We start from the raw sequence: 144,179 nt of genomic DNA, 5'->3' as shown, positions 1-144,179 counted from the left end.
ATTATGACTAAACGATTAGAATTATCACTTCTTCTACAGTGTTTAATAACAATCATTTATTTATTGAACACTTTGGGGCTCCATAAGTAAATACCATGATTGGACATCAAGCACTGGACACAGTCTATTGGTCTAAATGGTGTAATTGATGTGAAAATATGACTGGCTGTATTCCATCGGTAACCCTGCAGTGTTTGGCAGGAAAGAGCCATTGTACTCTAAGCACTCGACTCGAATCTTCCTCTGAGGCTTGATCATCCACCATATGAAGGAGAGAGGAGGACTCGGGGCCCTTAAGCAGAGCCACTCTCACTCTTTTTGCCAACACCAACACTCTGCATCTCCCGGCACTAAGGGACAGGATTGAGGTGGACAGGTTTCTTTGTGTTTCAGACACTCTGATAGCTGCCAGGAATTGCAGAGATTGGTTGGCTAAGAAAAGGGAACCTTTGGAAGTGCGTGGGTAGGATGCAAGAGCAAAACCAATAGGAGCTCCTCTTACTTGAGAGGACACCCACAGACTCTAGTGGGAGATGTTCTGACTGAGCTGCCTACAAAGCTGGAGGTGGAGAGAAGAAGAAGAAGTGTGGGCTACTGGGCGTTAAAGAATGTGTTCATATCCTGCATAGCTTTGTCAAAATAACCCAATTTAGATGATGTTATATAGCACGAGGGAAATGGTCGTTCCCAGGCCCCTGCAGGCAAATTAGTGGACACTTGTACCTGCATGGCAATGCTTACAGGGGTACTACTCAGCATTCAGAGCGCAGGGGAACACATTAAACAAGCTAACAATTTGTGACTTTGGTACAAATGCCAGTTTTGACACATTGACACAGCTTTCTTCGGTGAAAGAGAGTGAAAAATAGTTCTGACAAGCCTATTTTCCTTGAGCATTTGTTATTTGAATATATTATATGAATATATTTCCAAATTCTCCTAATTATGAAGAGCCTTGGGGTATAAGACTGCAATATATTACATATCATGCTAAAAATTTCTTATAATTTTGATGATTAGTGATAATCATTGCACATTGTTCATCAAAATATGGACCAACAATCCTATAATGCTGTTAAACCCTTGTCTACATCCACTAGAATAGGAATAGTTTACATGGCTGGTGCAGAAACAAAACCTAAAGTTATATTTATGGTAGGATATGGTTGTGGAGAAGGTCCCCCCTACTTTATGGGGGCATTAATATTGCAGGTCTCTCTAAACTCATATGTTTTTTTTTTCTACAGGTGAGCAGAGAGGTGAGGAGGCACTGACCCACTTCAATAATGAGGAACAATGAGATCCATCCGAAAGCAAACGAGGGAAAGGGTTTGACCATCCCTTATGAGCAGTCTATATTTTATTCATATGGATATTAACACTGTGCTGGATTGAGGATAAAGACAATGATTAATATCAGTATCTTGACAAAGAAAGTGTCTCTAAAACAGTTGGCCAATTTGTGCTCTTCAGAAACACTTTTATGGAAAAGACAAAAAGCCGGGTGATTAGTTAGGGCTCATTGGTCTCGGAGCTTGGAAACAAATGAGTAATGCTTTATACACCCCGTCCCCTCGTAAGCCCCCGACCCCCCACCACACACACATGCACACACACCCCTCCATCCCACCCAAGAAGCAGTACCAGCGATTACAGCACCATTAGTTGAGCACAGGGGAGGTTCAGCTCCAGACTGCACCAGATTTATGATAGTGGGGGCCCACGCACCAATGACCCTCTTCAAGCTGGCCCTTTGTAAGGTTCCACCATAGATACAGTTAATGGATGCACACAATGAGCCTCAATGGCCCCGCAATGATGGATCTGGGGCATTGTGAAAAGCTCTACAGACAAACCAGGTATTTCAGATGCCTGTCACCCAAACTTAGAAGTGGGAGGAGTGGGAGTGGAGCTCACGCTGCAGTGTTGCAGTGTTGCTGGGAACATTTGGAGAAATATAATTGGGACACAGTGCAGTGCAGTATTGCTGAGCAGTATTTTAATTGTACATTGAGGGAACAGATTGGATTAGGATCTTGCCAAGGAAATGACCCAGAAGTGTCCGCTGAATACAGGCTTATATGCATATATGTAAAGAATACAGGATGATATATTCACACACACACACAAACACACACTAAGATACAGCACATAATTCTCAGTCGAATTTAAACTTAGTCAACAGGCTTCAGACATATTACTTAGAGTTGGCATTCACTGAAAAAAGTGTCAAAAATCAATATGCAATTTCCTGATTTGTGATGTTGTGAATATTTATTGCACAATAATGAGCATGCATTCATGTTTTTCAATTACTGTTGTTGCTATTATTTTAGGTTTTCCACTTCGCCAAACCTCAGGTGAATTTTCAGGTCAATACTGAACCCTATCTGATTCCTTGTTCCCTGCACTGCTGTAACATGCAAATTTTCCCTCTAGGGATCAATAAAGTCTTATCTTATCTTATCTCTTAAACTCTCATCAGATTGTTTTTCCTTTACTTTTCTAATCTTAGCTTTAAAATGCCTTAGCACATCACAATTGAAAATAAAAGTCTATTTCAGTCCTATATGAACATTACTGATGTAAACACTTTTTTAGCACCATTGGAAAATATCAATAACTGAGATTTTGTTGTTGTCTATTGTGTTAATTTACCTGTCAATTCTGGAATAATAGTAAGATCCATTCTTTTGAAATTTACAGTATTTACATTTAACCACAAATGATGCCTTTAACAAAAATCATATCTGTCAAACATTAATTGATGTGAGGGAAAAAAGCAAATCTGGGGCTTGTGTAATATCAGAAAAGCCTCAAGCTGCTGTAGAGGAAGAGAAATGACATCACATGATTGAAATTGATTGAAACATTATTTACAGCTTTGCAGTCTCACAAAACACAATCCGACTAACATCCAAATCACATTCAGCGAACAGTGCCTCCATTTAATTCCACCTCCCCCCACCCCCCCATTACACATTTTTATTTGCCCTGTCCCCAGTTCAGCTCCTCATCCCAATGTGCGACCATTAGACCTAATCTGCTGAACTTTGCCTCCACTCAGTGTCTAATGACTGTGCTCGGTGGGTATGGGTGTCACACGTCTTTCTAGCTCAACGGGGATGCCGCTCCTACCGGCAATGCTCACTGCAGGGGAGAAATGTGGTAATTATGTACAAGTAGGCAGATTGTGAATGTGATACAGAATGGAGGTTGTTACCTTGTCAGTTTGATTGCAAGGTAGAGTGATGACCGGACCTCACATTCTGACAACTGTTTTGTTGTTATTGTTGCTGTCTGTTGTCACACCTCAGGTAATAGTACAATAACTTGCGAGATAAAGGCTACAGTCTAATTAGGATGCAGTTACAGACACAACTGCTTGCTGTAAAGTTATACAACAAGTCAGCGTATAGGCTTGACATTAGTATGGTAGTTATGATTAATGGATTGTAACTGCACTTCTATTCCATCCCATGAACTGCAGTGTCAGAGAAACTTTGTGTCGAGGTGATCGGTTTCACTACAGTGCCTTCCTCCCGCCCCTCTCCAGTCATTGTACACAGTGTTCTCTTCCACTCAGCAGCTTTGATCATGCTGAGATTGTTTGCTCAAGCCTGTCACTGCTCTTTTTTTTTCTCTTCTCCCAATCATTCTCAATGCCAACATGATGTTGTCCTGAACTCTGATGACATGGAGAAAAAGGGAATCAACAATGAGCCTCATTTGCCAGACAAGAGACACATAAATGTGTACTGAGGGAGTTGCTAATAATGTGCAATCAAAAATAATTAAACTGCCAGTTAGACTGTGGCTAATCTTTACAAACATTTGGCAAGAAGGTTTTGTGCTATGAATCTGTTTTGGCCTCATATTCTGATGCTTGTCTAGGCACCAAACAAATCTCAACCAGTATTGTAAACACTGAAAAATTGGATGTAATAAAAGTTTGCATCATGATATAACATTATTTATCATTTTTATTTCTGATCATTTAAAGCGTGAGCCTTTCCAGAGTCCAATTTTAGTCTCATTTCATCTTATCTGCACTATATTTATTACATTTAGGGGTGACAGGCAAAAGCAAACAAATACTCCAAGAGCAAGATTCACATTTTCCAAATTGTAACTGCTTTCATATGCCTGTGCAATGATAAGTGCATTTTTAATCAGGTTAAGTAAACATCAGCACCAATCATCTCCTTCCTGGAGGCATTCTCCAAACATTTTAGTCCAAGGCACTGGATCAAGAAACACTTTCTCTTTTGAGATTGCTCTTTGTCATCCAACAGAAATGCTGCTGCTGCCAAGGACCTTTCCTAATCCAAGTTCACGGTCACTCCCTCGTACAGTTTGAGAAAAAATACCAAAGCTGGGTGCAACAGACGGTGTGAAGGGAAGAGGAATGACAGACAGAAAGGTCATAGTGACTTCACTGCTAATCTCCATCCTTTCCAGTCAAGTATACACAGTGACAGACAAATGAGCTCCTCTAAAATACATTAACACCATAAATAAATCTGCCATTATGCATCCCATTTCAATACTCAGGCGCCACTGTAACCTCGTACAACAATATCTCTCCTTTGTATCCCACTGGGCGATCTCTCCATTAGCATTGTGATTTGGAGTCTGATGAGTCTATCACAGGTGACAGTGACAAGGAGGTCCCTCATTATACTTCATACACAACTGATATGAGCACAGCTGTGCACTTCAAAAGAATTCCTGGATGTCCATTTTGCTGCATTCAGTCACTTTATCATCCAGACACAATGACACCATGTGGCCGATGAATTACAACCCAATGTAGATACTATACAAGTGTGTCTCATGAATTATTCTTCACATATATTTAGCCTAAAGAGGAAAAATTGTTCCATTTAACAAAGAAAATATTCTGCTCTTATCTTCTGGACCAACGTGGCCCAAAAGATAAGAGCAGAATATTTATGTTTTTATGGTCTCTGGCAGACCATGAAAACATAAATATGATTTGGAATGGCATGATAATTTAACTCCAGGAGCTATATATACAGTAGGTTCATAAGCTACTCATCTGAACTCAAACATCTGAATGACCTAGATATTGATATTATGTTATTGTAACTGTGAGAAGAGCAACCTGGGTACTGTCATCTATATGTTTGTCATTTCATATTGAGCTGTATGTTTGATTGACATTAAAACTACAGGGCATATCATATCTATCTATCATATTTCTCCTAAAGAGTGTTCAGTTGTGTTTGTGTAATAAGAAGGACCTGGCACAGAGCGTATGGTTGCTCTGCCAGTCCTACTTTCACAATAGGAGGTGCCAGAGTAGTCAAACTGATTTTCTAACACACCATGTGTTCCAATTGTTCTCAATTTGCAGCTACTGAAACACAACAAGGAAAGCAAAAGGGAGGAAACAAAATGTGTGGACACATTATCCTGTTTGTCTGTCTTGGCTTCAGATTTGTTTAGCGAAGCAGCTTAAATTGCATGTAGGGAAAACGTGTCCTATAGTATGAATTGTTTGGTACCGAGGTATTCTGACAATCCATCCATCTCTGTCTATCCATTTGGCTGCAGCGTTGTGCTGACCTGATGCTTCTCCCTGCCACATGGAGACCCAGTAGAGATAAACAGTAATTCTCTTCCAGTTCACTGGACCCACACTTAAATTAAACAGCTAATGTTTAAAAGAACTCAGTGGAGTTGCTGCCCTGCAGGGATCCAGAGAAACTCACAGGTCCAACTTAACTTCTGTCAGGGCTACTGCTTTTTTTGTTTTTTTGTTGGATTGATTTTTGTACCAGTGAGACACGGCTGCTGCCCTTTCCCCCATATAACATGTACTCTATTTTCAAATGTGTGTATGTGAGACAGAGAGTGGTGTGTCTGGTGTGTGTGTGTGTGTATGTGTGTGTGTGTGTATGTTTTCTTTTTTTACATGAACATTTTTTCAAAAAGTTCAGATCAAAAGGTGATAAAATAGGATGTCTCTGCCAAAGTAAAGGAATAAAAATATTCTTATTTCAATTCTTGCTGAGAGTTAGATGAGAAGATCAATAACACTCATATTTATATGGTAAATATGAGCTTAGCTTAGCACAAAGAGTGGAAGCAGGAGGAAAACAGCCAGCCTCTGTCCAAAGGTAACAAAATCCACCTACCAGCACATCTAAAGCTCACTACACAACATTTCTTGTTTATTTCTGTACAAAAACTGATGTGTAAAAATGGCACGTTGACGTTCTTTGGAGGGTTATGTGCTGGACTATTTCTTGGCCAGGGGCAGTTAATTCCTGGAGTCTCTGCCTTGCAACTTCTTTCACACAATTAATTCATTCATTTGACTGATCATATGTCTAAATAATCAATCATACACAATATTGGCTCAACACCATTTTGGTTTTAGAGATGTGTGAGTTCTAGTTCATTGCTGCAGTGTGATAATGTGGGAATGTACACTAAGATCAGAGGATCACTGGCTGAGCACTATGAGCTGCTATACTGTCTCGATTCTCGAACTGGTCGTGTGTGCACAGAATGAAATTTTACAGAAAATGAATGTGTATATAGCAAAGTATAGTCAGGTTGATGAGTGTATTGCTGTTCTGTGTGTTTGGGTGTAAATGCGTATGTGTGAGTTACCTTATGTGCCTATATAGTGTGTAGGTGCTTTTGCGCAGACGTGTATGCATAATGATTCTCTGTCTTCCTCTCTCAGCGGAGATCAGCGGAGTGTCACAGGGGAAATAAACAGCAGCAGCTCAGCAGGATGGGCCTAATTAAACACAGCTCCTTAGCACTGCAGCCAGCACACTACTGCAACTTGGACCAGTCTAGACCTGACTGGCCCTGCCGTCACCATGATCACCGGCTGCCACTGCGAGTGAATGCCAGGGAGGAGGAGGAGTAGCTCATCCCTGCCCTGCACAGCAGCTATATAGTAAAGGACTGGGCAGCACTCAGTCAGCACAGCAATGGAGTAATCATGAAGACATGGACCAAAACCTTCGCTTTTTCTCTGCTACTGGAAAAGAATGATTTAAGACCTTATAAGTAATTATTAGGGATGATGAACCTCACATGTGGCTTTGCCAAGTCTTTTAAAGTTCAGAAAAGAGGATATAATTATTAAGCCAAATTAATAGAACCCTCATAATGTGCCATTTTTCATTCAACCCATTTAACCTATAAACGTGCCACCCATTGTTCAAATTCATGGTACTTTATTTTAGTTTCCAAAATACCAACAACGTCAGGCTGAATTTAAAAAAAAAATGTTTTGACATGGTGAAATCACCATATAGTTTCAATGGAGCGGATAAATAATATATATGTGATATTGTCAGAAAGGTTATTTTTCCAACATTAAAGCTGCTTAAGGGGAAAATTTCACTTTAAGGGCTTATATAAAAGTAGCTATAGCACGATGTAAAAGTACTCAATTACAAGTAAAAGTCTTGCATTCAAAACTAAATAACAGTGCAGAATTATACAGTAAAAAAAGTAAAAATATTTATTATACAGAATGATCCTTTTTAGAGTATTACATTATTCTATATTATATTACTGGGTTATTATTCCGATTCATCAATGTGTGAGCAGCATTTAAATATTGTGGTGAAGTGGAGCTACATTTTAACTACTTTATGTACTGCTAGCAGCATAATCTATCACAGGGCATCATATTAAACAAGCCATCATATAGGTTTTGTATGTAAATCCAAACCCACAGAATGAAGTTAAATTAAATTCCCTCTGAAATGTAGTGTAGTAGAGGTAAAAAGCAGCATGAAATAAAATCCAGCAAAGTACTTAAAAATTGTGCTTAAGCACAGTACTTGAGTTAATGCACTTACTTTCCACCACCTTAAAAGTCATGGATTTTTTTTATTTTTAATATCCAATACTTTAAAAAGTAAAAGGCTTTTACACCTGACAAAATTATTAGATAGTGTAAGTCCCACTTGCAGTGCAGCACAGAGTTAGTGCAATACGTCATGAAACTGGAAGAGATGTTTCATAGGCTACTTTCTCCCACCGGTCGATAAGCAGAGAAATGTTCAGCAAAAATGAAATATCAGAGCTGCCCTCGTGTGATTTACAATACTAGCCTGCAGTGAGAGCTGTTCCTGACTGTGTTTTCTAAGGTCTCACAGGAAATTACGACAAGCTTTTGTGAATGTTTGTGCGAAGGTGTGAATTGGATGGCTGAAAATGAGCCAAGTCTGAGCTTAGTCCTAATGCAGTATTTCTGCAGCAGAACTCTGAGCCCTGACTCAGGTTTCAGCTCCTCTCTGTTTCCTACAGAGTCTCTCCTTTATTGGATACTACATAATACAGGATGACAGCAGAGATGTTGGTGAGACGGAATAACATGCGGCATAGCGTTTGAATCAGAGCGAAACCCACAACATACCCTGGCGTGTACTTCGGTCATTTGATCTACTTAGCACCATATTCGCCTGCTCTAACCTTGTATATTTCATTTGACCTTTTGACTCTCATGGTGTCATTTAAAATAAGCAGCTCCATCTCTAGTGCTATTCTTAAACCACTTATACTGCCAGAGAGAAGGGGAGAGGGAGGAAGCTCATTCCCAGTGTGATGTTTATCTGACATTTTCCACTGGCCTGTGACTCAGTGGGCTGTGATTGCTAGCAGAACACATTGGGCTGGCAGGGGCTCTCCCAGTGTTGGCTATAGGGCACCACTTACTGGATGCTGCATTCCAGCATCCTCACTCACACACTAATGACAAAATATTCCACCAGGATTAGTGGGGTGTTTGGACGCCTCCATGGTCCCTATTTCCTACATCTGCATTGTGTGTGCATTTGTTTTGAGTGCATTCATGTGCATCTGTGCTTCTATTGTCCTGGCGAGCGCACTGTTAGTTCTGTAGTGTCTAAATCCAGCCAAAATGGTTGCTAGTCTCTTGATTAACAATTCACATCATCAAATGATTTCTCCTCCAAATAAAATACTCTCTCTGTGTATTTAGACAGTGATTAAGATACTGAAGAGATTATAGGAACCAGTAAATAACTAGGTGGCCATACAGTGCGTTGCATAGAGTACAGCTGTCTTCTGCATATACTAAGCTGCTCTTGTGTATGTGGGGAGATGCTGACAAGTCTGAGCCTTGCTGCAGAAACTTAAAAGTTACAGAATGATGATAATTATTCCAAGACTTTAGCTTTCATTCTAACTCCTCTGATCCTCTCACCGCTCGCCTGTTTAATGATGGATAGTGAGAAGCTGTACAGCTCCCCTGAGACAATTCTTAATCAAGCAAAATGTATAAAAATCTATTTTCCTCTTTTTTTCAGCTGCTGCTGGGCTGTGTTTATAAAAAAAAAAAGGTATTTATTTCTGTGTTGTATAATGAACATATCACTCTCTGAAAATGGATTGCCGTGAGTGATATGTGCTTTTTACTTGGGATGTTTTCACATCTCAGACCTGAGCATCATCCTCTGATAGACGCTCTTTATATTGTGCAAGGTAAAAGCTTCAGTAATGTTAAATGCTAAATAAAGATGTGCAGCCTGTAAGGACAAGAAGAAACCTTGAAGAAACTTTTACTCTAACTTGAAGCTATGTTGCAGTGTAATGGCCAGGTGTCCTGAAACAGCAGGCGTGCATAGAACTCCTACATATTTATATTTCACATTCATTCAGGTTTCACAGTGGATGAGTCATTAGCATACATATCATGTCACATCCACCTGCCAACTTATTTCAAGTTTTATACCACACTGCTTACTTTAACAACTCTTTCACCAAACACCAAAAAAGGTGAAATTTAATGATTCCAGATGTTGCACACTAATCTATTCAGTAATTGCATATGCTGTGTGGGTTTCAGAGCATCTTGATGACCATATTAAGATATTTCAGAGCAGGCAGCAGAGGAAAGGCAAAGTAAACATTATGGGAAGGATATTTCCTCGCCCCTGATTCAGAACAGCTTTTAAGCAGTTAGGGTCATTGCTTTACAAAAACCACAAGCCCTCTTATAATCATAGCCACATGTGTACCAGGGGCAGAGTCTGGTCACCAAAATCAGCAGTGTTAACAACCGAAAGCATTAGCCTTGACACCTTTTCCATCAGTTTGATCTAATTTTGTTTGTCTGCTTTCAGAGGAATGTTCACAGATAATTTTTCATTGCAATGAACTGAAGCAGTTTCCCCCCTTTCATTCCTGTGGCTCACCCTCTGTGGATAGAAATTACCTGACCACATCCGTACAGGGCTGCCTGCATGAACTCTCTTTCTGTGACTTTTCAGTGCAGTGTACGCCGTAATGAATAGACAAATGATATTCTATATAACGTCTCTTTAGTGCATGGAGGATACCGAAGGGAATGATCAAATAGGTGCCACGGATGCAGCATGGTTAGATCAGAGGACAACTATGCAATAATCAATTGCAACAGTGGAGTTACTATTGAGGCTGCTTTATTTGATGAAACAGTGGTACATATTTTCACAAAACCACAGCAAAAGCTAAAAAATAGAAAAGCTAAAGTCCCATTCATGCTACAGTTTGAATAACTGCATTGAGAAATGCTGTTTAAATAAAAATTCTAATGATGAATTCAGGAATAACTTTATTTGTTTAGTAATTTTTCAATTAATAATTTGTATTTTTAAGTCTAGTTTGAGAACCTTACATTATTTAGCTCATTTACCATGAACAGAAATACTTTATATTATTTATTTAATAGAACTTTGGGTTTGTGAATTAGTATTTAAGTATAGCAACTAGACAAATTGAAGATATTGCACTTTTCTGGCACTTTGGTTTCAGCACTGACATACATTGTTAATGACATGCTGCTCCTGTCTTCATTTGTGGAGAAGACACCTTAATGCTAAAATATCATTAATCTTTGTACCCATTATCAGTTTGTATTCAGAGGTGAATAACATCCACATGTAGTAGCAGATATTGCTTCAAATACATATATTTCTTTGTCTTTGAGAGACCATTTCAATACAAATTGTTTATTTCCTTAAACCAGAGGAAAATAATGGACAATTTGTGAGCTTGAAGATAAGGGCAAGACCTACTTTGTGAACACAGCGATGTTTACAAAGGCTCTTAGCACCTCTGTATTTGATTGCTGTCCATTTTTGAGCAGCCCAAACATCTGTTCAAATATTTGAATATTTACTATCTACAATTTTCTCTGTTGTTACTTGCTTCTCAGGCATAATAGCTTGTTCCTACATGGACATTTCATCTGACTGAAAGTACTGGACATTAGCTTAGTGGTAATTTTTCTCCGTTATCTATTAATATAAACCAATCACCACACTTTCAGAATTTAAAACTAAATTAAACTCTGCTAAATGTGTATTTGAAGTTTTGTTTTGACCCAAATTTCAATTCCAACTTCTCACTTTTTGTTTAATATAGAATCTTTCTTCAGTATGACTTGATGTGCCAGGACCCTTCTTGCAATAACAAAATTAATCTCAGTTCTGTATTATCTCTTGACTGGTGTGTTCATCATCTTTGTAACAGGCTGCATTGGTCACTTGCTTTCCAGTATCCAGCTGTATAATAAGAGGGCAAGATTCAACTGTCACGCTTCATGACAGTTGCCTCAGTCTATGCTTTTAATGAATCAAGCTTATAATTTATAGCTAGCAAAAGCAAGCATGAGCCTAGAAGCATAAACAAGGCAAAAATGAATACATTTAGAAAAAACATTTAGATTTAATTATACTGTAGGTATGTGAGAAAATGTAAGAGTTTTTAATAAATCCTTTTCAAAAATGTTCAACCATGGAGGGTAAATTTCTTCTTCAGCCTTTTATTATATATCCATATCTGGTATATATGGTAGACATGTAAAATATTTATATTGTAGTGTATATCCATTTTGTTCTTGTGGGACTAAAGCTCATAGTTACTCCTCAAAATGGCTCTTTTGTGCATTGTTTTGCATTTCCTTTAACTCCTCACTGCTTTCATCTCTGCAATAGTTGCACTTCTGCCACTACTTTTCTTTCGTGGTCAATTCCTGTTCATTCATTCATCTGCCAGCAACAGAATCAAGGCAAGTTTTATTTGTATAGCCCAATATCACAAATCACAAATATGCCTCAGGGGGCTTTACAGTCTGTATAGCAATACAATATCCTCTGTCCTTAGACCCTTGTTTTGAATAAGGAAAGACTCCCTAATAAAAAAAAACCTTTAATGGGATCCCTCTTACAGGACAGACGTGCAATAGATGTTGTGTGTACAGAACAGAACACAAATTACAGAACACAGCATTGAGCATGATAACAAAATTAGGATTTATAATATATATGAAGAATGTGATGAAGAGGACGCCAAGCAGCTTCCAGGTGCCACCAGAACAGAATATCATGCACAGCATGGACAAAGAAAATGTGCCTTAACAAACATATCCAGTCTAATCTATTTTTATTGTATATGTTTCAGATGTGTTAATGTCATGTGGACTTTTAATATTTAATGTGATAGTTTAGTATATCATCTTTGTGGTGCATTTTAATACATAGCTAGCAATATTGATTAACACACACAGTCCCTGTAGAATGATATGATACGGTATATGATATGATATCTTATATAATATGCTATAAGATGTGTTCATTGTAAGCCCATTGCCTGCAGATTTCACAAAGTCAAGTGTCCATTGTTGTTGAGAGTTGCTTCATCTGAAGAGATTGCTCTCCCTTCCTCCCATGTTGCCTAATGGGGTTCACAGTGTTTTTATATTTTCATTTTCTGTTTTATTGATTTATTTATTTTGGAAGCCACGATGACAGACATTATCTGAAATGATCAAAAAAGCACAGGGAAGCCTTGCCTCCTGCAGTATTAATCATAGTGGCGAGGGAGGTTTTTTGGATTGCCTTTGTCCCCGGCTCTGCTGTAATCAAAGGGTCAGGCCTTCTGTTCACAGCCTGAGACGCAACATTTAATGAGGATGTTGTTTTCTGGCTCCCTCAGTCACACTGTCTTCTATGTCTGCAACTGGACATATAGTTGAGCTGATTACAGAATTTTATTTTCACCTTTTTGTTTGATAATACGACCTTTCATTGTTAGAAAGCTGAGTCTAAATACCTAGACATTCCTGTGGTAAGTGGTGTTTCAATATAATTGTTAGTGTGGTTGTGCTGTTCTTTATGTTTATAATATCAAACCTCCTGTGGATACACTGATCACTTTAACAACAAAGCCAGTAATTTAGGATCATCTAGAACATGGTTTCTTGGTAGTGGTTTGTGTCTGGAATGTGGACAACATACACAGTCGCTAACTAACAGAATAGTAAGGCATGTCTGTGACTCATGGGAAATAAATATGCCTATAGTCACATCAAATCTGTCTTTTCTCCAAAAACTGGAACCATTCCATTTTTGGTTTTTATATCAGTTGAGAAATCTGCGAGGCAATTCAGGTTCAGACAGTTTACCCCTTACATACTGTTCATATCCTGACCCTTTGTATGGGGCAGGTCATTTTTGACCCAGCTCAATTATCCCTTTATAATTATTTCCTATACCAAATTTTGAACCACAAATGCATTTTTATTAATAAATGAAGATTAATCCTTCATTAATGTTTCAGAGAGCAGAGAGAGTGTTTTCTTTTGGTTGACAATAATCGTTCAAAGAGAAAAAACACTCACAATCACACTATCTTATGATCCCATGTTTAATTTAAAACAGGAGAACAAAACAGCCATAATTATTTCTATGAATTTTATTGAAAGTGAAGGATGCAACAGCATTTTTAAATGGTAGGTTTCATTATAACCATCAATCAAAACTGCCCACAAACCACATGCCCTCCTTTTCTGTCAGTTGTACACAATCAACTCTGCATTGGGTGTATTAGTCAGAAAACAAAACAACAAACTGGTTTGCACATTTCAAACAAACAAAACCACAAAAACATTATTTTTACAGTCGTTTTTGTTGTGCAGAAGTTGCATCTCCCTCTCTTTTGTCCTCTTGTGCCAAGTGACTGTGGGCCTGCAGACGGATCGAGACAAGATCCGGACTACTGTGCTGCTGCAGCTGCTGTGGCTGGCATGTGGTGAAGGTGGCTTTGCCTTTGCATGAGAAAAGTCATAATGACTTTTCCTCCATTTTCTCTATGTTGTCCTGTTCTAATACTTTCTCTTCCACTCACTGTCTCCTTTTTCATCTTGGAATAATCAGTGAAATAGGGACTCAGGTACTTTTTATAGTCCTATGAAAGCTGCCCTCCACTACAGGGAGGAATGGGCAACCACTATGTTGGTTGTGTGGGAATTGATGGGTTTGATTTGTGACTTTGTATAGGCTTGTTTGCAGGCGCAAATGCCCACTTAGGTGGTAACCCTAGCAAATATAGCAATAGGGTGGGAACACAAGCAGTTCTTGTGACAGTGTCAAGGTCCCCCTTGAGAGCTGTCCTCACTGTCCCAATGACAACTACACAGACATGCCAGTTTATAGTTTTACTGTTTTAAGATTCCACATAACCACTCTTTACCTTGATTTGACTCCATCTAGTGACTATAAAATCCCCCTTGAATAAATATGGGTCAAATTTCACTTGGAACATCCTCTATGTGCAAATATTTATACCAGCTGCACAAAAATAACTTTTTTTGAAATATTTCCATTTTTATATATTCTGGGCCACTTTAGGAAAAGTCATAAAATTTCAGGCTTACAGATTGACATTCAGGGTGTTTTTATTGCTTTCAAATGTCAAAATGGAATTGAACAGTATGTAAGGGTTAAATTGCACTGCCACACTCATTCATGACTTACTCCACTAGCTGAAATATACATCCAAGGCACATTTTTTCTTGCTGGGTGGTCTGCTTAGGCTTTCAGGATGTTGGGCTGCACTGCTTAATTGTCTGCTGTTACACATAAATACTTGCTGCTACTGCTGCTCTTACTCCTCATGTTGCTTTTCTATAAGAAAGCTTACCAGCTATGACTCCAATCATGTCACTTCAGGTGGCTTTGTAAAAGAAAGAAAGGATTGTTTTCACGCCAGAAGTTTTCCTCTGCATGGTGTGGCAATTAGAGATCAACGCAACTCCCCTATGGGTCTCTAATAAGAAGCCAGGGATCACTGTTTCACATCACCATGCCCACTTCTCTTCACAAAACTATTTCCTGCTTATGCTAACATGCACGTGCCATTGTCTTAGCTGCCAATATCAGTAACGTACCAACAGTGCTATCTTGGTGTCTGCTTGCTGCTAATTTCCACTTTAAAGGTATGCTGTGCTAGCTGCTACCTAAAAGGCATCTCAAGATAAGCCCCAAATAACTAACTGCCACCCAACCGTCTCTTTCCACCCTTCCAACAGTACATAACAAACATGCATTGTTTATGTACGGGCATGACTGTAGCTCTAATAACAGATTGCCTGCCATTCTCATAACAGAGAGGACACATCTTCTCTCCTGGGAGACTCCATTGCAACTATCCATCCACTTTCTATACCAGCTTATAGAGTCTCAAGGGGCTGGCAGGGTATATCCTGGATAGGTTGCCATACTGTCTAAAAATATAACATAGCATACAGCATTTGAAGCTTCCCTTTTACATTTACCAAGTCATAAAAAACTGGATTTAGCTTTTGGCTTTTTTTTTTTTTTTAAGTTGCGATGTCTTCCCAGTGTTTTTTGTTTTGCTTTGTTTTTTTTCTGCCTCTTTGCAGATCTGCTCAGTGATAGTAGTGGCTGCTCTTCATTGTGTGTTGACCTTGCCATGTCAGATTAAAACTGAGGCAATGGTAATTTCACACAAGATGTTGTTTGGATTGAGTAGGTAGCGGAAAAGATGGTTTGAGGACTAATCTTTCAGCACTAAGACACAATTCTCATCGAACGCTTGAAAACTAGAAAACATCCTATCAATAGGATTCCCTCAATCTTTTACAATCCCATGCTGAAACAAGCATCCTTGTCTTTTACTGTGAAGATTGAATGTGCACTATAAAGACTTAATAAAGTATCTGTGCTTGCTGTTAAATCCAAAGTTAATTTCTTTATATTTCTCAGTGTTCATAGAAATGCTGAACATTCTTGAAGGCATGGTCAAGTAAACAATTATTTTAGATTTATGTGAAGTTATTTTTTAATTTATTTTTGTTTTTCCCTCACATTGTTAAATGCACCATATGTTCGTTGAGTCCCAACGGGAATGAAGATGATGGATCTCAATGGAGTTGCATATCACCCTGGACAGGATGGAGGAGGGGATATTAGGCTAATGAGTATAATTATAATCGTAATGGCCTCTCCATTGTACAGTGTTATTAAAGGTTCAGTGTTCTATTAATTCTGACCTCTACCTCTCTCTCCTTCCTTATTCCCTCTCTCAACATCACCTCCTTCTGTTGCCTCTTGGTGTCTGTGCAGACTGGGCACACACATGCATGTTTGAGTAATGAACTTGTGGACACACAGTATGTGTAGGTGGTGGGAGGGTGGATGTGTAATCATTCCCAAGATGTACCCCTGGTGACCTGTCTTACTAATACGGCTATTAAGGAGAGTTATTGTGACCACATGGCAGCATAATGATTCGTGTGGAATGCAAATGTGCAAAAATGGAACAGAAGAGCATCTCAAGTTAAATATAATGAGCAGTAGGAAATGTTTATTACACATAGACACACAAAATAATGCAAAAAGTTGGGTCTAGAAACTTATTATCACCTGTGAGATTTGGAGAACTAACACCATGCACTTTGAAGGAATACAACTGACAACCGATGAAACATTACAGACTATTTAAAGCTCCTGTAAGTGATTTTTTTTATTACACTGAATCAAATGACTTCCTGAAAGGTGAAAGGGTTGTAATGCTAATCAAGTTAAAAATCAACACCTGTAGATCTATAGTTTTTTGAAGCTTTCAGTCCCTTTAAGCAAATTTATATAAAAAAACATCTACTGAAGCAAACAAAAGAAATCCAGATATTTTTCTCAGGGATTCACAGTCCAAACCGAGGCTGAAATGTGAGTGAATATTCGGCTTTTATTTGACAGGTAGAAAGAAAAAAAAAAGACTCTGATGGGATGCCCATATTGCTCTGTGTCTGCTGGATGTCTAAGCAGCCAATTTTCTCCTAATACTGCAGCCCTAAGCACTTGATAAGCTGATGGTATAAAAGGGCTCTGCTGCTATGAATTTGTTTTGGAGTCTTTCTTCTCTCTAGTGGTAAACACTTAATGCAGGTTTAAGAGACATTCATTAGCGCATGACAGCGCATGACAGACTATCCTGAGGGACATCTCATTTGTACTCTTAAATTTCATGTTTAATTCATCGTTAGACTGGAGGCATTTTGCAATAGGAATACTGTCAACAAAAAAACAGTTACGATAAACACACACAATTGGAAGCAAAATTGATCCGATTATGTTCCGGAGAGTACTGCAGAAATCAAAAGGGAGAAAAATGAAAACGCATCAAATGTTGGCTTTTATAAAGCGCAAAAATTTCATGTGTCAGAACACTTATGATTTATGAAGCCTTCACTGTATTGGTCCAGTATAGTTCATGACAGCTGGCAAAGCCATTAATCATGTGATGTGTATCTTGCACTTCCCATGGGGCTGATCTACTGTCATTGATCATTTTTATGTCAACAGCATTGGGCCCAAGACACAGCCTGGAGATATTAAACTTTAAATAAATATGATGGAGACATTTCCAAACATGGCGTCTAGTGGAATGACTATCATGACTTGTGGCTGGGCCATCCTGCAACTCCACAGGCCCTCTGAAAGTGAGTCACCTTACCTGTGAGTTTATTACATGAGTGGTCACTCTCAGTCAGTGAAGATAATCCCTTCTTGGATTAACCTGGATGTTCACTGATGTAGTAAATATAAAAAGGCATCAGTTTGTGCTTTCATCTTAATTAAAGATGGAGGCTCTGATTTCACAGAGATTAGATGGAGGTGACTCTTTGGAACACATCACATTTGTCATGACCTTCTTTTCAGATAACTTAGGTAAAACATAAAATACATATCTGATAAAAAAAAAGACATGCATAAAAACAACAATAATGATTCTTGCTGTTTGATGTGTTAATCTCTCTGTATGTGGGCTATAGAGGAACAATGTCATGCTTTGCAAACTGCACCACAGTGCCATTTGTCCAAATTAAATATTAAATCCTTTTATATAGTTTGTGACTGTGCAGCTTATGCATACAACAAAATACCAATTATAAAGATGCAACCACCTTCTTCATTTTAGCCTCACTAGACTTAATACAAAAAGAGCAAAAAACTCATGCCATTAAACAACAGTTAATATGCCACATGTATAAATACATTGATCAAATAACATATACTGCAGAACAGAGCAGAGCATCACCAGCAGTGTTCACATAACAACACCACAGCAGGAGCAGCCCACAAACACGGTGAAACAAAGAGGGTGCCTGTAGTGCACACATAATGTTATGTTGCAGTGGTTGTTGATATTCTGGAGAGCAGGTTTGCAACTCACCAGTGGCTAAATAATGATGTAGTAATAATGTAGTAAATGCACCTATATGCATGACTTTCTGTGAGCTTCACACAACAAGGCACCAGGCATGTCCTCCACAATCTGCTCTGCTCTATGTCCAACTTCAATTTTTGAAAAAAAAGAATCCAGTCTATTAATTTTTCAAATGTTGTGCTCCAAATAACACTCTGTCTTCCTCTTCTAACAAGCAATTTTACATTGCAAGCACCTGTTGGCTGCACAGTTGTACAGTAGGTGTGTTCAATTTGGGTCACTTAGCATGCTCATTGATAAGAGCATTAACGATGAATGAAAGTCCAACTGAAATGAATTTGCATGCGTGTGTGTGCTACAGCATACATCTCTGCTCTTTCAATCACTTGTGCTGTGTTTCACTTTGAGAGAAAAATATAAACCAAAATTATGAAATGTATGTTTTATATTTTTTGGTTTCATGATGGTGCCACCTTTTTTTGCATTAATTTGATGGAATACTACAGAATGGTGTTCCGTTTTAGATGGAGGCAATATGTATATATATATATATAGCCAATCAAATGTTTGCAGTAACATCAGCAGCCTATGGTAGGCTGAGCAGCCTGTGTGAACATCCTGTTTTACAGCACAACAGCTCACATTAGCTTTCTAGCTAGCCTCCTTCTTTTCTAACTTACAAACATTAACATACATCTTGCCCTGCACCTTAGCTTGTTGAATGAGCCACCGAATGAAACATTCAGCAGGGAAAAGTGCACCGCTAACGTCAGTTTGCAGACTAGATTGCTAATCAGCTGCTCAGCTGCAGCACATTAAATAGCATGTAAATGTCACACTGGTCCATTTAGATGCTGTTGTGGTCCTTACTTTTTAATACCACTGCTAAAAAAACACTGTCTGCCCATAACTTGTAGGCTACAGGGCAAGTTTGCTTACTTTGTCTCTCATTCCCCTACCGGTGCTGGCAGAGCTCAGCCTACAAGCTGCTGTCAATCAAACAAAGACACCAACATATGAGCATTTCGGATATTTGTGAAAAGGCCTTTTTTACCTTGTTGACTGCAAAAAAGGGATGGCTAAATATGATTATAGTTGGACTGATGCAACCTTTTTTACCTGCTTAGGTATAGTAATACTAACCCTAACAATGAGCTATAATTAAATCACACATAACATCGCTGTATTTCTGTACATTTTACTTTGCAGAATCACAAACAGCCCCACAACAAACCACGTGATTGCAGAGCCTGACAATGATCAAACTGAACATTTTGAGAGCTGAAACTGTCACCACAGACTGCTGCAGAACAGCTCACCATCCTGTTGAAGTTCAAAGAATATCAATAACTCGTAGAAACATGGTAATCAAGTTTCACGCCATACACAGTATAGACTGCAACCAATTTTCAGAGGAGATTGTGAATAAAGCCTGCAGCGCTCAATGGCAATAGTGTTTTAATCACTCTGTCACAGACTTGAGGCTAGCTTTAAGAGCACACTAAGACATGATGAATGATGGCTTAGGCTCAGCACAACTGGTGTAGTCTGCAGTATTGCTATGATGATGCGATGGAAAATGCTGATTAGTGGCATCTGGGGGGATGATTAATTGATGCAAACACATTTCAATTTAACGGCTCTTTGATCAATTATTAATGAACAGATCCCCCCTCCACTCTCCCCCCTTCTTTTATTATGTACAACTTCAATTAACAGGCTCTCTGCTTTGACCTATCGCCGCCCTCTCCTGCAATTCTGAAACACTGGAACTCTGCTAGCAAGTGTGTGTCTCTGTGAGTGAAAACTTGTGGATTGCTGATTCATATGTGGGAGAATAATCCACTTTCACATGTGTGAATCTCATTCAGAGGCTTAAGAATGAACAAGAGTAGCTGTAAATTGAGACTTCAGGACATATACATGCTTAGGCGGAAGGCCTTTGGGTGCTGTTCAATTTTGGCCCTGTGATCTTTCTATGAGCAGACAGTTTCTCCTTCAAATTAATGAAATGTAACAAAGAGCTTGATTCCTCATTTCAGGACAGTCATTCTCACATTCTTGTGGAAGCCGTAAATTGGAGCACAGATTTCTCTGAGGACCCCTAGGTGAGAGTGCTCATGAATGTGCTGCTGGTAAGTTGGAAATTGTTCCCCTCAAGGCATCACTGCCTTCATTCTTGTAATCTTGCTTGTCTTGCAGTCTGGTGATGGGAAAAAAAGCAAATCAAAAATACACTTTTGAGGATTGAGGATTGTCCAGGGGCCTTACTGTTGCTTCCAGTACAGTAAGGTTTTTTTTATTGGGTTTGCTGATTGCCAAGTAGTAATGGGTAATATTTGACACTCATCCAAAATTGGGGAAAAACCTGCGATGGCAGTAACAATTTGATGACTATGTTTGCACTTACTCCAACATGGAGGTCAAATTACATTAGAAAATGGAATATTTAAGAGGATTTAATCAATTCAGTTCATGCAGAAGCAAGGATTATTACAGTTCAGATCAATTGTTTGTGCATCACAAATTAATTATGATGGAGTTTATAACAAGGGCGTCTGCAATACTAATCTGGCCCTTTTAATTCAAGGTTTCTACAGTTTCACTCAGAACTTGTGTGTTTCTGGAGAATTGTGTTGTTAATGAGTTTGGCTCTTTTCGAGTATGGTTTTAAGCTCAAAAATGGTGCGTAGCTCATAATACTTTGAAACCCATTTTGGTAAAAGGGCAAATGATGCCTTCCATAACATTTTATTGCAGTCATCTCTCCCTTTATTGGTATGTTTACTCAGAGGGAAATGCTCTCTACCCCCTCACTCTCCCCACTATAAATAATTCATTAAGGAGCCGGGGATAACAAGGGTATAAAGAAAAATATATGTATTGCTAGTTATCTGGGAGTGAAGCCAAAGGATATGTCAGACACAGTTATGGGGAAAGGGAAGAATAATTCCTCCCATGTACTGCTATGGCCCCACTTGTCCCTTTGGCTCTGTTCTCAGCTCCTCTAGCCAGTGTGGATGGGTGCATTAAGACACACAGGTGGACTGATAGGGGTTGAAAGTGACCCCCTGCTCTCAACACTGGCGCAGAGCTACAGAGCATCAGGCTAAGCCACTTTGACTCTCCCAGCTCTCTTAATTGCTCAGTGAACCTGGCTGCAGCATTGAGCTGCCTGACTTACTGGTCCCCTGAGAGTGTATTACGAGTGCTCTGTCCAACTAATCGCCTCCTTTGTCCCCCATCATCCCCACCCAGTTTGTCCACACGTAGTGACAGGCCAGCCATGATGATACAAGCACCATCACCTCTTCCTCCTGTTCCCCAGGTCCCCGATCACTATCTCATTTCCTCAATATACTATCACATACAAATACAGCAGAGTGCAACTGATGAAAGGAAATTGCATCCTCTGTCTTCCAAAATAATAAAACTATTCAGCGTGGATTTCTTTTGCAAATAAACACTTAAATTAGTGCTACATTTTAACGCCCACAGACATTTTTTGGCATTCATTTTACATTCTTCCCTCTCTGTAAACGCTACCGTCAACATTCAAGGACACAATGTAATTTGATTTATAAAGACTGCTGTTGGTGAAAGAAAGTACTCTTGTAAAATATAAATAGGTTTCTCACTAAACAGTGCAATACTTTTTTTTTCTGTAAATGTACACAACCTTTGGAAAAGAGATACACAGCGGTGAAAGCATTCTTCTGAATGCAGAGGATGGGACAAATTCAAGTGAATGGTTATAACTTTATGTGGTGAAAGCCAACATGTCTCAGCGGCATCATAAATGGTTTAATCTCATTTCTTGACCCAGATCAAAATGTACAAGGTTGGAAGTGTGTGTTTCCTTTTACAAAAAGCATATATCATAGTATTTGTCTGTGGCACAGGCCAACAATTATTGCAATAAACCCAGCAGACTCCAACTATGACAGAAAAATTTAGAGCAAAAAAATAAATTAATACTGTATGTAAATTATTTTATGTGAGTCATTCAAGGGGAAGATTCACTGCCAGGTTCTTCAAACAAAACTAGGGGCGACTTTTTTGAAGTTCTGATAAAACAATATTTTATGATATGTTCGGCTGATTTTGTGCACTGACAGTTTGAGGTTTTACACCCATAATATTGTGAAGTAGAAATGTTATATCTATAGACTAAAACTCTACCACATTCTCTATAAAGTCAGTGTCCTTTTCAGCAGACTTTTTATTAGGTGACTCCAATTTGTTGCTTTATGATGGGCGTAAGAGATTTGGAACTAAGCCTTGTGTTAATGTTTTGTGAAAGACTTTTTACAAACTTTGAAAAAAGCTATCCAATAATATACAGTAATATCTATATTTGGCTTTGGTCATTTTAAATGCTGAACCCCACTTCTGCTAAAAATATATACTGTGAGAGGACAAAAACCAGACCTATCAGAGTATTTCTCTCTTACCCGTATTGTCGTTTTCTGTGCATTAGTCATAAACAGGCTCCCTATAAAACTTTTTTTCATAAAATAGTGACTCATTATAAATGCTGAATATTTAAATACATTCATCATTTTCAAAGTTTCATTTTGCAGGCACAACTGAGGTCATGGTACCATTTAGACTAAAGCTGAAGAGATCACAATAACAAATGAACAAGAGCACATTGCACACAATTGTATGCCTAGCACAATAAATAAAATGTAACCAGTGGAGATCTAGAGCAAGAGACTAAATAATGAATAAAGTCCGGTTTTGTCTATTGCAGTTGAAAACATAACTCAAGTGCTTTGCTGGAATCAGGCTGCTGTGAGCTGCTAATCCATAGTGATGACGTACAGATAAGATGTATGGATGGTTGGAAGATTATAGATAACAGATGCAGTATATGGATGGATGTTGCTCTGTGGAAATGACTGTGCTGTGGTTTCATTCAAGAACATCTGCCCTTTTGCATGAGCTATGAATCAGTATTTGGGACATGACCTTTAAAAACAATGAGATATTTACCCAAAGGAAGGTGTTGGCATATTATCAGTGGTGAAGCGATGAAAATATCTCCATTCAGATTGGTTGAAACCTTTATGATGAAGATAATGACTGTCTCAATACCCCTGTAAATGGTTAAATCTTATCATTGTATTGCAAAGCCACCATCAAACTTCTCATCTGTCCCTCATTGATCATCCCTCCGTACATCAACTCTAACTCATTTCTCATCACAACCACGTATGATTAAAAATGACCCCTCCCCCAACACACACTCAGGCACCCATCACAAATACCGCATTGATTGCATAGAAACGTGCAGAAATGTTGCTTTAATTGAACATTATGTTAATGAGTGACAATGCTGTTAAAGAGGACATTGTACCGTAATTACTGGCAGCTTTTATTGTACGATGTATGGTTGCCTTTTCTGATTCTGGTCTTTGTTGAGCTAAGAGAATTGCTGATAATGTCTGCCAATGCAAAGTGCTCTTTGTGCTTTTGAATGCGAGTGTGCTTAGTATCAGCAGTGTTAATGAAGACTCTTTCCTGCGCATTGCCACACATCAGTAATACATGGTTATGAGGGATTTGCCTCCCCCATCCCTGCGTGGCTTTCATTCTGTCTCTTTGTATTTCTTTCTTTCATCTTTTCCTCCCATCCCCTCTTTTCCTCTCTCCTCCTCCTCCTCTCTCTCCCACCCTATCTTCCCCTTCTTCCTCTTTTGGTCTCCCTCCCTCCTCTGGCATCAAAGAGGTGCATAACCTGAAATGAATGCATGTGTTAATCACCATCTCCTAAGAATTAAATGATCTCCAACCACTGACAATTCATGTGCAAAAGAGCACTCTCAGTATTCATAAGCACTGCGCTGAGCATTTACATGGATAACAGTGTCAAAACATTAAGTAGGAGGTTCAGAGAAAATGGCTCTTGAAGGAGATCAAAACCTTTCAGTGTTCTGTGTGAATTGGTTTCCCCATATGTCTCAGTCTGCACTCTAGTAATGCATTTTGTAACCTAGATATGCTCCTAAAAATGTACTGTTTATATCCAATTTTTTAAGTTTGTCTTCCTTTCTTCTTCTTTCCCTTATCCATCCAATTATTTTATGTGTCAGTCAACATTTGTAGGCATCAACAACAAGCAATTAAGACTATAAGCAACATTTTCAGGAAAATGATATATAGTTTGGTAGGCATTGGTTTACAAAGATGAAAATCAAAGTATGTAATACAGCCCCAAAATCCCACAATCCCAAAATTTGATCACATTGTTCGAGGTCTTCATCTGTCTTTGAAGATTGATTTTCAATGCAGTTTAAGTATATTGAGTTTTGTCATTGATTATGCCTACTTCTTCCTATGGCTGCAGTTGACATTTATTTTCATTATTGATCTTTCTGCAGACCATTTTCACTATTAATCTTAGTCTGAAATTCAAGAACATTGTGACAACATTCTATGGTTATTTTGCAGAACCCAATATAAAGTAACATCTTCAAAGTACATGTTTAGTCTGACCAACTGTCCAAAAAGCAAATAATATAAAATATTTAATTTGCAATGACATAAAACTGAGAAAAACAGAAAATCTTCATATTAAGAAGCTGCAACCAGAGAAGTTCAGCGTTTTGGCTCTAAAAATGCCTCAAACATTTAATTGATTACAATTTTCTGTCAATCGACATAGCAATTAATCACCTATTCACTTCTGCTTGACTTCATTCAAAGACTATGTTCAATTTTAAAGGTTTTAAATATGTCTTAATTTCCTTGTGATGGAAACTTCATCAAAATGATTTTGTCTGACAGCAGTGCTGCCCATGCAGGCCCAAATTGATCAGTCAGTTCTAAGGACCGAACTTGTGAAACATTTTCAGTGAGTATCAAACTATCCTCAAGACCAAACAGCAAGTCCAGTTGCCTTAGACTTCCTACTTTCAGATGTCTTGTGATCTGGATGACAGAGAATCCTCACTGACAGCCTTGCTGTTTGAGGATATGAGAGGATGAGTAGATAAAATCCCTGGAGTTGTTTCAGCCCGTCTTTTATTTTAAGGATCATAGGCCAAAGCTATGAATCAGTAAATACCAATTCTGAAGCAGATAACCAGTATAAAAAATAGGTGATGTGGGTGTTTTTGTTACTAGGTTTACACTGTTGGAAAGACACTTATCATTTAGTAGTAGCAGCAGTGGGTAAATGAGAAGGAAGGGTTTTTCTGATTTATGTAAATGGGGTTGTAGAAACAGTAGATGTAACTGTGCATAACAGCATAAAGTTTGCACGGTATGCTTTCAAATATGAAAAGGCATTTTGAACCCAAGGCACCCCAAAATAATGTCTGTTGCAGATGAGTATTCACAAATAATTGAAAACATTATGCCAGTTCATGATATAACATTAAGCCATCCTCTCTACATGGCTGAAGTGGTTTCATTTAGTCAAGGCAGGCATTTTTATAATTTTGTTTTTAAAAGGAGCAACAGCATCAAGAGATCTCAAGCAAGTGTAGATGAAGCAATCAACAAACTCTTCAGAACTGAGCGGAAGCACTGAAGTAGTGTTGGAAGAGAAAAAAAGGGCTAAAAAAAAAGCTTGTGAACATTTGCTGGCATTTTCAGAGTTAAAATTATAGTAGACAGATGCACAAAAGCTAGGAGAGGCTGGGCAACAGGACATTAAAAACAATTACCATATGGTCAGCTTTGGTGAGTCCAAACATCATTACTGTCAAAGATCTTTTAACGATGATGATGATATATGGTCACTAATACACTTAGTGGCAAAATTAAAAGATGATAAGATACATAAATCTAATGGAAAGTCATAGGAACAGTTAATAAATACAGATGTTGAAAGTTTGAAACCAAATTTTTTGTCATACTGTAATGAAATTCTGAGAGGTCATATATTATCTTATCTTTTTTTTTGGGGGGGGGGGTTCCAGTACACACAAAAAAGGGTTTTGTCATTATTCAATTAGTCCAATTTCTCAAACAAGTTGAGTTAAAATGAGCAAGTGGAAGGGATACCATTTGAAATCAAATTACATAATATATAAATCGATATTACCGCAAATCCATCACCATGAACAGAACAGCCTGGATGATAAAGGTATGAGTAAGAGTGGCTTCAATCATTGTGACAAAGCTTTCGTCACTCAGCCACAATTCAATTATCTGAGATCCACAGTGAATTTGGAGGTAATTAAGTCTTGATGAAAGATCAGAGATTTATTTGGCAGTGACTTGTGTTTAATAATCAGCGTTAGCATTAGCAGCACCAGTATTGACTATTGGGTTAAAAAAAAATGTATGAAGTATGATGAGTAGTTGTAAAAAAGACAAAAAAGGAAAGAGTGCAACTTCAAGTAGAGATAAGATAAATGTAGGTGGGTGTTAAAGAACCAAAGAGCTTCTGTTAATTAGAGAATAAGAATAAGAAAAAACAGAGAAGAACAATACACTTGAATGCCATTGAAAACAAAGAGTATTTGATGGTTTAGCAGCCATCATTTTAAGTCCAGCATTCACTTTCACTTTCAAGACAGAAAGTGCTAATCTTTGTGTTTTGAAAGATTTATTGTCTTACTTTTCCTTTCTGGCATTTAGAGACGCACAGGAAATGATTTATAAATGCATTCCGTTGTCAAATGGTCACAAAATCAACATTGTGAGTTTAGTATGAGACATACACTGCAAGTAGGCATAACAGCTGGCTGTTAAACATTGTTCATATGTTTCTATACTAACTACTCCTGTATCATAATACACTTGTTCACCTCTCTGTATATCCCACCTTTGTTTAGTCAAAATACCACATTCTTCCATCAGACTTGCAATCATTATTGGAAGATTTTTTTTTCTTTTAAGCAATATTTTGGGATATTGTGTACACCTGTCTCAGGAAAACAATGCAGAAATAAAATGCAGACACCCTAACAACAAAGATTGTTGGTCATTCAAAACCTGGACATAAAACAGGATGCTAGTTGCATCTAGCAGCTGTTTGGTCAGATGAATGTGAATGTGAAGGAATTTTCATATATGTCATATATGAAAATGCTCCTTAGACAAGCAGACAGTGAGGGACAGACAGCTGTCCTCCTCCCGGTCAAGCTAACCTGGCTATATGATTGTTGCCATAGAAACAGCAATAAAGTAAACATCTTATAGTGATGTTGTGACCAGGGACAAGGTTGCCTGGGTGCTGCCTGAATAACTGAGAATGGTTGAACTCTTTTCCTTCAGATTTGCTGTGTTATTTCACTGGGTCTACACCAGCACTTTGCATTGTAATTGCTATCTCCTTGGTCAATCAAGGTTGTGTTTGTCAATAAATCTTTTTGCATGACATTGCTTCATTTTTATTCAATATTGTGCTACTGGTATCGACGAGAAGAATCTACACAGACAGTCTTGTGTGGTGTCTATGTGGTGTATTGCACCAGCAAATAGAGCCAATTTTCAAAACTCTCCTTGGTGGTGCATTCAAGAACTCTTTGACACTCAAGTGGTTGTTGACTGTCGGAAAGCTTTGCACTGATGAGCTACATCGTCAGAAAATCGAACTTAAAAGGCTGAACAAGCAAACTGTTGTGAAAGAGTGATGTGAATTTAATTTTTTTTTATTGAAAGGTACAGTAGTTATTTCTCTTTGTCTCTTATATAAAACATTATTCTGATGTGAGTGTTTACTTTTGCAAGATTTACCTTTTAACCTTATTTTAAAAATTTGGCGCATCCACCAAGGTTCCACAACATTAAAACAGATAATGGGTTCTTGAAGCTCACACAGTGTCAGGCTCCTGTGGCGGTGTGTCTCTTTATTTCCCAGAGTGCAGTTTGTAAAGGAAATTGGTTTATACTTATGAGCCATTGATCCACAGAGAACAGTACAGTTTGTCATTCAGTGGGTCTCTTGGACAGAGGATGGAGAGATAGGGGAGAGTCCAGGGAGATATAGATCCAGATAAGTTACTTCCGCCATCACTATCAGCGTAGTCTAGGAGGACATACTGTTGGAGAGGATATGAATGTCTCACTGCTAAAAAGATTTACCAGCAATGCTAAATATATTGATTTAGAATCTTAAAGGTCAGGATCACAAGGGCAACCTAACAGGGCTTTTTTTTAGTTTAATCACTTTTATTTGTCTAGATTTTAGACATTAAATGTTTAGGTCATTTTTTCAAATGCATGTAGTAGAATAAGAGTCCATATGCATTAAGAAAATGCCTCTGATTTAAATTTTATGAAAAGTGTTTGAAGCTCACTCGTTGATGATGAAGCCATTTAAAAGTCAGACGTTTCTCTGTACACTGGTTTTATTGTATACCAGCCAAGAAAGGCCACATTTTATTGAAACCATGATTGTTTGGAACATACCGAGTTTACAGATGGACAGTGGAGAAGTGTACAATGCTGCAGGGGTGGTTTGAGATGTTTCTGTGACCTTTCCATTGCAGAAACCCAGAAGCTATTGTAACTGATATAAAAGGCATGAATTCAAGCTCACACAAAGGAGGAAACAACTAACTTTTTACAGCTGCCTTTTGAGCTTGACAGGAAAGTGAATATTTGACAGTAAAAAAAGAAGAGATTTGTGGGATATCACTTTAAAACAAAGAGAAATGTCACCATCCTGAAATAGGTTTATTTGTATACAGTCCTTAATAAAATAGTTTCAGGGGCATCAAATTGACAAAAAATGACACCAGATGTTTGTTCTTCATACAGTATACAGTATAGTAAACCTCTCTTTAACAATACTCTGGACAAAGATTAAATGTATATACTGTATATAACTAAATCAATACAAAAAATGCATCACTAATGTATATCAATGATTAAAAATGTAGCATGAATGTGAGTGTCTTTTCATGCTTACAGCTAGAAAGTTACATCCACCTCATTCATTCACCCACATTTTCTGTGATATACATATATTAGATTTTTGTGCTTTGATGCTGATGAATTAACTCGATAAATGCCTTATTTGCAGACAGGCAGTGCAGCATTCTGAGGGAGAAGATTGCAGAGCTCATGATGCCCATGCCCGACTATCTGCATTTACAATATGTCATTACATACTCAAGCTTCAGAGGAGCAATTCATGCTAATGGAAGTAATTACACAGAAATTATAACCTGTCTGAGTGAAAGACTACAAATAAGCAGGCATGTGACTGAAATAGGTGCTTCTCATACAATCAACACATCTATCTGTGTACGACATACTTAACCACTGTGGTCTCTGTGTCAATGTTCTTAACTGCAGAGTTGAGAGGAAGGGAAAAGACTGACATTTCCATAATCTTACATGAACACTGAATTTGACCTTGTGTTACTTAATACCCAGCACAGCTCAACGCTTGAAAGAACTCTTATCTCCATTTTGATGAAGTTCAGAGGGGGGGAAAGTGGATTCATCCCTTTCCCCCATGGAAATACCGAAGGTTAAAATCTACTCACTCGATATTTTATGTATGATAGTGATTTTGATGTCACTGATAATAAAGCTATCCTTTTTGTAGTATTACTTAGCTCAGTCCGTGTTGTATAAGGGAGCCAGAATTTGTTCCATGGATGCATTCCTCGATTCAAATTCTCTGCTAGGGAGCTTAATTTCATCATGGAGGAGGAGTGCCATGCCATTTATAGGAGCTATGCCAGTGACAAACAAGTCCTTCAAAACAAATGACAAAATATTTTCTTTGACAATTACCCTAAAAAACAACCTACTTAAGTGTCTTCCAAAATGCATATCAACAATTCAGGTGACCATTTTCTGATTAAAAAACACAAGCAGTTATAATCAATATTTTTATAATAACAATGCATCAAATGACAATGTGTAATGTGGGAAGGTTCTCTCTTGTAGTGATGTTTCTATAGAGAATTGTTTTGGTTCACTCTCACTGCTCTCATAGTGTTGTTTTAAAGGATCAGTGTGTACGATTTAGTGGCATCTAGTGGTGATGTTTCAGATTGCAACCAACTGAATACCTCTCCTCCTCCCCTTCCAAGCGTGTAGGAGAACATACAGTGGCCATGAAACTTGCGAAAAATGCGAAAGGCCCTCTCTAGAGCCAGTGTTTGGTTTGTTCGTTCTGGGTTACTGTAGAAACATGACAGTGCAACATGGCGCCCGCTGTGGACGAGTACCTGCTCCCTATGTAGATATGAAGGGCTCATTCTAAGGTAACGAAAACACAACAATTCTGTTTTTCAGGTAATTTATCACTAAGTAAAATTTATGAATATGATATTCCATTTCTGCCAAGTCCATTCCGCTAGATGACATTAAATTCTACACATTGGACCTTTAAGAGACAGTTATTTTCAGCGAAAAAGCCCTCAAAAACCCCTGTACACTACCTGCTCAGCAGCAAATGGCTAACAGACACAGTGAGCAACTAGCTGGTGAACATAGTTGAGCATTTAGTAGCTATAGGGCCAGATATTTCCCTCAGGAATTGGTCAAGACCAAAAATAGAGCTAGAAGAGATTGAGTATTGGACTTACATTTGTCAGGTGGCCAAAAACACAGCTCCAAATGGATGACAACATTGCTCCATAACTGTTGGATGTGTAAATAAGCAACTGTTTAATAGCAAGTTTGCTAACAAGTTGAAGATATGTGTCAATGTTGTGTTCACAACTTGTTTCTGCTGCACCCAAATGGTCCAAAAAATGTGTTATTGCAGATTTAAGGTTCGGTTAAGTGAGCACAGAAACTACTTGATTAAAAGATAGAGAAAGGTGTGGTCATGATTAAAAGAAAATAGTGTTGACTGTTGGTATAAAATAGAAAGGAGGTGGCTTTGATACATTGGCTGACAAGTAAGAAAGTGCTGTACAGAAATTCCAAATATACAGCGTGCTTGAGGTCATTTAGTAATAGTGCCACCATTAGTTTATATTATAATAGTTTGTCCACTAGAGAGCACAAACAAGTTTACTTGCCAAATGCAAATGCAAATGTCCTGCTCAGTACATACTGGGTCACAATTCTTACAAAAAGAAATGAAAAGGATCCTTACAGTACACTCAGATATGTTGCAGCTTTAGACTGGTTTTTATCATGGAGGTTTTATATATATATATATATATATATATATATATATATATATATAATTATTATGACATTTTATGTTTTGAACAATGAACTAGTATTTTTATATTAATGTGACCTGGGTACTTAAAATATTTGTATCCAATTACATGAATAAGTTTTAGAATTATCACAGGAGTTCTCTTATAATAGTTAAATATTGCAGCCCTCCTGCAGTTTATGTTTCACTAAGCTGTAGCAGCAGCATGTCAAAAAAGACAAAAGCTTGCAACACATTCATGTGTGTATAAATTCACGAACTGAACAGTAGGAGTCTTTGAGTATAAAAAGTAAACAAATATGCAAAAATAACTGTCATTATGAACCGCACTGTGCAGAAATTATGCCAGTGACACACATATTTACAGTACTCCTTTCAGTCCTTTGAATATTTGATAGATTATTCTTTTAGGTCATGAGGGGTTTTGGTATTTATAATGAGCACAAAAGCCATTCATCCATGTGGGATTTTCCCAAGCATGGAGCCCATTATAATAAAGAGAAATATTTTTCATACAATTATATATCATGGCTAATTGGAGCTAAGGATACCTTTACTGTTAGTAGTTTGAACTGCGACCCTGGCATTTTCAGAGTGAACAATCTCTGAACCTAATCCAAGACCTTTTTGGTGGGGTTATGCAGTGTTTTAAAGATCGTCATAATAAGTGGTTGGGTTTAAAAGCTAAGGGACCAGGGTACCACTGAACCCCCAACCCGCACTATTATAACACAGTTAAATTATTCATTTGAAGTAGTAGTCTTGCTGATGAAATATTCATCATTCTGTAATGAGGGATGTATTGATTTAAATAGCAGCACTTTGTTGAAAGCCCCAGCTTCAACCAGAGAAAAAAAATAGGAAAAAGAATGAAAGGTATTCTGCAGATCATCTTCTTGTATTTTATCAGCACTGAGCACTTGTACTGATTACTAATTAGGCACTCTTGTGTGGAAATCACAGTACCTTCATACAGCAGATTAGAAATCAGCAGTTACTGATAAGGAAAACATTGTTACTCTTTATTGCATCACTGTATACTGAATTTCATTTGCCTGAAGCACAAAATTGTCATAAGGGCTCAATGACCACTTATGACATTGAGTATATTATGTATATTTTAAAATTAAGATTTTTTTACGCTTCAGAATAATTCATTACTTTCAAGACATGTTATTATAATAGTGACAAAGGTCGAAAACAAAACAATGATAATATTTATTAAGGAAAAAATAACAGAATTGTGCAATATATGCATGGTCGGCTTAGAAACTTTGCGTTTGGATACAATGAAGTAATTATTACAGCCGCGTGCCTTCACCTCGTTTTGTATAATATTATACTACCAACTGCAGCAGAGCTCCTACACTGTTTACAGTTTATGATCATTCTGTTCAGTATTTTTCGTTACTACCCACATGGGAACTATGACATCACATCCTTTTTCGTGGCAATTGTTGGACAGAAGGCTAATGTGACTAGAAAATTTGAACCTTGAGTTTATGGATATTATGGGGACAACACAGGTGGATACTACAGACCAAAAAGTTATATTTATTGCTTTTTTTTAGTTAGAAAGCAATATTTTTAGGTGCGTGGCTTGGCACCAAATTTTGTATGTTTTCCTGACTTTTCCTTTAGCGCCGCCACAACGTTGTCATATCTCAACAACTATTAAATGGATTGACTTGAAATTTAGTACTGACATTTATGACCAAAACTGAGTTTGACTTTGACCTTGCATTTAGTGCTCATTAGAAAATGCAAGTATGCTAACATGCTAAACTAAAATGGTTGATTATTAAACCTGCTAAACATCAATACGTTAGCGTCATTGTGAGCATGTTAGCATGCTAATTCAGCATTTAGCTCAAAGCTGTTAGCATGGCTACACTCTTTGTCTTTTTTATGTCACACTGTCTGTTTTGTACACTTTACTTTTTACAATTGTAAAGCACTTTTAGACATCTTCTCTAGAAGATGCCATATAAATAAATTTGATTTGAGTGTAGCTTACTTCCTCCTGCTGAGATGGTCAAGATCACCAAATCATACAGTAGGCCTATGCATGTAGAGTTAGTTTGTAGCCTCTCCACACCTTTGAAGAAAATGGAGAACATGTGGGAAGTGGGAGAAGCCTACAAAACTTCTCTAAAACCTCTCAAATATAAAGCTACGTATATTATTTCTTGTGACATGAGAATAAGCAATATTTTAGTAACCTGTTTCAATATAAACACATAGTATGGCCAAAATATCAAGTATAAAAACATAATTTGTGCTTCTCTTGTCCCTCTGAGAATATAGAGCAGAGTGTTGATGAGTCAGTGCAGCTTCTGTCAGGAGGGGCTCAACCAATGTACCGCAAGGTGTCCCTATGGGGAAAATTGTCTATAGGGAATAAAAGAAATCACAAAAGGACCATCCAGAAGTGTAAGTACATTACAGATACAGTAGCAAATATTTACATTAAGCCTGTAAAAATTAATTTGAAGCTACAGTTCAATGGTTTTGTATACATTTTAGTTAGGCATGTTGTCATAGTAAAGCACCAGTTTTCTTATGATGGAAAAGAGATGATAAAAAGCTCTCAATGAAACACAGAATATAAAAAAAGCTTTTTTTGGAGCATAACACTGTTAGTGTGGACTGAAATCCTGCTAGTAGCTTTGATCTTTATGCAGTGTGGCTGTCATTGTAAGCAAGTCCTGTCAAGAAATTGCTGTTTGTGTGAAACACGATATTGGACAGATTGTCAGACACTTTATGGCAGGGAACAAATGCCTTAGGATAATTTTGTTTACAGCATGTTTATAGCATGGAATAGCAGCCCTGTGTGCCAAACTTAACGGATGTACGTTAAGAATGTAAAGAGGCAACATTTGTCTTAGGTAAGCATCAGCCTACATCTTTTTCATGACATAAAGTGCTGATTAAACATGACATATTGAGGGGGTTGAACAGGGCCATTGAGAACTGTGGCACAATCATAAACAAGTAAGACAATTTGTCCCTGCTGGCATGAATGAATTAAAATACAATGCTGCTGCATTTCTTCATTCAGCTGAATCATTCACAGTATAGAAATTTGGAGTTATACCATTTCATAGGAGCAGATGCTTAAAGGTTACAATAGTGTACTAAAATGAAGAAGTTTGACCTCAGTACTGGCACTTATTATACTGGACTTTCTGTGTGTAAACTAAAATTCTTATCAAACAGGAGGTATCGGCAATGAATTAAATTAAACGAAATAGTAAATACTCTGTTCAATGGTTTTTTAACATTTGTCCAAAAAAAAAAAAAAAAAAAAAAAAAAAATATATATATATATATATATATATATATATATATATATATATATATATTTTATATATATATATTTTTTTCTATATATCTGACAGATGCAAGATACTTACTAACAGGAACCTACCTTTCTCTCATAGTTTAGTTGACAGAAAGGCAGATTTTACCCTGCTTTAGACTGAAAAATGAACCTTGAAAAGTCCAAAATATTATTAATTTTTAAATGCTGGTAATGGCTTTGAAGGTAGAGCTGACCCACATATCTGGTAAAACTCATAATTTAATCTTCTATAAATGTCCAGCATGTAGCATGCAGTGACAGATCAGAAGTTAAGACCATAGTTGCTAAACTTAACCTTCAGACTGTGAGATTGTATCCTACAGTCAGCTATGACAATCACAAGTCAGTTCTCCCTCCCATGGCTGTTACAACAAGCCCACAAAAAAGATATCACAATACAAAAAAATGGATCACTGTTCCTCCTTTATAGTCCTGTGAAATTAACATTTGAAGACTACACAAATTTCATGAAATCCTTTTCTATTTAAATCAGCAGTATATACGATTTTTCCCCTGAGCCTATGTAGCTGAAAATGGCAAACACGACAAAGTTTTGTAAATGCACAGTAATGATTTCTAATTTTAGAAAGTTAACCTTTTTGATATATCATTATCGTTATAATGCTACAATAATATTACTGTCAGGAACACTCAGGATGTAAATACAAATGTAAACACACTTTTACATGGCAGAGTGGTTCTACTTTTTGTTATGCTCCTTGATGCGGCAACAAAGCAGCATAGAAAACCAACAGTATAACAAATAATAAAGAGGGAGCACTGCAAACAATCCACAAATGGGTATACACTTACAAATAAAGAGACTCTGGGGTGCTTACAAAGGCTGGGATGGAGGAGGCTCCTGGCCATAGCAGCAGAGGGGTTGTTTGGACTTTCAAACAGGCACCCCTTTGACATTAACAGCTTGTCAGGAACTCAATTGATGGCCAGTGGTGTAATTGTGCAGTTGTTTTGTCTCACCCAGTTGCTTCATGTGGTAGCTGTGCCCTGGCTGAGAAGGTTTTTTTGTTTTCTAGTGATGTTCGCAGGTAGTCTGGCTGCTAATTTGGTTGACATTTCAGCCAAAGTCTGTGGGGTGACTCAGGAACAGTTTAGGAGCCTGAAGAACAATCAGTTGATTGCTGTTGCGAAAGTAGAGGAGGCTGAGTTGAAGAGCCAAAAGATGAAGCGTGCTACAGCCTGATTGATTGATATTTCCCAGTTAGAGGTTATGTGGTTGCAACAGGACATGGTGATAGCAGAGCAAAGAGAACACCAAGGGAGAGAGATGTGGAGGACCAGGATAGCTTGGTGTTTAGTGGTTAAGAAAGCAACAGCAGGAGGTCTTAGAGATGTTTAAAGTTGTTATTTATGGTTTGGAGGATAACACATAAAGACACATTGATAAAAGGAACCTTAATTCAAATGGTCAAAGTGGAATAGATAGTATATGAAGAGCAAGCCCAAGAAGTGTGACGTTCTCAAAAAAAACACACTCACACTTGTAGGAAGATTTTTTACCAACTGTGCTAGCATATCAGGAACCTTTTTCTGATAGTTTAATGACCAGAATAGATTTAGAGCTCCCCAAAGTCCCAAAAGATGTTTTTATACTGTGGGCAGAAGTTATTATCTTGTTCGCATAAGATGCTATCTTGTGCTCACAATATATCAGCATCAGCCTTACTGTCCTCTGCAAAAAGGCCTATTGGGTGAGTCTAACTCACCGTTGCCGATGGCAATCTTTTATAAATTTTGTCAGTCTCATCATCAACTGTAAGGTTTTTTGTGTGAACATGCAATATGTGGATTTAAATATAAATTTTTAATTAGTCTTAAGTTATTAAAACAACATTTTGCTATAGTTTTAAGAATGTATGTTTTTTGAAAAGTAATTGGTATGCATTGCTTCACAGGAGTAGCTGGCTTCTGTTATCCTTATACAGATACTAATTGGTAACATGTCTTACCTGTATTTATATTTATTGTCTGTGTCGTGTAATTGCTGTCTGCCTGTTTGTGCACTCATGGGTACTATTACTAATTAGTGTCTGGGCTGATGTGCTCTTTTATTCTCTTTTATCCAATCGTCCCTGGTTTGCTGTCTCTCCTTGAGCCTGATTAAACACTCGACGAAAGGTTTCGCTCATGTCAATGGTAATTAAAGATCCATGATCATATATATTTTTAAGGGCTGACGGTGCAATTACTGCCACTCATTCATACCTTAATTTGTGAATACATTGATGTTCATTTTGCAGTTACTAGCAACCCAAACCCGTTTCTCACAAAAGTTAGCATTCCCTTCCAATGTCCTTGAAGTTAAAAAACACAAAGTTTTTCAAGAAGTTTCTTTTTTGTGTTAACATTACTGATGTATACAACTCTTAAATAGTATAAGTAAACATATAGTAGCTATATACAGTGTTAATCTCTGTATAAAAATATCTTTCAATCATTTTAAGTCCCAGTCTTGTGTTTTGAATTCAGATAGCTTTAGATTATGCCTCAAAATACCTTTTTTCTGTTTTCTCAGAATTTGTAACCTACATGTCTCTCCATCACCTCAATGCTGGGCTGCTTTTGAATCCGTTTCTTTTCTTCTCCTCCATTTTTTTTTATAAAAGAAAATTGTCATTCAGTTACAATTTCTTTACTTTCCTCATGTTTCTGCCTCTGCTGTTGTATCCATGAGCTTCTCCCTCATAGATGTCTCCTCTCTCCTCATCCCTTCATTCACTCTCTGAAAATATAAAAAGCCTATGTTTTAAAAATCTGACAAGCCTACTTAAAGTTGCATAGTGCCAGTTACACCAGTTGTGGATTAACAAATTACAGTAGTGTGATGGGAATATAAATTATGACTAGATAACAATCTCCTCCCCCCTTATACATGCTGTTTATGATGGTGGCTATGACTGTGCTTGTGTGATGTCTGAAAACAGACCATGTTTCAGTAGTTACAGTAAATAGAAATGTACAGTATGTCGGTTAGACACACGAACGCTCGTAAAACAGGATCCTGAAACTTAATCTAACTTCCAAACGGAAGACTGTGTGCCATCTTCATCTGGATGGAACTGTGATAATTTATGCAGTGACTGAGGAGGTGCTGCAGACTGTGGCATGTATTCAGCGACAAAACGTGGGTGGCTGCATCAGAAAATGTTTTTTTACAGTTGCTCTGTCCTGATGATATACCAATATGTTAGTAAAGGTTGTGACCTGAGTTTAGTCTTACTCTTAAACATTTTTCTTTTTCCATTTCTAAAACTAAACAACAGTGGAAGCAGCTCTGTGTGGGGAGAGGACACAATAAGCAAGAGTGCAAAATAGCATTTCATCTTTTTAACTGCTTGTGAAACGCGAGGTGTTATCTAATGAAATTTAATGAAAATGAGAAACACTATTCCCCCTGCAGAGTCTCTGCCAGAAGAATGTCAGAACAACTGAGCTCTTGCCCCCACTGTCGCTCCTGCTTCCTTCTTTCATAATGAATTTAACAGGCTTCCATAACGAGGCTATTATAGACTCCAGCCTCCCAGCCGAACAGAGAATTAGATAAGAGGGCACCTGGACACTTCAGCAACCATCAAAATAGATGCCAATCAAATTAGCTGGGGTCTGTGTTTCTCCCTTGTTTTTCTCCCGAAAGACAAGACTACACAATTATACCCAGAAGGTTACCTCACCCTATGATCTGAAAATGTTAATTTTCTTCAAACAATGTTGTCATTAAAACTGACGCTATCAAATATTCAAGATCTGGATTAGCTATTTTTTTTTAGAAAACAAATCAACCTTTGTATAAATCCACTTAGATATAATACAGAATGATGAGGCATAGGACAGCACAAGCTGGACAACGGCAAAGATAGACAGACAGATATTTAATGCAGATGCTCTTAGGATTTGTGGCAGCAGTTAGTCTTTCTCATGAACCACTAAAATAAAATGAAAGCTTGACGGAATAAGACTCTATAGCCATGCTCTAGCAGCTCTGTGAGGCTGTATTTACAGGAACAGAGATGCTTGTTTGAGCTAAATACTAATGCTAGCATGGCTAACAATGACAGCATTAATGCTGATGTTTGAATTGTTGAGGTATATTGTTTAGCATGTTCAACATCTTCCTGTAGTGTGGTTAGAATGCTAACATTCACCAAGCATTAAACATAATCTGAGGGTGATGAGAATGTCATTAATTTTACAGATATTTGTTCAAATTGAAATTTTGATCTGATGATGGCCAAGATGGAAGCTGGGGGATCACCAAAGTGATTAAAATCCATCCGTTGGGGACCATGAATATCTGTATAAACTTGCACAAATCAATCAAAGAGTTGTTCAGATATTTCAGTCTGGACCAAAGTTCTGGACCGACTGATCAACTGACATCACCATCCGTACAGCGAAGTATTACACTGTAAAACAGAATCCTTTAATTGTTTACCTTAAAATTCCATCAAGTTACTCATTAATAATGATGGAATTAAGTTATTTTTTAAGTCGTAAAAAGCCCTATAAATGGACCAAAAACCATGAAAGCCACCCGTTAATTTATATCTTAAAAATCCCTAATTTCCTAATTAAGGAGAAAATTCAGTCTGTAATTGTATAGATGTAAATTAATGTATGAATTACTGGAAAGTCATGTACCCCCTAAAATTTACTTAATTTGATGATTATGGGTTTTTCTGATTAAGGCATTTATAAGGGGGTTAGTTATGTTCCTTTAAGAACCCCTTAATAACTCCTTAAATTGATAATTAAGAATTATGTACCCTTTAAATTGTAGTTAATTAGTTAAAAAAGGGCTCTTCAAATGAAGGTGTTTTAAGAGTGTTTGGGTATGACCTTGCCCAATTAATAGACAATTGGGGGGTCTCTGGCTTACCCTTAATCTTAGGGGTTTGGTATGTTTTCAGGAGTAAATTAAGGAGTGATTAATGGTATTTTAAGGGATTCTTGTTTCATAGGGCTCCCAAAGCTACAAGGGATTTGGTAAAGTTACTGATTCTCCTGATTAAATTATTATTTACTGGCAACTCCAGTAACAAGTACAGAAAATTAATAGGAGGAGGAGGATTTGACTTTCCTTCTAAAGGCTTACAGGTTACCAGAGAGGGAAGCAGAATGAGAGAAGAGCACCACACAATGGAAAATTTTGCCTGTAGGGCAGTACAGAAGCTTACTGTCCCATCACTACAACTGTCACGTTTTAGAGTTTGTGTTAAGGGAAGTGAAGGAAGAAGACAGAGAGCAGAAGAAGCAGAAAAAAAGGGAAAAGAGATTAGTAATAGAAATATACCTCTTGACAGTGCTTGACACCGCATATTAAACACTGCTGTGATTCACTCTGTAATTAAGACAGGAAATGGTCTGCACAATAACGCTTTGACATGTCATTTCTAAGCCTCCAATTCGCTCAACAGTATGTTATACGTAATTTTTTCTTAAAGATTTAAGATATGGAATTAAATGGGCCCCAACTAAATGTCACTGCCTTAGTGATTGTCAATTATGATGGCTGTATTGATCCCAAATCTTACCTCTTCTTCAGGATCCTTCACCATTTGTCCTCAGTAGCCCTCTAGCCTCTGTAGCCACCGCCCACAGCTTAGTCAGAATCTCTGCAGCCTCTTTCCTTTTTCTGTGTTCAGGAGGACTTGATTTCCTTCCTTAATGCTTTATAACCCTGCCACTGTCTCCAGGCAACTCAAAGGCTGTTGAGCTCGTTAAGTCTCTATCCCCTGAAGAGGCTGAGTTCCTTTAAGATTTTATGTATTTCCCGAAACCTCTGCATGTTTCTGTTGAAGATCAGATCATATACACCCACCAAGCACTTTGAGAATAATTAGAGTAGTAATAGTGTTAGGCAGTCCGAGCCCTCATTAAATTGTCTGTTAATGTGGCTATTTGAAGCAGTTGGTTTTGACACTACTGTGATGTCAAAGAGACAAGAAGCAAAAAAAGCATTCGTAACTGTTGAAAACACCAATCTTGCTTCCTACAAAATGTAATCCCACCCAGAATCTTTTTTTTTTCAATCATATAGTATCATGTAGAACATTTATATTGAACATATCTGCAACATTTTCACTGCCTACAGTTTTTTTTTTCCAGTATTTTATATATCCACTCATGGCAACTCAAGTGTGTATGGTGGTAAGATAAGGCAGATATCTTGGTTAAGGAAAGATTGTGGTCATGGCAACTAAAGTATGGAAAAATGGATTAGATTAGGTGACTGAAATAATTTGGTAAAGGTTACGGAGGATCAAGGGGATGAATAATTTATATAAATGTCAATGTTTCCTTTGTTTTGCTATATGATCATCACACTATGTTCTGTATTTACACTGAATTTTGAACATACATCACTAAGAACATGATTCTTAGGTTTGAAAACACATAACCCTCTTTTAAGTGGTAGATAATTTCCTGGTACTACAATAATGTGGCTAAATGTGTCTTGTGTGGACAGTATGTAAGAGGCAAAGAGGAAATACACTGCAGTTATGTACTATATTAGGTAGACAAGACAAGATGTATAGATTTAGTTTAGAAGTAAGATGTATTATTTTGTGCCATTAAAATATGACTTAAACTGTAGGAGATTGTAGCAATCTCATTTTGACTATTAATAATGTTTTGCACTGTTTCGCGACACCCCGAAAAGTATTTCTGGGCTTTTGTTTGTTTGTTTGTTTGAAATGTACTTCATACACCGTAGTTTTCATGCATCAGTGAAATGCCATGCCTCCCAATCAGGGAGGCATGGTTGCTAAGAGAGTAGTTAGAGTAGTTTAGTTGTAAAACTCAGTTTTAAGCTCCACTAAGAGCAAACATCCACCAATTGAGGTGTCAGTGTCACACTGAAAAATATCATGCAGCCTTTCATCATGTCAGGAATTTCTAAAAAATGATTTTACCTATACACACGTACTGTGCAAACATGCACTGATAAATATATAGTGCAGATGCTGTGTGTTCCTTCTTGTTAGTTTTATATTTAAGGAACAGAAATGTGGAAAGTTTGGTTTGATATTTACAGCTTTATCTGTGATCCTGTGCAATGTTTGGAGAAAAGAAATAGTAGAAAAAGAAATAGATCCACCACAGTTTGAAAGTATGCAGAGTACATGCAACATTTTGGGGAAAGCGATGGAAACCACAAATAAAATCACAGCTTTGGAAAAAGAAAGTTCATCCCAAACAGATAAGCAAGAAGGGATGCAAGTCTGATAATCTCAAACACAAGTTGAAGTAGAAAAACCTTATACCACAATACATATAAAACAGGTTCTGCAAAGCCAGGAGGGGGTAAAATCACTCGATGGATATCACAGTAATGTAAAATTGAAGTAGCCTGAAAAGCAAAACTGTAAATAATTAAATTCACAAGCCAACAGCAATAAAGAGGTGCATCATATAAAATTGGTCCACCAAAAAACTTGCAGAAAATTGGTCATGTTTTTATGTATATCAGTCGTTATCAATCTTAGTTTGAAATTTCTCTTTTTTATTCAGGCAATGAGTTGAGTTTTACAGGGCTCATGGGCCATTAGATGTTGCCAAAATAATGGCATTTGGAGCCTTGCTGGTGTTTGTAAATGTGTGACACTGTACAGGGAAAATGTTTCACAAAAGATATTCACATTCATGCTTTGATAGCACAAATTACTAAGTTTAAGAAATCAGGAACCAGGGGTCCTTGAAATAGTCGTTTCCTTAAAGATTCTAGGTTTATTTCTGTTCTCTGGCAGCTTTGTATAAATAATGAATCAGACTGCCATTTTAATGTGGAGCGAATAATACTCAGCATTCAAAACCATCGATTGTATCTGTGTCTCTCATGTAAGCAAAAAAATCTGAAGCAAATTTTTTAGCTCTGTGGCCACTGACAAATGAAATGTGTCGCTATAAGCAGGATCAGGTCAACACTGTGTCCCTGCTAGGAGAGTGGCACATTAATTAGTGCTCACACTAGACACAAAACGAATCCATAGAAATCCATGGAAAAGCAGCTATTGATCTGAATCCATCTCATGCAACAGTACAGTAGGTCCCATGGATATTCGGCGGTTCTTTTTTACAATCAAAGTCATCTGCCTTCATCACAAAAACAACTGAAGCCTGATGTCACCTGAATTTCTAGTGCATTTTCATTTTCCTGCAGACATGTATTGGGGAAAATACATACATCTGCAAAACAGAACCATTTTCCAGTCTGATCATATCAGAAAGCAACACTTTTGCACCTCTGGGATACATTATAGAATGATTCAACAATGTTTTCATGCATGTTTGACACATCCATTTCCATACACAATATAATTCTTCAGTCTCGTATGAACAGCTGCATGATCTTTGCAGTTTCTTCCTTTGTACTTAGCAACACGGAATTTAAACATTATCTGCCATAACCCTCCCTTTAATCTCACATAACAGCGACAACAAAGACACAGAGAATGTACTGTGTATTTTTGTGGGTAGTATCTTTCAGATGTTTGCCTGTTCAGTTTTTGTATTGCTCCTCCAACATTACACAGAACATCAAATACTTCTGTGAGAGTCTATGGCCCGCATTTGTTTACAAAACTGAGGGAAGAACTCACAGCAACACAAATATCTCTTGCGGCTCCTGACAGCTCCGCAATCAAAGTTCATCCCAGATCACTCATACTGTATCAGAGATGTGTGAGTGGCAATGCTATTAAAAAAATTTATAATTTCATTTAAAATTATTTTCCTGGCTAGACAGTGTGCATCTGTTTCCCCAGCTGCATATTGTTCTGCATTTCAATACCAGAATACAAGCCATTAGACAAGGGCAATTGAGTGGAGTTGTCAAATTCAAGAAGATCTATGGTGCTGATGAAGACAGAGAATACATATTGCTATTCCCAAAAGATGTAAAGGAGGAGGTAGTCTGTGTCCTGCCTTGCCCTTACAGCTTGACGGTATGTGATGCTGTTGGTAAGATATTATTTTAACCATCTTGGTGATAACACAAAAGCGCTGGAGTGCAATATTACCTGCTTTTCAATATCTCCCCCTATAATCAATAACAAGTGACACCAGAGAGTTTTGAGCAAAATTTTGCATTAACATTAAAAACAAGACAAAAAAAAGATGAATAGCAGTGTTGTGATGTGACAATATTTGAATTACAAGATATGCAAGTGATGAAGAATACACTAGGGGATGCCAGGAGATTGCATATGCTGTGTTATCATTATAGAGATAACATGCAATCACTGTGGCTACATTGTCAGGGGACTGCTGGCATGCATCTTTTGTGACAACCTCACCAGTGCAATTCTGTTTGATTATGCTCTGTTCACAGAGAGAAAACGTTCTCATTCTAATTGTGCACATTCAGAATTCGCAGTGAAATGCATCTATTATGATGACATTGAAGATGATGAAGAGTTTGAAATATAAACAAGGGTTGATTGAGGCTTTGATTAATATAGTAAGCCTAATTAGATCATTAGTCCCATGTCATGCAGAAAAAAAAAGATCACTTGTGGATATTTCCACAGCTTGGATATGTTTGGAACACTTTCATATTTAATTGCCAGTACCAGAGTCACAAAGCGTCTTCAGGCAACCTGATGTGATTTTACAGCAAGCTTCTACTGTGTCAAACACATTTCTTTATAAAAGCTGTCTGTCCCACACCTTTCCCAGGGCTGTGCAGTCTGTCACCCAAACGGAGCGTGTCCATCTGTCCCTTCCCATTTATACTCTGTTGTTCTCACCACGGCTGAGCCCGTCATGTTACGCAGGGATGGCTGACAGCTGTTTGTTGATTCAATGCCACAGTTTATTTCCTCTGTCTGTTGGTTTTGATGTCAGCATTCATTGGGTGTGGGTGAGTCAGCGTGCTTCTGTTTCAAGGCCCACTCCTGACATCAGGAAACAGACACCACATAGGAGTTGGTCTTTTTCCTGCATGTCTGACCAATTTAAGTTGACCACAACATTTACTGAACCCTCTTACAAAACTGTCTGTATGAGTTTATCACCAGGGTAATAAAAATCATTCCTATCATGGATGTTAAAATAGTTAAATAGTGCTAAGAGGATTCACTAAATTTAAGCAGTATCAAAAAAAGCTTATGTAGTGATGTGAGCATGTGGGCACAGACTTATCAGGTATTTCTATTTTCAAATGTCTTAGTGTTCTTAAGGAATGAAACAAGACTGCAACCACGCTAGCAGCTCTATGAGGTTTACTAAATGTAAAACATGCTAACATGTTCACAATGACAATGCTAATGTGCTGATGCTTGGCAGGTTTAATGTTTTTAGTGTTTTAATTGGCATACTAACATTTGATAATTAGCACAATACAGCTGAGGCTGATTAGTTTTATAGGTATTTAATAATAATAATAATAATAATAATAATAATAATAATAATAATAATAATAATAATAATAATAATAACAATAACAATAATAATAATAATAATAATAATAATAATAATAATAATAATAATAATAATAATAATAATAATAATAATAATAAAGTTTATTTCGTATAGCACCTTTCACAGAAATAAAATTCACAAAGTGCTTAACAGGAATAAAAGTTAAAATTAAGACCATAAAAACATACATACAATAAAAAAATATGCCACAAGTAAAGGTTAACATAAAAACAAAACACAAGCAGCAGGGTACTTCTATTTGGTCATGAACCAAAGTACTGGACAAATTAAAAAGTTGACCTAATGATGGCACAAGAGGAAAAGTCAGGAAATCAGCAGTCACTCATTCTGACGGGGACATGAATTTCGAAAACAAATTTAATGGCAATCCAGCCAATATTTATTTAGATATTTCATCCAAATCCAGGAACGGTAATATTGTGGCACTAGAAGAGAAGTCTTTAGGATTCATACTACAGGCACCATGAATGTCCACTGAATAGGTGTTGAGATACTTCAATCTGGACTGAACAGACCGACCAACCAACATTGCCATCCATAGAGCCATGTTAGCTACAGCAAAGAACAATTAATTTGCTGGTTACAATCAAGTGGTAACTACTGCTTGAAACCAATGTGGAAGTACCTTAAAGTGCCGCTAGATGCCGGCTCCAGATAATCCCTGACTCCATCTGACTCCCATTCAAAAAGTATCAACTTCTCAGGTCAATCATTTTTTCAACAAGTCATTATGGTACGAGGGCCTGAATCACTACATCTGAGCCCTCTAATAAATGTGCTGATGGTCATTATTGTTCCATTATTAAGATTTGAAGATCTATAAAAGCTTTGATGTCTGCAGTGTGGGTGTTGATTGACAGCTGATTAACAATTCACTCATCTGCTGCTCTTCCTGGCTGAGTTGGACTATCGTCGCAATATTTCAGTATAATGTTACTTGAATATGATACCTGCCTTACCACAATTTAGCTAAAGTAGCCAACATCAGCCAAAGTGTGTACCGGTCAGTGTTCCCAGTAGGCTGGTGTTCACTTCACTCCAAGGTAGCAGCACTCTTTATTTCAAAATCTTGTTGTCCTTTGAACTTCTGACAGCCGATGGAAGCAATCCAGCCTCATGCTTATTGTTTTGATATTTTGAGGAAATATAAATAATATGAATTATTTTTTCCTTTCCAGTGAGTTTCTTATTTTTTTGCTCCCAGTACTTGGAATCTTCTTTCATATTTTTTCACTTTCCTTCTTTTATTCTATTCAATTCAGCTTTTAATTTTAGACGCCTCAGACATCAAGGACTACAAGAGAAGCTCAGAAGATACTTTAAACATTCAAAATGTAGGAGGCCCAAGGTAACGTTTTAAAACTGAATGTGACTAGATTTTTTATAACTTGTGTTTTCAGAAAGGATATACAGTACGCTTGCTATCCAGTTTATTAAATACACATCCTCATTTACACAAACAGCTTGCTGCTCCAGACAGTGAGTCATACTGTATATAAATAATGCATGAGTATGAAGCATGCAAACAGGGTTGAGAGGTTCAGGAACTGTTTGACTAAATGGTAGAATGGGCAGGATGTGATCTAAGCAACTTTGAATGCGGTGTGATGTCTGATCCCAGATGTGCTAATTGCAACGTAAACACATTCACTATTCTGGGAGGTTCACTCACAATGGCTTCAGTTTAATCAGAATGGTGCCACGAGCAAAGAAATATGAACAAACAAACAAAAAAGGTCCAGTAAGCGACAGTTTTGTGGGCGAAAATGTCTTGTTGCCAGGAGAGGTCACAGTAGAACAAGATTTGCTTAAGCTGACAGATGGCCCACAAAAATGCAAGTAACATCTCAGTACCACAGTGGTGTGCAAGAGGGCATCTTAAATCAGACAACAAGCAGAAATCTTAAAATGGATGGACTACAACAGCAAAACACCATGCCAGGTTCCACTCGGTCAGCTTAAAACAAAAGAATAGAAGCTGTGGTGCGGATCTCATCACCACTGAACAGCAGGAAAGCTTTGCCTAGTCCAAAGGGATCAAAGTTTGTGTTGCAACACGGTCATGGCAAAGTGACGATTAGCATAAACTGCTTGAATCCATGGGTCCATCCTGCATGGAGGCTGTGCGGGTTCCTACTAATAGTGTATCTTGGTGCACATTTTGCCCTTTAGTGCCAGCTGAGCATCATTTTAATGACAGCGTACCTAAACGTTGCTGACAAAATACTTCTTTGCATGTCCTCATGCCTACTCTTTTTTTAGATTCATTCTTCCAGCAGGATAATGTGTCATATCATCTTAAGACAGTTCCAGAAATATTATAGCGTTGCCAGCTCAGTCCCCAGATCTCAACCCAATAAATCACCTTTGGCGTGAGGTGAAAAATAATGTTTAGAGCATGAATATTCCACAAAATCATTTGTGTATTCAGACAGAATTGAAAACCCATTCAGTTCTAAGTCCATCAAGGACTGTCAAGCACAGATAAAGATGAGACTGTGCCTCTGTATAGTGATTAAATCCTGATGCAGTCCACTGCAAAGATTGTACTTAAAGCTGCTGTATAAATCTTACACATTTTATACCATATACTGCACATATTACATTTCCAACAGGATGAACTATTTGCTTTTGTAGGCGTTGATAGCAATGGAATTAAACCACTTAATTCTTGTCCAAAGCCCATTAATTGGCCACAGTTGTACTAACATTTGCTGATATGGCTGTGAAGTAGCTTTTGCTGGCCAGTTTGTTTCAGCTTTCATCAACACAAAGATCTGTATTTAAAAAGCTGAGGTTTGTGTGGTAACTATTTGACAATTGTAAATATCTCCCAATAAATGGTCTTCACTCACATATTATTCTATAATTCCAATTGCAATTTGAAGTCACAGAGTATTCGATCACATTCACCATATGAAAAAAAACAGATTTCAGAAACACCACTGGGTATACTTGGATATCATGCTACTATTAACAGCTCACTGGAGGCTATTCTATGAATATGATAATGACAGGTATGATGAGTAGAGGCTTATTGTTACAGGAAATTTAGAAAACCGCATAACTGGCATTTTTTTTATTACACAGGACTCTCATCAATCTCTGTTATGAATACGTCTTTTGAGTCTTGTGTTGACAAACAGATTTCCTGAATAGGCCCAAATAAATTATTCTCTATATTGAAGGGAAAAAAAAGAAAAGAAAAAGAATCTTTTGAACATACCCTAGCATCTTGACAAAGGCTTGGGAAAATTAAAGTGAACATGACTTGTCTTCCCCAATAAGCACAGCTAGTCCATCTTACACCTTGATGCCCTGGTGCCTCATGCGAGATGAAAAGTAGAGCCACCCCCTGACTAGCTGCACATCAGATTCATTGTGACTGATGTCCATTGCATTTAGTGAACCGTTAAATCTATCATTTGGTGAAAATGAAGAAACAATAAAAAAGTGTTTGCGCTTCTTCATTGCTATGTTGTTAATGCGTCCTGTTATTTCACTTTTTTCACCATGCAGAGGAGGAAATTGCATGTATGTGTATAAACCCTCAGACTGCAAATGACTTCAGCTATATAGCTAATTTGATTTATAGTTTTATATTAGAGTAGATGATCAGACTTGTATTCTTTGCTGTATATTGTTGTATCATAAGAAACCAAAATCATATTATATGATTACTTGGTTAAACTACAGTAAGGTAAAACAGTAACAACTCATTCATTACTAATTACTTAAACATTAATTACTCTTTTGTGCACCCACAAGTAAAGTGGTGCATCATCCTACAAAAACTAACAAGTAGCTACTGAGTTTTTACTCAGGAATTCATCTCATTTGATTTTTATAATATATCTGTTTTCGTATTCTCTCTGCTGCTCATCTTGAAGAACCCCCCACCACCTCATCGCCACTATCTAACAGCTACTTCAAGCCACAGTGGCAGGATCCAATGCCCTCCTGCAGAGCGCTCTGCCAGGATCTGCTCCAGCCTTGGACCGTGCTGGCTGTGGAGTTTGCATTCGGATGAGACTGCATCAAAATGTCTCTCACTGATTTTTTTTTTCTTTCTTCTTCATTTTTAGTAATGTCTTTTTAAATTACATTGGTTTTTTTATTGATTCACTGTATTTTTTTATTTAAATGTGTCAATACAAGGTTTTGTTTCTATTGAAAAAGTCAAACACAGTGTTTCCAAAAAATATATATAATATAATTCTGCTCTATTGCATTTAATCAATATACACTAGGTACAGTAGGCATATTACCGAGGAACATGATATGTAGCCATTTTAAGTGCAGTTTGTTTTAAATTTTACAATCGCTTTCAAAATGCTGGACTTACTAACACCTGTATTGGAGATGCACACCACATATATAACTGGAAATGGGGAAAAAATTACAGTCTCCAGCTTCTTCCTTCAAGTGTTCCAAATCATCCATCCTGCGAAAAAGATATATAGCAGATATATCCTCTTAAGTGCAGCCAAGAAGATTGCTTTGATTTCACTCCTCTCACCAATGGGAGGCGGGGATATTCCTTAGTTTGGATCGACAATCACTGTGACGGACAACGTCTTAATGAACATTTTCATCCTAAGGCGGTGCAGAGTAGGTTATAACTGCGCAGATGGACAGTGAAAGTGAACAAATGTATGCAGATATATAACATAAGGAAAGAAAAACAAAAACAAACTGTTTTAATGGAATATACCCTCTGTACAACTTTTTACCGAACGATTTATCTTTACATTATACAAATAACCATTGCTTTCTTCTTCACCATGCAGCATTGGACACATATAGTGCTAAGTGCTGCCTTAATGAAGTCATTACTCGTCCTTATGCTTCAAAACCATTTGATTTAATGTCTCTTTACATCTCACCCCGGTGGGTTTCATTTCTTGTATTAAAATGGGTTCTAATGTTCTTTCTGTCGCTCAACTCATAGGCAACTGCGTGGCAAGGTACTGTATCCTGGTGAGCAATAAATGTTTTTAAATTATGTATTGCCTGCGACAGAAGTCCATGTTAGCAGCATGACTGTCTCATTAAAAAGAGCTACAAATTTACTATTTTCATCTAACTGCAGAAAAAAGCTTCACAACCCAAACACCAGAGATTCTACAAAGACTTGGTATGCAAAATGTATGTTAATGATGTTCAAGTCACAGCAGTACTGGACAAAATGTGCATGGATATGGTTGCTTGAAAGTGAAAAATGAGCATGAGAGACATGAGCCACTAATGCATGTCTGAGAGAGGGGTATGTTAAACTTTCATAAGACAAAGAAATAATGTAGATAGATATGTAGAAATAATGTAGAAAGGCAGGTTTTCCGAAGCATTATTAATCTATGAGGAATTTAGTTGAATTTCCTGTGGGTGGGGTTAACATGGACTATGTCATACTAATCATAGGGATAAATGCAGTTAGATCACTTGAGTGTCGGGTAGCACAAACCTACAAAAAAAAACAAACATTCTGTCACATGGGGATGGACATACTTACAATTTTGAGTTTGAAAAAAAGTAGTTACATGCAATGGGTACATCTTCTGATTTTTAATAGGCCAGTCATGGTGACAGTCATGGTCAGGAGAGAGGTGAGGATCCAGGTGGTAAACTAGCCACCCTGAAGCTTTCGTTACACCTTCAGAACTGTCCATCGTTCAGTATGTCAGAACTGAAAAAGGAGAGAGTGTCAGGAGAGCACCATGTTGAGTAAGGCACATCTCTCTTACTCTTTTTGTGCAGATAAAGGTGTCAGTCAGAGGTGTGTATGACAGACCGGGGCTGACCTGTATCTTAGTTTTAGTTTTGACGTGCAGTTGCAGCTCTGTACTTGGGCCAGGAAGCAACATCTTGAAGGTGTCAGAAACCAGCAGTGAGATGTGGTATCACCATAGACATCCACTCAAACTTAATCTTTACCAAGACATTTGTCAGTACCAGTGCCATTTCATGTGAATGTCAATGATTTGTGAAATCAGTGTTTATACATAAACGCAACAAAAAATATAAGACATTGTGGCAACATGCACTGCTCACTGTGGACACTACTAGGCATTTCCAAGGCTCTGCGCCTTCAAATTCTTTTTATTTCATATTTCTTTAAAAAAAAAAACATATTCAAAACAACTTCTTAGTCCAAGCAACCCAAGGTTCTCTTCCAGTATGTTATAACACAACTTAGTTGTGAAACTTCCAACTTTGTTGCAACATCATTTCATACAAACTTTTTTAAATAATGTGACAGTCCAAAGATGATAACACCCTCACATCTGTTTATTGGTGTTACAACATTATGACCAACATCTCATAAAGAAAAGTATTCTGTTTTCCTCAAAGTTACTGCAATAAATGAACTATTGACATATTATTCAATGGTAGCTTTTGCCCCGCTGGTACTGAATAAATACAGGCCAACAAGAAGTTACAGTTTGTACCTTGACATCCTTCACTTGGAGCACAGTGAGCTCATGTCTATTTAAGAAAATATACATACTTTAAAGTAGTTTTGGTGTTGTTGCTGAACATTTTGCAAGTCTTATTCATTCACTACCCAGCCTGGGGTAAACATCAGCTTTTATGTGATTAAAACACCGTATAATGGTATAATATCATCCGTTCATTGCAGAAGTCAAAAAAATGACTGAATTGTGTACATACTATGCTAAGCACAATTTGTTGCCAATGGTCAACGTTACATGCATGTAAAACAAAGAGCATCATGATGCACATATTGATTTTGCTGTGCTAAGAACACACTCAGAGGGAAAATTCAAACAAAAGGTCAAGAAAAATGAGATGGAACATTCTTATAATAATACTGACATTCCACATTACGTTCAGAGTCCTGAACCGAATCCTTAGTCACAGCTACTCCCACGAGAGTAATGCAAGACTTTCAATTCATAAGTGCTGGTTGCTCAAGGACACTCTATCCCAATTACTTGTGAATTGAGGTAGTTATTATTGCTACAATTACAATATCATATACGTGGTGGCTATGGCTGAGGGGAAAACTCAAACTGCACATGTATGAATACAAGGTGAGAGAAGCTCTTTATAAAGATAGAAAGAAGCAGAAGATGACATAACAGGAAGAAGAAGGATTATTGGTGCCTGCTTAGTGAGATGTCTTTTTTTGATTATAAACAACAGAACTAACAGAATAGGCTCTTCCCTTGATGAGGATAATTATACTGCTTTTTCTTCAAACAGCTTTCCAGCTCAGCATGGGACCCAGGAGTCTAACTTGGACACATTTTTCATAGCCTTTCAACAGCATTCAGTTCCAGCCAGTGGCAAACTGACATAAGAGAAAAGGGACACTTAGCTAACCCAAATAAACAGCATCCACTGTGCACAACCCAACAGGAGGACACAGTGCTGAATGTGCTGAGGCTCTCTGATATTGTTTTCCTGAGGAGACAGGATCCTCTTCTCTAACCATTATGTGCCATGGCAGTCTGTTTGCTTCATCCGTGATCCTTTTGCCTCTTTCCTCACTCTGCTATCTCTCAACAAGTTGTCAAATTACCTCAGGAAAGAGGGAGTTTAGGTACTACATGCTACTACAGCCAAGAGGAAAGAGAGCAAAAATTCACCTAAAAATACTCTGTGCAATGCTACAAATGCACATTCCCACAGATGTAAACTGTGAATTTCCCCAGGTGTAAACTATGTAAAGCTACCACAGACAGAATAGTGAGGAAAATCAGTCTGGCAAAATCCAGGTATTGGATTTTTTCCCCCTCAGAATTATATTTTCCTTCCACCCTCAACAACAAGCCATCATAACACAGGCACACATCATGAATGACTGTGGCCAGAGACAGTGCTCACAGATCAAACCCCCATAGCAGTCAGTGGATTGGCAAAGTGGTAAAAATGCCAAAAAGCCAATGGTTAGCTGTACTAATACAGAGTCTCACCAACCAAAGAGTAATTATTTATAATTTAGCTTTTACCTCATGATAGTGGCTGCATACCTTACATTAGAGGTGTGACCTGATAATTAATTTCTGAGTTTAAATAAGACACATTCTAGCATAAAGTCAGAGTCTCAGCACAATGACTTGACCACAGGCCACTCTGTCAGATCAATTATAAAAGTTCAAGTATTGCACAAAGATCACCAAGTTCAGTTTGTTGATGTAGACTGAAATGTGAGATAGTGAGATGGTGATGTAAGCTAGTCTGACATTGTAGCCCGTTCTGCCTTGACACAACTATGTGGTACTCTGCATTTGGGTGCATTTGGATGCAGTCGGGTGGGTTTTTGTTTTTTCAACTGGAAACAACAACCAGAGCTGGTGCCATTACACTAAAAACATACACTGATAAATGAAACTAAAGTAATGTATGTGACAACACATTCTGATGAAAAAGAAGAACATTTTTTGAGCATTTTGCTGATCTGATACCTCCACTGGTAGAATGAAGACATAAGAAATGTTGAGAAAGTTGAGAGGAGAGTTGATACAAAAAAAATATGACAACTTCTCTTCACAATATATTTAAAATATTTAACTTTAATGTTTAATATCACAACCTGATTCATTATCCATGTAGACAGTGTACTCTACATGATAATGTGAATGTAGTCTTCAAACACGTCAAGTTATTCCCTCGGCTTTCCTTTAATCATCTAACTCACACATTTCATACGGGACATATCTCATCATGAAAAAACATGCCATCCTTAGCGTTATATTTTAGTAAGTTCTATTACTGTGTGAAGTGTGGTCCGTTTCATTTTCTTGCAACATGAAAAAAAAAATGGAAAACTGGTTTATCAGATCACTGCACACCATGATTCTCATTTGTTTTGACATTATTCCTTGTACTATGTATAGAATTGAGAGTGTTGCCATAATGTGTTGCCATGTGGGAAGAGTCATGAAGCCAGGGGCTAACAGCCGAGCCAGTCAAAGCCAAAGTCAGAGCCATGTCCGCCCTTCACATGCACCCACAATACACACATCAACAAGCCTACAGTACATTTTCAGCCACTGACTTTCATTGCAAATGACTGTTCTCTGAATGTTTCCAGGCTAAGTACATTCCTCTCAGAAAAAAAGGGGTTTACATCATGTATTTTACAGATTTATTAAAAGTAATGAAAGCTGTGATCTATATGCTCATCATTCCCTCCCTATTTTTGCCAGAGAAGCAGGTTTTAGCTCATATATTTGAGTCTATATACAGTAGCTTGTGCCTATGGTGCATGAAGAGCAGGATTTACTCCTACAGGGACCGGCCTTTGGCAGGCTCACTAATGGGATATGGTCCACAGCTCCACCTGTTCCGATGAATTTCTCTCCTTGGATCAGCCAGACAGCATCACGTGAGAGCCAGCAATAGGGAGGTAATGGGGGAGGTAGTGGTTTGAGAGACAGCAACGATCATCCCCGATTTCATGGATATTATTCCAGCAGCCATTTAAAAATCAAACATCACCACTACACTCTCTGGGGGGAGGAAGCAAGAAGTTGAAAATGACAAAAGGCTTCAAGGACAAGATCCAAGCAAAAGAGCCCTGACAGCCCAACTTGTCGTAGTTTTTCAGAGGATGCGGCAGTGTCAAATATGATTACTTTTTTTTGACCACAACAGAGTGACAGTGTGGAAAATTCCTCTGGCTATTCCATTCCAGAGGGGTATCTCTGCGTATTAAGTAACCTATATTATGTATAAACAGTGTTTGACAGGTAATTATTTTAGACAATAAAATGGAAAGGAAAAGTTGCATGCATGCAAGCGCAAAGGCCAATACAAGCCTGCAGTGTGTGTTTGGTTTCACATCGCTCGACATTCATTTGAGATATAGATCATTTTTATTTCAACACTAAGACCCACTTATCTTTTCAAATATACTGTGCATTCATGGCAATGTACACGGTTTAGTGCAAATCCATCATGATAATTGTCATATGCCAAGTCGAGTGTTGACAGAGTGAAACATGGTCATGCACCCCCTAACATGTATTACAGTAAGAGGAAAATTTTGTTTCGTCGGCATTCACAACCTCCATGTACTGTAAATCATATAAAGCGAAAATGTGCTCTTTTGAGCAATGATGTTGCAGACCATAGTGACAAGAATGATATAATCTAGAGAACGGGATCATTAAAATGTGCATTAATATTGAATGGGGCTGTCAATCTCCTCTTGCTTTATCCTTTTCCATATTTATTGTCTTCTTACCTAATCACTTCACATTTATAGCTTCTTTCACTCATTCGAATATTGATTTTTTTTGTGTGTGCGTGTATGAATATGTGTGTGCATGTGTGCATACATGCATGCATGTGTACAGTATGTGTGTGTTACCCCGGGGTGCTTGTTCGCTAATAGAGTTCTTTAGTCACAGATCTGTGTGACAGGTGGCCCTGCTGGCCTCTAGTGTGTGCTCAGTACAAGTGCTCTCCTGGGTGAGAAGCTGTCACATTCACTTACACAAGGGAACAATTCCTCAGTCCCCCTTTCTTTAAACACCACTGCCTTCACCCTTCTTTCCAAAAACACAACATTTTTACAGTTTCACTGTTTAAAATTCACAATTCAACATCCTCCTACTCTCAGCAGCATGCAAACACATACAGCATAGCCTAAAATATCAATCTTCTCTAAAGTTCATCGGGGAGTCTGCCACTGGAGAAATTGAAATTTGCTGAAAAAAACAGGCACAGATGCGTGTCTCCATGCTGTTATTTGGAGGATATTTTGGCTTTCACTTTTGACCATAAACAAACACACACCGAGTAGCCTACAATACATTGTATATATGTCTATGCTGGTGAAAACTGTGTGAAGACCCTCTTGTGTTATGGTCTGTGCTGCGAGAGCTGTCTCAGCAGAGAAAGTTCTTTTCTGTGCTTTAACAGTTGAACCATGTGGGGAAGAAAATGTCATTTTTGTTCTGCATCAACTATATGTCCCCATAGGGAAATATTCCTCCTATGCATGCGCTCCAAAACACTCACTGTAGGCTACCAATTATGCAGTTTGAACTCAGGCATAAAGGAGAGAAGAGGCATCTTACTGCAGCCATATACTACACTACATGATTAAACACACACACAAAAAAAAAAACCTTTCATTGAAATACAGAAATTTCTGGTGAGGTTAAAAATGTCTTCTGGTGGCTATGCTGAAGGTCCTCCGGTCATGTGCAATGAAACTGAGGATAATACAGCTGAAATTGTGATTCTAAGGCTTACCCATTTCTACCAGCATCAAGCAAGTATGATTATTTTTTTCAGGGACCTGATAGTTTCTCTAATGTATAGATTCGGTTAAAGGGACAGTTCAACATATTGAGAAATACTTATTATTGCTTTTTTTCTGAGAGTTAGATGATAATATTGATATCACTCACATGTCTATAAAGTAAATAGAAGCTACCACCAGCAGCCAGTTAGTTTAGCTTAGCACAAAGACTGTACAAAGAAGCACAAAGAAGGGAAAACTGTTAGCCTGTCTGACTCTGTCTAAACATTGCAAAATCCACCTAGCAGCATGTCTAAAGCTCTGTAATGTACATGTTATATCTTGTTTGTTTAATCTGTACAAAAACCAAAGCATAACACAATGTGGTAGGAAGTTACTGCGCCTGGCCAAGAAACAGTCCTGAACATAACACCCTATAACACCTCAACATGTTATTATAGGTGGATTTTGGTAGCTTTTGATAGAGCCAGGCTAGCTATTTCCACCCACTTCCAGTCTTTGTGCTAAGCTAAGCTAACTGGCTTCTTATGGTAGCTTCACATTCACTACACAGACATGAGAGAGGCTTCAATCTTCTTATCTAAATCTTGGCAAGAAAGCTAATAAGCATATTAGAAGAAATAGTAGCCTAACTGTGTGGTGCATGGTACTGGTGTGCTCAAGAGGTAATATTATTTGGCTAGTAACAAAGCCTTGATTGTAGCAGCTGGATGGCAAAAGGAAAGATGCTTTATGGAATTTCAATCCTTTCCAGTTAGTTATCCATCAATGTCCAAAACCAACAGCTTCTTAAATTAACACTGAGCTGACTTTTTAACATGTAAGGTTTGGAGAGGAATGTACAGTCAGCCAAAGTCTATACTAATAATATTACAACACCGATCCATACCCATGATACTTGTTGAGCCAATATTTTATGCATTAAGCCATTATTTTTGTACAGACAGTGGTTGTCTGAAATAGCAAATAGCAAGCCGAGATATCGACACACCTGCATAGCCCCTGTAGTTATTTTATATACATACATTACTAAGCCATCATCCTGTTAATAGAGGTATAGGCTGATAGAAATATGAATAGCTTTAGAAAGTTGGCAGGGAGCTCATACTGTGACAGTACATCCACCATTAAGTTAACATTATATAATGCCACTGTCACTCAGAGTGTAGCTGTGGGTGTGTGTGGAATCTGTTGGTACAACAGCAAAGGTCTCTGTGTTTCAAAGCACACTGGCACCATCCTGAGGCTCCACAAAGCACCTACATCATTTTTGTAAAAAGACCAGCAGGTTTTGTGTAATGTGAAAGAGGGGAAATACTCAAATATGTAAATGATAACTAATTAAATGGCCTTATATTATCATTTGAACATTTGAACCATTATTCTATTTACATTGACAGTGTATGTGCATTTTACACTCTTTTCATCAAATACAAAAAACCTCATGATATAGCCTATGACTATAAGGTATTCATAATGTATAAAAACAATAATTCCAAAACTGCTTATTATGTATCATGTTGAATACATTTTTTTTCCTCTATCATGATGATTAAGTCACTATATATTCTGCATTTATTAATTCTTCTTGACATGTCTAGAAGCCTTTCACTTATTGAAATAATATCATCCAGGAAAACAATAACACATATGATATAATAAGCACTACACTATAATGTTTTGCAAGGCTTGTTTTTCTGGAAGTGGGGCTTCTGTGTCCTGACCTGAGGATGGATATGCACAGAAGCATTGCATACTAAAGAGGTATTTATTTAAAAAAGAACACATAGTGAGATATGCTGCACTATGTGTGATCTGTGCACCTCACACATAATGTCGACCACCACTGGTTTTCTAGAGTGTGCTGAATGTGATATACAGTAGTGAGGTGGAAATGAAGAATGAGATGACAGATGGATTCTGACATGCTTTTAGATAGTAAGCCTGTTTCATTTTGCTGGCGTACTTTTTGCGGTAAACAAATGTATAACGCAATGTAACACTTTATTTTAAATGGTCAAAACTGACATTTGAGAGGTAGTCCCAAGTATGGCTCAGATTATGAAACCACTGGATCCTACACTACCCATCATGCAACTCAATCATCAGGATTATTTTATCAGACTTTTCAGAGATGCCTCTGGAGCCACAGAGGACTTTATGCAACTGTTTCCACAGTCTGAGTAGCTCTGCTCATGATGAGTAAACAGATCTTTGTGTATAAAATCAGTGGAATGCCCCTCTAACAAACTGATTTGTGTCACAAATTCTCTTATTTTAAAAAAAAATCTGGTTTGTCTTTGGTGTTTCATCAATGGCTTGATTGTCTAGAGCCCGTCGTGGGAAAGTCCATGCAAAAGCCTCTTATCTGTCCCTCGCCTTGCTGCTCTTTTAGGCCACCAGGCGGCTCTTCATTCTGTCCACAAGGTGATAGATGAAATGAGCAAGTGATATGTGTCTCTCCGTCGGCCCAACTCCAATGTCAGTCTATTTTTGGAAAATGAAGAGGAATAAAATGTTACCAGGATCGAGGTGGTGAGTGACTGTCCATTTAAGAGTGGATGGATAAACATGGAAGGGACGTGCTTGGCAGTGAGGCTCTCCTCCTGCAGAGGCTAATTTATTAGTGGAAGTACACTGAAAAGGGGCCAAATCAATGAATAATACATATAGTGAGTCAAAATATTTCATTGAACTGATGAGAAGAAGAACTTATGCTATGGGGACTCAGTCTGCATTTTGTATTTTAATGCAAAAGGAGACAGAAGCCTCTATCACTAAAAACACACCACCTAAAGTCACAAATATGTATCAGATGTCCTTATTTTCCTATAGACTCTGCTCATATTCATCTTTGCAATTTGCTTGAAAACCCCTCTTTCTGTGTAAAAAGTGCCTCATCTCATTTTATTTTACATACTTTTTTTCTTGGGATTCGTCCGTGTTTGGAAACTCATACAAGACATAACCGAAATCAATCGACAGCATCATAGAATGGTGCTCTTGTCCATGGGATTTTTTGATTCTGCTTTCAGCCAAGATGTTGATATTTTGTAAAGGGGTTCCCTTTACCCCAGTGACAGAGAGTGTGGATGAAACCAAAGGGTGTTTGGCGTTTCCTCTGTCTGCTGGCCTTATTGGTAATGTGAGAGCTAGTGTGACATTTCAGACTCAAATTCTGTGAAGGCAGAGGAATAAAGGATGTATTAGGGCCATTGGCAGAGAGCTACCTCTCAACACTTCTGGTGTAAATGATAAGGCTTCGATGCCTTATAGATATTTTGCACTGTATGTAAAAAGGAGCACTTTATGTATATTAATTTGATAAACTACTTGTTTTCATTCACTATTGCCCCTTAACTCTTCTAAGTAATGCTATACTGTACAGTGTGCAAAATATGAATGAGGTATGTAATGAAGTATGAATATACTATAATATAAATAAAAATATCTAATCAGCTGACATCAGAACCGTTGATTTTTATATGATTTATTGTGATTAATGCTTCTGAATGATCATCATATTGATTCAACCACACAACTCTTGTTTTCGTATTGTCACATTTGCACATCATGTACAGTGATTTCTATTTGATTCATTGGCTGACCATGGCCTAAACAAGAGCATCTCAACATCTGGATCAATATTCACGGTGAAGCAAGCTCTATAGCTCATAATACAGCAATAGTGTATTGATCACTTTGGTCAATATAGCAGTTTTGGATTTTTCTCTCTCTCTCACTCCAATTCTACAATAAGTGTAGCATCAATATTTTTTTTCCTCACCGTGATGAACAGTGGCAATGGAAACTAATGGTTATCTATTGAGACATCAAGATATTTTGCTCCGCCATATCAGTTGAGATAGTTAAATTTCTCCACTGGCAGCGTTGACAGCGGATTGTAAACTCAAACTGAACCCAATGGACTTACACCTTGTGGAAGAATTGATTTATAATCAAAAATTCAGTTTGAATGCTTTCACTGTAAATATTTTCTTTTCCCTCTAATGCTGATGCTAGCAGACATCCTATTTCCTTCGCTTGGGGAGTTGAGGCTGATGGTTTGCAGCATCTGCAGTAGGCTCCTGTGGGTTTCAACCTGACAGCTTGTCTCCATGAAGTCTTGGTAATGAGAAAGACTGTGTTCATTCTGTCTACATGTGTCAGAATGACACATTCACGGTTGTTTTTAGAGCTTGTGTACACTGTGGTTTTCCTTTAGCATTGCTTGACAAGTATAACAGCCAAACACCAGTAACAACCAACAACATTCAGACATTTATCTACACCATCTATTTGTCTATGGTTGAAGTTATGATGGGCAGCTTTTTAAGTGTCTCTGGTGTTGGCCTAACACATGCTATTCCATCTATGTATGACAACGTGTAGTAAAAATGCTTGGCAACAACTCCTTTGGGTGCTGTTTTCACAGTCCTAGTGCTGCGGTTGCAAAAATGGTTCTAGTTAAGGGTAATAGAGGTAATGACAGTGATGGAGCAGTATCAGAGTCATGCATATATTAAAGGCTAATTCTGTTAAAGGTGCAGTGTGTAGAATTTAGTGGCATGTAGAGGAGCGGACTTGAAAGAAATGGGATATAATATTCATAAGTATGTTTTAATTAGTATATAATCACCTCAAAATAAGAATAGTTGCATTTTCGTTACCTTAGAATGAGCCCTTTATATCTACATAGGGAGTGGGTCCTCGTCTGCGGAGCCTGCCATATTGCACTGCCATGTTTCTACGGTAGCCCAGAATGGACAAACCAAACACTGGCTCTAGAGAGGGCCTTTTGCATTTTTTGTGAGTTTTGCAGCCACCATAGGTTCTCCTGCATGCTTGGAAGGGGAGGGGGGCAGGGGTATTCAGTTTGTTGCAATCTGCAACCTCACCACTAGATGCCACTAAATCCTGCACACCATAACTTTAAACTTGCATACATTTATTTTTTTGCCACATGGTAGTAATGCAACAAGTTGTAAACATGATACTGACTTATTATCACCCTGTAAAATTGATATAGTGAACATATAAGCAACCATTTGCTTACATTATTTACTCATCCAGCAGACAGGCAGCAACATTAGCATTTATTTGCAGCTTTATCTCTGTCTACCTCTTGAGTGAATGTTTAATATCCACTCCCTTTAGCTTTGGTCCGGTCTCCACCAACTCTCCAATACTTCACCAGCATGTCACTAACATTGTCTGTTGTTTAGTAAACTATACAATTGGGTTACCAGCGCTTTTTTTCTAACAACAGCTGTCTGCTGCAGGATTTTATTATAGTTATGTGTTTTAATAATGACCACTACAAATTGAGTACCTTTTGTAAAATATTATGATGCACTGTATACTGTAAAATCAAGAAAATCTATGACACTGGATTAGCATATCCACAAATCAGAAGAACCTTCGGGAGTGTCTGCTGCTTCCAAATCCACAGTGGAGTGCTCCCCCCTAGAAAAAACCTTCTTCTTGTGTGTTTTTTAAATGTATTTTACTTACACTTTCTTAATGTCTAATTTAAAACCTTATGGTCCCGAAATAAATAAATAAATAAGTGTAGCTTCAAAAGTGCCTTTTTATTTTCTCTGTGCTTCACATGGATTTCAAAATGCACTTGGCCTTGAGGCTGCCTTGTAATAAAGGCTGAGACTGTGTAGCAGCGTTCACTCAGTGGGTGCTCTGCATCCCTGCTTGGCCTAACAGGCAAAAAATCACCCTCAAAGAGGAGAGGTTGTTGCTGACTTCTAGTTCATAACCTCTTTGACCCTGCTTGACCCACCAGTAAGACCAGTGATAAACATTATAGCACAGTCACAGACATTAGAATAGTTCCATTTGATGTATGATCTATCAAATCGGGTTTTATATCATTTTACTGCATATACAGCTTCTGTGGTGATTTTATTTATATATATACATATATATATATATATATATATGTATATATATAAATCTACTTACAAGAAAAAGTCATGGGAAATTTAAGAAAGACAATCACCTGTGCCTCCCTGCAACACACTCCACAAAGTCAAATTGGTCAGTTGTTGCTTAGGTGTAACATGGCTTTACAGCTGTGACTTGTAGTATTTTAGAAACACACATCAGTCATTAAGTGTCAAACTGGAAGGTTAGAAGCTCAAATTCCTTGGTGGGATGTTCTACAAGATTGTTTACAAGAATGTCTTTGGATACTGTCTGAAATCTCTGAAAACAGTATCAGTGTTTATTCACACTGGCCCTCCCACAACACAGAACAATTTGTTCCTCTCTAATGTGCTTGCCCTCTGCTGAAATCAAAAAGAGAGAGACAGACAAAATCACTCAGCAGTACTTAGTTGCTGTGAAAGCAAGATATTTATGATCTTTACTCACTGGGTGGTAGATCACAAACTGATCTTGAGAGAACAGGGACATGCTTAGTGAGACTGGCTTTTCCAAGAAGAGAGGGGCAAATGGCACTCTCAGTTCACAAGTGGACTGGAATGAAGACATGACATACTGAGGTAGACAGGTCATCCTTCAGTTTAAAATGACTCTACTCTGCAAGTCTGTCTGACAGGGTATAAAAACTTAGACTGCCACTATGCGTGTTTGTCACATTTTGTGAAATACGCAACACAAGGTTAAAACTCAGTGTGTTTGTGTGTGTGTGTATGTGTGCATGTGTGTTAGAGAGTTGGGTTGCTTGTTTGCTATTTTCCAACTGAGTGATCACACGGAAATGTTGTAGTGTGTTCATATTTGGAGCCTTTCATTTGTTGTCTAAATGTTTATGTGCATTTATTTTATATTTTTTCTGTTTCTCTATAACAGTATTAGCAATGGAAAATTCTTATCAAGCCACCAAGTCTCTTTGAAGTGAACGGAATTGAGTGAGAGAGAGAGAAAACGGTCTTTACATTAAATCCCCAGCGGGTGACGATAACATATATTGAAGATGATGCGATTTTCTCATGAAGGCCCCTCATAAGGCATTGTCACATGATGTGAGTGCGGAGTGTTATTCAGGCCAGGTGATCTGTCAAGTACCATAACTTTCAGTCTTCTTACATGACATTGTTTTTGTTTTTGTTTCTTTTATGTACCAAAATCACCCCTACAGTTCCTAAAATTGTTTCTGAGTGAAATTCCATAGGGACATTTTCTGTAATTTTGTATCAAGCTAAAACATTTCCTGTCCTGCTGGAACATGGTGAAGACTGTAAAGCTACAATCCAATAAGCTGCTGGACAGAAGACAATAATTATCTGTTCTACATGTAACTGTAGGATATTAGATTAGTAAAAAATCTTCCCCTTTTGTCTCGATGGGCAGTGTTTTCCTATTCAGCTGCAGTAGAAGGATAGTAACAAAAAGAGGGGATTTGGCACTAAGAAGACTTTCACTTTTAAAGATATTGACTTGATTTGACTAATTTACATGACTGAAGTCTTATATTAGCTTCATATAAACTTTAAAATATTATTTTGCAAGGAAGGAGGGCTGTGGATTTTGTCCTCCATCACCTATATTGTGAGAGAAGGGATCTCTTAATGGCCAGTATGAACAAGAGGAATGATTACAGCCGGTAAAACATGTGTCAGTGTTCATTTGGGCACCTGACTGTTGTTTCTGGACAGACTTGAAATGCTGTGAACTTATCCTTTAAGTTAGCATTTTGCTGATCCACAAATTAGGCTGAGCCTCCCCAACCCTATGGTAGCTGCCACAATTAAAGGACACAATGGTCTCACTGTTCCTCTTCCACAAAGTCTTAAGTGACTGGTGAATGGCAAGATAATTTAACTCTTGGAGCAACTTTTTTTGTTGTTATTGTTTTTATTTTGAGATATTTAGGTACGTTCTAAAACCAGTAAACATTTTAAGGCAATAAACATGACTGAAATTTTAAAAAAAAGATGCATTGGATTGTAGCTGTACATTTCTACCACAACAATGATGCCTTTTGCTCAAGTTAGCCCAAGTAGAAAATCTGAGTATAGTCCCTGGATGATTGAATAGGAGTAATGAAGCTTACATGGAATGTGCCCTCTCCCCGCAGCAGAAAACATTGGGATCTTGTCAAGTTGTTTTTGTCCAACAGCCCTATAATCTCAAGGTCTTGAGTGCTTCTGAGAGACAGACAGAGAGAAACAGAGAGAGAGAGTGAATGAAAGAGAGGGTTTGTGTATTTGTGTGTGTTTATCAGACCACAGGATTTTGACAGCTAATGGAACTAATTACATTTTGATCAGCTGACCCATGGGGAAAGTTTTATTGATATGTGAAAACTGAGGATATGCAGTTAATGTTTAGCATTTAGACTCTGACGTCATTACATCCTGCAGCATACTGTACACATAAGCCTGCACAGAGGGATATTGGGAGCAACTATAACAAAGTCTTTACCCACAGGGCAACTAGAATCAGAGCCTAGAGGTGGCAGTTGATTAAATACTATACTGTGGGGGCAGGAGCAGTGATGATGCGGTGATGCTTGCAGTGAGCACTGTAGCTGTAAGCAAAAGAATAAGAAGCGAACTAGCAGCTTAAAAACATATTTTATCTCAAAGGGTACAGTACATTGAATATATGCTGCAGTGAGTTGAGTCTGTGTCGAGCAGCAGCGAGACTCACGTCTTCTGCTTGAACTGAAAAGCAAGCTTTGCTCCATTTTCTTCAATCACCAAAAAATGCACGCACAGGCACACACCCACAAAAGGTCATAAATTACATTCCAGTTTTTCAGAAAGTTCAATGGAAATTCATTTTGGGCTGGAATAGTTACAACAAAACTCTGCAAGATCCTCCCTGGATGATTAATTTTTGCTGACACTTCCTACCTTTAACCAGAAGTCTCTGATATTGATATTGTAGTTTAAATTAAATCCATAGACAGTACACGAAATACAGTGGAAATATCTTGAGAACTTGTAGGAGTGGTTCAACATTTTAGGACACAGTTTTATTCGCTTTCTTGCCAAGAGTTTGACACGCATCCAGCTGGTAAAATATACTTGTATTGTGATGGTATTATTGACCAGGATACCATGATATATAAAAATAAGGGACACTTATCACAATATGGTCATTTTTTAATGCTTTCTGCTAGTGAATATGTTTAACATATTAACATATATAAAGATCCATCTATCATGTACTAAATATTCTAGAGGAACAGGTGCTTTGCACAGCACTTTATTGCAGTTTTATTACTGGAAATTTTCTCATGACTTGTAGGAATGCACGCATGCATCTTGCATGAATGAATGATTACCAGATCTTACAGTTAAGAGCCTGTTTTTGTGTCTGTGTCAGAGGTCAAACAAGTTGTCACAAGCACATTGTTCCCATTTGCTTCATTTACTTCAATACGAATCAACCCTTTTCACAATTTCTGTCTTTCAAGAAGAGGCCACCGATTTGGCTCCCTGTCAAGCCTATAGATTATATAACAGTGTTGGGGTTCGCTTCATTGTGGCATGTAGAAAACTTGGCATGGTGCAGAGCTAACAAAGGCGGTAGCTTGTGTCTAATGAAGCATGGCAGTATTACTCAGCAAGGAAAACATGTTTGTTACCAGAGACAGCCTGCTTATGCTGCCTTTGGTAAATCCCCCTTGGGTACAGCTGGAACTGAATATTTAAGGTTGTTATCTTGAGTATTAGTGTCACTGACAATCTGGGCTATGTGTGTGCATGAGTGACAAGCACATGTGCATTGATGGACAGTAGGAAGTTGATGTTTCCCACTATACTTGAACTGTCTAGGTTGTAAAAATGTAAGATATGTTATACAGCAGTAGCCATATTAACTGTCTTCCATAATTGTTAGTGTTTGATAAGTTTCCCAAATCCTTCTAAAAAGGTGAGCAGTGCCAAATTAGCAAATTACTTTTCAGTGCACATTAACAATTCCCTTTAAACAAATTACTTCACTCGGAACTAAACAACTTAATCTGGAGGACAGTTCTCTAATCAAACAGAACTCATACTATATCAACAAACATTAATTGACTCAACTGTAATTTAAACACATGCAAATCTGAAGAATTAAGGCAAGCTATTAATTAGTAAAGAAGGCACTCCTCTGATGTGTGTGATGCCTGGAGGTGCTACAGAAATGGGATCCAGGAAAAGAAATCCACATGATACAGAGTAACTGTTTTTAACGATTTATGTAGCTCATTAATATTCAAGTTTGTATAGTGTGCAGATTTAAATTTCAATGTAAAATGAGCAAGCCTAGTGGCCATATTTACCATTGTAAATAAAACTGCATGCATAATTGTCAAATTATGCATATGGTACAAGTTGTATCTAATTGCATAGCGAATACAAGGTGAAGGTGAGATTGTCTGATGCCCATGGTGTTTTTTTTTTTTCTTTTGAAAGATAAGGCTGGCAAAATCCCATGTGCAAAACCAACAATGAATGGATCCTACTCACATGTATTGTGTGTCTAACAAAGTCTGATACTGTATATCTTATTCCTCTGTGCCTTTTCTCTGTTGTGGTCCAAAAACGATTAAAAAGCCATCAATGAGTCACACTGGGTTCCATTTACAGAGCTTTGCCAGCGTGTTGTGCTACATATCACAACCTCTTGACATTGCACTGAAGTTCTTTGAGAAATTTACAATGGAGCACAAAGTCAAGAGGTTGTGATATGTAGCACAACAAGCCAGCAAAGCACTGTAAACAGAAACGCGTTCCCACGCATGCCTGAAACGGAACTACTCACTGAAGACTGAAAACATAATCACTGTTATTAGTCTTTGGAGTTGTTTCTAACCAAACTACTGTGACTCTAATCTTTGTGGCGAAGGAAAATGTCTCCCAGTGCAATAGTTAGACTCATTGATGTGATTTTAATAGTTGGACAACAACAGAGGTCTACAGCACAGAGGAATACGATATATCAGGTTTGGATACACATAAAATACTTCAAAGTTGGATCAATTCATTGTTGGTTTGGCTCTGCACATGAGATTTGATAACAATAAGAAAAATATAGGAAATTGCCAACCATATCCTTTAAGTTGCCAATAAAGTGAAGGAGAATGACTGAACATGTCTTATTTATTTGAGGTAAGCACTGGACAGCACTGGACATGTAAGAGGATACAAGTTGGCATAGGCAAAAAGTGACGAGTGATGACAATATATCTTCCTCCTCTTCCAGAGTGCTATAGCTTAACACCTAAATTGAGACTGTTCTTTAAGCGACTCAAATATTTTACTCCTGTAATACATAGTATCACAGAGTGGATCATGTTCCTCTAACGTTGATGTGCAGTTGTTTGCAGAATGTATTCATGATATCCTCACAGCACCTCTGACTGTTGAAATTCTAGAAGTTAACGTCTACCACCTTCATACCCAACCCAAGGAGAGCAGATGAAGTATCTGGGGGAAAGGGCAAGTATTAGCTAACTTTCGGTCTGGCAGCACAACAAAATAGTTATCCATTCACTTAAAAAAAGTAATTTAGAATTTGCGCGTTTTATTGCGTAGGTGTGTGATGTGTGAGTGTGTGTGTGGGGTGTGTGTGGGTGGAATATTTTTGCGCTCACATGGAGGATGATTGTAAGTCACTGTGTTTTATTTACGTCATTGCATCCAACTTCTGACTTTACACTGGAGTAACTCAATGTCAAATTAACATAGATAAAGGAAAGAAAGAAAGAAAGAAAGAAAGAAAGAAAGAAAGAAAGAAAGAAAGAAAGAAAGAAAGAAAGAAAGAAAAGGAAACCACATTTATATTAATTTGTAAGATAAGATGTGTCGGTAAAATATTCTTCAGTCCAGTGAGCCCAATTTTATCTAAGCATCTAAAATCACCTTCACTTTCCTCTTGACCTTCTTGGTGCTTGATGGTGAGCATAACTATTGCCTTGGCCCAAAGGAGCATGAAGAATTTTTAAGACAAATATTAACACGTATGAAAACCCAAGGGAATGTCCTTTTAGAGCAAGGTCACTTACATGGTCATTGAATGCATCATTAAGTTTGGCAAAACAAAATTATCATAAGTTATAATGCGTGCAGTGTTTGTGGATCATTGTACTTGTGCAGCCTGGGTCACTGACTGTGGAATTTCAATGTATTTTCACAGTCCTGTTGGCACCAACTATACAAGTGAGATCAGGATAGAGTTTAAGATATTTTTATGCTGAATTTTAGGATTGTTCAGGTTGGAATTAGGCATGAAAGTTTAACTATTTTGGCTAAAGTTATATGAGCCTTTTTTTCCTTCCACTAGTGTTGATGATCACTAAATAATTATATTGTCCAAAATGGCTTGTTTGCTCAGCAACAAAGGCTCTGCAAGTCTAAATCCACCACTCCATCCCCAGCACACTTTTGAGAAAGACTGAGCTACAGTATGATGGCTGCTCGGGAATATTTCTAGTTTAATACATTTCTACTAGTGAACCAGTTTTATTATTCCAGCATTTATTAAACAGGAGAAGATCGGCCACCCCTGCCATTATCTTCGTAGTTATTAAATGTCACATGGGTCAGCATGTGCAGAAAGAGCATATAGTACATTATTGTATTATGATTGCCAAGATGTGTTTAACTGTTGAATGGATTGTGGAAGCATTTTTATTCTGATTGCACATTCATTTTGATTAGTAATGGAATGATGGTAACCTTTCTATTTTTCTGTCTAGTTCTCGAGGAAAGCTCTGTGTGATTGGGGCTCTGACCACATGTCTAACAAAACGACAGAGTCCTAAAAATATTGTGTAATGTAAGAGAAAAAGAAAGCACAACAGACCACTGTGGCTCTAATCTCACTTTTGGACACCCACAACATTAGCAAAAAGTCTGCTGATGATAACCTTGTGTGTCATAAAGTTTATCGTGACAAGGAAAATAACCAAAACAAATTTAAAAAATCAGCATGTCCACAGTGTCTGGTACGTCCTGTTTCTATTATTTCAGGTATTGTTTAGTCTGTGTTTTCAAGTCATCATAAATTGATCCATGAAATACAACTCCTCAAACTTTTGAATAATTTCATTATTAGACCATCTTATATAAAAACACAATTTAGTATTTTTTCAGCAGCATAACAAAGTCGCTTAGTGGATTTTTCACCTTGTAATTTTTTCCCTCACTACAAAATGTAACAAATATATTTATCTTGCACTTGAATGATTAAGTGTCTAAACTTTTGACTGGTACTTGAAGAAAGATTTAAATAATGTATTAACTGATCACTTGTTGTAGCTAACAATGAAGCAGCTTTGGGAGACTGTTCAAGAATTGCAGAATTGCCTGAAAAACTTCTGGGTAATCCATAATTGGTAAAAAGTTGGTCTTTGTTGTTTTAGTGTGTCCAATAAAGGAGTAATGACATACAGTACCTCCTTTTTTGAAGGAGTTTCAAACATTTGTTTTTCTTTCTAGATCAGACACAAGAAGGAGGTAAGCGTACTATGATTTTACAGGGAGGATTTCCGACCAATGAAAACACTGAGTATTGCTTACAAGGCTTATAGCTTTTCACATGTTTGCAATAATTTCCTGTAGATTAAATCATTAGATTTAAAGATACTTGGAAAGGTTCTTGTACTTGAACTGACAAAAAATAAGCAACAGATTTCTATTTCTGTTTTTTTATAGTGATCTGAAGTAGCTAAGAGCCTTGAGTACCCCTTGAGTAATGGCTGGATAATGTATGTTTAGATTATTATTTAGTTCAGTGATTTAAGCAATTACTGTAAGTAATACTTGCTGTAAGGCCTCCACGCACATTTATATAGAGAGCTGTGGTGTAGTGTTTTCTTTATTTAAAGGTGCAGTGTCTAGAATTTAGTGGCATCTAGCAGTGAGGTTGCAGATTGCAATAAACGGAATACCCCTCCCCTTCCACTGTGTAGGATAACCTATAGTGGCTGTGAAACTCACTTTCACTCACCAGGTAGACAGCGATACGGCTGAAAATAAAGGCTAATGTTACTCCCTGTCTTCTGGATGAGTAAATAATGTTAGCAAGTGGTCGTTAACATGTTCACTATATCAGTTTTATAGGATGATAATAAGTCAGTATCGTGTTTACAACTTGTTGCTCTACCACCATGTGGCCAAAAAATGCGAAAGGCCCTCTCTAGCACCAGTGTTTGGTTTGTCCATTCTGGCTACTGTAGAAACATGGCGGTGCAACATGGCGGGCTCCATGGAAGAGGACCTGCTCCCTATGTAGATATAAAGGGCTCATTCTAAGGTAATGAAAACACAACAATTCTTATTTTTAAGTGATTATACACTAATTAAAACATACTTATGATTATATTCCATTTCTGCCAAGTTTGTTCCGCTAGATGCCACTAAATTCTACGCACTGCACCTTTAACCACTTATGTCTTTGATAAATAAAACACATGAGTCTTTCCTTACAGTGATCTCTGTATTCATCCAACAAGGATACTGTAAGTTTGATCACCGTGAAGGTAACGTGTTTATCTTTCCGTTCATACTAAAAAGGGCACGGTTCTTCCTGGAAGCTTATCATGGAACAAATTTAGAAAAGCAACGTGCATGTGTGTTTGCTAACAATGTGCAAACACTTAAGCTCCTGATCCAGATAAAATATAGATGCGGATTTGTGTTTGCCTCATTCTCAAAAGAGAGGTGAACTTAATGGTTTATGGTTTTCAGAGCTGTTACACATCCCATGATACCTTTTGATGTTCTTACCAGTAGCTTGGTAAACCAGGCGCTTGTTGAGGTTAACCCTCAGATCCTACTGGTTACACAATAACAATAACAAGCCTTAACTTTTTTCAGCAATGAGGAGACAAAACAATTGGCATCTTTTACTTAATACCCCATCTGCATTATAAGCAACATCACCAGTGTGTGTGAGTTATGCACTAATGTGTATTTTGTCACATCTCCTGCTGTAGGATATCACAATATCATTGCCATCTGTGCAGTCTCCCTCTAAAACTATTACTTTTGAGAGTTCTTGTGGATGAGTTTGAGTCAAAGTTCTTCCTTAAAAGTTCCTCCAAATATCTGAATATCTGGTGGTTTTGTAAATATTGTGCTTACTGCAGCGTGTTTTAAAAGCTCTAATATGACTAAGATGCTGAGGCTGACTAAGTCACAGTGTGGCCGCACTTTGTGCAACAGTGCTTCTGTGTGCACAGTAAGCAAACCTCCTGACTCCTCCCCCTGAGCAGGCTGTTTTATTCCTGTGAGGTGATGCTCGGTTAGTAACTTAATAAAGCTGCTGGATGCAATCCCGGGGCACAATGTGTGGACCATGTTCGTCTGACAGACCTGCTCTCTTCACTACTGAGCTCACACAGCCTGCTGCTTTCCTGTAAGTACTGCAGGTCACAGCCATTTCAACTTTTTAGAAGTGATGAAAGGGGAGATGTCTCTGCTGATTGAATAACTCACCAGGACTTATGAATGAAAGCACATCACACACAATGGGGACAGAGAGGGGGAGAACTTGTTATTGCATTCGGTAAGTCTTAGTATTTTGATCTAGGAAAAGAAATGACTGAAGTTACCAATGCAACTTTGTTGCCCTGGAGGTTTGTTGAACAAAATGCAATGATGTTAAATTATGCACTTTCAATGTTTTTTCTAAATGTGCAGTAGCTTACAAATGTTTTAATTAATGTAAATCATGTTTTCCTTAGCATTAATAGTCAAGAGTAGAGATGCATTTTTCTTAAAGATCATTAAGTGAAAGCAATTAAATGTTGTATTATTGACTGTAAGTGTGATAATTTGCCCCTATACACAGTGTTTAAAGAATGCTCTGTATGGCATTTTGTGATGGAAAGTCACTGACTTAAATCCCTAGTGGAGTTATAAATATTGTGCCCAGAGGCAGCTATCCTGATAGGGTTCAGTATATTTCCAGCCACATGCACACCCCAGGAATACATAAGTAGGCTAATCATTTTGCTCATCATTCTTTTTGCCAGGAGGTTTCTGTCCTGGTGTAACTGTCAGAACATAATGGTGGCATTTAAAGGGATCTGGACCAAGGACTTCTGGAGGGCTGTATCCGGAGAATACCTGGCCACTCTCATCTTTGTTTTTCTCGGTGTTGGCTCCACCATCAACTGGGCTGCAGAGGAGGAGAAGCCTCCCCCAGCTGATATAGTCCTTATCTCCCTTTGCTTTGGCCTGACCATTGCCACCATGGTGCAATGTTTTGGCCACATCGGTGGTGGACACATTAATCCGGCCGTCACTGTAGCCATGGTTATAACTAGAAAACTAAGCCTGGCAAAGGCAATGTTCTATGTGATGGCTCAGTGCCTGGGAGCTATTACAGGCGCTGGAATCCTCTACCTAGTAACACCTGCTGCTTTAAGGGGGTCACTCGGTGTGACCATGGTAAGAACTTGAACTATGTTCATTTTTACATGTGTATATGATACATTTTCCTACAGTTTAGTGATTAAAAATCGTCTGTTTCCAAGGTGAACTCCAAAATCTCAGTAGGACACGCTTTGCTTGTGGAGCTGATTATAACATTTGAACTCGTCTTCACCGTGTTTGCCACCTGTGATCCCAAACGAACAGACCTAGGTGGCTCTGCTGGCCTGGCCATCGGTTTTGCTGTAGCCATTGGCCACTTATTTGCGGTGAGTATGTTAGATAAGAGATAGATATGAAATGGCAGTGAGGGCAAGAAGGCAAGGAGAATATTTAGGGCAGGGATTCTATTTCCATCTAAAAATCATATTAAATTCATCACCCTGCATTCAAGAATTCAAGAACAAGACTGGTTCCAAGTGCAAGCCTCTTTAGCATGCACTGAAAGTTTCAACAACACTTCTTGAGAAAGAGCAGGTGCATCTAAGCATCTATTCTTCAATGTGTGATATTGTATGCTTCTCACTGATTCACACCCACATGCACATCTTCATTGGAGGCTGCCATCGCATGGCAACCAATCTCTGGGGGCTCCCTGAACCCTGCAGAGCAAATGAATGCACAGGGAAATAGATGTTATCTCTCATACTGCTCAACTGATTTCTCCCTAGGTCTGTTTAGCAAATATGACTTGCATAAAATATATTCTGCAGTGTAAGATATATACTGAAAATCAAAATACAGCAGCATTGTACCAAGAAATGTATTTCAATGCTAAACACAGCTATATATATATATATATATATATATATATATATATATACTGTATATATACTTTTTTTTATCATTCAGACTCATCATTTAAAATCAATGCTCTTATATGTTTTCCAGATTCCATATACAGGAGCCAGTATGAATCCTGCTCGTTCCTTCGGGCCTGCAATGGTCACACTTAACTTTGAGTACCACTGGGTAAGAGATACTGTACAGTTGGCCAAAATATCATTTACTTACTCCTGACAGTGGGCCAGTTTGATTGTGTTGTATAAGTTAGAAAGCTTAGAGTTTTAGTATAATAAATCAGCTTAATGGTTCAAATGTTAAGTTGTGTGACTATGTCAGAATGATTTCAAATGTTTATGTCTTGTTGTAGCTAATTAAATGTCCTGAAGAGGGCAAGCTCTTCTACTTGTATGGCATGTTGAAACCTGGTAAGGTCATAGTTTCAGCACTTTGACAGGACAGTAAAGACAGGTGCGACCTCATGACAAAACCACAAATCAGTTTTTTACTTTTATCAATCAGTAAATGTGAAGAGAACAAAACACACTCAGGTGGGTTAGAAGCTTATTAAAAACTTTTACACATGACACTTGAATTCATGATTTCACCCAACAAAAGAATTGCTGAAGAGTTGCAATTTTACTGCGTTTTCTCCTCCAGCTACATAATGAGATGTCACTTAACAAGGTGTAAAATAGCATTACTTCTGATTTTTTTGTATCCAGGCAATACTTTCCAATGAGCTATTTGCAGACAGGATGGTGTCATATGTGTGTGTACGTGTGTGAGTGTGTATATTGGGGATGTGCTTAGGTATAACACTGTCAGTTACTTTCACCATGGCTGGTGTCATATTCGGAAGTGTCTTTTCTTGGTGCTCGATGCCTCAGACACCGCAGAACCTGCCTCTGATGAAGGTTCACCTTCTTTTCCCAATCTGTAGCCTAATAAAGCAGGAGAGTTTGACAGTTTTGGCTGGAGTGTCCATGCTGCATTGCGTTGACAGAAATAAAATATCTCCCCCATGCACTGATTATCCAGCTGACTGATTAAGATGTTTCTCTTGCTGTTTCTGATAGGTGTACTGGGTGGGACCCATTCTGGGGGGCATCCTTGCTGCTGGTCTGTATGAGTACCTGTACTGCCCTGACCCTGACTTAAAGAAGAAGCTGAAACAGGTCCTTCAGAAGGATGCATCAGGGAAATACAAGGAGGTAGAGGCAGAGGACATTGCCATCAAGCCGGGTTCCATCCACGCCGTCGATCTGGAGAAATCTGAGAAAAAAGATCCTTTCCGGGACTCGACAGGAGAAGTGCTGTCCTCTGTATGACTATCACGTGCACTGGAAATGGAGACCAATCTGTAGAGCAGAATGACAATCAAACTGTGGAGTATCCATCTTGAGCCTGTCCCCTTTCAAATACTTCATCCTCAAAGCAGAATATGATTTCTGTCCACGAGGCTTTACTGCAGGGCTGAATTACTTTCATTGTCATAAAGCTAATATGGTCAACGTCCACAGCCTATCAATACTATTCCTAAGGCTCCGAACGATTTTGCAGCAGTGTTGGCATGCAGCATACATTGCACGCTGTAGAATGACAGCCCCGCAATACATTGAGTTAAGGAACTATGTATAGGGTCAACCAATTATGCAGGGTCATCACGCTGAATTGGAGAAGTGAGGAGGAAAATGCAGCCTTGTTATTTTTGGATTAGTGTCACATTTGGTCCATGTGCTGTATATGTAATAACAAGTGAGATTCTCCTTGTGATCATTAAGCACATTACAGGTCCCAAGCAACATAAGACAGCTCTGACAAGTATTATCAGAGGTGTATTACACTGCTCTCTATTTTCAGTGCATCAGTCAGGGAAACAACCAATTTATTACTATGAAAACACTGTGTCTTAGTAAAAGTCAATATACTTTTGGATGTTTATAATGTCTTCAACTATATAATTTTATTTTTTCTATTCACAATATTGTGACATTGTGCTGTTTTTACATTTTTTCCTTTTCTAGAGGTAGATTTGATTTTTGTTTTCATCTTGTGACTTGTGGTACCTTCATACTTATATATTTAATTTATTGCTAAAAGAAAAAGATGGCTAATCTGCCTTGATGACTTTTGTATTCAAATATTGCTCAGCTCTTCTCTTGGGCTCAACAATGTGACATAGACTGAGTGACACCATCACAAACTCGAGGTGGTACAATGTGTATTCCTGTAAGAATACTGTTGTAATAATAAAGGTTTTTTTTTTTCAAATCCAAGCTCCTATTTATCTTTTTTCTTTATTTTATTAATATATTCACGATAGATGTTTTCAAACAAGCAAACAGGATACCTGCACGTATCCACTTAAGCTTCCTCACGTTCATAAGAAAACTAGTGACCATACCTATACGGCTTTGTTCTTGAGGCACTAGTTTTTACTAGAAGGAGGTTCAGATCAATGATGGATTGGCTCATCTACCTCTAGATTATGTCTCCCCATGGCCAGATAAATGTCCATGATGTGTGTTCCCTGTGAGTTAAGTCTCTGAGAATAGCTTCATGTAATCTCATTCCATCAGCAGAGAGCACGGGAAATGATACCACTTTGTGATACAAAATAGAGGTGATCTGTTATGTCTACACTTTATTTCCTTTGCTAAAGGAACAGGTGCAATTCATCTTCTTTTTTTTTTCTTCATCTTTTTTTTCCCTGTAGAGGAAATGATCAGCCCCACTGACCCTGCTATATCAATTGAAGTTGTCCACGTAGTGCAACTATATTGTGTTTTCAAGGCTTGAATGCCAGTGTAATTCAGATACTAAATCAAAATTGTTTTTATTCCTACATGAATTGACTTGCCTCCTTTTCACCGTCTCCCAAGTGCTTTTTTTATGTGTGACAACAGCATCACCTACTGGCCACAGTGCTTATCGTCTACTGTGCAATAATGCTCCCGTTTGGATTTCTCCAGGGGAGGGCAGCCACGAGCCTTGGATGTGCAGATTACACTGCAGACGTGGGTAGACACAAGTCAGTTTTATTCATAAGTCTGAGCTACATTTCATTTGAAATTGGTCCAGGCCATTAATTCAGAACTACACAGGAGGATTAAGGGTTGCATAGCCAACAGGGACCCAGTTCTTGAATACAAGGTTTGATAACTGCAGAAGTAATTCCACTAAAGTTTTGTCAACCTTTTTATTGTTAGCATTTCTTTTTACAATTTATGAGAGGATGAGAAAGTACTTTTACTCAAACTGTGTTCCCAAAAATCTGTATTAAAAAGTTGTAGACAGTCATAGACTTAAAACTAGTACTGTGAGATTGTTGATGTTAACAAATGGAGTTCTTCAAGGCCTACTGGAGTTAAAAATGGGCAGCAGTGATTCTCTCAGCATCGCTATACTTTACCTGCAGGCATTCTGCCTGTATCCCTTAAGGTTTCAGGGGCTCGAGGCCAGCACCTTCCCACTTCCCCTTAATCATCTTTATTGCCCAAATAAATGAGTACATAAATCTGATGTTTCATGCATTGACTATTTCCTCTTGGGACAGATGAGTGGGAGTGGGCTCACTTGGTTTTGATTTATCAGCCCATGTTCATCTGAAGAATAAATATAAGGACAGGTGAGGGGAGCTGACCCTGTTGGATTGGAATCTGGTATTGTTATAACTTTAATATTGGAAAAAGAAGAATGTTAAAAAGTGATGTGGTGTGCATACAGAGCAAGACATTGTTGAGATTTCTTGTGATACATTTTGAAATTCTTACATACATAAATGAGGAGATGCTGTGAAGTGTCGATCAAATCCTGACATTTCATTAGAAGATTGTTCTCTCTCTGTGTTAACAAACTTCCAAAAGTCGTCTACAGACACCTCAATTAGGAAAAAGCTCATAAAAAGTGACAGCAAATAACAGACCAACACTTCTTCAGCTGTCTCTTTGTTAACATCTTGAATGGCTTATCAGCAAGATGTTCATCAGACACGGATAGTCTTCACAGTGGCTGCCTCCATAACACATTCATTTATGTACATTCACATTCATTGCAAATACCAACAATGGCTATATGATGGGGATATTGTTAGAACTGCAGATTCATTTGCACATACAGATGCCAGCAAAAGTATATCTCAAAGTGCATCTGAAGCTTATCTAACTGAGAACAGACAGATTTCTTGCAACTTGAAAATTCAGATGCGCAATTCCCAGCACACAACAGAAGGGGCAAAAGATAAAACACACACCTTAAAGATCATTAGCAATTAATATTTGGGGATTCATGAAGAAAAACAGCGTTAAACACTTGTTTAATAATTCATACTATAAACAAGAAAGTCTCCCACTTCCTTAATAATTTAGACGTAAGCTAATGTTGATTTATTCAGGAAGGTCTCTGCCACCAGCACCGCCTGGAGTGCCCAAATTTGAATTAAAGTAGGACAGTAGCAGGCGAGTCTGTAATAACATTTGTATAATTTTATTATTGCTCTGGGCTCAGTTCATTTCCTCCTCCAGTAGCTGCGTGAAATTGTTTGATTCTGGAAACTGCCTTGAGTCTGCGGCTCTGGGGTTGGAGGGTGGTACAGGAACAGGAAGGCATGCGACACTCTCTCTCTCTGTCTGATGCTGACAGACACATAAACACACGCTCTCACACACACATACACACAACTCCACGTATGCACACATACACACATGCGGAGAGAGAGATAAATAACTTTGTTATTCTGGGTTTTGTAATACTGTTACATTGGCTCACTTAATAACTCAAGCTGTCTTGAGAATATGATTGATATTCTTACTCACCTTGTCACTTATGATAAATATTTCACCGAATTTATGTGAGATAGCTAGGAAGCGTAATAACTCATTCATTACATTATCAAATCATATAAATATGAGTTTGCTTTTACGTCTCTTTCCAGCAGAGCAGTTGCCATTTCTCATTAACATTAGTCAAAGAAAGTCACTTTCATTGCTCTTGTGCAAAATATTTGTTTGTAAAGAACCTGATCCGATGAAAATCCAGCTTTTTGTAACTTTTACTACCAAGGAATATTTCATTTTATTGGGCCCACGAGGAAGAATTAAACTTCATAATCATTTGGAGGTTTACTAAGCTATCAAGTCTTATCATGTGATTTCTAGTATGTGGTGTTCCTCTACTATATTGTGATTTTGTTTACCAATGATTGGACTATCATTTCCAAAATGGTAATTTACAAAAGTCTGATTACTCTAACACAAACAATCAAGTTTGTGAGGTATTAGCTCATGTAACGCACACCTGAGACCCCGGTGGCTTTGACACAGGAAGGGAGGGTGGAGAAGTTCTGATTGGTTTCCTCGGGGTCTGCTTCTAACTTCCCACCCGCACACATTCCCTCACTCCTCCTCCTTCCCCCTTCAATTCCTTTATGCAGAGCAGCCCAAACTGCAGTTTGATGAAACACATTTGTTTGACTTAACTCTTGCCTCGCCATCACGACTAAATCTCGAAGGCCTGTCGGTGTAATGTGGCCCAACAGCAATTGGGTTAATGAGAGGATATATGTACAAGTGTGGGACTTGACCGGAGGAGCTGTTTTCCATTTGGGTTTGGTCTGCTCGTGTTATTAGGGAAACCTTTATTATTGTTGCCCTCTAGTGGGAACCATATAATAGGATTACATTTTATTAGAGCCTCCCAGCATTACCCAAGCACCCCCCCTCCTCTTGTCTCTCTTCCCCTCATAGTAGTGTCACTGACTCCTCTGTCCACTGTGGGTGGGATGGGTGGATTTGGGACCAACGAGTGGGAACCCAAGTGATCCCACACAATAGGGATCCTCATTTTTTACAGAAAAATTGACTTGTCAATGTAAAACATGATTTTCTATCACTTTTGTCAAATAGCGAGCTGAAACTGTTTCATGAGCAGACTAGACTCTGTCATGTGTACCTTGCTTGCTTTATTGACTGGAATAACCCTGCTGTACTGGTGAAACCGAGACATACACATGCAAACTTCACATAGTTTGCATATTACAAGTTTCTGGAGGAGTGAATGAACAAAGATACACTATAGTGCACTGGCTTGTTGATTCTCTTTACTGTTTGCTATGACTGACTGAACAAAAGAGCTCCTCTGTCATATAATTACCATAGTTGATGTTTTGCCTCCCAGTGCTATACCTGATGGCATAACTTGGACTACATTGTAGCAAGGGAGACATTCTCCAAAGCTGAATTTCATTGTGCCAAAGATAATATTTGATGAACAGTTCTGGCCTAAAACTGTGCAACCCTGCAGGGCAGACTGAGTCAGGCTCTGGAGCGGCTTCAGCACTTTCCCTTATCCATCCCACTCCCTTACATAACCACGGGCCATTAGAGGGGTGTGGCGAGTATTGCTGCAGTTATTAATATGGTCTGAGGCTAAACCAACATCTCTCTTAGTCCATACTAGCTTGCAAAGAGTAGGTAAGCCAATGTAAAGCAGTAGTTGTTATGGTCGGAGGTTTGATGCGATGTGTAGTCATCACTATTCACACTGTCAAGCCACTTCAGTATTATCTGACACTAGAAATGAAGGTCATAAAGGTGTTTGAAGCAAAGCAGTATCTTTGTTCCTAACTGGCAGCACTGTAAAGTCTGGACTATGTTATTATTAAGTTAGTCATGATAAAACAGAGCCTTCCTTTCAGTGTTTAAAAATTCTTTTAAGTGACATTATGTAACTTTTTCTATACAGCAGCATTACAGGATAATGTTAAATCATAGATGCAGTGTAACAGGAGTACAAGTAAAGAAAAGTCATAAAGTCATAAAGTCAGTGTCTATTTAAAGTTTGCTCAAATTGGCCACCATAAGCATACAAGACCAAGTTTGACTGTAGCCCAAAAACTTGGGGATTTGAGAAAGGGTATGTTTTATTACTCATGGATTAAACTTTTAATTTGTGAGAGCAATAATGTGTTATTTCTTCTTTCAAAATATACACAGTCAAGTTTGATGACAGAAAGGACTGATAACCAAACTAATAATTACACTTAGTTCTTTTTTTGTGAAATGACTGCAGTCACTGCAGACAAAATTCCAGCAAGTAGAGTGAGTTTTCCAGGGTTCCTCTCTCCTTTCTCCTGTGTATGCATTTATAACTCTATGATGTCATCTAGGCTAGGTCGTTTCTGTTTGGGGCAAACTCACATCTGCAACCAATCTGTATAATTTGTCCACCAAAATATGGTGCAGCCAGTGCTCGCCTGCTATTGCTGCTGTAGCAGTTAGGTCTACATCCAAGGAAAATACTAACCTTCCACAGCAGCATTAGAACAATGGCTTTGCTTTTTTGGCACCAAACACCGTGCATAGTCAAAGATCTCCACTGGTTAGTCTCAACAACATCTGATGCATATTTTGAATACTGAAGTGCGAGGATCCCATTATGAATGGGCTCCATTTGTGTGGAAAATGGATAACGTATGGGATTTTAAGGCCTGGGGTGGTTTCTGTTCACTATAGTTTGTCAGGCTAATGGCATAAAAATGTGTGCGTATGTGTGTGTATAGCCTCGATACTTGAGGCTTGGTGAATCGTGTGCCAGCCACTAACCTCGGGGGCAAATAACTTCATCGTAACACTTTATTCCTGTGTTTGTTTTCCTGTGGGACACTGCAGTCAAAAAGTGTAAGGTTTAATGCTCCTTGGATCGGATGGGCAATGGATAGTTGGCTCATCCTCAAAAGAAACTCTGTTTATCATCTACAAAAGGAGCTCTGGAGAGGGAACTCTTTTGATGAAAATAATTGTAAAATGCTTTTGTTTGTACGCTTGCATTTCAAGAACATCCATCAGTCACTAGTCCCCTTGACGTGGCATTCTTATTCCACTATTGATTGGACTTCTGAGCAAACTTGGATTTAGTTTTCTCCCTGGATGAACATTAAAATACCAAGTCTGTTTATAAATATTTGTTTCAAATGGATGTTTTCCTACTTTTCTCATGTTTTTTTCTGCTTCTAATGTTGGGTACTGTTACAATATCATGGTTAAATTGATTTGCTTTCATGGCTGCTGTCACAAACGTTGCCTTTCTCAACAGTAGGGGGCGAAAGAGAGGGTATTTCTTGTTCTATTGTGCATGGCGTGAGGGTAAGTGTTGAGAATCTCTGTCAATTCTATGTCCAGATGTTCTCAAAACAGCTCTCTTGACTCAGACAGAATAATTATGCATGTTCACATGGAGGGATTTTACAAAAAGAATGACTTATAACATGTAATTCCTTTACTGTCTGCATCCCCCAAGTAAATCTAAAAGCCTCAGAAGTGCCTCAATCTTCCTGAAATCATGCATGGTTGAACATTTGAAATGAGCTCGCACATCACCCTCGGGCACTGATTCAGACTTGATTGGGGCAAGGCAAGCTATACAACTACGTCATTTGGAGGTTGTCCAAAGGGAGGAAAGAGACTGAAAAGATTACAAAGGACAAACTGCAGAGTGAGAATTTCATTAACCACATTCCAGTAATTTAATAAGTTGATCAACAAGTTGCCTGGTGCACATGTATTGTGCATGGCATGTGTTAAAGAAGCAGAGGTTAGATGTTTGAGAGGTTTGGGGGGGAAAAAAATCAAAGGACCAACAATCTATATAATTATCATCATCTGCTGCTTTTCCTCCCTGGCAAAGAAACACTCCATCCATTTGTAGAAATCGCCCGGGGGAACGCTACATCAAAACTAATCATAACGATTAAAATCAGCTTCTCTGCGAGAGGGAGGCAAAAGGCAAGTTGGAGGCAGGAGGAGTGAGGGTGTTGTAAATTCTGAAAAAAAAAAAAAAAAGATTTCTTTATTTGATTTTATAAAAACATAAACTCAACAAAGACTGAGGCACTGCTGCTGTGATCTCTTCCTTTGCTCGGAGTTTTATTCTGCAGATTGGTTTAGACTGGGGCAGAGACATGAGCTAATTGTATCCTGATCTTTGCCTTGAGGGGTTTCGGAGCCCTGGAGCAAGTATTCTCTGTATTTTGTTCTGTCTACCTTAGCCAAGCTATTGCATTTCTCACTGGTGTAGGAAGAGAAGCAGATCGTGGGCCAAATCGGAGGGAAAAGGTGCACAAAAAGATACTTTATGCTGCTCTATGTATCAGGTAAGCGGAGATTTATTTGGTTTATTTCCTAGGCTGGATGGACTGGGACATTGAGGCGCAGCAGCTTTTACGCATGTGCCAAGCGATTCGAGCGGTACAGTTCTTAAAAAATATTTAACCACTTCCTGGCTATTGTTCCTTAGTAACTGTACAAATGTATGCGCGTGACTACAATAAACGAGGCTTTGGTACATCTGGTTTAAACGATCAGCGGATTAGACTGCGATGTTGTCGAGCAAACACTCTAGTTATCCACCGTGTGAATTCGCTCCTGGCGCGTTTCAGCTCCCAACACATCGCCGTCTCCGTGTCGCTGTTGCTGTAATAACTTGCTCATAACTTACTCGAACCGCGTTTGTCGTTTTCACGAAGATTTTTTTTTTTGGAAGTCGGTTTTGTCGTGAAACAGTTCTATTTCCTGGCTGCCCCAGATCTTTTAATGAAAGACGCCATTGTGGAGTAATTTTGCCCGAGGCGTTTTTTCTCATTCTGTAAGACAGGATGTACCTTTTACACACGTCAATGCAGAATCTGTGAATCATCGTGTGCGTGTTTAGAGAATCATATTTATGTAAACGGAGAAAAAAATAGGGATACATTTTGTCCTCTACTTTTCTCTCTTACAGTATCTCCCTGACCGCGCCGTGCGTAATAAACTCCAAGGTCCGATTGCGATTCTGCAAATATAGTTTACTAAGTGATAGTCTAGACCTGTCTCCCCTATGTGACCATGTATTATGTAAATTAACATCTGCTTCTGTTCATAAAGTTTACATGTTAAAACTGGATATTACATCCTAAACACAAAAAAAAATGTAGATTGTGTATTTGGTTACTTAGTTATATCTCACTGTACAGCATGGAGAATGAGACTATAAATTACATGTTTTAAAAGGAACATTATAAACAAAATCCTGTAAGTTCAGAATACCTGTAATGGAAGCCTGTTGTCGGTTTCACCAGTTTGAGAGGGCGCATGAATAAACAGAATGAGCCTGAGATGTTGGGATATCAGGACCGATCACTTGATGGCGCTGTAATAACAAAACCATACTATGTGTGCAGCATCTGGACATTTGTTTTCCAGTGAAATTACATTCACACACTCTGATCTAGTACAAAGAGAAGAATATTTGAAAGGTCGATTTGTCCATATGTCAAACTGTATCATTAATTTCAAGAGGTACTCTACTTGAGAGAATTACTGTTATTATATTTAACATTATGGCTCTGCCACTCCTGTGCCCTGGGACAGTAAGGTCTGTGCCAGTGAACATGCAGCACGTCTCCAACAGCCTGCAGCAACACTGCACTGATCACACTTCCTTATCTGTGATGTCATGCTGATGTACAGTTACTGTAACTCTACAATGTTGAAGTTAATACTCAGGATGTAATTATATGTTTCTGTTTGATAAAGATGGGAAAACTGCTGTGACATGTTGCTCTCTTGGATGTAAAATCAGAAACTTTGCACAAGCTCAGATCGCCTTGTGTTCATTGTTAATAGTGTGGCTCAAGTTCTGTGTCATTGTTGATTCTCTGGATTCTTAAACACAGATTGGATCACCCTGATCCAGAGACGTTGCAAATTAATGTTTTCCCTTATTTGCTGCCTCTGCTTTTCAGAATTAAAAAGTGGTTTATCTAGAAAATCACATTTCTCTTTGCTCAAGTGGAGGTCAGCAAGGTCTCATTCCTCCGTCCTGGTAACTTTTTGCTGCTAGTTTTCTCTGATTGTCAAAGTATCTTTTCACACTGGACATATTTCTGCAAACTGACAGTTTGTGGTGACAATTGCTACTGTTGTCCTGTCACTCTTGTCCTGCTGTCACAAAGAAATACATTTAAGAAAAAGAGTCAGCTTGAATTTGTTATCAAAATATGTTCATAAAATAGAGAGAGAAAAATGAACTTGAACTCTAAAACGCAATTATTGCCATAATTTAAGACCTGTGTCGACATGGAAGAGAGAGAAGAGAAAATATTAGTTTTAACTTTAATTTGAACTTTTATATTGGCAGTTTCACATAAGCACACTAGTAGGGTATTGCTTTGGAGCGGTGAGTACCTTATAATGTTGCCTAATATCTTTTTATAAAGTCCAAGGTAATACACACCTGACTAGACAACCTGCCTACAGTATTTACCCAGGTTATGCTATTACGACAGTCTCACTTCCTGGTATTTTTTTCACCACCCTTTACAGCCGCCAGTGACTGAAGTTAACCCAAAGTCTGTGGTTGTCTGTGTGTGGACATTTGAAACAAATGGCCACGGGCAACAAAGCAGAGACAACCCATCCAGATTATGTAAATACCAGTCTGCCTGCCTCGAACTGAATGTTAATGCTCTGATCTGAAATGCTAATTGTGTCTTGTGCGATATGTCGAAACACTGGAGAGCTGCATTGTGGGATGGAAAATTGAAAGCTAGTTTGTTGCTGATGCTGATCCCAACATGCCCTTTGATTATTGCAGTAGCAGACAGGTACTCGCTTCCCAAGTTTTCAGAGCATTGGCGGGTAAAACCCCGCAATAGCTTACTAAAGATTTAATGTTGTTTGTTCCTTGAGATGTAAAGAAACATGATGATGTTGCATAAAAGGCATAAAAGGCCTGTCACTGAAAGACTTCAGACCAGTGATGGAAAACAACAGGAGTAACTGGAGCAGCCCAAGTACTCCAGGCTTTAATGCAGTGTGCCTGTTTTAGATTTGTTTGTGCATACTGTGGAGCAACAAAATTACACAAGCTGGGTAAACGAGCAAATTCCCTAAACACACACGTTTCAACTTTTTTTGTATAAGAAAAAAAAAGGCTGGAAACTTTGGGAACACATCTACAAATGCTGTCACATGTGAGACTTTCATAGCACTGTGCCAAATTCAAAAATGGCAACAGGTAGGAAAAGCGCTTGCGTGGGAAGGTCTGCAGTGCACATCTGGAGCTGATGGCTGATACATGAGCCATCGATGATCAGCCCTCCGTCACATGCCTACTGATGGATTCTGATGATGCTCTGACCTCTGAACTGTCCTTGAGACACAAGACAGAAATGTGATGTAGACATCAGTCCGAGAAAAGGTCCTCGACACAAGTATCTTTACTTCCACCAACTTAAAATCATATTGTGATATAAGAGCTTATTCCCGCTACTCGTTACCCCCTTCTACATCCCACCCACCCAACCACCCGTTCTCTTTCACTCTCTCTTCTCTCTCCCCTGCAATTTTCCATAATGCCTTGCAGATTTTACACTCAATCCACCTTTGCGATGACAAGGCTTTGAGGAAATCCAATTCCACCAAGCTGTTTTCAGAACTTACTCTCCACAGGCACACACTCACTCTCACACTCACACACACACACACCACCATCTCCACAAATTAGTCAGGGAACAAATTACCTGCATTCTGAGTGTGATCCCACGCACTTTGCCGGCTGCCTTACACAGGTCCCCTTTTGAAGAGCAGCCATGTGATTTCTCTCTCTTTTGCCCTGAAGGCCCCTTTGCCTTCTGCGAGGGATTCTGGAGTTGAATTTTAAAACTATGTATGGCTGCTGCCTGCGCTTATCAGCGCGTGCACAAACGGCATGCAAATCAGACCAGGATCACACACCGCATTGGAGGCCTACACTCAAAGGCAAGCTTAATTGCTAATTGGGTATCTAGGTGTGAAACTCACACTGCCAATGAGAAACAGGAATGTGGATGTTTTAAGGCCAGTGGTTGAACTAATTAATTTTAATCTGAATGTTATTAAAATTTGTGGATTCCCTGCATTTTCTATGAAACAGCCCAGGAGAGTGCTGTGGCAGTACTTTGAACAGCAATTGGGCATGTTGTCTGGTTTTATACTCCATGATGTCATTAGTGTGGTGGTTTTGCAATGCTGATGTGGTCAACGGAGGTGGTGTTTACACACTGCAGTTATACAGTAACTCTGTTGTTTGTCAGACATAGATTGGAAACTGATGGAGAAGATGTTGAAAGTGTTTCTCTGAGGGACAGATCGCTGTTTTAGAAGGATGAGATCTAGAACTTGAGCTGTAATGTTTCTTTGTACTCTTAAAGATCTCCCTTTATTTTTCTATATACATGATGAGAAGAAGAAGAAACATTTACTTTACTAACAATACATGTGGGCAACTGAAAATGGTGTTACTGTCTGCTTTAGTGTGATTGGAAAGATCTTGACCAGTAAGGTGCTTATGAGTGATACGTGTGGGTGGAGGATATTAGGGGCATTTTTGTCCAGGTGGTTGAGTGGGTTGGTCACCGTTTTTGGGTTTGTCACTGAAACTTTAGGCTTTGTGGGACTGTTTTGTTGAAGGAGGGTTTAACCGGCTCAACAAAACTGCTGCTGATGCTGAACAATGGGCAGCAACGTCAGGAGGAGGGTGACGGCGCGCACAAACGCTGCTCCAAAAGGGCAAAGGCCAGCTGTGGCAGGTCCAGATGTGCGCGTTGACCCGACTCTTACTATACGCAGGCTGCTCTCTGTAAAGGAGGATTTGTTTTACTCTCAAAAAAAAAAAAATGCGACACACATACAGTACCTGCCACTGAAACAGCGACAGCCCAAAAAGAGCCGCAGGCGCTACAATGCTAATGTTGTCAGGGGCTTTGACTTCTCCCAGCCATTGCAAAGAAGCTGCTCCGTGTGACAGCAACGGCGCCGCTCTTCCCCCGGTGTGTTCGCTATCCCCCCTTTTCACGCCTCTCTCCACATTTGGCAGGTGTGTTGGGAAAAGCCCACCGCATCCTATCTCTTAACCTTAACGTCTGCGCTGTAATGGACGAAACGGATATTATGGACTTAACGCATCAGAAAGCGAGAAAGCGACCGCGTCCAATCAGTTCCGTGGATGAGTCCGTACACGCTTCCCTAAAACGACTCCCGATCCGAGCGGCGGAGTGCAGGGAGCCCTCACTGATGTTCGCAGTCAGAGGAGAGCCTGTCCCCGCAGCATCTCTCAAGCAAAATGACCACTCGGTGACTTCCTCTCCAACCACAGTGATGCCGGCGCAGGTAAACGCGTAAAGTCCGATACTGTCTGGAGAGAAAAAAAGAGAGAAATAACTGGAAGACTGTAGTCGTCCTGTCACTTTTGCAGGAGGAGCGAAGTGAATAGACACTTTGATTTTTTTTTTCATTGAATGCAGCGTTTGAATAGAATGTCTTCCTGCTGTCCTTAAATGTAGTGCGCACCTATTGTTACGTTATTTAAATACGCACAGTACTGTTTGCTGCTTTAATTTGCTGCTTAAGTCGCTTTCAGAAGATGGTTGTAAAATAAAAGTGTATTAAAATCTAACTACTAGGCTGCCGCAATAACAGACAAAAGTATTTTTTTTCCCCATCTTTACTCGGGGTCTGAAACTTTTTTAGGGGGGAGGGGGGAGTCATTTTCTTCTGAGAGCTTAACAGAAATTGTCTGCTAATGGTGTTTGTAGGTTAACAGGAGACAATCTCTCCCAGTCCTATTACAGTATTCAAATCAAGAGTCATTACTGCTCATTTCCAAGACAGTGAGATTGATGCTCCAAATTAATTTGGTTTTGGAGATTATGGCCCACAGGAGTGAATGTTTGTGGATTGTGGTAACATTCAGGTCAAGGTCAGGCTGCTCTAACTTGCAGAGAAAAAATCTTGTTCCCTTGCTCTCCTGCCTGTGGAGTGTTACATTACAGAAATACTATTAAAATATCCTAAATTTAAATATTCTCAATCTCGATATGGTTGTTTAAATAGTGTCTTTTTTAAAAATCTTTAACGGCACATTTTGAATCTGCAGGAGAAAACCAGAAACCGGAAATGAATCTTCTTATCTGTCTTAGCTCCCTGTGTCATTTTATTTTCTCACTTGTGTTCCCTCTAACAGGATAATCGCTCCAGCATGTCCAGGCCCATGATCACACGGTCACCAGTGTCTCCCTTGAGCAACCAGGGCATCCCAACACCTGCACAGCTCACCAAGTCCAATGCCCCTGTGCACATTGACGTGGGCGGACACATGTACACCAGCAGTCTGGCCACCTTAACAAAATTCCCAGAATCCCGGTGAGTCTGCCCCTCTGTGCACCTGTAAATGAAGTGTGTAATGGAGATAAAGCTTGTGTTTTTTTTGTGTGTGTTTAGTCTTTTTCTTGTTATAAACTGTGGAAGATTCACTTACTGATATGGAGTGTTTATCAGTGTCAGAATTTCCTCAGTGTTTAATGCCATCTTGTTTAATATTTAATGTCATCCTGTGACAGTAAACAGTCAAATGTCACATCTCTTCCAATCACAAAAATATCTCATGGGCGTACTTGGCGGAGATACTGAGTACATAAAAAAAATGTTTATCCAACATATCCAAAAAAAAAATCATGGATTTACCAGGTAGTTTCACAAAATGTCTCAGGGTGAGGTAAAGCCCACAGTTATTTTGAGCGGTAAACAATTTGTAAGAGCTTCAAGTGCAGAATGCAGAGCGCAGACAAAAGCAACTTGGTTATTCTGACAGATGTCACAGCAGCAGTAAAGGGCCAAAGGGCATGGGGCCATCTGGAGGCTGGGAGGCCGCACTGTCGCTTCGGGCCTGGGCCTGAGGGTGACTGGCACCCTGCCTCAGGGAACCAACTACCAGCTGGCCCTGACCTCTCCAGACCACCTCTGTTTTTAATCTTTCTTTCTTTCCTCCTCTCTGTCTGCTTGATCTGGTGTATTGGGCTTGGTAATGTGTGCATGCATGTCTGTGCAAAGGTGTGAAAAACATTTCAGAGCTAGAGAAAACTGAGTGAGTCACATCCCTTTGCACATGCTCTTGATTCACTGTATCTCTTTTTGCTATCCATCCTCTCCCTCTATACAAGATGCCGGAAACAGAAATGCAAAATCGAGAGTAGTACACTTGATTATGCATTAAATACGATTAGAAACCTTTCATGCTTGTATCAAGAAATATAAGATTGTTTATGTTGACATGTTCTCCCCCTCCCTCCCTCCCTCTCTCCTTTTCTGCCTAACCTGCCACCCCTCCCCTATATGTGAGTAGAATTGGTCGTCTATTTGATGGCACAGAGCCTATAGTCCTGGACAGCCTGAAGCAGCACTACTTCATTGACAGGGATGGACACATGTTCCGCTACATCCTCAACTTCCTCAGGACGTCCAAGCTCCTCATCCCAGACGACTTCAAAGTAAGTGGATGTCCATCCCAGAAACTGTAAAGTCCCATCAGCCAGTCAGCAGTCCTACAACTTAGTACACACAATGAATGCTAAAGCCATGCAATGCCTTTGGTCACTGGTCCTCCTTGAATTGCTGAAAACAGTTCCCATGCTGGAGACAAAATATCAGGAATCTTCCAAAAAAAAAAACCTCAATCACCAGGAAATTCTATCTATTTATTCATCAAGAGGCAATTTGGTCCCCTTCAGCTGTCAGTAGCCAAAGATTCTTTGGAGATATGGAAGGAAAACAATAAACTGCATGGAGACAAATAAATAAATGCTCTGGCGCCCATGACCACATTTTATGTGCTAGATTTCCGCAGCGCTCTATGTTCTCATGCCAAGTGTCCATCTAGGGTGAGCCTCACTGTATGTGACACATTAAGCATTCCCTTCATTTTGCTCTTATGTGCCATTTAGTCAGTAATTACTTAACTTGCCCTGGGAGAAAACAAATAACCACATTATCTGATGGACTGTCCACAGTGTGACTCAATCAGTGGAAAGTATGTCAGCTAAAATAAGCAAAGACAAAAGACAGGCTCAAGTTCAGTCTAAGGCCACATTCACATTGGGTAGATTTTGAGAGGAGCATGAGAAAACTTGAACGTGGTGCAATTTAGGCCCTGCAGTCCTGCGGGTAAAGGATCTGCTCCTCTACCCCATGCAACCCTGTGTTACACGTCGCACCACATCTCCCCTACTCTGTATCTTTAGTAATTTTTGCTGAATGGTTTCTTAGCCGGGGTTTATTGCTCGTTCATGTAGAACAATGGGATTCAAACCTTTTGTTGTTTCTTTTTTTGGTTTGGATTCACATTATATAGATATAATAATACCTTAATACCCAGGGGAAGTATCATTTTACAATAAAGAAACTTGTTTTTGGAAAAAACATTTTCCCAAGCTTTATGTTATAGATTATAGGCCTTCAGAGTATCTGCATTTATGATACTGACATAACTCCAATTATGTTGGAAAGTTTTCTGCTAAACATAATCTTTTCAGGGTTCACTTAATGATCCAGCCTGAGTTACATACTGTAGTGTTCTCACTGTTATTTTGTAATTTGTAAATTTACAATGTTTGTGTGATAAATATTCTTGTGCAACTGATATCCAGTTATTCAGATATTTCAGTTATTCATTCTCCAGATGTTCAACCAAAAACTTGGTCAAAGTTGACACCACATTAATGTTAATCTACATATTAATCTAAATCCATTTATATAAATGTATTTACATATATATATATATTATATTTGGGCATTTTTGCCTTTATTAAGAGAGAGGTGGCAGGAAATGACAGGAGAGAGATGTTTTTTTTAAATTGTAAAAGCAGATAATCACACTTTTCCTTTCTCTGTATCCTAAGATGTCAGTGTCCTTTCTCCTGTTTCCTAGGACTACAGTCTGCTGTATGAGGAGGCGCGATATTTTCAGCTGCAGCCCATGCTTGCTGAGCTGGAGCGTTGGCGCCAGGACCAGGAGCTGAGCCGGGTGTCACGCCCCTGTGAATGCTTGGTGGTGCGTGTTGCACCTGACCTGGGCGAGAGGATCACGCTGAGCGGTGACAAGGCCTTGATTGAAGATGTGTTTCCGGAGATCGGTGATGTCATGTGCAACTCAGTCAATGCTGGCTGGAACCATGACTCCACGCACGTTATTCGCTTCCCACTCAATGGGTATTGCCACCTCAACTCTGTCCAGGTAATGGGAACACATTGGCTTCTTTGGGTTTGACGTAATTTAGACTGATCTTATTGTGTTAAACATACCTTAATAAGAACAGACAGTCAAACGTTAGGTTAAGTTTTCCTACGTTTTCCATTCAGTTGTCTGCTTGTAGAATTAGCTGAGGTGATAATCTGTTAACTCAAGTTCCCTTTATCTGCTGTAGACTTTTACTGATGTCTGATTGCAGAATCTTATCTTTTTTTTTATCTAATTGAATCATAAGAACAGCCTTGCAGAAAAACAAGTTCTTTGATGAGTTCATCAAAGCATCAATTTAGCAAGCCATCATTACACAAGTCTACCATCTTTACTTTTCTGTGATCTGACTTGAATAATGATTTCGACTTTGGCTCTGGAGCTGGTGGATGGTCAGCTTCAGTTTCTTCTTTTGCATTTCTCGCTAAACTAACATGGTCCTCGCTTCTCACTCAGTTGCCCTCTGAGTTCCATGCGAATGAAAAACAATCAAACACTCAAACGTTTGTTCTTAAGTGGGAATCAGTGCCAACTTGCTGAAAGAGGGACCATTAGGATGTTCATTGTGGACTTAAGGAATGTGATACCTTCAATCGTGGCTGAGAGTCACATGAATGTGCAACTGAGGGGGACTGGCTGACAGCAAGAGGAAGTGGGTAATTCTGGATGCAGTTAAAACACTAGCAAAGACATGAGATGATGCCCCTGAGTGTCTTATATGGTTGTTGGATCAATGCACAATTTAGAATAAAATCAAGCCTTTGAGTGACTTATCTTCATATACTCTGGATGTTATGCATCTTATGGAAATTAATACCAGTGATGCTTGGAGGCTGTGTAGGGAGTAGTCCTGCTGTATTAGGCTATCTTTGTTGATCAAAGATATTTTCATTGTTGTCTTGATAAACACTTTTAAGGTATTGGGGAAATGGTGATTCTGACGGAGCGAAACTAGACTAAGTCTTTTATTATCAGTGTTCCAGAGATGGATCTGTAAATTAGTTTCTTTTGACAACTAAAAGTCTGTTTACAGTTGACACTTAAAATTACTTTTCATTATATGGCATCAAAGGGATATAATATCCTTTCTCATGGCAAAATGGCTTCCAGGTGAAGCCATACTTTTAAGACTCAGATTAGACTTTTACATAAAGAAATCTACATTGCACCTTTAAGCATTCACCGGGCAAAACAAAGCTTTAATTGTGTTGAATTCAGTTTTTATATTCAGCATGTATTTGGCAATATTGTATATCAATATGTAATATTGTACTGATTACGTATTGATATTCCACTGATTCATTGATGGTAAAATCCTCAGATGCGCATCAATAAATGAAAGAGGAGAGGCATATTTGAAAAGATTTCACAATGATTTGGACTGTGTCTCCATCTGAGGAAGTCAAATCTCCTTCCCAAAAACACACAAACAAACCCGTCTCTGAAGTGTGTGAGTCGTGGAGAGCGAGCAAAAGAGTGAGCATGCTCCCTGGCAGGTTATCCCCAGGCAGGGCCCATAATCCTGTTTGGTTATTAAAGCACGCCGGCGGTGGATGCTGTATCTGCGGCTAATGGAGGCAGGGCGGGGGTTTTGAGAGAAGGAAGGGGGGCAGCGAGAGCTGCCAGCAGTAGGGGGACCTTTGTAGTTTTGGCGGAGGCTTGGGCCTGGGGGCTGGGGGAGAAATGGGGAAAGGGGGTTTTGCTGAGCAGCCCACACTGAGCCAAGTGGCAGAGAGAAAACCTCACTGCTCCCTGGGGCCTCTTCGATGGAATGTGATCCTACAGCCCCCCTGGACACGTCTGTAGATGTCTGCAAGGCTGCGAGATCAGGAACAGCTACACATACACACACACACACACACACACTCACACACAAACAAACACACATACACACCAGAAAACAATGAAAATGAAGCATGAGGCAAAATGAGAGGCTCTTGGTTTTGCAAAAGTCTCATCCAAATTCCCGTCACAGGCCGTATGTTGCTACAGCTTACTCCCAAAGCTGTTTCCAATGCTAGACTTAGCACTAACTCGGCAGCACAGAAGAGTTGTGGAGAATTCTCAAATTATATGCTTTCCAGCATTGCGGTACTAAACAAAAGGTTAGAGGTTGTATTAACGTTTTAGCATACATACACAGTTTATCATGACTGGAAGACCTCCATGAATTACTTGTCTGAGTTAAGGACACTGCCTGTCCCCAGAATGCTAAAATAAAAGTACTAATGATGCTTTTCCTTCTATGATTGATGCCATGTATTGTTATTGTCATCTTTTTCCAGGTTCTAGAGCGTCTGCAACAACGTGGCTTTGAGATTGCTGGTTCCTGTGGCGGAGGCGTGGACTCATCCCAATTCAGCGAGTACGTCCTGAGAAGGGAACTGAGGAGGACAAGTCAGCGAGGACCCAATTCAAATAGGATAAAGCAAGAGCAGCTGGACTAGAAACCTCCCGAGCAGTAGGAGGTGCTAGACTTTTCTGTGGCAGCCAAATGCTCAACGCTGCAGAGCTCTGTGGACTCTGTTTTTCTTTGTTTCCTTGTTGATGTTTTTGTTTTCTTAAACTTGAGAACCATCTAGAGAATAAAAAAATGAGGTGCAACAGGAGATTTTTGCCATAAGAAGATACAAGACATTTGATAAGTTTGAGATTGCAAGGACATTTGTGATTGTCTAGCCCCCATAAACCAATTTAAAAAGGATTTATATGCTGGATCCCCAAATGAAGTTTGTTTTAAAACTTGGAGCCTACATTAGGTTGAATATGATTTCCCCCATCTAAATTTTAAAAAAGGCTTTTATTGCTGATATAGTATGTTGCATACGGTAGCTTGTCACCAGTGACTTGATTTTTCTGTCTCACTGGCAAATTGGTTAAATCTGTTTTAATCCCTCGTTGTATAAAGGTCACTAATGTGTTGCTTACAGTACAGAATGTCTCAGTTGTCATACACAGTTAGTTTCAAAAAAGCATCTTTTTTCACAATTAACATGATGTTGAATATTGTGATACCAATGAAGTGTTTTTTTTTTTTTACTTTAATGGAAGTTATTTTATTGGATTATGCCATAAAATATAGTTCATCAAAATTTAACATCAAAGACAATTCTATACGCAGTAAAGAAAATAATTTAGTAAATTATTATGTCACACCCTTTGCCTCATTGGGGAGTATGAACTACTAACCCCCATGTGCTACCTTGGGAATTATATAATTGGATCATTATATTCCTCTGAGTCATGACCTGTAAATTTTTTCATTGTATATGTGTTTGTGTTTTTTACATTGAATCTTTTTAAAGCAAATTTGTTGCCTCAGACATGACTGAACAGATTACAGTTTATTGTACTACCCAATCCAAGATCACTTTTACTTGTAGCACATTGATATGAAGTTGGATATAAAGTATTTCTAAGATGACTGACCCACCTATGCTCCCTAGATTTGAGTAAAGAGGAATGTAGCAAAAAATGTGAAATAAATCTCAACTAAAGTTGTTATGGTGTCTGTTCACTGTTTTTACATCGCTGTAGGGGCTGCTTACACATTTGCTTTGCCTACACAGTGTTGCATTCCAAGGACAGCAATTAGCTAGTAATGTGAATTTACAGCATCTATCCTACACCCTAAGATTATTTCTAGTATCCTGAATGTTCTTTTTTATTATGTAGTTCTGTTTTTTTTAGCTCTCTACAACCAGAAAGGTAAAGCTAACTTTACCAAGGCAATATTGTACCTTGGAGGATTTATGCTGGTGCATCAGTGACTACATGGGGCATTCTTTACTTAGTTATACTGAATAGAGCCGACTTCTCCACGCAAGTCCTGTCAGTTGTGCTTCCACATATCCCTGCAGGGCCAAAATCCAAAGTGAAATCCCACACGGAGCCCTGTCGTCTTGTCTTCATCCCTTTTGGCAGAATCTCCACTTTCTTTGGCTATCTGCGGTTTATGCTATATGTCTCCCTTTCAGGCCTCTTTGCCCTAGATTCCCTTTTGACTGACTGCTATTCTCATAGGCTAGAGGTGCAACTGTGAGTGGTCCACAGCTACACGCTTTGCCTCAATCATGCAATCAAAATTTCAGTGCTGGAGTCATTAAGCAGTGTTCATGGAGCAGGTATCAGACACTCCAATACTAAAAGCATCAGAGTTAACAGAATTAAATTAAGCTCAGCACTCACATGTTCAAGGCTATATATCACTAATGAAGCATAACTTTAGTAGTGATATACTGCCCAATGGGGTGGCTGTGGTACAGGAGGTAGAGTGGATCGTCCACTAATCGGAAGATCGGAAGATCGGCAGTTTGATTCCCAGCTCCTCCAGTCTGCATGTTGAAGTGTCCTTGGGCAAAATACTGAACCCCACATTGCTCCTGATGGCTGTGCCAGCGGTGTGTTAGTGTGTGTGTGAATGTGCATTAAATTAGATCCTGATGAGCAGGTTGGCACCTTGCATGGCAGCCTCTGCCATCAGCGTATGAATGTGTGTGTGAATGGGTGAATGTTGACATGTACTGTAAAAGTGCTTTGAGTGGTCGGAAGACTAGAAAGGCGCTAAATACTATTTATCATATTCTTAACAGATTGAAATATAATGACTCCAACATTCAACTTACAACACATGCCATAATTTCTTTTCAAATTTTACACAAATTCACATTATTGACCATTTCAAAAGAGCAACATACTACCTGATAAGTATTTAAAACATATAGTTTCCATACCTTTACAGTAATGGCTCAATATTTTGGAAAACATGCTAATTCACTTTCTTGCATTAAATAAGAAGATCAATATCACTCTCATGTCTGTGCAATAAACATGAAGCTACAGACACCAGCTAGTAAGCTTAGCTTAGCACAAAGACTGGAAACGGGGAAACAGCTAGCCTGGCTCCGTGAAAACAACAGGTTGTGGTCTTACGTGGGGTTACATGCCGGACTCTCTCTTTCTTTCTTGGAGTCTCTGCTGGTTAAAATCAAGCATGTAACCCATTTTAAAAACTTGTAGTTTTTACATTTCAGTTTTTGTACAGAAACAAGACAAGATGTATTGTGTTCATTAGCAAGCTTTACAGCTGCTGGTTTGCCAATTGTGTTAGCTTTGGACAGAGCCAGACTAGCTGTTTCCCCATGTGTCCAGTCTTTGTGCTAAGCTAAGCTAACTAGCTGCTTGCTGTAGCTTCATATTTATCATACAGGCATCAGAATGGTATCAATTTTCTGATCAAAGTTTTGCAAAAAAGGCCCAGTGTTTAACACATATTAGCAGAGATTTTTGGGAGGCAAGTTTAGTTTGCTACATGAATCAAGATGGGTGACAATGTTTTCTTAAAATAAAATAAAATGAAATAAAATAAAATATATTTGGTGGTGGTGGAAGAGAGACAATGAACATGTGTTTAGTTTAAAATTCAGTACTTTTTGTGCACCCTATGTGATTTTAAGTTTGTTACCTGTGGGGCAGCCTGAGTATAATGAGACCCCGTCAACCCCTATCTCTTCTCACTTCCTGGATTCACACTAACTTGAAAAGGAATTAGAGATATCCTCCTCTCAGGACACAGCCTGTTGGAGAAAAGATGAATGGTATTAAGAAACTGACTTCCAGTCCTTTAGAGGACAGGGGTTTCGAGGAGAATAAAGTAATTTGAGATCCTCCTCTTTTCTGTGGTGTGTCTGTGATCATGTCTCTCTCACTCGCTTTCTCTATAGTGATTATTTCCAGTCATCAAAAGGCAGAGTAGGGCCTGGAGAAAGTGGCTGTGGCCATCTTTCCCTCATTCCCCAGGCTCTGCTTACTCACCACAAGTGAAGGTCAGTGGATGGACTCATTTACCTCGTCTTCAAATCATCAGCCCTCACAATGCTCAGTTGCATAGCACAGTGCAAGCACTGGCTACTATTCCTAATGAATGTCCTAACTAAACACACTTATTAGATGATATACTTTGCACTCTGTATTAAGTCTTTTTACCTTTTTTCTGTCTGCAGCCTTCTCTCTTGTTCTGTGTTGATCTGTAGGTAATATTCTGTACTGTAGGTGCCTCCTACCTTTATTGAAAAAGCCTCTTGGCCATTTTATGCCAGCAAGATAATTATAAATGTAACCCATGGCGAAAAAGCAAAACACAACTCCCACATCTCTCCCTTGCCATTTCTCTCTCTCTCTCTCTCTCTCTCTCTCTCTCTCTCACTCTCTCTCTCTCTCTCTCTCTCTCTCTCTCTCTCTCTCTCTCTCTCTCTCTCTCTCTCTCTCTCTTTTCCTCACCCTCCCTCCCCCTTCCTCAGCCTCAGGAGCTGATTTCAAATTTTCAAAGATATCTCATAGTGAGGCTGTGAGATTGAAGGCTCATAAATACCTTTATTATAATATAATGGCCATATACTGTATTTCTAGCCATTATTTCTAGTGGAAGAATTAGTTCCTCTGTATGATGAATGTCTGCACAGTCTTAGGGGCTTTAAATGTTCTTAGATGGACAATCACTGGTAGGATAATATCTCAAATGGACACTCGCTAGTAGAATAATATGTCACAGTGACTTTGCTTGAGTTATAGAAAATCCGAGTGTAAAATTGAACAAGCCCAAATAGAAAAAGTGGAGCTCAACACCTGTAATGTGTGGGTCCTCAGGCTTGGATGTGTTTGAATAGAAGGTTGCACTCAGTCCTTGTGAAATATGCTGTACTTTTGTCTTTGCAGTACCATATTAACACATAATCTTTAATGTTCTTCATGTTTTCTATTTCGTACAAGCCCAAGGCAATTTGCAATAATCCACATTTAATGTTTAACAGATTATTTCAACACAGTAAACTTTGGAAACCTCCATTGTGGTTTTGCCAACTCAGCCATACAAGATATTTTGGCAGCAGCACAGTTTCTTGGATAGTAAAGCAACAACAGAGGTGGATGGCTATTGACAAATAAGCCAACAGTGGTCTTTTGATTCATTGGAGCGTGCCTTTTAGTCTTTGTGAGTCCTCAAATTGTTTTTAATTTTTAAAAGAATGCTCCAGGGATTAAGTATTGCAAGAAACACATTTCAAACAAATGATCAAAGTGATGCCATAGAACCAGAAATATCACAACTTTTAGTCCCAAAAACACCAACTCTTACACTTCCCTAATGGCTCCTTAATGGTTGATGACAAAGTCTTTCAAACTCCAATCCAAGATTTTCACGCCAGGGTTGATGTCACCCATGCAATCTTCAGACGTCAGACATTCAGACGTCTTCAATCGTCAGACTTGACTTCTTCAGATCCACAGTATACAACGAGTGTTGTATACTGTCTTATGTAGTACTCTCCATGACTAATGAAGTGACAAAATGTCAATCTTTACCATCATTAAAACATGTCAGATCTCTTAATTATGAGAAATTAATGAAGATCCCGAGTGTGTATTTCCACCCCAGAGGGCTACTCTTGGCTTGCCATCTTTGTCAAGATTTTATACACCATGCTTCATCAGACCCACTACTCACCTGATGGAGATTGGTCTGCAATGTATGACAGTGCTCCAAGTGGAGGATTTGAGGTAATGCTCCTCAGGATGCTGTGCTTTCCATTGTTTATTTATCAGTCAGGCCTTGAGTTATGGTGCGCTTGCAGTGAAGAATTTTAGACCGGACTATGGTCGCTGCAGGCCCCTTGGCATACACTGTACACTGAGAGGGTATCATTTATATTCTACTCCAGAGGTAACAGGAGAACATGAGATTGGGAAACAGCTCAAACACCACTCTGCTTGTGAGGCTTAAGGCGCAGAAAAGTCAAGTTTTTTTTTTTTTTTTTTAGCTGCAAAGCATATTTAAGCAAGTTCTGTTTTTCTTTTCTATTTTTTCAAATAGTTTCTCCAAAATCTCCTAATTTATACAGTATATGCTGTGCTCGGTTATACACTGAAGGTATATGGCTCAGTGGAGGTGTGATGGAATGCTGGCTTTGGTGAAATTTTCAGCAGCAATGAAATCTGACCAGTGAAGCTGCCTGTAAATGCTATAGATGCCACACTCTAACCTGTATTGAAAAAGCCTGGAGGGCGTTTTAAGCCACTGAGATAATTGCAAATGTATCCTTTGGCAAAAGCATCAGCAAACTTGCCCCCTCCCTCACTCCCTCCCTCTCTTGGCTAAGAATTAATAAGGGCTACCTAGCCTTGATTAAAAGGTCTCAACTGTACTGTACTGCTCACCGGTAGCAACCCCCCCCCCACACACACACACCCCTCCTGCACCAGCCTTTCACATGGGTAGACCTGCATGTTAGGAGTGCTCTAATGATTCTGGAGCTTGCCATTCGAGGGCCACCCATCCATCATAGTGGTAAGGCCAGCGGCTTTATTATAATACAGAGGACAGACGTGCTCTGAGGCTATGTGGGACACAATAGAGGTCTTTCAACAGACCTATAAATACATGATCTGTCAGAGTTGCTGTCCTGGGGGCGCTCTCAGCTCGGCTCTAGCCCTCCGGTTGGCCATCACTTATGCTAAGATATGCGCTAGCCCCCAGGCTAAGGCTAAGGCTCAGTTCATTTCAGCCCCTCATCAACCACCACATTCTACCTCCAGCCATGAGAATAAATAAGAACAAGATGAAAAAAGTGATTCATTATGATGGAGAGCAAAACCTTAAAAAAACAAACAAATGGAGGGAGTGAAAACAAACAGTGATAGCCTACTATTGACTCTTTGGCAGCAGCATCTGAGAAGCTGTTGCTGAAATAACGGGGGGTGGTGGGTGGTTTTGATTCAACAACACAGTTAAATATGAGGAAAAGCCTGACCATACAGGTTGCATGCTGAGACATTTATTTTTCATATCGCTGGTATGAACAACTATATTCAATATTCTGACAAACAGCACAGTACCTGCACGTGTGTGCACTAAATAAGAGAAATGTCTAGTGAATGGGTGTCAGGTAGGAGGAAGACATGGAACATCACTGTCTCCTGTCAGCTTTGCTCCCCTAATGTTGTCTTTTTGTGAGTATATTTTAAGTGATATATGCAGCTCCACCTCATCCTCCTTCTCCTCCTGCTCCTCTCCTCACCTTATCTCAGGTGAGAATCTCCTTTCACTGTTGCCTCCAAGCCAAGATCAGCAATCTGGGAGTTGGGTGTGTTCTTTTGGAGATTAGTGTGGATGGAGGCTGTTGCATGTTAGAATAATAAACAGGTGAACACTTTAACTCTGCATAATTCTCTATCTCTGCACCACCTTAATGTATTAAAATCATATTCTTCCTCGGGGCAGAAAACCAGCAGCAGATTATGTCCAGGGCACGGTGAGTGGAAACCCAATGATAAATCCCACCACTCGCACAACAATGATCACCTGGGCAGGAGGTTGCTATTTATCATGCTTTTTCACCAAATCCTGGCATTTAAGGGTGTGATTTGAGCTTTTTGAATTGTAAGCATTGCTAATGTGACTGGTGATGTGGTAATGCCATGTTTACACTGGGACACACTCTGCTGTATCTGCAAACAACACCTTACTCAAAACACATGTTCATGTGCGCACCCCCCAAGTTCTTCCTGTTCCCATACAGAGTGTACCCACTCCACCAGCCCCCTCTTTGAGTACTCCAAGGGTTATTCCGGTCCCCTTGACAGCCAAGCCAGGTAGGGGGTAGTGTTCATAATGGCTGGTGTTCTCAGCTTTAGATTTTAGTGTCCCCCCCACCACCACCACCCCTCCTTTTCACACACATGCATACAACAACGCCCCCTGCACCAGTCTCATCCACCCCCCAGCACTCCCTCCCTAACTCACTCTTCTTCTTCTTCTCCTTCTTCTTCTTCTTCTTCTTCTTCTTCCCCCAGATCTCTCTTTGCCACAGCTGCTGCCTCCTGGCCTTGCCCAGAGCCTTCAGGAGGCTTCCCAGCTCCCTCTCCTTTCCCCTGCAGCCAAGAAGGAAAAGCAGGCAAAGGAGGAAAATAAAACTTCAGGCACACCACGCAAGGCCATCTGGGTAATCTTGTTCAAAAGGCTTGAGGTGATAGCTGCAATTTACACAGGCAAAAAAAAAAGAAAAAAAAGAACAGACCTCATTTCCATACCTACCAGCCTCAAGGAGATGAAATTGAATAAACTAAGAATTAGAAAAGAATTACAGTAAAACCAATACGGAATATTCAACATTAGTTCATTTTGTCCTTGTAACACCCCCCTCCTCACACATCTTCAGATTTACTAAGAAAGAGAACAGTTGGGCTGACATGAAGGTGCCATGGACAACTAACAGAAGCATACAAGCGTACATACACACACACACTCACATGCACACATAGACTAACACAGCTCCACTCAAATACACGTGCAGACACACACAGCCAGGGGGGGAAACAATATTTGCGATGAAAGCAAATCAAACTGAAATCCAACATGTTAAAGTCAAGTTGATTAGTGTGAAAATGTAAAAGCATCTTCAACTGGCATATCCCACAGTCATAAAGATATGTTAATTTGCAACTTAATGGCTGAAAGCATAATTTTGCTTATATAAACCTTGAAACATGCTGCATTTCCGAAATGTGCCTTAATTTAATGAAGTAAACACCACCACAAAACAATAAATGCCCCAATTAAAGAACAGGCATGGAGAGAAGTGTCTATTTCCCATTTTGCCCCTGCGGACATATGTACCCAAGCGTGTCTGTGCATTTACCCACACGCAGAAGCATATGCATCGTGTGCAGCTCATAAACATCATGCCTTCACGTTTCACATTAGCATATGTGCCATGTTGTTCAAGATGTAGGTTATCTGGTGTGAGATCCAGGCTACATGTTTATGGCGATATCACTAAGCATGCATGCATGTACGTGTGTTTGTGAGTGTGTGTTAGGAGTAAGAGTGCATGCTTACTTGCATGCCTCAGTGTATGTAACTGTATGTAAGCGTACGCCTGTGATGGCATGGTGTTACTGTTTAATTAGTACATAATGTAGTCAGGGTTACCATTCATAATTGCATACATGTTGTTGGAGCATATTGTGCATTAAAGGCAGGAGGTGCCATCCTCTATTCTTCCTTCCTTCTTTGCCTGCCCCTGTGTCTGTATGTCATCTGGCCTGCTTCGCACCCCTGGGGGGCATATCCCATCAGGCTCGCTGTGCTCCAATGTGTCCCGACAGACCTGATGTGATCTGAGTGGCTGACGGGTTTGTCCCTGCTGCCCGCTGTCTTTTCTTTCCCCTGCTTCTCTCACACATGTGCCTAAGAAACACACAACCTGATGCAGTCTGACTGGAGTTTGCACCTCCCGTGGAAAGCCTCCAATCAGTGCATGTGTAATTATCTCCTGCATGTGCATCAACAAAAATGTGTTTGTGATTTGGCGCATGATACCTCACAACAATAATCTTGAGTTTAATCTTGAGTTTTAATTTAGCCATGGATAATTCAAGTGTTGAGCATGGTTATGTGCTGTACTTCTACTTTTAGTATCCATTTGAATGAGTGCATAAATGTGAACGTTCAATTATGAAACCCTGCTGGAGAGAAACAATGCCCTCTTGGTTCAGTAGCCATCTTACACACACATACACACAGAGAGAGAAGCCTGAGGGGATGCAGAAAGAGTGGGGGTTGGATACCATGAGACTAGGGCATCAAACTGGGGCTTAGAGACAGAGATATACCAACTGGAACCTTATACCTACAGGGTGTGTGTGTGTGAGAGAGAGAGAGAGAGAGAGAGAGAGAGAGAGAGAGAGAGTGTGTGTGTGTGTGTGTGTGTGTGTGTGTCTGCTCGCATCCTTGGGTTAACATAAACTCACACATATGTAGGAAGCAAGTGTCATACTGAGGAAGGGAGAACGCTTTATAGGGGGAATACAGTTTGTGGAGGCTCTGTGTGTGTATGTGTGTTTGAATATAATCTAATTGCTTACTAGTGGAGGACAAAATTGTTTCGCCTGCAGGTCTAAGTATGGGTGGTGCTGATGAGAACGGGTCTGATATCTCAATCCACCAATCAGTTATGCAGGGCCACCCCACAGCATATCACTTAAAATCACACCCCTTCACATACTGTGTATGTGAGCATTTGCTTATAAATTTTGCTTATTTCTTCTTAATTTGTTCATAAAATGGACAATGAAAATTAGGATTAAAGTTTGAAGTACAGGAGCAACAGAGAGCATCAGGCTTGTAGCCTTTAATTAAAAAAAGATCAAGGGGGTTTTTATTGATATTTCTCTGCACACTTCAGGCACACAATGCCCGAAGTCCACAGTAATGCTTTTTTGATCAATGATTAACAACCTAGTCGGGATCTTAGATCACCTTTAGGTGCTCCTCACAACCTGGTTGTGTCTTGTGGCTAAAATGAACCATAACATGGAGGAAAAGGCTGCAGAAATGGCTCAGGGAGGACGGTGACGAAGCAATGTTATTATCTTGCTTGTGTCCATCCAAGCAGCACGACTCAGTGTTTGCTTGAACTCAAGGTAAAACTCCAACAAGACAGGTGTCTTCTATCACTAATTTGCTCTCAGTGACTATTGTAGGAATGATGGACGTTTAGCTCAGTTATGCAGTAGTGCTCAAACTTTTTCCACATGAATAATATTGCAGCTGTACTGCTTTAAGAAGACACATAAGGTTGGCCGTTTCTGACACAATGTTTTAACACTGTCAGCTCGGAAAATTCTTCCTTCAAAAGCCCAAGGACATAGCCGCCATTTTGGGGAGGGGGGGACACATGTGACCCTTACGCTGTCTGTGATCATTTTAACCGACTCGCCCCGCCAATAGGAGGGGAGGAGTTGCAGGAGGCCAGGCAGGTCAGGAGTCACTTGAGTCATGTGACAACCCTAGGGTGTTGGGAGTGACAAGGAGACCAAAAAGCAGAGCTGTGGTGTAGCTGCAAGCCCTCGGGTGAAAAGGAGGTCAGTGGCCACAGGAAGCAGTGCAAAAGTGCCCAGAGCTACTGTTCTTAATGAGAGCACATCCCCTGGGGTGTATATCCCAGCAGCCTAACAGCCACATGAAAAACTCCAATCTATATAGAGTGCTGCAGGCACAAGAGAGCAGCCATTTTCATGGTCCATTCCCTAAGCCAGGAGCCATCTTGTGAGGTAAACAAACCCAAGTACAAAGATGTGCTCCTTGGTACTGGGCCAGTGCTGTTCCATCGTTCACGCTGTACTCCATGAATCCTTGTCTTACCATTTGTTTGGTTTGAGATATCTTGAATGCTCAATAGTCTCAATAGGGGCCTCCTCCAAAGCATTGTAAATTGATTTATTAGTTTGTGTGCTGCTGAGGAACAGAGGCTAATAAAACAGGAGCCCTATAGGGCGAGTGGGAGAAATACATTTGAAAATAAACTTTGAGTAATTCATTAGATTAAGAAAATTATAAGAATAATAACCCTGAGCACTGCCCGGGGAGGGAAATCTCATTAACAGGTTTTTCGATTCCTCCTTTCAATACATTTGTTAAAAGTGCCAGGGAGTGTTCAATTATCACCCGCCCTCTCACCTCCAAGACATAGGGTGACAAGAAACCCCAGAGAAACCTGCAGGGCTAGGGTGGGGCCATGCACATAAGAACACGCACACATATATACAGTGCGCACTTGCACACACAGTTTCACTTCATTCCCCCCTGAGTAATGGGCTTTCTGACCATTTGTTTAATACTGTCAACAAACAAGTCAAGAGCTGGAGGGCTACTCAGGCAATGGAAACGCACTCTTGAATGAGTGTGAACACATGAAAAGCACACACATGTACAGTTTCAGGTCTATACATGTCCAAGTGTTTATATCCAAAAAAAGGAAGCTTTAGTCTATTGGGTCTTTTAACAAAAAATATTTCTTAGATTCTAAAGAAACTGCTTTCAACCAGCTGGGTTTCATAACAGCAACCAAGAGCCCCACCTAAGTTCCTTTCTTTCATCTGTTTCCAATCTTCTATTGGCCTTTGGGCTACATCCTTGAGGCAGGAGGTTTGGGAGGCTATATTTGGTCTGGAACCATTTATTGTGCCCTCGTCCTTCTTGAGACATGGCAGAGCGCCGAAGGGGGTGCAACTCAGCCCACCTGGAGTGCGGCGTCTCCACCCAACCCCCCTCTGGTGGTAACACTGTGCAACATTGGTTTGTGCCTCAAAGGCCTCCAACTACAGCAACTGCTTGGAAAAACATCACAATCTGGAGATCAAGATTGAATAATGCCAGCCGCACAACACAATTTTGTACCGTACAAAGCTGAGAGAATGGATTCGAAGCATACAGTATGTGGCCAATTTAAAGCTTAACCACATATGTTATGGCAGCACCCATCACCACTCACAAGCTTGAATTTTAAAAGCAGAAATGAGATGCTGGGTAAAAAGAAAGTTCAACAATATGCTCCAAGTTATTTCTATTCCCATGTTTATTTCTGGTATCAACTGGCTAACAGTTAGCTTCACTGCAGCAACACCTGGAGCTAACACTTCTTGCCAGCTAATATTCCTCAAAATAACCTACCAGATCCATGCAAAGAAGGCGTAAAATGGACTTGTAATCATTATAAGTAAGACAGCTAAGTAGATTCCTAATTAAAAAGTAAGACTTCAGTTGAGTCATATGTGGTTAGGCTGCCTACAAGTCAGGCGGCAAATTCTGAAACGTGCACAGGCTAAAAACCAGTGGTGGACTCAGACTGTCTGAGCGGCAGGGGCTGATACATTCAATGGGCCCCCGTCAGCAGAGAACAACAATGCATATTTTGTAAAAAGGCTACATCCCCAATTAAGATTAACATTTCATGGGGTGATTCAGAATATAAAGAAAACACCTCTGTATTAAAATGATTTATTTTTTAAACATTTATTTTGCAAACATCTCTGTAATAAAATACAAAGAATGGGTAATGTCTTAAAAGTTTATTTCTCAAGCACATCCATAGTAAAAACATAGAACTATTAACATTCTGACAAATAACTGTTTTTAGCAGTCTAGTTAGGGAAGCGAAAAGCAAGATCGGTGAAATCAAAGGAAGATTCTTTTGGTCATAAGTTTGTAAATGTTTATTACCTCGTTATGGTCAATTGGGATGTCCCTCAATGGATAGCAGCAGAAGATCTGAGAGCCTTCCTTCTCCACATCTGTTTCTAAGCTTGGTCTCGATCAGCTTCAGTTTGGAGAATGATCATTCAACTGATGCAGTTGTTACTGGCAATGTAGCATTTATTTTGAGGAATTTTGTCAGATTTGAGCTTGGACATTGCTGATAGGGAGAGCATAGGAAGTGTGGGACACCCTAAGTTCAGTGACAATACTGTCTTCCTCCATGTCATAAAATTGACAGCCTAGGCAGCTATGTCATCTGTCATGCCTTTCCAGTTATTTGGGGTGGTAAGGCACTGAAATAGAGCACTACAACTGCACTAGCTGTCTTGCCTTTGTCATGTATGTTTTTACCCCTACCAAGAAAGATGTTTTCATTCCTCCACGTTTGTTTCTCTGTAAGCAGGACCACTCAAAAGGTTATCTTCCAGATTGCATAACAGTTTCATGACAGGATAAATTTCTTAAACTTTTTAACATGCCAAGGCACAGGTTTAACTTCTACTGGACATCCTATCTAATTTTTAATGGCTAATGCAAACATACCTTTCTTTCTCTCTCTTCTCCTCCCTTGCTGCATGTAGCTGCATTTTGCAGATCCCCTTGTATTGTCTTCAATTTTCTATATCTTCTTAGCATTCTGTAATCATAGGGTAAACCCAATGCTAGTCTCTCTCTCTACAAGTGCACGTTAATCCAAGCTAAAGGGTTGTAAACACATTTTGAATAAAGAATACTCTAATGCTCTAATGATTTCCTTAAAGACTTCTTATAGGACAAAGTATCTCATGTTCTTCACTGGAAGGGCACTACACCATGTTTTTCTCTCATACAGTGTACCCTATAGGACACTTTTTTCATTGAAAGGGCACCCTATTCTGCACTTCAGTATGTTGGACTCAGGGGAACCCAAAATTGTGCTTTTTCCTTTTTTTCTTTTTTTCTTTTTTTCTGTTTTGTTTTGGGGTTTTTTTGCTCACTAGAAGGGCACCCATACAGAACCTCCAGCTCAACCCATTACAACGGCAACTCATAGGGCAGTACATGACATCCTCTTCATTCAAAGGGCACATGTTCTCATTTTTGGTATTTAGGGCATTTCATCTGGATTTACCCATAACTAAGACAGTCATTACAGAACTTTGGTACCTTAGAGGGCACTTTATCGTACTGTCGGGACACCTTAGAGGGCACTACATCATACTGTGGGGGCATCTTAGAGGGAGTTTTATCATACTGTGGGGGAACCTTAGAGGGCACTTCATCATACTGTGGGGGAACCTTAGAGGGTATTTCATCATACTGTGGGGGCCCCTTAGAGGGCATTTCATCATACTGTGGGGGAACTTTAGAGGGCATTTTATCATACTGTGGGTGGCACCTTAGAGGGCACTTTCACTGTATTTTTTTGTCCTTGGGGGCACTCCCCCTCCCCCAAGTCCACCAGTACTAAAAATTCTGCACCCAAAAAACAGTACAATTTAAATTATTTTTAGTTTCACTTCTACTAAAACATATATTTTTCACTGATTTAAAATTTGGGTGATATACCGCTCAGTGCCTGGTGTTTTAGTGTGTGTGTGATTTATTTTGTTTGTAACCCTGATAAAACAAAACTACCCATATGGAGTCTGTTGTGTGGTTTAGAATCTGTGGCGCTTTTAAAGCAGTCAACTTCTAGAAAGGGCAGATCAACCGTTTTGTCCTAAGGGTAAGACTTGAATTGTAACATATGGATGCAAACTAAATCAAAACCTCTGGTAAAATAGATATGACTGTTCTTATGTAGGAGAATGTGATTAAATTAAACACGTTGTGGACACAGATGTATGTCTATTCAGTATATTTACACACAGTGTGTATAAATGTATCTGTTCTCGTTTAAAGAGAGAAAATTATTTGCAGATAGGTAAGAACATAGAAAACACAGTCTCTTAGCTGGGGGCAAATAGTAGTCATTTCTTTTTCTCGCCCTCTAGCAGCAAACCTGGCGTCATTCATTTCCATTTCTCTGTTGCCTACACGCCTGTTGAAACTGCAGCACGTGCTTGGCTTGTTTCATTTTATGCCCAATGGATTGGTATTTAGTGTGACAGAGGAAAAGAGAATAAGTGAAAAAAATCAATCCTTTGAAAATGGGTTTTCATCAGGGCTCCAGTGTCTGGCGTTGTGGTAAGTTAAAGAAAAAGGACACACAGTGGCATTGATGCAAAGCACCAGTAACAACGACCAGACAATATCATTACACTACAGAGCTGCAGTGACAACAGTTTTCAGACTTCCAGTTTCAGTCCAACCTGTGCAGCAGATGCAGATGATGTGCACAATAGGCCTTTTATCGTAGCACACATTGTAGGAAAAGCACAGGTTTTACTAATAACATTAACAATGACTCTATTCTATGCACAACTGTCTCCATAAGCTACAATAGTGAGCCAGTATGCTCAATACAGGACCCTGAAACTAAAGCAGCAAAATGGAATTCAGCCAGCATAAATTCTTTATTTACACCTGTGCTTTTTCGACAGTGGTTTACCAAAATATGTTCAATGAAAAAGGCCCATTTACAGGCAAGTAATGTAATGACTGCTACATGAATGCCATGAACAGGCAATGAGTGCTACAACATTTACTTTTCGTTTTTCACCAGGTAGCGTATGCCTTCCAATTGGTGAAACTAATTGGGACAGAGAGGGAGAAGATTCTCCACTGTGGAAGAACACAATGACAAAAGATGACTATGGGAAATGTTTGAGGGAATGGAAGAAGCGCTGGGATAACTGTATCACATCTCAAGGAGAACACTTTTAAGGGATTAGAAAGGTACCATTGAAAGATTTATTCTGGAAATTTTTGCAAATTTTGTTAAAAGTAAAACCTGAAAAACAAAGAAAACAGCAGCTATAAAAAAGAAAAGGAAAAAGCCGTAACAGTCATTGCCTGAGGGTGGAGCAAAAGTTAAAATTGTATTACGGTACTTTCACCTGTCTGTGCAGCTTGGCATGTTTAAAACAGATCTGACAATAACCAAACAGCTCCCTCTTGAGGGGAATATACGCCCGCTAAACGTGAATGTGAGTTTGTGAGTGAGTGGGGGAAAAAAATTCCATCACATGCTTAGCAAAACATTTTCAAACAAAGGGACAAATGATGATCTGACAAACTATTTTTGCTCTGACTGTGGTACTCGAGAACAAGTATCCCCTGTCTAAAAATCCAGATCTGTTCTATAGCATATAAGGTTAAAAAAAAAAAAAAGACTAAACAGAAACGAGAAATGGTGCATCTATGATGAATGTAGAGCAAAAAACGCAGTCATACACACACACATACACACACACACACACACACACATACACACACGCACATGCACAGTCAAAGTTTTAGTGCTTAGTTTTGATTCAGCTCTTCATTAGCCACAGGGCCCAACTCCGGTTAGCTCCAGTATTAGGCTCAATTAGAACAAGATCCAATTAGAGGGCTCCTTTCCCCTGGGGCAAGGAGAGGCAGGAAATGGAGACTGAGAAATGTATAAGTCGACAACATGCGGACACAGCCAACATAAACAAACTCACTTTGTTGATCTCTGCTGTTGCTACGCAGGAGTCCTCTGGGAGTTAAAGCCCTGCTAGTCTAAGCTATGAGATAAAACAAAATAAAAAAAGGCCCTAGAGCAAAACATGAACTCTGTGAACACAAGGGCTCCGACACCATGAAGGGAACGTCTGGGCCCAGAAAATGAAAAGCCCACAGGCGTTTTCCATTTACAGCTAAAAATCCAGCACTAGCTTCTAGCCAGGGTTAGTATCAGACTCTCAAAATGAACACTTACACTACGGGGGGAACAAATGAGTAGCTTTCTATTGTCGCTCTATTAAATCTGTCGGTTAATAGACATATACCTTACTACTGACAGAAATCAATAATGTACAATAAGATAAAGGGCAGGAAAGAAAGAAAAAAAAAGAAGGAAAGGAAGAAAGGTATAATTGGTGAAGGACAGAAAAAAGAAAAGACAAAGATCCCACTGTGTGATTCTGAGCTCAGTATTTCTGTCCTCTTATCTGTATGGTTAGAGGTGGTGATGGCGGCAATGTTGTGTGAGCTGTTTGGGCTTGCCCTTGCCTCGGGCCTCTAGTGTTCCTCCCCCAGGCGGCGTGTGAGGGAAATGGTGTGTGGTGTGAGGGTAAACCTTGACCTGCCTGCCAGGAGGCTGCGCACGGAATGAAATGAGCACAAACAAAGCGGGGGAGAGAGGAGGAGGAGGAGGAGGAGGAGGAGGAGGAGGAGGAGGAGGAGGAGGAAGAGGAGGAGGCAGAGGGCTGTCAGGCAGCAGTGGAGGAGGTATATGGCTTCACTCGTATCACCGCTCCATCCCTTTGTTGTTGTCTGATCTGACTCTGAGTGGCAGGATACACATCATACATCCGTGGCGGCACACACATCTCGCTGATTGGGAGTGCTCAGGTGTTGTGGGTGGCATCCTGGTACGCTAGCGAAAAGATGGAATGTGAAATGTGTTGCATTTCCCTTCATGCTCTGCCAAGTTGTGTTTCAGGGATAGATGGAAATCCCATTATGTGACATGCCTAACTTGGCCCCACAAACTCTGAAACTCATTTGTGAAATTTGGTTCAGATCTTAATGAGTTGCAAAGTGGTTTGGGTCTTGTAAGTCTGCAGAGGATATATTTGTTGAGACATCAGTGAAAGTGCGGTTGTGTGTCGCTCCTGATTTTAACTTCACTTTAAAAACCGACTTTCAATCTGGCACTCTTAAATTGCTATTCTATTTTAATCTATCCTACGTCTTTGATTCTACATAGGTGTTGTATTCAATATGACAATTTGTTCATCTCTATCCAGTGAGGATTAAATAAATTTAAAAGGTATAATCGGTGTAAACCAGCGTGTTGACAGTACATAGCCCCAGAAGTATATACACCATATCACCCTGCTCACCTGTGAAAAGCTCAGTGAAATCCATTACATACTTTAGAGACGACTCATGAATGGAATAATTAGCACAGCATGCTTTCCGCCCGGCTGGAAGTCTCTCTCGATAATGAACAAAGGAAAGGAAATTAGCTTTTGTCTCATAAAGTCACAACTTCAAAGATCCCTGCCATTGCATTAATACAGCCATAGCCTGAAGCAGCATGGAAGAGAATAAAATAAGCACTCTCACTCAGACCCCATTCCTATCAAGGTCTTTCTCAGGACAAATACCAGGAGCTTGGCTCTTATAGACCACACACACTGGACTGGATCAGTAAGAGAAATTAGGAGAGGAAAAAGGTATGCAAATCAATTCTAGCCAGCTCTCATAAAACAGTAAAATAGCCTGTTTTCTTTGTGAATTCTGACACAAAACGTGGTTTACATTTGTAAAATCATTCTCCAGGTGGAAAAACTACTTCTTCAACGTATCATCCCTCCGTGCAGCTGGGCTTACATTTACTCACATCAGGTCAACATTTTGGCTTAGGGGTTCCCAGCTGTGGCCTGGGCGACCTACGACGGCCGTCTCGCCTAACTGCTGTTCTAGTCAGCTGCCCTCAGGAGTGTGAGTGGTACACTGATCTGGTGCTGGGTCATCTGGCCTGGCATTACTACATTACAGCACATTAAAAAAAAAAGGCCTAAACAGCCCTGTGTTTGTGGTCGAACTGACACGATTGATGGTGACTGATACAGTCAGAAACTGAATCAATATTAGGAGGTTTCTGAATACTTTATCATGTAAAACATCACTGTGACCTGTCATTCCATGTAAAGTGAAAGCATATTGTGGAAAAATCTTATTAAATGCGTGGCTTTTATGAAATAATCCAAGTCAAAAACAAGTGCAAATACAGAATGACTGATTGTCACAGCTTTCTTATGCTCAACTTCTTTCTCATCAGCAGCATTTTGTCTTTGCAGCTGTCATCATCATTATCCCAGAGCTAAAGGAAGCAGCACTGAAGACCAGGGCAAGGCAGGTATTGGCCAAAGCACTCTCTCTTCGCCTATCTGCTCCTTTATCTGCCAGGATCAGTTGTTAGTGCTGGCAGTTTTCCTCTCCTGTCCTCTGGAGAGAGGTGGCTCTCAGCTGGAGAGAGGCGCCAGAGGCTATGCACTGTCTCCATTGTGTGGAGAGACACACGGAGGACTTGAGAGACTCAGTGCAGGTGCAGAGAGGAAGAGTGAGAGGGAACACACCTGGGGGGGCTTTTTTTTTTTCCTCACAAAAGTCAGGCTTGTTTTTTGAGGGGCCTTTTTAGTGCAGGGACATTTGTTGTCGGGAGGACAGATTTACTGGAGGTACACTATACTGGAGGGAGGGAAAGGGCCCTCAGCTTCCTCTCTAACAGCCAGAGACATTTGGTTATAGACGCAGGCTGCCAGAATAAATACAATTTTCAGCATCGGGGACAAAATGCAGGACAGTGCTATTACTGCTAAGCTACAATCGTTTGATTTAAATGATTTAAAGTGGCATTTTGTTTGGATTCATTGCACAATGAGGTGTGAGCCTGATCCTTGTGCGAGGTCATATTCCTCACAACATTCACAGGGTGGGTCTTCCCATACGGATAGCGCAAAGCGAGCTAAACCTCATAACCTCACCTCAGACTGGGAGGTTTCCTGTGAAAGTGATCCTTTTGCTAACTGTTTGTTTAAAAGCTGACAGGCTACAAGAGTCTCAGTGACAACATCTATTCATCTCAGGGTGTCAGACAGAGAGAAAGAGGGAACGAGGGAGAGATAAAGAAACACAGAGAGGGAGAGGGGGCGGATGAAGAGAGATGGTGAGAGAAAGCCCAGTAAATGGGAGATTGGTGTACTTTAACAATAGGATAGATTTACTTTTAGCTTTGAAACATCTTCAGATCATCGTTGTAGCAATTTCAGAAATTCATCTGGCGAGTGACTGAATGAGTGCTGATGTTTTCATCACTTTGGTTTTAATTATATGTCTCACTCAGCACAGTCTTCCTTCTACTCGGCTAATTTAGATTGAGATCCTTCCAGGCTTTCCCCTATCTTTCATTTCCCTCCCCTCCTTCTCTCCTCTCTGCATCCCATCAGCCCCTTTGTAGAAAAAAAAGAGGAAGGAAAAAAACCTTCATGTCTGTGACTTTCTTGCCCTCCAGCGTATGAAGCCCTCTTTTATTTTGATCATCGCAGCACAATGGATTCATGCCATTCTGGCAACTTTATTCAGTATCAGCCCAAATTTACATACTGCTTAACAAGTTTGTGCGTGACTGTTGATGCCTCTGATCAAAGTGCTTTTAGAAATCTTTCTCATCTGATTTTTTTCCCGTCCTTCATTTCAAATGCATGCTGCAGACAGGCATCTTTAACTCAGGGGCAAAGAAAGGTAACCTTAGTGCTGCACAAGCCCAAATGTCATCCAACAAGGAGGGCTCATGTCCTGGGGATAAAGATAATGTAATCTAAGCAGTATACAGTGTGTGACTGTGTGTCTTTGAGTGTGTGTGTGTGTGTCTACGCTAGCCTCAGTGTTTGTTGGAGGCTTGGGTTTGGGGGCGGAGGGAGACAGGGGATGACAAAAGTCAAAGCAGTCATGTGTCATTTTCGGTGCTGAAGGGCTGGGACCTGCCTTCAGGGCTGTCCTCTCTGTCAGACGCACTCAGATATCTGCAATGAACTCTCTCGCTGTCTCTTTTTCTTTCTTTCTCTCTCCATCCTTCGCTCTGTCTTTATCTAATGCACACGCATAAATGCAGCTGCATGTTCATGCGCTATAACACACACACACACACACACACACACACAACAATTCTGTGCTTTAAGTAGCATACGGCAACAAGGTAGCAACAACATTTGTACAATAGAGATCATGTAAAACAGAACATTTTAAACCACAAACATCTGATTTAGATTTATGACATGCAGTGAGTCATTTCATATTTCTGAATTGTTGGATCTTGCCACAGGAGCAAGACTGGAAGGGGAATGATTTGTTCCATAGCCGGTGATACAACATAAGGACGATAGGGGAGAACATTTTGACAAAGATCAGGTTGTAAATCAAGATATCAGAGGCCACGCCACAAACCAATGGCCCATAAAACTCCCATGGGGATAGAAGAGGAGGCAGCACACAAAATGTACTGTAGCAACCAATGGCAGGAACACAGTAGGCTCCATTTACAATAATACAGCACATTCGTAAACATACGTGGCTACCAGAGCAAACAACAGAATTGAAAACATTAAATAACTGAGAAAGAAATATGGATTCAAAAATACAATGAAAAGAGGGTGTGGGTGGAAAGAGAGGAATCGTGGGAATGCAAGATTGCACCTCCCTCAGGCAATCGAATTATCCTATGGGCCGATGGTTCCTCCTTATGCGTCGGCTGACATTTTCCTGTAACCCCATCCCGAGTAATGCTATGTGATGTGTGTGACTGGCTTCTGCCACGGCCCTGAGAGGCCATGAAGCCCCAGGGCCATTTGCTTTTGGCCTGCAGCATCCTGGGAATTGTTTATTTTAGCTCTGTCTCCTTGTTTTTGCCTCTCCTTCTCATTTTGCTCTTTCCCTCCTTGTCTCTCCTGCTCTGTCCGTTTCTCTTTCTCTCTATCTGGCCCAGTGGTGTCTACTTTCAATTAGAGGAGGATGCTCTTGTATTCTTCTGTGAGACAAAAACCCCTGACAGGTGACTCTTGAGGGGTAACTCAAAACCATGCCTTTAGTCTCTTCACACAAACTGTTGGTTTTCCAGCACCTTTCAGAGGACACAAAGGTAAACGACAACCAGAGCTGCCGGCGGTATCTGTTACTCAACTGTATATGTTGCTCTGTGTGATGATGATGAAGGGTGGAGGGTGTGTTTAAGAAGGAAACAGTTGAAAAGCAAGATGCGCTGTGTGTTGAGCATGTGTGCAAGAGAGAGAGAGAATGGGAGAGAGAGGAAAGAGATTTAAGGACAGAGAAGATGAGATGTGTGATATGAGATAATAGAATGATATTCAAAATATATCCCTGGAGCTAGAAGTTAAAAGAGAACATTAAAAGAGAACATATTTTGATCGCTTATGGATATGTAAGCCAGCACACCAATATTCCCAAACTTTACTTCATACTGCAGAGCCCTTAAGGGCATGTGTGGAGGCGGGCAAATCCGCTATACACAAATAGTGTATGTGTGTAACTGTCGACATGTGACAAGCAGAAAAGGGACAGTGTTGAGAGCATAGCCTTTTATGACCCAACACACTTTGACAGCTTGGCCATCGCTTGAGGACACAAGCAATGTTGCTTTTTCATCTGACAATTTTAAGCAAAAAACTCTCCCTCGATGGATTTGATTGTTCAGAGAGCCTTTGTGGCTGTGTGTTAAAGCACAGAGACAAAAACATGTCAGTAGCCAGTACATTGTGTTTGCTGTTAGCTAGAGGAGTCATACTGTCAATCTGTAGGACAAAAAGTGAGATGAAAGTGTAACCAATATGATGAGAATGCTGCTTTTATGCAACACTGCACTCTGCTGGTAGAAGGTGATAACACCTTGAGTTATACAGCAGCAGTAGTGAGATTTTCTTAACAGAAGACTAATGTTACCTTAGTTCCCGAGAGATGCAAGTGTCTGTGTGCTTCTACCCTTGAAGCAGTTGCCTTATTTGGACCTAAGGACATTGTGCACTGACAAAATTTAAACATCCCAGGAGGGGCATACTTTGAAATATGGCCACAGGGTGGCACATTAGAATGACAAAAATGTAGATCTTCAAAGTGAAATCTGCCTGTGACTTGGAAATCAGCTAGAGAGGAGAGTAATGGATGTCATTAGAAAAAAGGTCAGACTGTTGGTGTTGGATTGAACCAAATACTTAAATCAGATGTGAACATGTGCAGTGTTTTTCCTAGTATTTGTTCTTTATCAACTACAACATGAGAACACACTTCGCCTAAAGTGTATGTGCATGACAGATCAAGAGATGTGGGCACTGTTTTTTAAAAAAAATCTGTTGTGTGTTCACATCCAGTATTTGCTGTGTGTATGTGCAATTGGCCTGTAAGCTGTGCGTGTTTGCATACAAACAATGCACTCAGTCGACAGCCCGCAGCAGTGCGCATTCTTGCTTGGAGAGTACATGTCCTCAGGCCTCGTTCCTCCGTCAATGACCTCTGGTGAAGCCATTATTTTCTGCATTAATGATGAGCAGCAGCCAGCGATGAGAGAGATGGACTTTGTCCTGAGGCACAGTAGCGCTGATTATGGGCAACAACAATGCCGGCAAATAAAAAAAAAGAAATAAAAGAAAGAAAGAGAAAACTCTTCCCACAAGCAGTTCAGAAGACTAGGAGTCTTAACGGCAGCACAGAATAAGCTGCTCTTGCTCTATTGACAAGATGGATCAGATAACCTCTGCAGCTAGAGGATTACTCAGAATAAACTTTATTAAAGTTTACCTATAGCTTGTTTTGTCATCCAGTGAATTCAGCACCTCCTTGTTTGCAACCCAAGAATCAACAAACCAGTGGCAGTGACAGCATAGTACTCTTATCAAATTCTTACTTGAAATCCATTAATGTTCGGCAATTAGTGTGTGTTAAAACAGTAAAGAGTGAGTCATAAAAACCCTATTGAAATTACTTTTGCCATTTTTATTGCCCTCCTAGGATTTAATGACATCTGTATGGGAAGTAATATCAGAGCTTAATCGATCCTCTGACATCAACCCAAACACCAACCTATAAGACTCACAAACAAGACAAATTGCAGACAAAGTGCAATTGCTCTAGTCAAGGCAGCCAGGGCACCCACTCAGGAAATCCTGGCTTGGGGAGATGACTCTAAATGAAGGACTTTACCATTCACCATTATGTCTTTGGTGAGAGTCAGAGGGAACCCCCGGGGCTCTTCAGCACAGCACGGCACAACTTTTCAAAGGGCTCCAGATTAAAGTCACTGAAAGTTCCCACTGGGGTCTGAGGCCAGGATCCCATTAAGCAGCCCTACCACACCGCCGGCCATAATTGTGTCGTTGAGAATTCAGAGCAGCGGTTGCTTGATAAGCGAATTTAGGGTGAAATAAAAAAGGAGAGGCAAAAAGGGGTCTCGTTGGGCCACCATTAGACACTTCATTCGCTCATCACTAATTTGTTTTAAATGACTGAGGGAGAGGTGAGCACTTTATAAAGCTATGGGAGCTACTTTTTCTCCTCCGTTTCTAGGTACAGACGGGTGACAAATTAAAGGAAAATTCTGAATAAATGAGTGGAGAAACATGACGAATGCAGATGGTTCTACACAGGTGCACTGCATAGTACAATTAAGCAATTAACATCCAATCATGCTCTGTGGCATGTATGAAAATGCCGAGCAGGCCCAGTTGATTCTGATTTTGTATCAAGATGGCAAGAGGAAAAGATCTAAACGATGAGGGTTCATTTTTGGGGCACGGATGGCAGGAGCTTCAGTCACAAGTGACATCTGCATTTAGATCTATGGGAAAGACATCAGTAAATAGGGTCGGAAATTGTGGTTGTTGATGACTGTGATGCTCGTGCATTAGTGTGATATGTAAGGAAAAACAGAGGAGTAACTCTTCTTCAGGTGACTGAGAATGTCAATGTAGGATGTGATCAGACTGTGTCAGCAAGAACAGTCCATTGACAATTACATAGAGAGGGATATTATAGTAGGGTTGCACTGCATAAACCCCTCATTACAAAGATGAATGCACATTTGAGAGTTCAGTGGTGCAAAAACCATAGACGCTGGTCTACAGAGATGTGGAAAAAATATGATATGGTGAGATGAGTCATCACCACCATATTCTCAACAAGTGGGCGAGTGCATGTGTGGCGTACACCAAGAGAGCCGTACAGGCCTGAATGCTTGACCCCTACAGTGAGGGGATCTGGTGGATCTGTTATGCTGTTGGGGACTTTTTGCTGGCATGGTTTGGGTTCACTAAATACAAAGTTGTTGTGAGTGATCACCTTTATCCTATGATGAAACTTTTCTATCCTGATGGGAGTGATCTCTTCCAGGATGACAATGCCTCCATCCATAGGGCACAAGGGGTCACTGAATGGTTTGTTAAGTATGAAAATGATGTGAATCATATGCTATGGCCTTCACAGTCACCAGATCTCAAACCAATTGAACACCTATGAGAGATTTTGGACCAACGTGTTAGACAGTGCTCTCCACCACCATCATCAAAACACCAAATGAGGAAATATCTTTAGGAAGAATGGTGTTCATTCCTCCAGTAGAGTTCACAGACAATGCAAAGGTGCAAAGTGGTGTTTTGAACTGTAGTTATCTTTATGGTAGTACTTGCTTTGCAGGAGGATAATCAATAAAGGAAAAAAAAAAAAGTAGGAACCAATTCTTCTGTTTTTTTTTTTAAGTCCCTCCACTCTCATCTTGAAGATACTGGTCAGTGCAATACTAGTAATGACAATATTACTCATGGTTATATACTAGGTAGACACTAACCAAACTATTTGGCATTCTGCTTTGAAGCAAGCTAGTTATTTTGAAGCAATCACACTAATTCATTCCAAACTAGTTTTGCATTCAACGTGAACAGATGTTACAAACAAGTCTGCTTTTATTGAGCATTAAGTTTCATTATGATTCTGAACGTTACAAATGGTTGTTTTTAACATTTGAGATTCATCACCATCAAAGCTGTTTGGTGAATCATATAAAAGCGTCCTGTAGGTGTATTTCAAGATCCAAACCATAACTTGAGACCTATGTATGTGCATTTACACATCAGTCTATTCAATAGCTGGAAGTATAAGATATTCTCTGCAACTGCTGCAGTATCACTCACTAATGTGTGCAAATCATTTGATCATCAACAGATCTCAAGTTATGATTCAGCTCTTTACAATGAAATAAATGACGAGTTGTAAACCCTCTGAAACGTACTAATATTTGCAACCCAAATATGCTATTGTCTTCCAAGTGCAATAAAGAAAAACTATCAACTGTTCAAGTGGATTTTTTCTGCTTCTTCTTCTCTGCCTCTTCCTCTTTTTCCTTCTCAATCTCAGCCACCAGGGTCTCGATTTCCTTGGATTCCAATATCTGCAAACACCCAAGATAGACATCTGTTAGCCTACACATAAAACAGGTAGAAAACAACACAAAGGTTTTGCAGAGCAAAGTAGCAAGATCACCTTCAGTGGCTGATTCCGTCTGATAACAGCAAGCTCAATATTTTTCCCTCCCGACTGGACGACCTGCAACAAAAAAGAAATACTTCATGTGACAAATTCAAATAAATCAGCACTTTTTGACCCTTGTAGCTTCCTACTCAGGTTCATGTTGAGAGGCTGAGAGAATGTTTTGAGGTTATTTAAATACAATTTAATAGACCAAAAAAATTCCTTGGCTAATGTAACTGTTGGGTTTTATTAATTCAGAAATAATTTGCTACAGTTGATTGACAGTACAAAGACTTAAATTGCGTGCAATTTTTAGGATGATTAACTTGCATCTCATTTAAAAACATTTCACAATACATACAGCAAAATTTCACTGCCGAAATAAGGGATTTATTTTGTTTGCTTCAAGATTCATTTTCTCCCATATTTGCCTGTGCTAAGACAGGTTTAGCCAATCATAACAAGCAAAGTCACACATGGAAATGTAATAATAACGGCAGATAACCTCATGGTTTGTCTGGCAGCAGCCAGCACTGTTTGATAAGGTCAGGACTGTCAAGATGCAGCACTGTCTTGAAATCACATTGTGGTAGATGGAAATACTTTGATGTGACAATTTTACCAGCTAATTTTTAGCATATACATTTATATGCAAAAGTGTTGGCATATTTTGGTGATTTTTTAATTGAAAAGGAAACACTTTTTGTAGTCAGCTAAGAATCTTTCAATTCTTGTATTTGGGATTTTCTCCCATTTGTCCCTGCACAAGGCTTCTAGCTCTGCAATATTCTTCAGCTATCTTACATGCACAGCTCTTTTAAGATCTACCTACAGATTTTCAATTATGTTTAAGTCAGGGGACTGTGAGGGCCATTCTAAAACCTGCAGCTTGCATCTCTTGAGGTAGTATTTGGTGGATTTCAAGGTATGTTTAGGATCATTATCCTGTTGTGGAAGCCATCGTCTTTTCAGCTTCAGCTTTTTTACTGATGGTGTGATGTTAAATTCCAGAATCTGCTGGTATTTAATGGAATCCATTTGTCCCTCCACCTGTGCAATGTTTCCTGTGCCTCTGGCTGCAACACCACCCCAAAGCATGATGGATCCACCTCCATGCTTAAAAGTTGGCAAAATGTTCTTTTCATGAAATGCTGCTCCTTTATTCTCCAAACCTTTGCTGATTGTGGCCAAAGAGTTCTATTTTAACTTAATCAGTCTGCAGCGCTTGTTTCCAAAATGCACCAGGTTTCCGTAGATGTTCCGATGCAAACTTGACGGATTTTATGATGATGATGCAGGTAACGTTTTCTTCTACTGACTCTTCTATGAAGGTCTTGTTTGTAGCATCACTGCACAGTGGAACGGTGCTCAACCACTCCTGAGTCTGCTAAATCTTACTGCAGGTTTTTTCCAGTCAAATGGGGATTTTGATTTGCCTTTCTGACCAGCATATGTGCAGTTCTCTCTGAGAGTTTTCTTCCAGATCTCATCTTGACCTCCACAGTTCCTCTAAACTTTTACACTGTGGAAAGTGCTAGCTGACAACAATTTGCTATTTTCTTGTAGCCTTCCTCTGCATTGTGGGCATCAATAACTTTCATTTTCAGAGTCTTACACAACTGCTTAGAATACCCCATGGTTGCTGAGTGTTCACACAAGGTTTGAAGAGTCAGAGTATTTGTTAAGCTTTGAAATTGGAAACAGTTGACATTTCCTAATGACAATTGTTAACATGCCTCAGGCCTAACAAGCTGATTAAGGTCTGAGACCTTGTAAAAAGAATCTGAGACTTTGGAACTCTTCAGGCCCAAATGCGCTGAAAGGATGTGCCCATTTTGAAGTATATCTCTCGTTTTAAATGGCCAAACAAACCTTGTTTCAATTTCGGAGAGTTAAATGAGGACTGAGAGAGAGAGAGAGAGAGAGTGAGAGAGAGAGAGAGAGAGAGAGAGCGTGCGCAATAGTGATCAAGCAAGGAGTGGGAGCAGCGGTAGAGTGAATTAAAGAAATAAAGCAGTTTCTGATTGTTTCATGGTGGTTACGTTCTAAAGCACAAATAAATAACCATCAAACACTCAGATGATTTACTATGGAAACAGACGCTCTTAGTTTTATTTTCCTACTCTGCATTTCTCCTTTTCATTCATTCATTACATCCAACTAATGCAGCAGTTAATACAAAACACAACAGGACAAATCTGTGTTGGTTCTGTGGGGTTGGCATTTCAAATCTGATGCCTATTACACTTTCTGTATTATAAAACATCTAAAGCTCACAATAGAATTCTTCTATGATAGCATCTTGGGTTAACTATCTTGTAAAGCAGTTAAGTAATTACCCAGTTTCAATATATGTAGCTGATAAAGTGTGCAAGTTCAAATACATCCAGGCAAGGACTAAATTTGACCTTACCTCAAGCAAAGCTTTGATAGCCAACTTGATTGCCTCGTTGTCACCAGCAATGGCTTCGTCTGTGTAATTCTTCTCCAGAAACTCCCTCACAGTTTTGGCACTACGGCCAATTGCGTTTGCCTAATATTTTTCAACAGTAACACAGAAAAATCGATTATTAATCATTTTAGGGTACCTGGGTGCTTATTGTATACGCGTAACATAAAGTAATGCACAACGAACAAAATCACTGACCTTCCAAGCATGGTAGGTTCCTGATGGGTCTGTCTGATACAGCCTGGGGGTCCCATCGTAGTCAAAGCCAACGATCAACGCAGAGATGCCAAACGGCCTGCGCCCATTGCTTTGAGTGTAGCGCTACAAATATATTAAAATATATATATTAAAATTAAAATATATACATATACACATATATATGTGTGTGTGTGCAGAGATGGCTGTAATTTTTCGTTCTTACAAATGTGATGTTTCTTAAAAATTAAACCGTTAATCAGGGAATAGAGCATACAAACTGAAACCAGAGAAATTACTTAAGAGTAAATCAGAAATTAATGGTAACATAGTGAGTACCTGTTTCAGTGTAGCTATGTAGCGTGTGATGTATTCCACTGTAACAGGGTCCTCAACAGTAAGCCTGTGGCTCTGGCACTCAACCCGAGCTCTGTTTATCACAATACGGGCATCTGCTGTCAGACCTTAAAAAACATTGAAAGAGGTTCAATGGTTACTACAACATACAAGGAAAATACAACAGGAAACTTAAGCGACAAAATCCTAATGTGTGGTATATAGATATCTGCAATGATGTAGTGTTTGATACAACTAATATTCAGAGTTTACTGTAATAGCGTGAGCTGTGGCAACATATAACTGGGTGTAGCCCATTGTGCCATGTTACAGTACATATTGTATCTATTAATCAAAGATTTAAAATTGCTTTGTTGTTTGTCTTACCTGCAAATGCCATGCAGACATGCTCATCCAGGGCGCATATTTTGCGGACAGTCCTTTCCTCCTGCAACTTTGCTACCGATTTCTTCTCAACACCAAGTACAACAATGTCTTTACCTCTGATTCCCACCTGCACAGGAAAAAAAACCAAAACAAATTTAAAACAATAGCATACAGATGTCACTCCCAGGGTTTGGCTATTCAGGGGGGAGAAATTTATACAAGTAAAATATTTACATAAGTGTGGGTATGACTGTATGAGTAGTAAAAAGCAAAAAAAGAAACTTTAAAATCAATTGAGTTGACAGTTCACGGTCTTATAGGTCAAGATAACCTTGCCATGTAGGCCTAAAGCCCAGTACAGTTCTTTTTATTTCAAGTCATGTTTGATATTTGAGGGCGTTTAGTGAACAAAATTACACACATAACTGAATATTTTTTTTCTTCAACAGGTTTCAGGAGCCCTATCCGCCTAAACAATGCCCTCTACAATAAATATAGTGCTTCCTTTCCTTTTCCTATTCCTTTTGGAATATTCTGTCTTTAGATGGAAATAGATCATTTATTAACCTCAAAAGGAAATTTAGGACGTATGTGGTAAATATAACCTTGTTTTGTAATATATGTATTATTCAGCAATTCAGTAGGTTGTAAACAATGCATTTTTGATGGTTTAGACACAAATCCAACACACTTGTTACAGCCAAGTGAGCTCATTACCAGTATCACTCCCGAATTATTACTCTCAAATTTCAACAATATATTTTGAAGAGTGTAAAAGTTAATAACGCAGGTTTCGCTGGACTTTCTACAATCAGATTTAAATCTTCCAAAGTTTTCTAAACAAACTACAAATTACATTTAATACTGCGGAGGTTAGCTGCAACTACAATGACTCCATCACTAGCTTTAGCTATGTTAACAGACCTATCGCTGGACTTAATGTACTTGCGATAATCATACACACAAACTAAATATTTGGAGATACGTCAATATGTCAATGTGACTTTATTGTTTATGCAATAATGGGAGCAAAATTCAATTATACTAGCTGCGTTAACAATACATATTGTTCCTATGAACTTGCGTTTGTGAACGTTATCACACTGAAACTGAAACTATTGTGAGAGTGACACAGCGACAAAATGCTTGCTAATGATACTCTCTTTCCCATCTTCATTAACTTCTTCTATTTTCTGAACTAACGTTACATGTAGAGATTACGCATTAGCTAGCAGTCCAGCAAGGTCGTAATATCACAACGAATTGGATTAAACAAGAGAACTATCGGAATACTGGACTAATAACAGTGTCTGATAGCCGCTAGCTCGTCGGCTAACTAACGTTTGCTAACGTTAGCTTTAGCATTAGTTTCATTTTAGGACTTACCGCAGTGGAGCCTTTCTTTACAGCTTCTTGTGCATACTCCACTTGAAAGAGATGACCATCGGGAGAAAACACAGTAATAGCTCTGTCATATCTTGCCGCCATTGCACTGCAAGACACGTACAATCACAAGTATAAGGGGGAGACTTCAACCAAATGATTCAGCTAGTTAGCAACAAGCAAGACGCTCAATCTGTGGATCTCATGGATCTGCCGTGTTGAGAACAGCGCATGCGTATGACCTCTGAACTTGGGTTATACCAAGTTTAGGGCCCGCCACTGGAAATTTGTCATAAATTACATAAAAACTACAGTAGAATGCTCATAAATTGATCACCGTAAATGCTCTGCGAAACAAATCTTTTTAATCTGAACGTTATAATTCAAAAACTTTTCCTTTTCAATATTTGAATACTACGTTTCATTCACTCTGTACATTTAGTAATGGTTTGACGATGTGGATGGTGAATTTAAACACATAAAACGAGGACCAATAAACGTTGTTACCAGGCATTATTGCTCCAAAACTGCCGGTAATATTATCAATATTTAATAGAAATATGTGAAAGCTCTGACCGTGTTTCCCCTATTTGTGGAGTCGTCCATTTCCCGTGGCCTTTAGGACTAGATCTAGACTGTTCCACTATATGAAAAATAGGTAGAAAGGGTAATTCAATTAAACTGAAATGTATGTGTTTCCAACTCTATTAATAGTTAGATTGAAACATTATAATCTATAACAGATAAATTAAGTCACAACGTATCCCTGGGTATCAATAATAACCAATAATAATCAACTATGTTTTAAAATGTGTTGTATCCCCCCCAAAAAAACGGACCACTGCATTTCGAAATTGAACCCTATTCTGAACTGTTGATCTGAGTTCTACCAATTTGTTAAGTGTGTGAGCTAATTTTGACGTTTATGCACTTGTTCACTTTCATTTCATAGAGTATCACCATGTCGGTGGCATTTGCACCTCACAGGCAGCGTGGGAAGGGTGATATAACACCCGCTGGAATACAAAAGGTAATTCATCTTTTTTTTTTTTTTTGCGCGTCGCAGAATGGAGGCTGTGGTATGAGACGCTGCTAGCCGTTGAGCTAATCAATGTAGCAGTGCCCATCCAGGTCTACAGCTCGGGAGCAACGTTGCAGGGTCAAAGCGCGGTGAATATGAACCTCTCTGGAGTGAGGACGGCATGTGTAGACGATGGGTCTCGGGTCGATTTAAAGGATTAACGTATAATTGTATTCCAAATGAATGAAGGCCTGCGGTTTTGTTAGCTTAAGATAGCTAGCTAGCGTCTTTTGTTAGCTAGAAACGCACACTGAGATTTCACAAAAACGCCCCCCCTCCCCCCATTATGTTCAAATCACGGCGGAATAACCATCATCATGCAAAGATGAACCATACCAAGTTATTCAGTGTCGCTTTATTCAAATTGGTATCACGGATAACAATGTGATATTAATCTGCTTTTCCTTTGCAGTTACTTGACGAAAACAACCAGCTGATTCAGTGTATAATGGACTTCCAGAGCAAAGGCAAAACAGCAGAGTGTTCACAGTAAGTTATTAAAATCCTTTTTTTCTCCAGACATTTCTGCAATATTAAGTTTATGTGGGCCCAAACGTTTTATTGATGACCCCTTTACTTTCACAGATATCAACAGATGCTGCACAGAAATTTAGTGTACCTGGCCACAATAGCAGACTCCAATCAGAATATGCAGTCTCTCCTCCCGGCTGTAAGTATTTGTCCATGTTCATTGTTTTGAGCAAGTGAGTGAATTGTATTTGACAGTGTGGCTTCTCTACCTGGTGAGATGATGTTGATGTTGCTCCCAGTCAGTGTTGAGCCACTGCATGTCAACACATGTCACTTTTAGGTAAATGAAATCCTCCTGAAATTGCTGAACAAATAAATCAGTACATTAGCTTAGAAACGTTATTTTCAGTCAGACAGTCTGACATGTTTCATTCAAATGTATAATTTCCAACACATAACAGTGTATACAGCCTGAAAGGGTTCATTGCCATTGTCAAATTGTATATGTCTGGTGCCAATCCCTTCTATGTTCACTCTTACATTAAAGGGGATTTTGTGGCTTTTCAAAGTCTGAAAAAGTTATCCATTTGAAGTCATCATCAGCATTATGGATAGCCTAGGAGCCAGCTTTTTTTTTGGAGCTTGACCTGCTACATCAGTGGTTAAAAATTCCAATATCTTGGGTTTTGCTGCACTAATTTGACCATTAAAAATCTGTCTCTCGAAAGTCCACTAACTTAATGGAAATTCAAAACTAAACTCCTTAAAGATTAAGTCTTATTTACAGTAGATATTGTTTGTGGAATTATTGCTTGTAGAAGTGTCACCTCATCATATCATATAATGTGTAAAGTTGCAGTCGCTCAGATTGGAGTTACTATTAATTCAGTAATAATATGTATAATAATATATAGATCTTTGTGTTTATGGGCTCTCAGTGTGTTCTCTTTTGGTGGTCCTACACCTTATGAGGTCCTTTATCGTTGCTGGCTGTGACTTTATTTAGAGCAGTGATTATATGACTATTTATGATTACTTATCTTCACTTTCAAACATGCAGTATCTTTTAAAATTTGCTATATAAACAGCTATACTATATTATATTATTTTTTGTACAAAGGTCTCTGCTTTTGTCTGTCTCTTTTTATTCTCAAGTTTTCTCTTTTGAGGCCCAGGCTCAGATGTGTTTCTAGCACTGCTGCTGATGTGTGTTTTTATATCTGTATTGTGCGCCTGCAGCCACCCACTCAAAACATGCCCATGGGCCCTGGTGGGATGAACCAAAGTGGACCCCCCCCTCAGCCTCCTCACGGTCACAACATGCCCTCTGAGGGTATGGTCAGCGGTGGCCCTCCAGCCCCACACATGCAGAACCAGATGAATGGACAGATGCCTGGTAATTGACCCTCCCCCCCCACCCCCCCTCTAACATCCCCTCCTCATCTTTCTCTCTTTTTTCTTTACCCTTCTTCTCCTTCAGTCCCTGTCTCACTTGGGTTGCCTAGCAACACCACAGAACTGTGAGGGAGGTCGCTGTGCTGAAAGATGATGTCACCTAGTTGCCAGCTCTGGTGGTCTTGGACTTCTACTCCTTTTCATTATAGCTATCCTGTCCTCGTTAAGTGTTGAAAATTATTTGTTGTTTTATTTGTTTTTTTATTTAGAAATCCTTGTATTATGTTCCAGTTAAGCATCGATATAGCTGTTTGATGTTTTACAAAAGGATTGGTTGCTGTAACACACAATGACTGTAAATTCTAAAACAGTAAAAGACCAGAGCGTCATATCAGAAACCAAAACATGTAGCCACTGAAGTGTAATTTTTCCACTGGCATGGTAGTGTATACTTACGCTGTGATCTGCAGTATTATGGTACTGCTTGGGAGCTGGGCCTCACCATGACGTTCCCTGCTCAGAACTGAATGACTCAACTTGTCTCACAAGTGCTGAGTGATAAAACCTTAAACACCTTCTAAATTCAGGTTTAATAAAAATCTGTCTACATTTAAATTTGAGAGGTTTAGTCGCAGATCTTTGTGGATGGATCTGTTTGAAATATTGCAAGGGTGGAATGACTGAAAAAAAGATGAAAAACACAAATTAACATAGACAGTTGAAGGTGACAGATGTTAATTACAGTTTGGGTAAACCTCAGATCTCTAACATGTCATCAATGTAAGCGATGTCCTCTTAACATGCAACTCCATTTGTATGGAAACATATTGTGTACCCACATCACAGCCTCAGACTACAGCACAGCAGCACATAACACAGCAGGACAGAAATTCAATGTATCAATGTATGTATATAAATATTTATGTGGTTTTTCAACAGGAATCATGAATAATCTCTGTTGTTTTCCAGGACCTAATCACATGCCCATGCAAGGTCCCGGTCCAGGCCCCAACCAGCCCCCAAACATGCCCAGTGGCTCTATGAATATGCCCCCCAGCAGCCATGGCTCAATGGGTGGTTACAATCACGCTGTCCCTTCCTCCCAGGGCATGCCAGCACAGAGCCAAATGAACATGACCCAGGGCCAGCCCATGGGAAACTATGGGCCACGGCCAAACATGAACATGCAGCCCAATCAAGGTAAAACAACAGCATTTGTGAGTTTCTGCTTTGTTGTCTTGATTTCTAGGACCTTAATCATCTGTCTTACTGGGGCTTGCTGTTAGAGCTGGGCGATATAGCAAAAAAAAAAATGATCACGATAATTTTTTCTATATTGATCAACATCGATATTTATCAAGATATATCATTTGATAATGCTGCCAGTTTGAAGAGTATCCTGATAATCACTGAAGCCTGAAGAAACCAGAGCATTCATTAGTATCGTAGTAACTTTAGAATATAGTTTATTAACATAACCTGCCAAGCTGTGACTACTATAACATCAAATTCCTCTGGCAGGGCGGCAAACATCTCAAATGTTTTAGAGGTACAATCAAGACAGTATATATTCTGCTCTAACCTCTTCATTTATCTTACTGACTGTTATTTTGTGTTTAGTACACACATCACTTGATTCGCTAGTTTTCTTTCTGAAAAGACACTAGTGTTTTTGGGTAGCTAGCCTTTCGTTACTACCCTGTTTACTTAGCGCCGAGCTTAGCCTAGCTTAGCAGTTAGCTTCGTGCATTCGCAGTCAAAGCAGGCTCGTTAAAACGATGGTGTGTGATGACTGTTCCACAGTTGCAGACAAGAGGTCTCTACTAGAGACTAGAGACTTTGACGTAGAAGCCAAAAACTGCAGACTGACTGGCTGTTGTCGTGTTTATTTCTGCTATGTGATAGGCTGTTAGATCTATTCATATCGAGTAAAAAAATGTCCAATGTTTATCGTTATCGACATGAATTTTATTTCAATCCGATATCGAGATCATTTTATCTCCCAGCCCTACTTGCCGCACACTGTTCACCTGAATTTGATAAACCATGTGCTGTTATAGTTTGGGTTTTCCATTGAGTATAATTTGAGAGTGAAATCTGTTGGTGTACCTCAGGCCCCATGATGCACCAGCAGCCTCCCTCCCAGCAGTATAACATGCCACCTGGTGGTGGGGGCCAGCACTACCAAGGGCAACAAAACCCAATGGGCATGATGGGCCAGGTCAACCAAGGGAATCATGTCATGGGGCAGAGGCCAATGCCCCCCTACAGACCCCCACAGCAAGGTATACTACCCCAGAGTGTGTGTCTGTTAGGTGTGCAAGTTGTGAGTGTCAGTGTTTCTTCTCCCTAACCCACCTTCCTGCATTTCTTACTCTTGTTCCTCTCAATTTTCCTCTATTTCCACATCTGCTGCTCACAGACATCTTGTTGACTCAAGATGTAAATTAAAGCCTCCAATAGCTTAAAAATTAGTCAAGGAGCAAAACGAAAGCTTTCTAACGAGGAGTAGCGGCCAGGAATCCATCCTCTTTACTCTTCCCCTCAAACAACCGATCCGACAACACCTTGAATCTACTTGTGTGTATGTTGTGTGTATGTGTATGTAGGACCCCCTCAGCAGTACCCAGGGCAGGAAGACTACTATGGGGACCAGTACAGTCACGCAGGACAGGGAGCCTCAGAAGGTAGGAGTACCCTCCAGTCACTTGTAGAAAATCAACAAAAAAATCAACCCAGGAGTTGTGTTAAAACACAAATGATGCAAAGAGACTGTGACGAAACCAAAATTTCAGTTTCTTCATTATTTTCTGGGAAACCAAAGTGACTTTGGGCTCTAACAAAGGAAAAAATATCTGATTTGGAGCGATCATTCACACACCAGAGTGTACCCTCTTCCCAAAGCTGCTGCGGTCCATGGATAAGTTAGCACTTACCTAATCTTGTAATGCCACCCCCACCCCACCCCCAGTCGTGCCAGGTGCCAAGTCAGGGACAGAGTCTTGTGGGAAACTCGGTAGTCAATGTCTTGGAAAGACGAAGCTGTACCAAAGTTTATTCTAGTAAATGTTAATTCTTCAAATTATCAAGAAAAAATGCCACAATTGATACTTTTATTATGACTTGGCATACTACTTTTTTTTTGCATTTTTGGAGTAGAAGCCATTTAGTGTATTCATATTCAGTAAGTGCTTCATAATGTACCAGTTTCAAGGGGACTGCCATTCTTGATAAATATGCATGTTTTCTGCACATGCAGAAAATAATGCTTGTGATTTGCAAAGGAGCAGTGATATCGAGAGTAATGAGCCACCAACTATATTTGAGAAAAGTGCTAAAGTCCACAATAAAAATTTGTTGTAAATAAACAAACTGCCACTTTTCTCCATGCTGGTTTGCTTAGGGGTAGTAAAATTACAGTAGCAGCCACGGTGATAGATTACAGTTTCATGAGAAACGACTCCTTCTCTTTCTTTGTCCAATTAACATTTACTTTTTTGTTGTTTGTTTTGTTTTTTTTTCCTCTGCTGCCTACACTGTTTTCCTTTGACCTTTCAAACACAAATGTTATTCCTTTATTGGTACAAAGAATTTCAACGAATAAAGAGTTCTGAAAACATTCAATACAGTAACATGGCTGTCTCAAAACTGCACCTTTCAAAACACTGTTATATGCATCTCTTTGTATATTAGATGAGGTGTTGCTGGATACTCACTGAAGTGTTAAAGCAGTCAATGCTTGTTGAGCTGTGCACGCCAAGAATCCTTTTCCTACTTGAATTTTCTGCACTACTATAGTGTGTGTCATTTCTGCCTTTTGTTAATAGCATCTTATTACATACTGCTGTTTGTTTATTTTTTATGGATGTATATGTCAGATAATGTTGTGTTGCAAATACAGGTACATCCTAACTGATCTCTTGAGTTGCAGTTATATGGAGTCTTTATTCAGTGTCTACCTATCTGCTTTGCTGTACTTGTCAACATGCTGCTCACATTGTCTGCTATTGCCCCCTGAAGGTAATGCTCAGTATGGCCAACAGCAGGAAGCATATCAGCAAGGCCCTCCCCAGCAGCAGGGCTACCCTCCTCAACAGCAGTACCCAGGTCAGCAGGGCTACCCACCACAGCAGCAGGGTTACGGTGAGTTTTCTTCTCTGGGAAAGGGACGCATTTCATCCTCTAGGAGACGCTATCAGCCCTTTTTGGCTGCCTTTTTAAACTGTTGAATAATAATTCTTCCTGAGCGAGCTGGTGGTTACTGCCCCTTGGAAATGTAACGGTGCCAGACACGTGTCAAGACATCATCAAGAGCAAGGAATTAAAGGACCACCTTAATGAATGGTTAGGGGATTGAAGCTTGGTGGAAGAGAAATTTAATCACTAGTGGTGGCTGGCACCACATTAGCATTTCTCCTGGTGCTTCAGTTTGAAATGACACACTGTTCTGTGGGAGTGGAAGAGGAGCTTTGGTTCTTTATATGCGGTCTATGGTACAAAAAAAGTCAGGGAGACAAACCTTTTGTTATTTGACTTGTGCCTATTCCTTACCTATATTTTCTCATTTGTGGGTATGTTTAATGTGCTCATGGCTATAGGGTGTAACCAAATTCCATGAGATGTCTAAACAATGTTTGTCATACAGTATTTAATATTGGAGGTCCTGCAGCTCTTTCGTCTTTTTCCTCCTCTTGCCATTTTTCACTGGAACTTTCCATCACTCACCCTCTGTCTGAGCCAAAGCTCATGTTAGTAATGAGCTAGCGGAGAGGCAGAGGCTGTGAGGTGAGATCCATCTGGCACACACACGCTTTCTCTCGCAGGCCCCCACAAGGTTATGCTCAACAGCATAAGACATTATGAGCGCCTAACGATGCTGCGTGGGCCTCATTTGACTTCAGCCCCAGTCAAGCTTTGCTCGGTCCTTCACAGCGCCTGCATGGATAGCTGCAGTATATGGGGGTTGATAAAGTGGATTTTTTTTTTTTTTTTTTTTTAATGAAGCCTGCTCCTCTAATGAAGACCAACAGAATCTCCTTGATGTCTCCTTGCATTAGGGAACCACTGCCTGGCTCCAACCTGACTCACTCATTCTCATTCATTACTGAGTCAGGTGTTGTGGAGGCAGCCCAAACAAATTGGTCTGACATATCCACCATCCTCTCTTTGTCATCCATCAGCTTTTCTTTTTTTTTTTTTTTTTATTGCAGCCCATTAGCGATAGTAAACTAACAGGGATTCCCTAGAGTTCTCAAAGTAACAAGTGGGAGATGGAAACGATTAATGAGAAAAACTTGGGCTGTTTTCACACTGGGTTCATTTGTTTGAGTCCAGATTGTCCCACCTCTTTCTAAGCAGGTGTTCAGACTGAAACTTGCAACAAGTCAAAAGATTACAGCGTCTCAAAGACTTGCAACACTAAAGAGTGTTCCCTTTAAAACGTTTTACTAAGTACAATATTTCAAGCATAAATTTGGGCAGAAATCACTGTACAGTTTTTGACTTGGCACCTAAACAATAAGGAGTGTGTGTGAGTGTTTTTTTTTTTTTTTTTGTTGTTTTTTTATCCACACTGATTATTGATTACAATTATTGAATTGAATTGCATTGTGACTACAAGCGAACACTTCCACAGTTAAACTGGAACTGATCTTTTTAGCCAAAAAAAAAAAAGTGAAAACACTTTTAGGTTTACTCAAGTGTGTCATGCATGCATAATTTTAAAGTGAGATATCAATATTTGTCATAGGCCCCTCCCAAAGTGCCCCAGGACAGTACCCCAACTATCCTCAGGGCCAGGGACAGCAGTATGGAGCCTATCGCCCCCCTCAACCTGGACCCCCACAGGGCCAGCAGCAACGCCCTTATGGCTATGACCAGGTGAGTATACTCCCAATGCTGGACAGCAGAGGACTCAAGTTATAATGTTGATTGTCAGAGTTAGATGTATATTTTCTGTTATTCTGTCAGACTAGAATCAATGTGAGTGAAGTTAGAAGGTAGACATGAAAGGTATTATTTTATGCATGCTATCATCATATTCGGGGTTAAATTTATTCTTCCCAAAACATTGTATGTGTTACTATTGTTTTTAACTTGTTAACTTGAGTCTTAGTTATATATCCTGGCTAATATGGCATGCCAGTTGAGGGAAATATGAGGGCTTTAATAGGATTCTTCCTTAAACTTGATGCAGACTGCTGTAGTGTTTAAAGGAAGATCTATTTGTTGCCCTGTATTTCCTATGGTCTTATGTGAGGACCACAGCTACACTTTGATATCTTTATCTTTGAATATTCAGGGGCACATGAGGAAATAAAGACCCGGGGATTTGAACCCCTGACTAGCTCTGTAAGAAGCAAAGGTAATGGTTGCTGTGAAGACCTCAACGTCCAATCTAGACGTTTGACAACCTAGCCTTAATTTGCATTTGTTATGTTTCTTCTGTCTCTTTTTTTCTTTATCTCTCTCCCATTTTTCTTCTTTTCTTTCTTTTGTTATGTTAAAATATTGATAATTTTCTCTTTTTTTTTAATATTTTAATTTTGTTGGTAACCAGGGGTCGAATTGTAAGTCATGAGGTCCAGAAACACAGCATGCTTAGTCTACAGTGAAACAGCCAAAAGCTTACATGCTTTGGTGTGTCTTTAATCCATGCAAATAACACTGGTATTGTGCTTAACTTATTGAACTCATATTTGAAATGAAATGTTATTTATATTGAACTGTTAAATTTTCCAAATTTGTTCCCATTGTATTTTCCATTAATACCAAACACATACTTCGACCCCTGTTTAGAAATGCATCAAATACTACTGTCCTTGCACTGAATTTATCTCACTTTAAGTACTATCCACTAGTCAATAAGGAATGTCATCCTCAGCCATGCTGCTGCCCAAACCTGAGGTGTCAAGTTAGAATCTAGAGCTCACAAGTTGTGAGGCCATGCTGCCACCTGCTGGTCAATACCAGCAAATGCAGCTATAAATCATGGTTTGCAGTATATGGTTGAAACCACAGATGTTTGTTTGCACCCTCTTTTAAGATTTGTGAATATAAGCTTTTTTCCCTGTGTGTTTTTGAAAAGGTCAAGTAACATGAGTCTGTCACATTTCTCCCCACAGGGCCAGTATGGAAATTACCAGCAATGAGAGATGGTCACAGCAAACCCACACAGCTCTGATCTCTGTCTGAGCTTTGACCTCTGGTCAACTGCTAAGCAGACTTAAATGATGGTTGCAGCTCACTGAGATTCTCTCAGACACGAACATACAACACTCAAAAACACAAGATTCGTTTCCCCCTCTCTTTGGGATTTTATCATTGCCTATAAAATATATTCTGTTTATCATGTCCATTGACTTGATAATGTTAAAGTCCACAACTCACCATCTGGTCCAGTATGTCTCAAAGCAGCAATGCCTTAAAAAAAAAATGGAACTGCCTTATCCTTTAGCATTGCAGATTGTGAAACAGGCTAACAAAAATTTTGGATATCAGAGATGATTCAAATGTACAGAGTTTCATTCTACTGTGGTGCATTGTTTCTCTATCCTTCAGCTCCCTGTTCATAAGAAGCAATAATGCCAGCAGTAGGGAAATGTGTGGGGGCTTAGAGATAATGCACCAGACGAACTTCCCGCTAGGCCATGGTACATGTCTTAATGTATGTGATGATGTAAAAATATATTTTATGCTTTTTAGATCAAGCTAACTTTGTATAAGACATTGGAAAGTAGTACTGAAGCTGTGTTGTTTATTTCATGAAGTGTATGTGTCAATGTTTTTTTGTTTTGTTTTTTTTTTTATTAATGATGATCCCATCCAGCACATTTTGTTTTTTTTATTTTACTGTTACATTGAATTGTATAACTATTCGATTAGATCTGCTATTTCAATGACACGGACAGTGCATGAATTCTTTGTGTAAAAATGGAAATCTAATTGAGATTCCCTGAAGGACAAATATGAACAACAAGCAGCAAAAAATGTTCAAAGCTGTAAAACACATGTAACAATTGCTGTATTCTGTTTTGGGCTGTTTTTTGGGGGGGCTTTTTTAAATCAGTGAAAAAATATCAAATTTGGATCATGAATAGAATTTTTTTTTTTTTACAATACCTGACGAAATAATGGCCTGGTTCTTTATTTGACAAATGTGCCCAGAGGGATGATATGTAGCAGACACCTCTGCAAATTGTATTCCTAAGTTGATGCTCTCTAGAGTGTTTTGTTTTTGTTGTTTTGTTTTTTTCTTCTATACAAGCACCTCAGTCTTGTCCATTGACTGCAAACTGGTGAATGGGAAAGATCTAACGTGGTATCAAATATTTCTGACAAGTACTTAGTTTTGTTAGTCTTGACGATGCTGGAATCCCTTTTTCCCTTTGAATAAACGTCTAAGTTGATGTCATTCAAATAGTGTTGTGTGTGAATAATAAAGTTTGTTACTGTCAAATATGTAACATAAGATGTGAAAATAATGTTCTGAAATGGATTCCTTAATTTCACAGTAAAGACTGGTTGTGCAGTTTTATATCACTGGCTTGGTATCTGTTTTATGGTGCATACTTTATTGATCCCATATGTACAGCGGCATAGAGAAGAGGAATTCATTATCCTCTGATATTGTTTATATGGCTGTTTTAATATTTTGCATTCTGCACCCCATCCACATGGTGGTCACATTTGTGTCATGGCAATGTATAACTGTACATTATAATAAATTGGAAGAATCTTTAATACACTTTTGACTTGTGTTATTTACAGCATTCGACCTTTTTGTGGTAACATAGAAGTGCGAGATCATTCATCCCCAAGACAACATAAACAAGATGTGCACTATTGGTGCCGTCATAATCTGACAGTATGATATAATTGTTTTGTCTTCATCTGCTATCTGGTAGTCAGTTTCCAACTGATAATGACCCTGCCTGGCTCAGCAGCATGTCTGCTTTGTCCAGATGCATTTAGAGAGGTCCAGAGCACATTTACACCCAAAATTACCTTCCGTGTCCCTCTTTCCCCTTCTGCTCCCTCCAGAGAAGGAGAGGGACTACCTGTCACATTGGGGGGAGTGATACAGATGGTACACCAGATGTGTGGCCGAAGCACGTGATGGGAGAGCGGTGTTGGTGTTAAGAGGGCCACGGACTGCTTGGGTTGCCTTGTTGCCGATGATGAGTGTTGGTGTGTGTAAATGTGGGCGAGTGCAGCAGAATTGCCTTAAGAAAAGAAAGTGGTTTGTTAACTTTTTTTGTATGTATGTGTGTATCTATGTTCCCTGCTCAGGTTTAGTGGCATCTCCTAGTCACCCCACCATCCTGCTGCTCCACAGCTGGCCGCCCCACCCTTCCCAGCTGCCACTGGGGCTCCCCCCGGCCCCTCTGCTTGGCAGAGCTGGCGTTTTGGGCGCTCCCCCACCAGTCCTCCCTGGCAGCTGCTGCCCTCAGCTGCGCTCTCGCAGACGGTATTGGGGTCGGACAAAGTCACTCCTCCTGTGACTGTGTCTGGGGCCATTGGGGGAGGATGAAGAGGTGGCAAGGAGACTCTTACCATCTATGAAAGATCTCCTTTAAACGCTCATGAATTTAAATTGATGGGTACATAACTTAACGTGAGGCAGTGGAGGAATTCTGGTTAAGCATGAGTATTTCTGTAGTAGTTTATTAATGACTAAATTCAAGTGTGTAATCTTGTAAAAATATGTCTTTGTAGCCCAACGTACATTGGCTGTGCAGTTATGAATTCAAGAAAGCTAACAGGACAGTATTACTCCATGCGTGTTATGTTAAAGTATGGCAAATAGTGAAGTGGCAGCATCATTTAAGAGGATGATTATCTTGTTCAATATTTTGATAATTATAATTCAGGGCACCTTTCAGAGGAGGCTCCTAACCACTGAGGGGAAAATGACATTGTGATCATAGCTGGCAGGCAAGATGTGATCTCTCTCTCTCTCTTTCTGTCCCTCTTTCTCTCTCTCCCACTAACTCCCCTTTTCACTCTCTCATACCCACACTCTCAGTGTGACAGAAAGTCTATGGGGAGGTATAAGAGGTAGTTATGGGGGGAATGCAGCAGCCTCCACAGTTTAATTGGAGATGTGTCACACTAAATAAATGGTGCAAAAACAAGCGCTGACTGGAGGCTTGAGGGAGGGGCCCTGGGGATGCAGCCTGTTTTATTGGGCAGGAGCTTTGCACCGCTCCAGGGTGAAACGGGGCTATGCACTGCTGAGATACCCTCCAACCACCAAACCACCAGGCCTCCCTACTGACTTCTGTGGAGGAAAAGACAAAGGCATTCATTTCACTGCGCAGAAAGGCATCTTACTGGTGCTGAGGAGAAGGTATGGTTGAACTTGGTGACCCATTTGTTCCTTGTCCAATGAGGAGCATATCATCACCCTCATCTGCAATTTCAATTCCTGCATGCTGGCAAACAAATCCATAATTGTTCAATGTATAGCAAGCGCTGTCAGCCTCACTTGCTCCTAGAGCTTATGTATGTCAATTTATGTTTTGAGAAGACTGAAGACAACTGCCTCCAGCCAATCCCATTTCCCTGTGTAATCCATACATGACCTCCAAGTTACCAGGAGAATGTGTTTTCCAATATTCTATCAATGCTGATATGACTGCTGTCTCGCTTTGCTCATGCAGTGGTGTGTGTGTGTGTGTGTGTGTGTGTGTGTGTGTGTGTGTGCACCTTAGATTCCAGAGTTCATGGCATGAGTTTTGATTTACCTCTACAGTGTGCCGCAGTAATTGGATGTGACACCATTCTCTCTGCTCTCCCTGGGGGATATAACAGGAATCTGACTATTATGGCCCCAGTTATGAATATGTCATGACAGCTGCAAACAAAGGCCCATGATTTGGATAAGACTCTTCTGTATGTTGTCTCTGCGCTGATATATGAGATAAATGCTGCAAGGGTAAATTAGTTTTCTGTAAAGCAATTTGCAGTGTTTACAAAGAATGATTAATTGCCATTGTTTGAAAAAAAAAAATATGGTAGAGACAATGTACGATATTGCATTTTTATCATTATGCCTGCCAGATACATACTTGCCTCACAGATATTTGTGTAAGCTATTATATCTAGTTTCAAAACAACTGAAAAGATTTTTTGGACCTGACATACGCAAACAGGGCGATCCCCTAGAAAGACATTGTTTTGCATGCATCTGATGTGCAGTGCTTTGTTTAAATCCCATCGTTTGTTGAGGGTTTAGCCATCAAATCAAATTGAGTGTGCTGTTTTGTATGTGTTCTAGCCTCATAAAAGTAGTCTCTGGGTGAAATAGCAGGTATGCTGATATCAGTATTCCCACAGCCTGCATAATTGCTGTAATTTGCTTTCCCTTTGGGTAATCTGTAAACATGGCTGTTTTGATGTTTTTGGCATCCTCCATTGGCTGAGCTCTCTACTCCTCCAGTGGAGCCCCCATCCCAGCCCAGGGTGACACAAATAGATCCTTCCCCAGAAGGCGCACGTAGTTCCACATGGGCACAATCAATACAGCCCAGTCGTCACTGGAACTGTGGCGGTATTAAAAGCACCCCGTGAGTTGGTTCTCACCACGCCAGCGTTTTAGGGAAATAAAGCTATTGATCCTCCAGGGCCTCTGGCGGAGCATTAACCTGGGCCTACAAATTAGAACGTGCTCATCTGGACACATCTGCCTGCAATGTTCCCAAAAAGCCAGTCCCAGGGAGAGAAAAGGAGGGCTGTGAGGCCTGCTGCTTCCAATGATGAGTAGAGCGCTACTTGACGCCTGTGTCGGAGCGGGGGAGGCGTCTGGATGCCCAGGACTTCCATTAGAGGCCCAGGATGGTGGCATGGGTCGATGTGGTAAGGTTTGGTTGGGGGTACTCCATCTCAGATCAGTGTGGTTCCTTCCCCCTGATGTAGAGAGAGAGGGGGCTGACCCACAGTAAACCTGAGCTCCTGACTGGAAGGACAATGAGGAAAAGGGCTGCTGCCAGGGCTTGTTCCAGCAGTGTCAAAGGCTTTGCCTCTTTTGTGCAATTTTATATCAAAAGTCAGCATACACTTCATTTTCTGTTATATTTCAATGAAATATTCAGATGAACAATCCATTTTTGATTTTGATGCAGATTCAAAGAACACTGCAAACAAATACGTATTCATTGATTTATCACCTTATTGGAAATATTATATAGCACAAATCTGGGGGGTTTTGTATTGCCATAAGCTGCAATTTCCATTTTCAGATTACATTTCTATTTGTCTGCAAGACCTAGAATTTCACTTCCCTCCATGGACACCATGGTGCTATGTGAGCCATCGATTCAAATGTATCACTTGCTGGGTTGTCATACAAGTCAGTAATTATATTTGACTAGGAGATCAGAGTCTGGATACACAGAGATAGAAACACAAACACAGTTATGTGCACCTACGTGCGTGCACAAACATAGGAAAGACTCTTCTACTGTTACTCCTTTATACTAACCATAACTCTCTGTCTGCAGCCCACCTGTATGATAAAGAGTAGCCCTCTTCCTGACCCCTTCACCTTTTTTTTCTTGACACAAATTGTGATCAAGTGTGAATTTTCCAGTTTTATGGTACCTGTAGACAACATTTAAATGTCATACACTCACTGGATGCCTGAGAGCTGTTCCATGCTTAAGAAACATTCACATGATTCATGTTAACTGATAAAGAGAATCCATGTATCCGTCTTTGCAACACATTTTACCAGCCACATTCACACAGACAGAGACACTTTGGAAACTTTCCCTCTTTTTTCTCAGCCTGCCCTAACAGTGGGAAGCTTGGAAGTTCTCTGCCCCAGTTCTCCATGTCCTTGAGAGTTGTGCCTTCGGGCCGGGGCTGGTGGGGTCCCGCGGTGCACAATGTGTGCTTCTCACTCAGGCTCCCGCTGTACTCCGCAGCCCCTGCATGGCTCTGGAGAGTTGCCAAGCTCTGAGGGGTTGTCCATGCGAGTGGGGGAGCGTGCATGTTACCACAGAACTGCTCCAAACATCTCACTTCCTTCCCCCAAGACAGTCGACCGGATATAAATCACTTTCCTGGATTGGCCAACTACAATGGGATGCTTGGGAAGATGTTGTTATGAATAATCAGACTAATTGCAATAAGCAGTGTGAAGTGATGTGCAAATGACTGAGGATCTTGTTTTCCCACATTCTGCTTTTGCAAAGGTTAAACTATAGTGTGTGATGCCAGCTTAGTGAAGTCAACAAAGGCCTATGTGTGATTTGCATCAAATATGAAGAAAGTTAAATTCTTTATGAAGAAATTCTTCCTTTTTTCAGTGTTATTGTACTTTTTTGGTGATTAGATTAACATCAGAAGAAAAGGCAATTAGAAGTTGGTGGTCATACAGTAATTTGTAGCTGTATGTGTTTGACAAATCTCTTTATATTTTATTCAGTACATATGTATTGTTTTTCCCCCTTTTTTTGTAATTAATATGGATACTGGCCGAGAGCAAAGATAAAGACCCATTTTCTAATATTTTGTCCTTGGATTGTGCACTCAGGGAATTCACTCCCCTTTTTCTCTTTCGTTTCCCTGGCTAAGGCACGGGGAATTGGTGGGATGAGAGGCTATTCCCTAAATAGCCCATGGCAAGAGGTATCCTGATTAGCATGCTGCCTGCTCTCTGGCAGCAGTCCTCCAGGCCACCAGCGCTATCACTTACGTGCTGTTTGTATTTGTAGTTGATAGTGTGTGCTGTTATAATTGGAATGAGCTCAGGAACCTCGTTTGCTTTTGATCCGCTGCCAGCCACTCAGAGTGCTACTGGGCCACAGCTCTCACCTCAACACTCCCAGTGGATTATGGGAAACTGCAACGCTTATGTTCTAAAAAGCGCCTGACAGCATCTCACTCAAGGTCGAACAATACAATGGTATGTGTACAGAGAAGAACAAAAAAAGATTGAGGAAAAAGTTGAACAGATATTTGATGTAACACTGGGTATTGAGTCAGGAACTGGGAAAATGGTGTTTCAGATTCATGAAACCAAGAGGTAAATATCAAAGGACCTGTATGATTGTTTGGGTTAGTTTCAATAACACACAAGGATACGTGGAATTACAACTCTCAGAATACCTCGCACAAATCTGCATTTTTATGAACAACAAGCTGAACTAGTGATATACAGGGAGAATCTGTACAATCAAACACAATATAGGCCATTTTCACATTTTGATTTGTCATAGTAGGGAATGTACAAGTGTTACTAATAGGTGTGTGCCCGAATACAAATACATTATTCAGCAAAGCACAAATAGTTGGTTTTTATACAAATATTTGTTTCATACAAATATTTTAAAAATTATTTGTTGGGGGTGTTCCCCAGAGATAAAGCTGAGCTACTGACACAAGCAAAATGCTCCCAAGGGACTCTCCATAACCTGTTGTTCCCCTTCTCCTTTCCACAAAGTTAGGTTGTAAAAAATAGGCCATAAATGAAAAGTGCAAAGCAATAATTGCCTTTGAAGTTCCTCCCAACACGTTAAACGGTGTGCTGTCTCTGTGTTATGGGTGTTTAAATAGGAAGAGGTCTGTCTGCATGAGGTGATGAGTAAAGTTTTACCTCAGTAATCAGCACAGTTGTCTATGATCTAGGAGACTCCAGCTCAAGACCCAATGTGGGGACCTCCTTTGTAAGGTAGTTTATTCATGAACACTCATTGTAACACTTTAATTTTCTAAAATGTGTCATAAAAACAAAAACAGGATTTTTAAGCCTCTTTCCACTTTTATTCAAATACAAATACAGATACAAATAATTTTGCTGCCTCGACAAATACAGACACAAATACAAATACTGGGATCTCTGCACATACCTAGTTACTAATAACATTAAAGTATTAATCCTTGAGACTTCAGGCTTGGTTGATTTGGCGACACCTGTGGTTATGGGTGGTAACAACAAGTGCTACAGTAAACATTCCTTGAGAAGTTACTTTTTGAGAAATATAACAGAGGAGCAACTGGTGCATCAGTTTACAGTGCAACCAAACAAACTCACATTGCTTTAATAAAGAAGTTAGTCAATAATTGGCCTTTTTCCATCATGCCATGAGCAAACATAATCTAATTTCATGCTGCATAACAGCGCAAGTAGTTTTCCACACAGTAACAGGAGTTGGTTACCTTGCTGAGGAGTCGGAGGTGGGCACCTCTTCATCTAACAGCTCACTATGGCTGCTCCCTCTTGTCCCATCACTCCCTGCAATATTCAAAACTGATCTGCTGTCAAAAAAAATGACGAAAATTGTAGGCACATTTTTCATCAACAATTGCGGTTAGTGCTAATCTCAGTAACTAATACATTATGTTTCCTCTGACTGTTTCACAACAAAAAATATCCCATGTTTTGCCAGTTGAATGTGAAGCAGCAGTAGTAGGCAATGTTCGGTTTGCTTTAGCAGGACCTAAAGACAGTCCTATTATGGCTGTAGGAGAATGAACAGTAAACAGTGAGGCTAATATTAATGAAATAAAATTACAAGCAGTAACACTGCATCGTTTCCTTTGAATCCCTCATGTAGTAATTTGAATCCATCATGGGAATGGTGGACTCCACCACTAAGTACTATATGGAGAAGCAATTGTAGAATATAAATACATTGATGGCTGTTGCTGAAAAATGTCAAATGTACATAAAACCAAAACAAGGTTTGATTTCAAGCAATTTAGGATTATAACTTTGTTCTATTCAAGTGTCCCAGTAAGTCACTACAGTGTGACAATGAGCCAGCATGCACAACACCAGGGCCCCGAAACTGAAGCAGCTAAATGGAATTCAGCCATCATTAATTTTATTATTTACACCTGTGGTTTTCTTACTGTGACATGTAAAACATGTCTTCAGTGACAAAGATCCTGTTACAACAAATCCCACGTGTCCTTCACCAGTGTCGCTTATGCAACACTAAACACATCATAATTCTGTGATACAACAGGCATGATCCAAGTTTACTTTCCACAGTGTTATCTATCTGGATGTTATTAACAACTTTAATGTCAGATGTGCAGAAGATTCTCTAATGATGCATGCTTGTGGTTCACTTCCTTTCTCTCCATGACATTTTTGCAGTTTGATCTGCTGGCTCAGCACTTTTCCAGAGTGGACCAACTCCAGGGACTTATAGGAGTTTGATGCTCCCTTGCTGCCAAAATGCCAGCAGGCCAATGAAAAAAGATATCTGAAAGTCCTAAGCTCAATATTTAATCAGGCTCTGGGTTACATTCGCTGTTTGATTAGGTAAGAGAATTCCACCTCCCAGAGTCTTT

At 39.4% G+C, this 144,179-nt stretch overlaps 4 protein-coding genes across 11 annotated transcripts; 3 read left to right on the top strand and 1 right to left on the bottom strand.

The window, feature by feature from the left end:
• The first annotated feature begins 71,937 nt into the window (after nt 1–71,937).
• Nucleotides 71,938–76,126, top strand: LOC122994509 (aquaporin-4-like). 2 transcript variants are annotated; one of them, XM_044369224.1, is made up of 5 exons: nt 71,938–72,045; nt 72,665–73,082; nt 73,169–73,333; nt 73,956–74,036; nt 74,927–76,126. In XM_044369224.1, exons 1-5 carry the CDS (start codon nt 71,957–71,959, stop codon nt 75,176–75,178), a joined length of 1,005 nt encoding a protein of 334 aa, XP_044225159.1. In that variant the 5' UTR covers nt 71,938–71,956; the 3' UTR covers nt 75,179–76,126. The 2 variants fall into 2 exon arrangements, with proteins under 2 accessions (XP_044225159.1, XP_044225160.1); XM_044369225.1 differs by having other exon boundaries at nt 71,958–72,195.
• Nucleotides 76,127–82,476: 6,350 nt separating this feature from the next.
• On the top strand, nt 82,477–95,436 carry kctd1 (potassium channel tetramerization domain containing 1). 2 transcript variants are annotated; one of them, XM_044369341.1, is made up of 5 exons: nt 82,477–82,998; nt 88,887–89,065; nt 90,045–90,189; nt 91,626–91,931; nt 94,220–95,436. In XM_044369341.1, exons 1-5 carry the CDS (start codon nt 82,990–82,992, stop codon nt 94,379–94,381), a joined length of 801 nt encoding a protein of 266 aa, XP_044225276.1. In that variant the 5' UTR covers nt 82,477–82,989; the 3' UTR covers nt 94,382–95,436. The 2 variants fall into 2 exon arrangements, with proteins under 2 accessions (XP_044225276.1, XP_044225275.1); XM_044369340.1 differs by lacking the exon at nt 82,477–82,998 and adding an exon at nt 87,675–88,033.
• Nucleotides 95,437–119,591: 24,155 nt separating this feature from the next.
• psma8 (proteasome 20S subunit alpha 8) lies at nt 119,592–125,205 on the bottom strand. Its single transcript, XM_044367278.1, has 7 exons — nt 124,928–125,205; nt 123,542–123,668; nt 123,158–123,282; nt 122,822–122,944; nt 122,588–122,707; nt 120,187–120,249; nt 119,592–120,094 (listed from the first exon to the last, which is right to left on the bottom strand). Exons 1-7 carry the CDS (start codon nt 125,027–125,029, stop codon nt 119,999–120,001), a joined length of 756 nt encoding a protein of 251 aa, XP_044223213.1. The 5' UTR covers nt 125,030–125,205; the 3' UTR covers nt 119,592–119,998.
• A 562-nt stretch (nt 125,206–125,767) lies between these two features.
• Nucleotides 125,768–136,613, top strand: ss18 (SS18 subunit of BAF chromatin remodeling complex). 6 transcript variants are annotated; one of them, XM_044367276.1, is made up of 11 exons: nt 125,768–125,954; nt 126,418–126,494; nt 126,591–126,675; nt 127,716–127,872; nt 128,841–129,071; nt 129,986–130,156; nt 130,481–130,558; nt 131,892–132,014; nt 133,621–133,751; nt 134,173–134,235; nt 134,996–136,613. In XM_044367276.1, exons 1-10 carry the CDS (start codon nt 125,886–125,888, stop codon nt 134,188–134,190), a joined length of 1,140 nt encoding a protein of 379 aa, XP_044223211.1. In that variant the 5' UTR covers nt 125,768–125,885; the 3' UTR covers nt 134,191–134,235; nt 134,996–136,613. The 6 variants fall into 6 exon arrangements, 3 of the variants coding, with proteins under 3 accessions (XP_044223211.1, XP_044223210.1, XP_044223212.1); XR_006406368.1 differs by having other exon boundaries at nt 133,621–134,235; nt 134,996–135,032; XM_044367275.1 differs by lacking the exon at nt 134,173–134,235.
• Nucleotides 136,614–144,179: the final 7,566 nt, after the last annotated feature.

The sequence above is a fragment of the Thunnus albacares genome, chromosome 12, assembly GCF_914725855.1.
Source record: "Thunnus albacares chromosome 12, fThuAlb1.1, whole genome shotgun sequence".
Taxonomy (NCBI): Eukaryota; Metazoa; Chordata; class Actinopteri; order Scombriformes; family Scombridae; genus Thunnus; species Thunnus albacares.
The sequence above is the reverse complement of the archived record's forward strand: the minus strand, read 5'-3'. Positions and strand labels throughout refer to the sequence as shown.

Excerpts from the sequence above, each read along its gene's own strand:
- LOC122994509 (XM_044369224.1), top strand. The coding sequence starts at position 71,957 with ATGCAATCCCGGGGCACAATGTGTGGACCATGTTCGTCTGACAGACCT. Across the intron at positions 72,046-72,664 it reads ACACAGCCTGCTGCTTTCCT|GAGGTTTCTGTCCTGGTGTA; the intron begins GTAAGTACTGCA and ends TCTTTTTGCCAG. Across the intron at positions 73,334-73,955 it reads CCATTGGCCACTTATTTGCG|ATTCCATATACAGGAGCCAG; the intron begins GTGAGTATGTTA and ends TATGTTTTCCAG.
- kctd1 (XM_044369340.1), top strand. The coding sequence starts at position 87,797 with ATGGACGAAACGGATATTATGGACTTAACGCATCAGAAAGCGAGAAAG. Across the intron at positions 89,066-90,044 it reads ACAAAATTCCCAGAATCCCG|AATTGGTCGTCTATTTGATG; the intron begins GTGAGTCTGCCC and ends ATATGTGAGTAG. Across the intron at positions 91,932-94,219 it reads GCCACCTCAACTCTGTCCAG|GTTCTAGAGCGTCTGCAACA; the intron begins GTAATGGGAACA and ends ATCTTTTTCCAG.
- psma8 (XM_044367278.1), bottom strand. The coding sequence starts at position 125,029 with ATGGCGGCAAGATATGACAGAGCTATTACTGTGTTTTCTCCCGATGGT. Across the intron at positions 122,945-123,157 it reads ACATAGCTACACTGAAACAG|CGCTACACTCAAAGCAATGG; the intron begins GTACTCACTATG and ends ATATATTTGTAG. Across the intron at positions 120,095-120,186 it reads GACGGAATCAGCCACTGAAG|ATATTGGAATCCAAGGAAAT; the intron begins GTGATCTTGCTA and ends GGGTGTTTGCAG.
- ss18 (XM_044367275.1), top strand. The coding sequence starts at position 125,886 with ATGTCGGTGGCATTTGCACCTCACAGGCAGCGTGGGAAGGGTGATATA. Across the intron at positions 130,157-130,480 it reads CTACAGACCCCCACAGCAAG|GACCCCCTCAGCAGTACCCA; the intron begins GTATACTACCCC and ends ATGTGTATGTAG. Across the intron at positions 133,752-134,995 it reads GCCCTTATGGCTATGACCAG|GGCCAGTATGGAAATTACCA; the intron begins GTGAGTATACTC and ends TTCTCCCCACAG.